The sequence below is a fragment of the Bos indicus x Bos taurus genome, chromosome 5, assembly GCF_003369695.1.
Source record: "Bos indicus x Bos taurus breed Angus x Brahman F1 hybrid chromosome 5, Bos_hybrid_MaternalHap_v2.0, whole genome shotgun sequence".
NCBI classification, from domain to species: domain Eukaryota; kingdom Metazoa; phylum Chordata; class Mammalia; order Artiodactyla; family Bovidae; genus Bos; species Bos indicus x Bos taurus.
Window position 1 is genome coordinate 94,653,782 of NC_040080.1, and position 140,860 is coordinate 94,794,641.

The 140,860-nt window shown below is 46.9% G+C and overlaps 4 protein-coding genes across 11 annotated transcripts; 2 read left to right on the forward strand and 2 right to left on the reverse strand.

Moving 5' to 3' along the window:
- Positions 1-15,181: 15,181 nt before the first annotated feature.
- NCKAP1L (NCK associated protein 1 like) lies at positions 15,182-60,534 on the forward strand. The gene is made up of 31 exons (XM_027543111.1): positions 15,182-15,351; positions 16,421-16,531; positions 17,215-17,307; positions 22,069-22,125; positions 22,765-22,907; positions 23,824-23,914; positions 24,005-24,142; positions 24,920-24,968; positions 25,069-25,225; positions 31,095-31,151; positions 31,435-31,531; positions 32,066-32,175; positions 32,351-32,483; positions 32,860-32,941; positions 33,117-33,175; positions 33,706-33,851; positions 34,969-35,101; positions 35,415-35,534; positions 38,063-38,208; positions 38,516-38,647; positions 41,426-41,644; positions 43,133-43,263; positions 45,846-45,943; positions 46,072-46,165; positions 46,319-46,401; positions 46,701-46,781; positions 51,130-51,223; positions 52,086-52,202; positions 52,521-52,630; positions 54,568-54,657; positions 59,101-60,534. The coding sequence occupies exons 1-31, from the start codon at positions 15,250-15,252 to the stop codon at positions 59,230-59,232; spliced, it is 3,405 nt and encodes a 1,134-aa protein (XP_027398912.1). The 5' UTR covers positions 15,182-15,249; the 3' UTR covers positions 59,233-60,534.
- Positions 60,535-65,671: 5,137 nt separating this feature from the next.
- On the forward strand, positions 65,672-92,267 carry PDE1B (phosphodiesterase 1B). Of its 5 annotated transcripts, none has more exons than XM_027543112.1 (16): positions 65,676-65,833; positions 65,921-66,043; positions 81,788-81,901; positions 83,033-83,215; positions 83,396-83,462; positions 83,794-83,910; positions 86,199-86,339; positions 86,754-86,854; positions 86,937-87,062; positions 87,179-87,280; positions 88,330-88,450; positions 88,752-88,833; positions 89,128-89,236; positions 89,617-89,747; positions 90,440-90,558; positions 90,989-92,267. In XM_027543112.1, exons 2-15 carry the CDS (start codon positions 65,934-65,936, stop codon positions 90,541-90,543), a joined length of 1,608 nt encoding a protein of 535 aa, XP_027398913.1. In that variant the 5' UTR covers positions 65,676-65,833; positions 65,921-65,933; the 3' UTR covers positions 90,544-90,558; positions 90,989-92,267. The 5 variants fall into 5 exon arrangements, 4 of the variants coding, with proteins under 4 accessions (XP_027398913.1, XP_027398914.1, XP_027398915.1 ...); XM_027543114.1 differs by lacking the exons at positions 65,676-65,833; positions 65,921-66,043 and adding exons at positions 77,177-77,445; positions 78,578-78,670 and having other exon boundaries at positions 90,989-91,080; XR_003511262.1 differs by lacking the exon at positions 89,617-89,747 and having other exon boundaries at positions 65,672-65,833.
- A 739-nt stretch (positions 92,268-93,006) lies between these two features.
- On the reverse strand, positions 93,007-101,064 carry PPP1R1A (protein phosphatase 1 regulatory inhibitor subunit 1A). 4 transcript variants are annotated; one of them, XR_003511264.1, is made up of 8 exons: positions 100,854-101,054; positions 97,139-97,199; positions 96,113-96,150; positions 95,707-95,737; positions 94,935-95,090; positions 94,456-94,561; positions 93,922-94,028; positions 93,007-93,141 (listed from the first exon to the last, which is right to left on the reverse strand). XR_003511264.1 is itself a non-coding variant. In XM_027543117.1 (7 exons), the coding sequence occupies exons 1-6, from the start codon at positions 100,935-100,937 to the stop codon at positions 93,952-93,954; spliced, it is 480 nt and encodes a 159-aa protein (XP_027398918.1). In that variant the 5' UTR covers positions 100,938-101,064; the 3' UTR covers positions 93,007-93,141; positions 93,922-93,951. The 4 variants fall into 4 exon arrangements, 2 of the variants coding, with proteins under 2 accessions (XP_027398918.1, XP_027398919.1); XR_003511263.1 differs by having other exon boundaries at positions 95,707-95,770; positions 100,854-101,052; XM_027543117.1 differs by lacking the exon at positions 94,456-94,561 and having other exon boundaries at positions 95,707-95,770; positions 100,854-101,064.
- Positions 101,065-126,123: 25,059 nt separating this feature from the next.
- LOC113893789 (glycosylation-dependent cell adhesion molecule 1) lies at positions 126,124-129,096 on the reverse strand. Its single transcript, XM_027543650.1, has 4 exons — positions 128,898-129,096; positions 127,881-127,925; positions 126,879-127,100; positions 126,124-126,373 (listed from the first exon to the last, which is right to left on the reverse strand). Exons 1-4 carry the CDS (start codon positions 128,959-128,961, stop codon positions 126,243-126,245), a joined length of 462 nt encoding a protein of 153 aa, XP_027399451.1. The 5' UTR covers positions 128,962-129,096; the 3' UTR covers positions 126,124-126,242.
- Between the last annotated feature and the right edge of the window lie 11,764 nt (positions 129,097-140,860).

The window sequence follows — 140,860 nt, forward strand, 5'->3', positions numbered from 1 at the left end:
AATGCTTAAAACTGAGGGTCATTTTCTCTTTGAAGCCTTCTCCTAACCTCTGCCTGGAATTAAGTGCTAATGTTTTCTTATTCCCTGCTTTCCTCCCAGCACTTAAACTGTGTCATACCAGTTGTTCTTAGAGTGTGGTCTCTAGACCAGCATGATTAGCATCACTTAGGAACTTGAGAAAAACGCAAATTCTTGGGCTTTACTACAGACCTACTTACTGAATCAGAAGCTTAGGGGTGAGGTGCCCTACAATCTTTGTTTTAATAAGCCCTCCAAGAGGTTGAGAGGGAGGGGACATATGTATATTTATGGCTGATTATTGTTGATGTATGGCTCCCCAGGTGACACAGTGGTGAAGAATCCACTTGTTAATGCAGGAGATACCCTGGGTCAGGAAGATCCCTGAAGAAGGAAGTGGCAACTCACTCCAGTATTCTTGCTTGAAAGATTCCATGGACAGAAGAGCCTGGCAGGGTCACAGAGCCATGGACTGGGGTCACAAGAGAGTCAAGACTCGACTGAACAGCAGCAGCATGGCAGAACCTAACACGAGGATAATTATCCTCCAATTAAAAGTAAATAAAAAGGAAAGCCCTCCAATTGATTTTGATTTTGAAGATTGAGAACCGTTGCCATATATTAACTATAGTTCTCAACCTTGTTCCCTCATGGCCACTGTAATTCCTAACATAGTGTCCCAAACTTAGTAGATACTTGATTATTTGACTTGAGAGCACAGGTATACTTTGTCAGGGCCTGCAGCACCTGTAAGACATCATCCATCTGGTAAGAGACTACGTGGGAAGAAGAGACTAAAATGTTTGAGATTCTTTTCTTTCCCTCTTTTATAACACAGCTGCTTGGGAAGTCTGAACAAAAAGGCCCATAAAGAATGGGCCAACAAAAGAATAAAGATGTGGAACCAAGGAGATATGTTTTGGTACTTATCTAGGACATGAGTAATGGGCCTTAACAGTTTTTTCCCCATAGTTCATGCTGTGAATGTAAGAGTAGAAACCCTAAAACCAGATTTTAGGGAAGAAACTTTATAGCCAGAAAGTCTTCTTGCTGTTACATAAACATAATTTAAATTGACTTGATGGGACTTTTCTGTGAAGATGAGTGAACCTGATTACCAAGTTTTTTGAAAAGTTGATTTATTCAGTATAAATATTTGGCCCAGAGTATTGAATCTCTTTATTCCACCATTCGTATAAAGTATAGATTCTCCACATTCATCACCTTTGATTTTGTGTGGGCATATGACTAGTGCATAGTCAGATCATCCCTCTCCTAAAGCATATAGCTTAATAGTAATAAATCAGAATGAAAGGAGGTTAAATGGAGATGTAAGCCACCTGTTAGGGGAGCTTGAGAGAATAGTTAAGACTTTGGGGAATCTAGGCAAGCTTTGAGGCAATTATTTTTAAAACTTTGCTTTTTTTAAAGTATTTTTTCTTAATTTAGTTTGGTTTTTTTGGTTTGACCAAATGTTATGTTAGAAGCCAAACATGTGATGTATTTATCAACTTATATTATACCTTCTTCCACGTGGCTCAAACTTCTAAATGTGAGATTTGAGTAGATCTGGCACCCATGTTTTGAATGACACAACTGCCTAATAAGTGATGTTTTATCTTTTTAGATTAGTGTAGTCGACTTGATTTGTCTGGTTGTTATCTCAGGAGAATTATTGTTCCCTCTTTTAATTTCAAGAGTATACTATTTTGGAGGAAAAATTATGTGGTCCCCCAGTTGAGACTACCTGATGTGAAGAGCCGACTCAGAAAAGACCCTGATGCTGGGAAAGATTGAAGGCAGGAGGAGAAGGGGACGACAGAGGACAAGATGGGTGGATGGCGTCTCTGACTCAATGCACATGAGTTTGAGCAAGCTCTGGGACATGGTGAAGGACAGGGAAGCCTGGTGTGCTACAGTCCATGGGGTCGCAAAGAGTCGGACACGACTGAGCGACTAAACAACAACCATTTAAGACTGCATGGTCTTTTAGGGGAAGATTTCATATACCTAAAATATGGTAAAGGAAAACAGTTTTATCTTTTAAGTCCATTTTCCTGGGGAACAGTCTTTTGTTTTTATATGGTCTGGTGTTAATATACCAAAATATAATTTAAAAAATTCAAAACATGTAGGGTCTTAGTCAAGAGACAAGAGTAAATCTTGCTTATATTGTGTAAAGCTCAGAGAGAAAGTCAGTAGCCCCCCCAACCCCTTCACTTTGTACAAAATATACTGGAATGTGCTAAATGCTAAAAGTGTCTACTTGTCCTATTCTAACTGAAGGAAAAAAAAGATAATTTGAAAAAGATCTAGAAAATACTTATGTAGGGATAAGACTCCTAAGGGCAGAAAATACTCATTTGACTAAAACTTCTTTTAATTGAAAGTCTAAATTTACCTGAACTAGTCAGTAAACTAGCAAAATCCCAAACTCATTGTTTTAAAAGGATTAGCTGGCTGCAATAAAAATTACATCTTAAGAGGAACTAATTCTGGCTTGTTTTAAATTGGGTGTTGGTTCAGTTTAAGCACCAAGTGAAGGGCTATAAACTGAAGGGCTCCAAAATCACTGCCGATAAAGTGACTGCAGCCATGAAATCAGAAAACATTTGCTCCTTGGCAGGAAAGCTGTGGCAAACCTAGACACTGTCTTGAAAAGCAGAGACATTACTCTGCTGACAAAGGTCTGTATGCTTGAGGCTATGGTCTTACTAGTGTTCACGTACCTGGACTGTAAAGAAGGTGGAGTACCGAAGAACTGATGCCTTCGAACTGTGGTGCTGGAGAAGACTCCTGAGAGTCCTTTGGACAGCAAGGAGATTAAACCAGTCAATCTTAAAGGAAATCAACCCTTCATACTTGTTGGAAGTACTGATGCTGAAACTGAAACTCCAGTATTTTGGTCATCCAGTGAGAATAGCTGATTCATTGGAAAAGTCCCTGATGCTGGGAAAGATTGAGGGTAGAAGAAGAGGGCATCAGAGGATGAGATGGCTGGATGGCATCACCAAAGCAATGGACATAAACTTGGGCAAACTTCGGGAGACGCAAAGGAGGCCTGGCATGCTGCAGTCCATGGGATCATGGAGTGTCAGACACGACTGGGCAACTGAAGTATTTGAGTGTCTCCTAGATAAAACAGCCCTAGACTAGTGGTATAGCCAGTATGTGATTCTGCCTTTCTTCATGAAGGTATGGTTTGGTTGAGGTAGGAGACAGGGAAGGTTTAAATGAGGTGAGGATTAAGAATTAGACTTTAAAAAAACTAGAACAGGGATTTGAATAGTTGAAGGGCAAGGGGTGACATTTTAATTTGTTAATTTTGTTACTTTTGGCTGTGCTGGGTCTTCATTGCTGAGCGTGGGCTTCCTCTATTGTGGTGAGTAGGGGCTATTCTTCATTGTGGTGCATGGGCTTCTCATTGCGATGGCTTCTCTTATTGTGGGGCATAGGCTCCAGGGTGTGCAGGCTCGGTAGTTATGGCGCATGTGCTTAGTTGTCCCGAGACATGTGGGATCTTCCCGGATGGGGGGATTGAACCTGCGTGCCCTGCATTCGCAGGTGGATTCTTAATCACTGGGCCACCAGGGAGGTCCAGGGAGTTACATTTTGAATTTAACAGAGTGCTGCTGCTGCTAAGTCACTTCAGTTCTGTCTGACTCTGTGCAGCCCCATAGACGGCAGCCCACCAGGCTCCCCCATCCCTGGGATTCTCCAGGCAAGAACACTGGAGTGGGTTGCCATTTCCTTCTCCAATGCATGAAAGGGAAAAGTGAAAGTGAAGTCGCTCAGTTGTGTCTGACTCTTAGCGACCCCGTGGACTGCAGTCTACCAGGCTCCTGTGTCCATGGGATTTTCCAGGCAAGAGCACTGGAATGGGGTGCCATTGTCTTCTCCATTAACAGAGTGAGAAAGAATAAAACAGGTTTAACATGGGAGTACACTGACTTCTGCAGAGTTAGAAAGGTGGCTTTGGAGGCAAGTTCCAAACTCAGCTTGTCATGAAAACTATCCTTTAAGTATGGAAGATTTATATGGAGAAGTGATTGAAGAGGGTCGATATGATGGTCATATAGTAAATGACTTGGAGATAGGAGAAAAAGCTGGGGATAAAGAATCCAACTGCGCAATAGCATTATGGACCACATGGTGACTATAGTTGCCCTACTAAGAGAAGTAGGCAAATGAGCCGTCCAGCCCTTTGGTTGAAAAATGAGGATATGAAAACAAGGAAGAATAAAAAACCAAATGAAGCTTGTCATAGGAAAAATACTCTTTATTTAAATAAATAAAAACATGTTAGTTCAGTTCAGTTGCTCAGTCATGGCATCTTGAAAACATATTAAGATGCCAGCAATGCCAGCAAGAGTTGTTACCTAAAACTTGACTGTTAAGATTTCCCCAAAGTTAAAAAAAAAAACAATAAATCTTCCATCTGCTGGCTCTTTTAATTTACAACTTCTCCATCAGTTTTTCTGACCTAAGGGTAGAAGGAAAACACTGAGATAGTGTCAGTTTGATAACAAGTGTTTTTATGGAAGATCTAAACTTGATGTGTGTTAATAGCATTTTAAATAGAGTTCTAGATAGCTCTTTCAACAAAGTCTTATTAAAGCCATTAGGTCTTTCATTAGGGGAGGAGGATTTTGAAGAGAAAACACTTTTTTTTTTTTTCATGGCTGTGCTGCGAGGCACGTGGGCATCCTAGTTCCTGACCAGGGATTAAACCCATTCTTACTGCAGTGGAAGCTCAGAGTCTTAACCACTAGACTGCCTGGGAAGTCCCTGGTTTGTTTATTCTTAAAGAAGAAAAGCTTGTCTAAGAATTTTTGAAGATTTAGAATATAATGTTAGTAATATTAATTAAAAATTTTATTGTTGTTTTAGTTGATCAGTCATGTCTGACTCTTTTGAGATCACATGGGCTGTAGCCCACCGGACTCCCCTGTCCATGGGATTTCCCTGGCAAGAATACTGGAGTGAGTTGCCATTTCCTCCTTCAGGGGATCTTCCTGACCCAGGGGGTGAACCCCTGTCTTCTTGTTTCTCTGTTGCAGGCAGATTCTTTGCCGCTGAGCCACCAGGGAAGCCCACTAGTTAAAACTGTGTTAATGTATGTTAAAACTATGATGTTAAAAAACTTACTCTATGTTTTTTCCAAGACTTATGGTTGTTAGGATGTTTATCATCCAGTCTCCTTTTTTATGTTTCTTGAGTCATTGTAGAATATGACCAAAAGAGGAAAGTCAGCTGGAAATTAGAACTAGAGAATTAGTCTAAATAACCAGTTCTAGGAGATTAAAGTTACTTTAACAAAAATAGTTGATGCTACTATCCATGAGGGTAGGAATTACTGGTTTTGTGTTAGTTTCTGTTTTACATAATTCCTTTCCACCTTCCCTTCCCCATGTGTATCTAGTGAGTAACTCCATCGATAGCTCCTCTAACTCTGGGCTGTGCCCTTTGAGTTTGTGTGGCTGGGGATCCTGACCTGGTTCATGTATAGTATGCTAGTTCCTTCCCCTTCATAGCTTTAGGAATTGATTTTTCATACCTCGAAAATCTTACACAGAATTGAGAACCTTGTGTAATCAAGTCCTTGATGGATTAAAGTCCTAAGTGGAGCTTTAGGAAAGTAATGCTCAAAATTCTCCAAGTCAGGCTTCAACAGTACGTGAACTGTGAACTTCCAGATGTTCAAGCTGGATTTAGAAAAGGCAGAGGAACCAGAGATCACATTACCAACATCCACTGGAAGCAGGGGAGTTACAGAAAAACATCTACTTCTGCTATATTGACTACACCAAAGCCTTCGACTGTGTGGATCACAACAAACTGTGGGAAATTTCTAAAGAGATGGGGATACCAGACCACCTGACCTGCCTCCTGAGAAACCTATATGTAGGTCAGGAAGCAACAGTTAGAACTGGACATGGAACAACAGACTGGTTCCAAATTGGGAAAGGAGTATGTCAAGGCTGTGTGTTGTCACCCTTCTTATTTAACTTCTATGCAAAGTACATCATTCTGCTGGGAGAAATATCAATAACCTCAGATATGCAGATGACACCACCCTTATGGCAGAAAATGAAGAAGAACTAAAGAACCTCTTAATAAAAGTGAAAGAAGAGAGTGAAAAAGTTGGCTTAAAACTCAACATTCAGAAAATTAAGATTATGGCATCTGGTCCCATCATTTCATGGCAAATAGATGGAGAAACAGTGGAAACAGTGACAGACTTTATTTTTTGGGCTCCAAAATCACTGCAGATGGTGACTTCAGCCATGAAATTAAAAGATGATTGCTCCTTGGAAGAAAAGCTATGACCAACCTAGACAGCATATTGAAAAGCAGAGACATTACTTTGCCAACAAAGGTCTGTCTTAGTCAAAGCTAGGTTTTTCCAGTAGTCATGTATGGATGTGAGAGTTGGACTATAAAGAAAGCTGAGCACCAAAGAATTGATACTTTTGAACTGTGGTGCTGGTGAAGACTCTTGAGAGTCCCTTGGACTTCGAGGAGATCCAACCAGTCCATCCTAAAGGAAATCAGTCCTGAATATTCACTGGAAGGACTGATGCTGAAGCTGAAACTCCAATACTTTGGCCACCTGATGCGAAGAACAGACTTATTGGAAAAGACCCTGATGCTGGGAAAGATTGAAGGTGGGAGTAGAAGGGGATGTCAGAGGATGGGATGGTTGGATGGCAACACCGACTCAATGGACATGAGTTTGAGTAGGCTCCGGGAGTTGGTGATGGACAGGGAAGCCTGGCATGCTGCAGTCCATGGGGTTGCAAAGAGTTGGACACAACTGAGCAACTGAACTGAACTGGAGCCTTAGGAAAGGAAAGGAAGTACTCAGAGCCCGTGACTACAGCTCTTTTAAAATTTGTAATTGAAGCTTAGGTATCTGCCATGATCTAGTGGCCATCTCATTCAAAGATATTCTATTAGAATAGAGCTATTCTATATTTCAATAGCTTCTATAAGATGATTTATCTTTTACAAACCAGCATTTTTGGAGTAAATGTCTTAAGGACAAATGAAGAAGAATGATGTGCGTTATCTAGAAAGAAGGAAAGCAGGAAGAAGTAACACAAGTACCAAGCATTTTTATATTATTGCAGAGAAGGCTAACTGGCAGGAGATTTGAGTCTCCCTTCCATAGTTGTTGCTGGAAAATGCTAGAGACTACATTGCTAACTCCCTGACATAGGTCTGGTCATGTGACTTGTTTTTGCCAATGGGATGTGAATAGAAATAGTCTATTCTGGGCTGAGGTGGTTAAGAGGCAGCTATACTTTCTCTGTTTTCTTTTTGTGGCAGCTTGGGAAGCCAGGTGTGAAAGGTGACAGTTAAAAGATGAAGAGCCTGTGTTCTTGAATCACCACTCCCACTGAATACTTGCACTGGATTGTACATAAGGAAATTTCTGTTGTGTTAAATCATGACATTAACACTATTTGGACTTTCTCTTAAAAGGGCTTGCATTGCTCTAACACACATTTTAATTTAATTTAATTTATTTAATAACACATCTTTATTTAATATTAGTCTATTGTACCTTATGGGGGCTTCCCAGGTGGTGCTAGTGGTAAAGAATTCACCTTCAATGCAGAAGACGCAGGAGATGTGGGTTTGATCCCTGGGTCAGGAAGATCCCTTGGAGGAGAGCATAGCAGCCCACTCCAGTATTCTTGCCTGGAGAATTCCATGGATAGAGGAGCTTGGCGGGCTGCAGTCCAAGAGTCGGACACGAATGAAGCGACTGAACAAGCACAAATTGTACCTTATGAGGTAGATATTATTCCTTTTATAGATGAGGAAGATGTGTTTGAGCAGCAACTTTCCTTAAGGCCAGAGCAGAGAGATGAACCTAGGTCTGACTTGAAAAGCTAGTGAGTTCTCCAATATAACATGCTGCATCTTAGAGAAAAGATATCCTTCGAGTTAGGATAAATCCTAATCTTTTAGATTACAAGTTTCAGTTTTTACCAGTAATTTTTTTCTATGGAAAGTGACTTGGTATAGGTAAGAATCTGTTAATTCCTGTATGTGAATATAATTATTAGATTTAATTAGACTCCTTTTTACTGGGTTGCCTCTCTAGAGACAGATGAAATTCTCAAATTTACTCTTTTGATTGCTTTGGTGAAGGATTTTGTGGGAGGAGTATTAAGACTTAATTACTGCAAGGCTGCTGTACTTATTGGCTACAGAGGACTTAGAGTCCAAGCCTTTACTTTGTGCTCACTGTCTCACTTTGCTTACTTGTGTTCCAGACATCAGGGTCAGGAATCTGATTGGCAACTTTAGAAATTTTTCATTTGGTTCTGAACTTGGAGAAATAATAACCTTTGGAAGATTAAAAGGCTGTCTGAAATATAGCGGACAGAAGTTACAGAAGCAGAGTGGAAACTTCTGTTTTTCATTCCTCATTTGCCTAAGGTTTCCATAGCTATGAAATATGGAGGGTTGGGGGAAGGATAATAGAACTCAACTCCACCTCCACTTAAAAAATAGAAAACTCCACTCCAAATAGAAAACTTAACATCATCTGTAGCAGTCCTATTGACACAGTTAGCCTCATGTTCTTTGAGCCTTTTGGTTGGAACCACATGACAAGTATTATATTTTCAGTTAGCCATCTTTTTAGCTATCTTTGGATTTTTCTAAAAGGAAGAAGTTCTTATTAAATGGCATTAAGGTTTTGCCTGAATTCCACCCTCCATTCCTTTCTGAAAATGCTGAAGATGTATCATGTTCCAACGTTAAGAACTTTCAGGTAAGTTTGTTCTTTAAAAAAACAACAACAAAGTCTTTAATCTTTTATATTCTGAGTTTATTTTTCTCCCTGCATTGACTTAACGGTTATCAGGGAAACTTACCTTTCTGCATGATGCCAGGTGCCACTGTAACCTGCTGGCTGACACCCTGTGGTTTGGGTCATAAGGACATACTTTCAAGGCTTCTGACTCCGTGACGCCTGAAGAGCAGGAAGCATGGGTTGGTAAAGAAAATACTGATATTTAAGATCAGGTAATCTTGACATAAGTCTATTTTCTGTTCTCAGAAAAAGAGTGGTGTAAATGATATGAGTATCTCAAGTCTTACCTATGACAATTTTGGATAACATAAGCCCTAGCCTAGCTAGTTAGATAACAGGATTACAGGACAAATTCACTTCTTATATGCCTTGAAAGGCCAAAAATTAATATTTGTACACATATTATATAACTTGTTTTAAATAATTTTTCTTTTTACCTTTCAATAGAGTATTAACTAAACTGGCAGGATTCTTAGAAAACTCACAGTATTGGGTAAAATGAAGTTTAACACCGTAAGCTAGAAAGTCCTGGAGAAAGCAGGGCTGGGGCAGCTGGTTCCTTTACCGTTCAGCACTGCTCTCTTCCATCTCTCCACCAAATCTGTCTGAATGAAGCTCTTTTCCAGACATAGATACTACTTGTCAGATAGGTTAGCCTAACCACTTTTGGGGAGCAGGATTTGGAAGAAAGAACATTACCATGTTTAGGTTCAGGCTACTTTATATGAGAAACGCCAGTGTGAAATCTCTAAAGTCGTAGGTATTAACACATGAAGACTCCTAGAAGCGAACTAAGAATACACTGTCTCAAATCTGGTGCATTTTACTGCCAATAGGAGGCCTACTTTCCCTTATGGCTAGCTGTCTTTAGCAACTCAGACATGCACTTCAAGGACTCCCAAGTTTCCAGGCAACAGCTACAGCTGAGATTTCTGCAAAGCAGAAACAGCATAGTCTGATTAGGGGGGCTGGTGCGGAGAAAGATCAAGGCAGACTGGTATAGGCAGTAGGGATAGAAAAGTGCCTAGAATAGCCCATTTCATTTCTACTTTGCATCATGCCTAGGGCATAGGTAAAGAGCACAGAGCTAGACTGTTAAATGTCAGATTTTCCTGAGAGCATTTAGGTGATTAAGTCTAGGGATTTAAACTCAGGTTAAACTCAGGTACCTTTCAGGAACCCAAGGCAAGGTTTTTTTTTTTTTTTTTAAAGCTTACAGTGCATATTAATGATTATATTAGAGCCATGAAAACTAATTGTGAGGTGCATTGGCTCCCTGAGTGTAAAGGCTGCAGTATATATAGTCCAGTATTATATAGCTGTCTTTAGATTCTTCAAGAATATGGAAAAGGAGCTTTAATACTTGAATGTAGTTGTCAGATAACCCAAACCCTTATTTTTTAAATTAATTTATTTTTAATAGAAGGATAACTTCTTTACAGAATTTTGTTGTTTTCTGTCAAACCTCAACATGACTCAGCCATAGGTATATATATATCCCCTCCCTTTTGAACCTCCCTCCCATCTCCCTCCCCATCCCACCCCTCTAGGTTGATACAGAGGCCCTGCCAAACCTTTATTTTTAGCAGCCGAGAAAAGTTTGAAGTTTAACTGGACTGATAAGGCTGGTCTTAATGAACAAAGAGTGCTTCAGAATGGGCCTGGAGAATTGGTGGCCTGGGAAAGGAAAGGAAAGTGAAGTTGCTCAGTCGTGTCTGACTCTTTGCAACCCCATGGACTGTAGCCTACCATGCTCCTCTGTCGATGGGATTCTCCAGGCAAGAATACTGGAGTGGGCTGCCATTTATCGCTCACCTAATTATTGATAGCTGAATATCCCACAGAGAGAGACCAACACTATGATGGAGGCCATTTGGTTTAGCGCATGTCAGACTCAGCAAACATTCCAATCTTGATGCTAGCTTGACACTTAAATGTAGTCTAAAGGCTCTGTAGACCTACCTCATTCTTAAAACAGTGTCTCTCAAAAATCCAAAGGACAGCGTGACTTGAAGAGGAAAACCCTTCTGTAAGGCAAAACAAGGCAGATAGCTGAAGTTTGACAAGAGGGAAAGCACAGGCCCCTTCAGTCAGGTGATATGAAGCAAATTTCTGTTCGAGCTACCCAATTCCTCTTCTCCCTCTGAGAAACTCCCACTGTGGTTTCTCAGAGGTTTCAAAGTTTTTGATGTCATAGTTAAATCTTGAGAAGTGATTCTCCATCCCAGTCGTGTGTGCATGAGAATCACTGTGTGGTTTTAAAGTGACAGAGCTTTTGACCCCATCCCAGAACTATTGGATTGGAATCTTCATGAATGGGATCTGGCTAACTGTGGCTTTAAAAGAGTTCCACGGGGAATTCTGATTTGTAGCCAGGGTTACTAGGCTGTGCTCTGGGGTAATTAAACTACCCTTCAAAGTGTGCCACCAGTTTCCAGCAGAAACTGCCACATAATGTTTCCAGTGAGTTGCATTAAAGATTACCTGTTGGCATGATTAGTCTCACCTTTAAACCTGGCCCTTTTCTTTAGTGGGTGCAAAATAGAATTCTGCAGACAGCAACATAAGCTCACTCCATGTTAAAAACATTTATATTTGGTCTTCCTAATCCAGCTACCAGGTTTTGAGCCAAATATGCACATATGCCATGTTGTACAATTACTTGTGCAGTTGTATGAGGGGCTGCTGCCATTGTACAGATTAGGAAACCAACTCAGTGGTGACAGATAGCCCAAAGTTACAAAACCAGTGTTTGAGTATCATTATTAATATTATTTGATGTAATACTTGTCAAGCACTTGAAGGACCTGATACATAGTAAATAACCAAGTCATCACTTTACATGCACTAACTTATTTAATGCACACAATACACCCAAGAAGTAGGAACTATTATCAATATCATCTCCATTTTGCACTCAGGGACCCTGGATCAGAGCTGCTAAGTGATAGAGTTGGAACGTGAACTCAAATTACCTGGCTCCAGAACCTGGGATCCTAGTCCTAAGGCTCGGTCCACTGTACTCAGTTACTTTGAGCTCAAATTTCTGTCTGATGCCACAGTGTAGACTTTTCCCATATGTCAAGTACAGTCATGTAAGTGTCTCCAGGGTCTAGCAGTCTTACAGTTCATCCGAGGTGGCAGTATAATACAAAATAGGCAATTAAAAGGTGAAAACTAATTTAGGTGTAAAATATGTGATGTAGGCCAAGTGCTGTAGGAGTTCAACAAGGGCTGGACTTTGGATTGTTTGTGTTAGCTCCAGAAGACTGACTAGGAATTCAGTTTAGCAAGAGGGAAAGCATAGATAAACAGGAAAGGCAGAAATGAAAAATGAGCATAGGACACTGAAATAGACTGAGAACTCGGTCTCCATTAAGTTAGGACATACTAGGGGACAGCGGAATACAAGATTAGCTTGGCATGGAGGGTCTTCAATAACATTTTTAGATGAGGATAAGAAATGCAAGTGCGAGGACTTCCCCGGTGGTACAGTAAACGAGACTCTGCCTGCCAGTACAGGGGACACCCGTTGGATCCCTGGTCTGGGAAGATTCCACACGCCACAAAGCAGCTAAGCCTGTGCACCACAATTGAGCCTGTGCTCTAGATCCCGAGTCACAACCACTGAGGCCCACACACCTAAAGCCTATATTTGGCAACCAGAGGAACCACTGCCATGGGAAGTCTGTGCACTGCAGTAAAGAGTAGACTCCGCTCGCTGCAACTAGGGAAAGCCTGCGTGCAGCAGTGAAGACCCAGTGCAGCCAAAATGAATACATTAAAAAAAAAAAGAAATGCAAGTGAGAAAGATCCAATAGGAACTATATTAACCTATAGGGAGGCTGGGGCTGTTATACTGCTGTTCAGCTCCCTAGGTATTGGTGTCTTTCTGCCTGCCCTTTATTCTCCTCTATCAGGGTGAAAGACCAATAGAAACCTCACGGATCTCTTTAGAGAAACTGAGTTTCTTTGGTAACAGCAAGTGATTCAGATATCTGGGGCCACTATCACCTTCCACTAGGCCCATAGCCTTCTAGGGACTCAATTGCAGTAAATAAACTAGAAGGCAGATTCTACATTCTGAAAATGCAAAGCCTACCTTAGAGATACTTGAAATTTTATTCCATCTTCTTGTTTCTTTGAAAAGGTTTTGGAAAGGAGGTAGATATGAAGACAATTCTGTTTGATTTAGAATTTTCTGAGGACATTCTGCTTTCTGCTATGAAAGAAACTTGAAAGGGAGCTGATTTTCTTGATAAGGCCTAACTTGGAATGGCAAGAATATTTTAGTGCTAAAATTTATCTAGTCTTCTAAGATTTAAAGTCTGTCATTAATTTTCCCTCATTAATCTCAGTTAATTTCATTCTTCTTCAGGGGACCTGTTTCCCAGTTTAGTCTTTTTTCATGACATTTATTGCATTATTATTTTTTTAATAAAATAGATTTTATTTTTTGGCAGCACTGGGTCTTTGTTGCCGCGTGCGGGCGTTTCTAGTTGTGGCAAGTGGGGGCTACTACTTACTCTAGTTGCGGTGCTCAGGCTTCTGTGTCTCAGTGACTTCTCTTGTTGCGGAGCACTGGTTCTAGGCCCTTGGGCTCAGTAGTCGTGGCGCATGGGCTTAGTCGCTTTGCATCACACTGAATCTGGATCAGGGATCGAATGGGTGTCCCGTGCACTGCAAGGTGGATTCTCAACTGTGGAACTGCCAGGGAAGCCCCTAATTTAGTCTTAATAATTCAGCAAATAAATCAGCATATTTATTGAATGGCTACTGTGTCTAAGAGGTGGTCTAGATCAGTGTTTCTTAACATGTGTCCAATGGACCATTTGCACCAGAACCTCCTAGGGTACTTGTCAACTCAGACTTCTAGACCCCACTGTAGACCTACCAATCCTGAATCTCAGGAGACAGGGATTGATCTTTCTTAAGTACTCTTAAGAATCATTGTACTTAAGTGGTGATTCTCAAACCTGAGAGAGCATTGAAGTTAACCTGGAGGGCTTGTTAAAACAGAGTGCTGGACCCTACCCCTGCTTTGGATTTAGTAGGTCTGGTGTGGGTGTGTTAGTTGCTCAGTCGTGTCTGACTCTCTGTGACCCCCATAGACTGTAGTCTGCCAGGTTCCCCTGTCCATGGAATTCTCCAGGCAAGAATACCGGACTGGGTTGCCATTGCCTTCTCCAAGGTCTGGGTTAGGACCTGAGAATTTGCATGTCTGATAAGTTTTTAGGTGATGCTAATGTGACCACCCTTTGAGAATCACTATGCTAGAGCATTATGAGGGATGTGAAGGAGTATCAGATGGAATTCCTGTCATTAAGGAACTTATGATGTAGTTGGGGAGATAAGACATACACTTAACAATAAAACAAGGAATACATGTTATATATAATGTTTGATATTGAATAGGGTAGTTTGGAGGAGTTGGGATTTAATCTGGGCCCTGACAGGTGGATAGTCCTAAGGTTCAGGAGAGAATAACAGGCATTCTTGCGTGTGTGTATGTGTGCTAAGTCACTTCAGTGGTGTCTGACTCTTTGCGACCCTGCAGACTGTAGCCCACCAGGTTCCTCTGTCCATGGGATTTCCCAGGCAAGAATACTAGAGTGGGTTGCCATTCCTTTCTCTGAGGGATCTTCCCAACCCAGGAATCGAAACTGCATTTCTTATGTCTCTTGCATTGGGATGCTGGGTCCTTACCACTAGTGCCGCTTGGGAAGCCCAGGCATTCTTGATGGGGATATAGAAGAGGGAAAGTATAAAGGTGGATGGGACTCGGGTAGTTGCTACTTGTTTGTCTGCTGTGGAGCTTTATATAGGACATTGTTGTTGTGTAGTTGCTAAGTGATATCCGACTCTTTTTCGACCCCATGGACTATAGCTCACTGGGCTCCTCTGTCTGTGGGATGTCCCAGGCAAGAATACTGGAGTGGGTTGCCATTTCCTTCTCTAGGGGATCTTCCCAACCCAGGAATTGAATCCTAGTCTCCTGCATTGGCAGGCAGATTCTTTACCATTGAGCCACCTGGGAAGCCCCTTATAGGACACTAGTGGAAGGCTAAGGCCCAAAAGGTTGGTGCCAGACTATGAAGAGCCTTGAAAGCCTGCCCCTCTCCCCCACCCCACTCATTTCACAGTCTTACCAAAAATACTGCAGAGCTAGAAAGAGGAAGTCTCCCCTGCTGAGTGTGCAAGAGGAAGTACAGAAGATTCTGAGGGCCTATGAGGCGTAATGACTACTTTCAGCCCCGAGCCAATTGTAGAGGTAACAGGAAGACCAGCGCACCAACCAGGCTGGGTGCCTCCGCCCAGAGGGTGTCACCACCCTAGCTGAAAGTGTTTGGGGAGGTCAGGCATTGCTGTCTGGATGCTCCTGTCTCTCAGTGGCCATCATGTCTTTGACTTCTGCATACCAGCATAAATTAGCAGAGAAGCTCACTATCCTGAATGATCGAGGTCAGGGGGTCCTCATCCGGATGTATAACATCAAGAAGGTAAGTGTGGGCAACTGGACTAGCACTAACTATTCCAGCAGCAGTAGGGCGGGGACCCCTGAGACCGGCAGGTCCAGCTGTTAGACTCCCTTCTCTTTTCTCTGGCCTTCAGTCCCTCAGATTATATAGGACAGCTGGTGCTGGGAGGCAGAAGGGGAGGCTTGTCTTCAGGGCTTCCGCCTTTTTGAGTATGATTCTCACCCCAAAGAGAACGTCTGCCTTCTGCTGGGGGTAATGGTGGGATGGGAAATAATTGTGTTCCGAGTCGCCTGGATAAAAGTCTGGGTCTAGAATTCTGGGTCTTATTGTTTAGCGCTGGCCCCACACTCTGGAGAAATCGAGTTGGGTGTCTGGCAAAAGTTTTTAAATGGAAATACTTTCCCTGAAAGGAAAAAAAAAGGTAAGACATTTGGGTTAAAAAAAAAAGAGTAACTACCTTTGAGTTACTTCGAGTCTGAGACAGGTCTCACTGTGGTCTTATATATGTGTGTTTAGGATAGGAACTGTGGAATTGGGAGAAGCTGGTGACAGGAGGTGGGCTAGTGCTGGGCCTAGTGAAGTTAAGAAATAAAGATGGGTGGGAGTGGGGTTTCTGGGACAGAAATTGGGGGATTTGGGGGGGGACCTCGGTGCATTTCATAATCAAACAAATCACTGGGACACAGTTTCATCTCCATGCCTACTATAAATGCCCTTGGGATGAGATGCTTATATAATGGACATAATTATGACACTAATTCTCCCACGAAGTCTAACTCCTGAGCAGCTAGCTGCTTTTCTCACTCCTTCCGGCTTCGGCTGAGGGGTGGAGAGAGCTTCCTCTTTGTGTCAGGCCCAAGCAGACGTTAAGCTTTATCCAGCAAGATGAGATGCCCAGGTTATTTAGCTCTTCTGATGGTTGGCTTAATGTCCTGGAACTTTTTCCTGACCTACTCTTATTCTTTTATAATTAGTACTCAGATCCCCTTTCCCTAAGAGAGATTGTGTAAGAATGCACAATGTGGGAAGAGGTATGTTTCCGAGGAACAGAAGAAAGGATTGATAACCATAATGTTATTTATCTGTGCAGACTTGTTCAGACCCCAAATCCAAGCCCCCTTTCTTACTGGAAAAGTCCATGGAATCATCTCTCAAGTACATCAACAAGAAATTTCCCAACATAGATGTCCGAAACAGCACGGTAAGACGTGTCCCTCTTCTGTCCTTTCTCCAAAATAACTGTGCTTGAATGGTTCAAGCTGTCTTTTGATGGCCTCTCTTTGAACTTGCCAGAGGATGGAGTGGCCTTTTTTTTTCGTTTTCCTAAGCTAAACCACAGGGCTTCAGGTTGTGGTAGTCTTGAGATTTCTGAGATAAGATGAGATTCTCCTAAGGGTAAGCTGGAGCAAAACACTGACCCTATTCACAAGAACACTTTGCTCTCACTGAGGACAGCTCTATTGATGCAGCAGTTGCATATATTTTATTGTTGCTCCCGTTTCCCACTCAGTGTTTTCTTGTTTATTGCCTTAGAGTTATGCATCTAGTGGCATATGCCTTACTTCTCCCTTATTACCTGTTACCCCTAGATTTCTTACCATCTTACTTACGACATCTTCTCATTCAGCTACTTTTGACTTAAATATGAATAGTAAACCATTTGGCTGAAAGAGACCTTGAAATTTCCTCTCATTTAGACTCTATATCTAGTCAGGATTACATGCAACCATCCTGCCTAGATAGGGAATATTCTCTCCGAAACTTCAGAATTTGGAGATTTTCCAACTTCCCCTGTCTGCATATTTTAACCCTCTTTAAGGGTGTTTTAACCCCTATTCTCTTGTGTTGCTTTGATCACTTGTCTTCTTACTTTGTTTCTTTCAGCAACATTTAGGACCAGTGCATCGGGAAAAATCTGAGATAATTCGATACCTTACCAACTACTACCAGTCATTTGTGGATGTTATGGAATTTCGGGTGAGCTCTCTCTAGCCCAAGTACACAGTGTTTGGATGTTCATGTATGTTCCTTATTATTGTTTCTTTAAAATATCAGATGTATTGATATGGAAGGATGTCTAAGTTGTATTGTTAAGCGAAAGTGAGTTATAGAATACTGTATGATACAGTTTTATTTTTGTTTTAAAAGATACATAAATTTATATACACATAGTGTTATTATATATGTAGGAGAGATTTGGGATATTATACACTAAGCTGTTAAAAATACCTGACTTTGGAGCTGGATTATTATGATTGGCTTTAATTTATTACTTATATATTTTTGTATTCTTTGAGTTAAAATTTTAAGTATTTTTTCCCCCAAATTTTATTACAAATCTACTAAAAAATTTCAAGAACAGTACAATGAATATTGTCTATATTCCCCCTGGATCTCCTGATTTTTAATATTTTGCCATGTTTGCTTATCTTTTTTTTTTTTTTCCCTTGAACCATTTGAGTTGCAGGCACCATGACATTTCTCTCCATAAATACTTTAGCATACATCTGCTAAGAACAAGAATATTTTCTTACATAACCTTAATGCAGCTATTGTACTCAGGAAATGTAAAATTGCTACAATGTTATAGTTAGAGCCCATAATCACATTCCTCTACTTTTCTCAAGGATCATACATTGAATTCATGATGTTATATCTCAGTTGTCATGTCTCTTTAGTCTTTAATCTAGAATAATTCCCAGTCTTATTTTGTCTTTTCTGCCACTGACTTTTCTGAAGGGTTCAGACTAATTATTTTTCAGAATTTCTCTCAATTTGAGCTTATCTAATTATTAATAATGTTTGATAGCATAATATATGGATGATATTTTATTTGAGTTCTAAACAATGAATATGTACTATTTTGTAGCCATAAACTGTAAAAAAATATTTAGTGCTTTGTTTTTGAAGGGCAACCTGATATGATGTTTTAAAAGTCTTAGAAAATATATTTAAAAAAAAAATATATTTTTAAATGTAATAATTCTAGTTCTAGAAATTTATCTCAAGGAGACAATCAGAAGTGCTAAGGTATATGTATAAGAATGTACTCTCTTGCATTTCTATTGCATTATTTATGATAATGACAACTTGATGATTGATATGTTCAATAACTAGAGGCTTAATTAAAAGCCCAGAGTATGTGTCTATAAGTGAATATTATACAGCTGCTAAAGATGATACATATTTATATTACTTAGCATGGGAAAAATGCTCTTCACATGTTCTTTAGTGTAAAAGCAAATTACAATGTAGCTTAACAGAGGAGATATCCCTAAAATGTATATTTATATAGACAAAAATGCATATGAAGAAGATTAGAACTTCTTTGTATGGTGAGATTATGAGTGGTTTTAAAAATGAGTTAAAGTTATGTTTGTATTTTCTGATTTTTCTACAATGAACACATTATTTATATATTCAAGAAATAATACAAATTTTAGTCATTTGAGCCATGTAAGTTTGTAATGGTATTACAGTATTTTTTCAGCTAGTACAAGAGTATGGAGCCCTGCCTTGGGTGTCCTAGGGAGCTAATCCAGGCTGGTCATCAGATCATGCAATGAAGATAGAAGGGGGCACACAGAAGATCGTAAGTTCTGAAGAAGGGTCAGATCAGAGGTTATTCATTTGGAATTGAGAGTAATGGTTAGGAAGAAGGTAGGCACTGGTGGAGACAGTAGAAGAATGCTGGAAGCATATAAAAACATTTTTCACTAGGAGTCCAAAAGATACCTTCTGGTTGCTACAGTGGTAAACTTCTGAGCCCAAGGAGTTTAGTACAGCTCATTCAGGGCTGGTAGGGAAATAGAGATACAGGTATTGTGTGTTGTGAAGTAGGTAGGCTCTGAATCAGACAGACCTGGTTTCAGCTCTCAGCTTTATCACTTATAAACTATATGACTTTGGTAAGAAACTTTTTGAATCCCAGTTTCTTTATCTGTAAAATGGGAAGTAAGATTTACTACATGGGGTATTTGTAAAAATTAAATTAGACAACACACTGAAAACACTTAACACAGTGTTTAGTGTATAATAGGGTAATAGGCCAACAGATGGTAAATCTATTCCTTTCTGATTCTATCTTTACAGTATAAAATCTGGGTAGTGACATTGGTTGTGTGAGTGGCTGGAAGCAAACCTCGGTTATATTATCCCTTGGGAATTTGGTTGCAACAAGGAGTTGCAGACTGGCCCTCCCAGCAAAGGAGGCAGCATAGACCTGACAGAGGTCTTGAGGTCATGTAGTACAGACAGAATATCGTGGGCTCTGGATTCTAATTCTGGTCCTTACTAGCTTTGTGATCTGTGGTGAGTTTCTTAACTGCTCTCAGCCTCAGTTTCCCTGTATGTAAATTTAGATACAGCCTTTTGGGGAAGTTCTCATACATTTAATAAATTTGACAAATGTATACACCTGTGTAACAGCCAACATAAAATACGGATAATTTTCATCAACACAAAGCTTCCCTGCACCTTTTTATCCTTAGTCAATCCTAATTTATCCTGTCCCCAGGCAACCACTGATCTACATTCCAGATTAGATTTTTCTTTTTTAGAGGTTCATACATGTAATTAGGATCTATACACCATGTTTTCCTTTGTGTCTGGCTTCTTTCACTCAGCATAATATTTTTAAGATTTGTTTATGTTTTACATACCTCCAATTCATTTCCTATTTTTGCTGAGTACTATTTCATTGTATGGATACAATGTGTTTATCCATTTCCCTGTTGATGGACTTCTGGATTGTCTCCAGTTTTTGGCCAGTATGCATAAGTTGCCATAAACATTTGAGTACAAATAATTGTGGGGACATATTTTTCATTTCACTTGGATAAATAACCTAGAAGTTGAATTGCTAAATCACATGGTATGTTTATGTTTAATTTTATAAGAAACTGCCAAACTCTTCTCCAAAGTCATTGTTCCATTTTCTCTTCCCATCCACAATATATCGTGTTCCTGTTGCTCCACATTCTCATCAAACTTGCTTTCAGTTATTTATGTCATTCATGGCCATGTGCTGTGTGGCATGTAGGCTCTTAGTTCCCTGACCAGGAATTGAACTCATGCTCCTTGCATTAGGAGCGAAGTCTTAACCACTGAACTTCCAGCGAAGTCCCTAGTCATTCTTTGTTTCTTTGGCTGTGGTGAGTGGCTTTCAGAATCTCAGTTCCTTGACCAGGATTGAAGCTGGGGCACTGCAATTAAAGTTCCAAGTCCTAACCACTGGACCTCCAGGGGACTCCTGAATTTTAGTCATTCTAATGGGTGTGTGAATCTACCTGCCAATGCAGGAGATGCAGGTTCAATCCCTGGGCCAGGAAGATCCCCTGGAGGAGGAAATGACAATCCACTCCAGTATTTCTTGCCTGGAAAATTCCATGGACAGAGGAGCCTGGCAGGTTGTAGTCCATGGGGTTGCAAAGAGTCAGACATGACTGAGCACTGCACTGCACTGGGTATGTAGTGGTATCTTCTTGTGATTTTAATTTGCATTTTCCTGATGATTAGTATTATTGGACATCTTTTCATGTTCTTATTGGTCATTTATATGTATATATTTAAACGTTTAATTTTGTGTTGGGGTATAGCAGGCTAACAATGTTATGAGTTTCAGGTAACAGTGAAGGGACTGAGCCATACCATTTTTATATTTTTAATTGTAAACAGCCTATCCAAATCTTTTGGCAATGTGTTTTAAAAATAAAAATATATATACTCTTTGATCTAGTAGTTCAACTTGAGTAGAATTGACAGTATCTATGTGCAGTGACTAGGGCATCAGTTGGGAAAAGACGGAATGAACTGGCCGTATCATGGACTACTATGCAGCCATTAAAAAGAAGTGCATTAGGGCTCTACCAGAGACTTGAGGACTTTTAGTAGGTATGATTGAATAAAAAAAGTAAAATGGTAATAAGAGTGTGACATTATCTCAAGTTTTTAACACAAATGATTTTCAAAAAAACCCTCTCTCTTGTTTCTTCTTGCCTGCACAGGATTATATAAATAGGGTGAAAATTAACAAAGGACACACTAGGTTGTTAAACTTGTCTACCTGAAGGTTGGACAGGATGTAGAGTGGGTGCTGATGTGAGGGAGGAGAGAAGTATCCATAGTAAAACTGCTTATTATTTAGGCAAAATTAGGTATGAAAAGAAAAGAATCCCTCTCACACTGGAATGAGGGTTAAATGAAGTATATGCAAATAACTTAGTAAGTACTTAGCACATATTGTGGTAGGTGATCAGTAAGTAGAAACATGTAGAAAGTTTGGTAGTATTCCCATTTGTTAAAGAGAATAGGAGATAGAATCAAAGAACAGACTGATTTTGAGATTGATCAATTAAAAAAAAGGGGGGGTCCTGATTTTCGGTATTTTAGAAACAAATGATCAGATAACCTGCATTTTGTAACCTTTTGTGCGTGTGCGCGCGTGTGTGTGTGTGTGTGTGTGGAGAAAGAGGGCACTGGGACAATAAGATGAGGGAAGGTGTGCACAGTGTAACAGGGACCTGTGCCTGTGGAGACATGAGCATCCGGTAGGGTAGCCTGCCAGGGGCCCACCAACAGCTTATGGAGGAGGAACTTCCCGAACTCAGGAAGCCTCCTGTATGTTATTCGGTGGCTCCTTAGGATCTCCAAGGAAGAGAGCCTTTCCCTCAGATTCCGATAGTACACGTCATCTTCTCTTTCTTCTTCACTGATTCTCATCTCCAATTCTACCCCCAGGATCATGTGTATGAACTTCTCAACACCATTGATGCCTGCCAGTGCCATTTTGATATCGTAAGATTCTTTGCAATTCTCTTCTATCCTAGAGCCATGGAAATGGTCTCTGTTGGAACAGTGTCGGGTGAGATGGGACTAGAGGAATGGCTGTTCTTCCAGGACTATAATATAATATATACTGTATAATGAATGAATGGCTGTTAATTCAGGACTATACTTCTGTAAAAATGTGGAAGTTAAAGTGCATTTACATGTTAAGCAGATCAGTATTGTGATTTTTTTAAATATAAAATTCACGTAAAAATCCAACACCTAATTAGGTCAGCTCTAATTTCCTGGCCTTCTTATATTTTGAGTTCATTTTTAGCCCCTGAACTTGTTCCCATTTTCTTCTGAATTTGCAGTCTTGTCCATTTCTTCTTCTTCTTCTTTTTTTCCTAATATATATATATTTATTTATGTGACTATACCAGGTCTTAGTTGTGGCATGTGGGGTCTAGTTCTCTGACCAGGGATTGAACTCAGACCCCCTGCACTGGGAGCTCAGAGTCTTAGCCACTGGGCCGCAAGGGAAGTCCCCAATTTCTTCTTCTAAATAGACCTTTCCAGAGTCTGGTTAGCACCGTCTGGAATGATTGGGGAAATCGAGTTTAACAGGCCTTGCCGTTTTGGGGTTTCTATGTATTTTCCTTGTAGAATCTCAACTTTGACTTCACTCGGAGTTACCTGGACTTGATAGTGACTTACACCTCAGTTATTTTACTTCTGTCACGGATTGAGGATCGACGGGTACTCATTGGCATGTTCAACTGTGCCCATGAGATGCTGCATGGACACAGGTGAGTTAAGGAGATGTATACAAGATGATGAATCTCATACATGCTGCTATGACATAGAAGTGGATACAAAGGAAGTAGATGGCATGCTTTTTCATGTGAGAATCTATAATCTACATGATGACACAGGCAAAATAAAACAAGTTAGAATACTTATAAGGGCATACACTAAGACGTGCACTTTTATATACAGTTAACTCTTGAATATCTGCTAGTGGGCTATCCAGTCTGCATTATCTCTAGTGAGTTTTTAATCCTGGGCTGGCTGCTGCCACTCTCCTTTTCAGGTTATTGCAGAAAGCAAAGAAAACATTTTTTAATATTAGTAGGAATAATATTAGTAAAGTTAAAGCCTTTAGAGGTAAGTAATGTATGATAATACATTTGAAGCCAAATATAAATGGATTTTGGATTATGTACAGTTCTTTGCCTTTCTGTTAGTGCAAATAAAAGCATTTAAAGGCTGAAAAAAGTGAAGACCAGAGAGATCAGAGTGGGCTGTTGAACATTGTGCTATGTATGATGTATATTCCTACGTGCCTGCATGAGTACCTAGGCACGTGACTTACATTTGCTTTGAATGTGTGTGTGCGTATAAATATACTTTTGGTCTGTATACAGATTTGGGTCCAGCAATAACTAATCAACACAAATTTGTAGAGTATCTATCGTGTGTTCAACCCTATTTCAGTTTCTTGTAAGGAAGAAACTTTCATGCACCAGCCCCAAATCATGTGATTCTGTCTTAGTATTCCAGGGCCTAGAGTGGGTTATCTTCATATGGAATTTACAGTTTAGTATCTTTGTAGGTGGTGGAGAGTACCAGCTTATGTACACACCTTTAACCTATATGCAAACATGAGAGTTTACATCATGCTTAGTGGAGGGCTGTAAGCATTTTCCCTGTGCTTTCTTCAAGTGACTCCAGTTTTGCCCGTCTGGGTCAGATGGTCTTGGAGTATGACCACCCTCTGAAGAAGCTGACAGAGGAGTTTGGGCCTCACACAAAGGCAAGTTTCTTGAGAGACTGGAGGATTTCTCAGGCAGAAGTAAGTTGTCCCCATCACTGACTTTAAGGATTCGTTTGTTTCCCCTCACAGGCTGTGAGTGAAGCCCTCCTCTCTTTGCATTGCCTCTTTGTCCGAAGGAACCAAGGAGCTGAGCAGTGGCGCAGTGTCCAGCTTCTGAGTCTTATTGGCACAGCCTCAGCCATGATTAACCCTGCTAATTCAGATACCGTGAGTTCTCTTTTCCTCTTGTCAGCGGAAGCATGCTCTTTCCAAGGTCATTTCTGTAGAGACTTCTTCCTTTCAGGAAATATCAGCCCTAAGAGTGCTTTAGCCCTCTGCTAGGATATGCTTCTGTGTTGATCATCTTATGTGACTAAAAAAATCATGGTTAGGTTGAAGCTTTTCTTTGGATCAGGATTAGGATGTGCCTGCCCATAGAAGGAAGTTAATAAATATTCACAGAATGAATTAATGGATGAAACTGAGTCATTAGGCACCTATTTAGCCCAGTAGGCACTTTAGCATAGATGTCAATTAATTAACAAATGTTTTTATTCAGTTACTATTGGCCCAAGGTCCTTGCTGCAAAGAATTTCTCGTCTAGTAGGAAGATAGGCCATGTGGTCATAAAAATAGAACTGATGGTACAAGATGTATGAGAAGCACCAGACAAGTGATTTATATTTTACATGGTGAAAGAATCCAAGGGAGGGGGAAATCATAAGATTTTGAGTATTACTCTCCTGAACTGTTGAAGAGAAGTTATGTCAAACCATTTGTCCTGACTTCTAGCTTAAGTTCCTTCCCCCCTCTCAAATATATTTTCCCCTCAATCCACTTCTAGTTTTCCCAGGTATTGGCTTATCAAAGTATCCTGATCCAGTCTGGTAAGATAAGAGTTGTGTTTGATACTCAAATTCTAGCTTGATTGCCTTTGTCTTGACCGCCTTAGTCTTTAGACCAAGTTAAATAGCTGTTAAAGCATCTCTGCCTCCCTTCTCATAGATGGCCTGTGAGTACCTGTCCGTGGAAGTGATGGAGCGTTGGATTGTCAGTAAGTTTTTTGTGGATTGAGGTGGGACTAGACCCAGCAGCATGTCACATGGAGATCAAGCCCTAAAAGTCCTCCTTTGCACTGTTTTACACACCTGCAGTTGGGTTTCTTCTTTGTCATGGGTGCCTCAACTCCAATGCTGACTGCCAGAAGCTGTGGAAGCTGTGTCTGCAGGGCTCCCTGTACATCACCCTCATCCGGGAGGATGCGCTCCAGGTGCACAAAGTCACCGAGGACCTCTTTAGCAGTTTGAAAGGGTGAGACCTGAGAGCCAAGCTAATCTTTGGGGATTTTTAGCCCCTCCTAACATCCTTTTCTAGTCTCCATGAGTGTCCCGAGTATAGGTATTAAGACATAGTTCTAATTATCAAAGAAATATTTATTGAATACATACTATTTACTAAGTACTTCACTCGATAGAGTAACTAATAAGTTAGCATAGAGGTTAAGATCATGGACCCTGAAACAAGATTACCTGACTTTGAATTCCAGCTCTGCCCTGACTGACTATGTGATCTTGGGCAAGTTACTTAGCTTCTCTATGCCAGGGCTGTTTATCTATAAATGATAGTACTTCCCTATGACCTACCTCCTAGGGTTGTTAGGAGGAATGAAAGAGTAACTACTTACAAAGCATGTAGAAAAGTGCTTGGTATGTTGTGATGCAGTCTATGTGCTTTTAAACAAAGACAGAATCTCTGCTCTCACAGAGCTTGCAAATTAGTGAAAAATAGATAAACTGTTGTGATATCATAAGGGATTAGAATGTATAAACACAAACTGCTTTAGACTGGCTTTGGAGGATCCAGCAAAACCTGGGGACAGACCTGAAGAGTTAAACAAGTGAATTGTGTATGTGTGTGTGTGTAGGAGTTGTGGGGGCATGGATGGAGAGGCAGGGAAGTTGCTTAAGGCAGAGAAAGATACTTTAGGCAGAGAAACTGTCAAGGTTTCAAGGCAAGAGGGAGCATAGCATTTTCTAAGAAATTCATGTAGCTCTGGTTACAGAAATGAAGAAGTTGTCAAGACAAACTTGGAGAGGTAAGTTGGGGCCTCGGATGCCCTGGCATCTATTCTATTTGAGCCTATTCTAAAAGGGATAGGGAGTCATTGAATGATTTTTAAACAGGGCAGTGACACAACCATATTTACATTTTAGAAAAAGTCACTCTGGCTGCAGGGAAGAAAAGAAGTCAGATGGAAAAAACTAGAGGCAGAGGTTAATGAAGTGAATTAGGAGAAACTGAGGATGAAGTCAAAGTTTCTGGAATGGATACTTGGCATTCCTTAAGATAGAGAATACATGATAAAAGCTATTTTGTGGGAAAAGGTTGTGAATTCAGTTTTGAGCAGCTTGAATTTGAAGTATTTGTAGAACACTGAAGATAAATGTATGTTAGACCTTTTACCTTTTGGTTGTGGAATTTAGGGGAGATATTTGGATTCAGATTAAGTTTGGCAAAATGGTGATCAAAGCCTCGGGCGTAGGTGAGATTACTCACAGAGAATGTGTGAAGTGAGAAAACACTGGGATAGAACCTCTGAGACATTGAAATGTAAGGGCCAGCAGAGGCAGAGAAATCAATGAGAGGAATAACCGAGGCAAGGGAAGAAGACATGTCAAGAAGAAAGGACTGATTATCTATGTTTGAGAGGTCAAATGAGAACTGGAAAATGTTTATTTAATTTATTTGTAAAGATGGTCTTAGTCCCCTTCTTGTTCAGTTCAGTTCAGTCCAGTCACTCAGTCATGTCTGACTCTTTGCAACCTCATGGACGTCAGCACGCCAGGCCTCCCTGTACATCACCAACTCCCGGAGCCTACTCAAACTCATGTCCATCGCATTGGTGATGTCATCCAACCATCTCATCCTCTGTCATCCCCTTCTACTCCCACCTTCAATCTTTCCCAGCATCAGGGTGTTTTCCAGTGAGTTGGCTCTTCTCATCAGGTGGCCAAAATATTGGAGTTCCAGCTTCAGCATCAGTCCTTCCAATGAATATTCAGGGCTGATTTCCTTTAGGGTGGACTGGTTGGATCTCCTTGCAGTCCAAGGGACTCTCAAGAGTATCCTCCAACACCACAGTTCAAAAGCATCAATTCTTGGGTGCTCAGCTTTCTTTATAGTCCAACTCTCACATCCATACATGGCTACTAGAAAAACCATAGCTTTGACAAGGTGGACTTTTGCTGGCAAAGTAATGTCTCTGCTTTTTAATATGCTGTCTAGGTTGGTCATAACTTTCCTTCCAAGGAGCAAGTGTCTTTTAATTTCATGGCTGCAGTCACCATCTGCAGTGATTTTGGAGCCCCCCCAAAATAAAGTCTGTCATTGTTTCCACCATTTCTCCATCTATTTGCCATGAAGTGATGGGACCAGATGCCATGATCTTAGTTTTTGAATGTTGAGTTTTAAGCCAACTTTTTCACTCTCTTTTTTCACTTTCAAGAGGCTCCAGTTCTTCGCTTTCTGCCATAAAGGTTGTGTCATCTGCATATCTGAGGTTATTGATATTTCTCCCAGCAATCTGGATTCCAGCTTGTGCTTCATTCAGCCCAGCATTTCTTATGATGCACTCTGCATGTAAGTTAAATAAGCAGGGTGACAACATACAGCCTTGACGTAGTCCTTTCCCGATTTGGAACCAATCTGTTGTTCTATGTCCAGTTCTCTGTTGCTTCCTGACCTGCATATGGATAACTTCAATTGAGTATTGAGATCAAAACCTGGATTGCAGTGAGTTTAGGACCAAATAGGAGATGAGCAATTTAGTAAGTAACTCTTTTAAGAAGTTTGACCTTGAAGGGAAGAATAGAGACAGGGTTATAATGAGAAGAAGGTAAGGGATTAAGGAAGGGGTCAAATACCTTTATTATCTTTGTAGTTGCAAAACTAACACCAGAAATGTAAAAAATACCAAGAGGGAGTTGACTACAATCTCATGTCCCCAAATATTTTGGTGCATGTCCTCTAGATGCTTGTGAATATATATGAACATATAGAGGGGTGTGTTTATTTTTAGCCTTATATAAGCAATTGATAAAAAGCAATGGATCCATATTCTACATTATATTGTGAAGTTTTTAAAAAAAACTTACTGTATTTTGTATATCTTTGCATATCAGTCTATAGGCATTTATTCTTTTTAAGAGTCAAATAGTATTTCCTTATGTGGTTGTAACATAATTTATTAATCCAATCCACTATTGATGGACATTTGAACTATACCTCTCCCCCACTTTTAAAAAAGCCTTTACAGATACTGTTGTAATGCGTATCTTTAGACATGTATCTTTGTGAACATTTCTATAGGGTAAATTCTCAGAAGTGGATTTTCTGGGTTAAAGGATGTGCATATTTCAAATTTTAATACCTCTTGCCAAATTGTCCTCCAAATAGATGTATTATCAACAGTCTATGAGAATACTTATTCCTCATACTTTCAACAACTGAGTATTATCATTAAAACTCATTTCAAGGTTTGAGAGAGTAAATCTAACATTAATAATTAGGAGTTACAGGAGGTAAATTGATACTGACATGCAGAAAAACTTTCTAATGATTCCTGCTTCTAGGGATTGGAAGGGATGTTTGAAGGGTATTTAGTTTCCCATCATTCAGAACAACAGTAACATGTAAGACTTATTGTTTAGGGAATTCTTTGACATAAATGATCTAATTTGATCTGCACATTACTTATACTCAGGCATATATATTAATATTGTCTTTCTTTTTTTCTGGCCATGGCACACAGCATACGGGATCTTAGTTCCCTGACCAGGTATTGAACCTGCATCTAGACTCTGCAGTAGAAGGGCGGAGTCTTAACCCCTAGACTGCCACGGAAGTCCCAATATCTTCTTTTACAAATGAGAAAATGGAGGCTCAGTCTCAAGGTCACTCGGTTAGTAGCAGATGGAATTAGGAAATCATTCCAGATTTTTTTGACTCTTAATCCTCTTGCTTTCCATCGTACCAGGTAGAGGATGAAATGACTACCCACCAGGAATGCTGTGGAGTTGAATCCTGATTTGATTACTATGATTTCCTACTCTACATTTCTTTGATTCTGTGCTAAGCTCAGTAATGAGGTGGTCTGGAGAAGAGAAATGAAAGATTATAATAAATTCGACTAACATGGTGGCAACAGATGCAGGACAAGAGAAAACAGATCTAAGGGACATAGGGAACACAGAGCCTACAGTGGTGTGGGATGTTTGAGCATGGGCCACTAGGAGAGAAAAAGAGATATGGTTAAGAGAGTCAGATATTGCAGATAAACAAAGAACAATGAAAAGGCCATTGAATGTGGTGATCCAGAAGTTGATGGTGACCTTAAAGAGAGCAATTTGTTTATTGTCTGAGGCCATATGGGCTTCAAGGGTCAGTGAAAGGTGAGGTGAAAAAGAATAAAGGTGTCTCTGGAGGAGATTGGTGGTATAAGGGGAATGGGCAGAGTTCAGTAGATGGTCAGGGTCAGTCGAGGGTCCTAATTCTTAGGGAGACGTGTTGGGAGAAGAGAATAAACCGGTGGGGAGAGTGGAGGATTACAGTGATCAAAGGACAATTGAGGAAGTTAAATTCTAAGAGGAGGTGGGAAGGGAACCCAGCTGGAATAACTACTTTTACTTGAGAGCAGGGCCTGTGTCATATTGATGCACTGCTTCTTTGTATTGCCTTCAAACCTGGAAAAGTCCTTTAGCCTGAAGGTGTCAAGGCAGGAGCACAGGACAAGAAATCTATTCTCTACTTCCTCATTTAAACCCTATGTGACCTTGGGCAAGCCATTTTTCTTTCCTAGGTATTATTTTCTTCATCTGAAAAATAATGATGAGAACTAGATAATCTTTAAGTGGCATGACTATGCCAAAGCCTTTGACTGTGTGGATCACAATAAACTGTGGAAAATTCTGAAGGAGATGGGAATACCAGACCACCTGACCTCCCTCTTGAGAAACCTATATGCTGGTCAGGAAGCAACAGTTAGAACTGGACATGGAACAACAGACTGGTTCCAACTAGGAAAATGAGTACGTCAAGGCTGTATATTGTCACCCTGCTTATTTAACTTATGTGTAGAGTACATCATGAGAAATGCTGGGCTGGATGAAGCACAAGCTGGAATCAAGATTGCCGGGAGAAATATCAATAACCTCAGATATGCAGATGACATGACCTTTATGGCAGAAAGTGAAGAAGAACTAAAGAGCCTTTTGATGAAAGTGAAAGAGGAGAGTAAAAAGTTGGCTTAAAACTCAACATTCAGAAAACGAAGATCATGGCATCTGGTCCCATCACTTGATGCCAAATAGATGGAGAAACAATGGAAACAGTGACAGACTTTATTTTTTTGGGCTCCAAAACCACTGCAGATGGTGATTGCAACCATGAAATTAAAAGACACTTATTCCTTGGAAGGAAAGTTATGACCAACCTAGACAGCATATTTAAAAGCAGAGACATTACTTTGCCAACAAAGGTCCGTCTAGTCAAGACTATGGTTTTTCCAGTAGTCATGTATGGATGTGAGAGTTGGACTATAAAGAAAGCTGAGCACCAAAGAATTGATGCTTTTGAAGTGTGGTGTTGGAGAAGACTCTTGAGAGTCCCTTGGACTGTAAGGAGATCCAACTAGTCCATACTAAAGGACATCAGTCCTGGGTGTTCATTGGAAGGACTGATGTTGAAGCTGAAACTCCAATATTTTGGCCACCTGATGTGAAGAGCTGACTCATTTGAAAAGACCCTGATGCTGGGAAAGATTGAGGGCAGGAGGAGAAGGGGACGACAGAGGATGAGATGATTGGATGGCATCACCGACTTAATGGACATGGGTTTGGGTGGACTCCGGCAGTTGGTGATGGACAGGGAGGCCTGGTGCGCTGCAGTTCACGGGGTTGCAAAGACTCGGACGTGACTGAGCAACTGTACTGACTGAACTGAAGTGACATGAGTCTCTTATTAGTAGGCTGGGGTTAAAAGTAGTGTTTAGAAAGATCCTGATGGTGAGCGCTGTCCATGCTTCCTGCAGACTGTAGTTTGGAATCTCCGGGGACTGGGAAGGTGGGACGAGGACTCTAACTGGAGGTGTGGCCAACCCTTCTGTGCTTGTGTCAATTCTCAGGTATGGCAAGCGAGTGGCCGACATAAAGGAAAGCAAGGAACATGCAATTGCAAACAGGTAAAGGCAAAGAATGAGCTCTTCCAGAAGGGATGGAATAGGCATCTCTCCTGACCTTTGCTGTTACCCAAGCTACCCCTATTTCTGTACAGATTTATTGTCTCAACCCAAGAACTCGCTGTTGCCCCACAGGGTCTTGTGTTTCCTTCCTTTCTAACTGTGGCCTTGAACCTTCCTCCTGGCTGACACCCCTTCCTAAAGGTAGATCTCGTCTGCTCTGCGTTTGGAGGATTTTTGAGGGTAGGAGAGGCAATATTCTCTAGTTTCTGCTTTCTTTCCTCAGTGGCCAGTTTCACTCTCAACGGCGCCAGTTTCTGCGAATAGCTGTGAAGGAGCTGGAGACTGTGTTAACCGATGAACCAGGACTACTGGGTCCCAAGGCAAGAGAAAGAGAGGAAGGGAAGCATGATTTGGCATTCCTGAGTTTCTGCATTTCTAAGTTTTTTGTTCTGTTTGAGTGTGTGGTTCCCTTGAATCTTCTTGGAGTACCCTAAAACTTGTTGTATCTCTCTTTTGGGCACTATCATACAGTATCATATGTTATAGTTATTTGCATACTTGCCTTATCCTCTATTTGAGTGTGAGCTAATTAAAGACAGAGCTTGCTTTTTTTTTTTAACCACATAAATACCTAGTAAATATTTTACAAATTTAATTTGATAAGGTGGTATTGACCTAGTAAATATTTCTAAAATTTAATTTGATAAGGTGGTATTGTGAACTCATGTCAACGTATATATAGGTCTGATTCTCGTGGGATGCTTTTTTTGTGGGTCTCTGTGTTTAATATTGGACACTGTTGTTGGTATGGCTACACAGTTGTATCTATAAGCACATTTTCATGATGGTTTTCTCTGTGCTTTGAAATCCATTTCTAAAGTTGAAAATCCTCATAGTCTCTGTCCCCTCCATAGGCCCTTTTTGCTTTCATGGCCCTGTCCTTCATTCGTGATGAAGTCACTTGGCTGGTTCGCCACACAGAAAATGTCACCAAGACGAAGACGCCTGAGGACTACGTTGACTCGTTAGTTCTTGGCATAGTTAAGAATCTTGACTTTAGACGGACTGGGAAAAGGGACGGGGAGTGGTGCATCAGATGACCTCGGGAGGTCTCAGTTTCTGCCCTGTTGCCACTGTCTTTGTCTCAGGTCATATTTTCAGTCTCACACTGCCCTCTGTTCTCATCCTCGACTTTGCAGGAGCATTGCAGAACTGCTTTTCCTGTTGGAGGAGGTTAGGGCTCTGGTCCGAAGACATGTCAAGGTGATTCAGCAGTACCACCTTCAGTACCTGGCCAGATTTGATGCTCTTGTGCTCAGTGACATCATTCAAGTATGTTTAGTTGATGATACTTTGGAAATTTGGGGGTGATCCCTGGTCATTTTTCTCTGGGGGTCACCTTGACTGAATCTCATGCTCTGTAGATTGTGTGTCAAAAGCCCAATTTCCTCCTTGACGTTTGTTAAAATTTAAAAAAAGGACTAATAATCTTAGTAATTTTCCTCCCAAGTGATGCCAACAGGAGAGAAAATAAAGGGCAGTTGGATGTTAGCATTGAACTCAGGGAGTTTCTGCTGTGTTTTGCTTGGCTCTTTTTTGTTTGTGACACTTGGCAGTTCCTTCTACCTTCATATACTGGCCAAGCCCTGTGGTCCTCGTTTCTCTCCTGGTGAAACTTATGCTCCCTTGACTCCACCTTCTCTTTTAGAACCTGTCCGTGTGTCCTGAGGAGGAGTCCATCATAATGTCCTCATTCGTCAGTACCCTCTCCTCTCTGAATCTCAAACAAGGTAACTGGAGGGAAGAGGGGGAGAAAGAGTGAAGGCGAACATTTTTTTCTCTAGAAATATGGGTCTCTTGAGCCAGGGAGTAGCCGAGGTGACTTTGAAGAGGACCTACCATTTCGTGCAATTGGATAGAGGTGCTGTTTTATTATTTCCTTTGAAACTTCTGTTTTTCTTGCAGTTGATAATGGAGAAAAATTTGAATTTTCTGGATTGAGACTAGACTGGTTCCGTCTACAGGTAGGTTTGCTTCTGAGAATGGTCCCCCATTCTTAAGGTTTTTCCTTACTTACAATCCCCCCCTCTCTTTTTTAGAATTTTATTTATTTTTTGGCTGTGTTGGATCTTCATTGCTGAATGGGTTTTTCTCTAGTTGTGGTGCATGGGCTTCTCATTGCAGTGGCTTCTCTTGTTGCAGAGCATGGGTCCTTGGGCACGTGGGCTTCAGTAGTTGTGGGTCCCAGGCTCTAGAGCACAGGCTCAATAATTGTGGAGCATGGGCTTAGTTGTTCCGCGTGCAGCATGTGGGATCTTCCCAGACCAGGGGTCAAACCTGTGTCTCCTGTATTGGCAGATGGATTCGTTACCACTGAGTCACTGAACCACCAGGAAACTCCCCTTCCTCCTCTTTTTAACTCCAAAGTTCTGCTGTATGGAATAAAAACTGCTGATTGGATGGGACAAATCTCAGTCAAACTGTAGTCCCAAGACTGGGGAGTCTTTTTCATTTGTCTTGTTCTTCTCCCCCCTTTCCCCACCTCCAACCATAGGCATATACCAGTGTGGCTAAGGCTCCCCTGCACTTGCATGAGAACCCAGACTTAGCCAAGGTGATGAACCTCATTGTCTTTCACTCCCGAATGCTGGACTCAGTAGAGAATATGCTGGTGGAAACTTCTGATTTATCTACTTTCTGGTATGTCCTGAGCTCTTTATCAATTAACCTAATCTCTTGCCTGGCCTCTGTGGAGCACTCTAATTCCCCCAGACACTGGGAAGACTTGTTTTCTTTGAGATCTCTTTAGAGGCAGATGCTATAACTCCACGGTTTCTTCATTCCAGTTCTTATCAAATGGTAGGAATTTGAAGCTGATTCCCTTTTGTGCTGGCTTTCTTTAGGGAAGCCAGTTGGACTCCACACAGTCTTGACTTCTCTGGGATAATTCATCAATTGTCTGTTCTTCATTGTTATCTTTGGAAACTTCTTTAGCATCTTTTTTTTTGGACCTTGTAATTTAAGAGACATGGAAAAGGTGGAAGTTTAGTGGAGATGACTGAAAATAATTGGGAGGGCTGGGGAACAGGGCCTTTAGAGAGTGCACATGATTGTCTTACTTAGGTATCATTTGGCCTTTACTCAGTGACCACTGTTGTGCATAACTCTACCCTTTGAGGAATCAAACATACAATACAATATGTTGGCTCTGCTGTCTGCATCCTGCATGGTTAGGAAGGTATAATACCCACATGTGAAAAGGACATAATAATGGCAAATATGCATGCCATTGAGAGGATACAGGATTGGGGAAAGATCAGTCTCATGGAATTACAGAGAAAGTTTTCTGGAGCCTAAGTGTCAAATTTTGGGACGGATGTAGATTAGTAGTATTGAGAGGCTTCTAAATCAGGGCTCAAATCATGCAGGGGTTCTGGGGAAAGAATAGCAATTTTGTACAAGAAAAGGGAAGGAGACATTACTAGCCTGCCCTGGGATCCAGTTAAAAAAAAGACTGAAAGGGTTGAGTTTCTTGGTTTTCTCTCTGCTTTAAGAGTAGGGAATTTAAAGAGGGAGGGATGAATATCAATAAATATTTGTTCAGGGAGGGGAGTTTGGGGGTGAATGGATACATGTATATGTATGGCTGAGTCTCTTTGCTGTCCACCTGAAAGTATCACAACATTGTTAATTGGCTATACTCCAGTACAAAGTAAAAAGTTTTAAAAAAACTTTTGTTGAAAGAATCAATATTCTCTCCACCTCAGAGGAAGCAGCTCCTAAACCCTGGTCCTGAGTCTCCTTGTCTGTTCCATAGCTTTCATCTCCGTACCTTCGAGAAGATGTTTGCTGTGACCCTGGAGGAACCCTCCATGTTCCGTTACGCCATTGCTTTCCCCCTCATCTGTGCTCACTTTGTCCACTGCACGCATGAGATGTGCCCGGAGGAGGTGCGTGTCCTGAGCTCCAAACCCTGTCATCCCTCTAACCATGTCTCATTATTATTTCCTCAAAACGCAGTTTCAGGGGTTGATTTTGGCCCCAGGAAGGGTACCCATAGATACCTGGGTATCTTTTGGCCCCGTAGATATCTGGTGCAAGTCCCTGAATGTCTCAGCTTTATGTGCAGGGTGTCCTCTCTCTGGGTCTCATTTTCTTCTTCTGTAGAAGTGGGTGGCTCAGGCTGGGGTCAGAACAGTATTATGTGGAAGACACGGCTGTCTTGGTGATGACACTTTCTTGCTTGGGTCCTCTTTCCCGCAGTACCCTCACCTGAAGAACCATGGCCTTCATCACTGCAACTCCTTCCTGGAAGAGCTGGCCAAGCAGACTAGCAACTGCGTCCTGGAGATCTGTGCTGAACAGCGAAACCTGAGTGAGCAGGTGGGTTCAGCCCTCTCTCTGTTTCAGTCTCCCCTCTGCTACTCCACCATGCCTTCTTGCTATCTACCTCTGTCTTCTTCTCAAATACCAAGTTCTCTAAGCCTTTCAGGTAGGGCTAGGGCTTTTGTATGCATGAGTTTATGGCAGGCTTCTTTTCTTAGTGTCATCCCTTTAATCTTTACTCCCTTGGGACTTGATAGAAGTGTCTAAAAATACCCTTATTTGAACAGTTGCACTTCAGCAAAATCTGGTCTTTCATCTGAAGAGTTTCAAGAGATGAGTTAACTTTCTAATTTGCTTCTCCTCCTCTCTCTGCCCTGCATACACATACTTAGAACAACGGCCCCCAGATCACCTGTCTTGTCTCACTGTTCTGTCCATCTGCACCCTAATCTGCAGCTATCTGAACATTTTCAGGCACCTCCTCTGTGTTTATCTTCAGGGTTGCTTTTATGTCTTTGTTGTTTTCCCCTCCCCTCCCTTGACTGACTCATAGCACCTGGTCATGATTAGCTCAACCTAAATTTATAGAACATTTGAAAATGAGGGACTCGTTCTGCTGTTGCCCTGGAGTCCTTCAGGTTTCCTAGACTACCCAGGCTTCCTGGGTTTGAGTCAGGCTTTGTAGCAACTTTGGTAGGAGGGGAGTCAGGTTGTGTGTGTGAGCGTGTGCGTGTGTGTGTGTGTGTATACATATGCCCAGTTATATTATTACTGAACCTTCCCATTTTCTCATATGTAAAATGTGGATAAAAATAATTTATTAGTAGAAGTAGCATAAAGATGAAATGAAATAGAGTATGTTAAGTATTTGGTATGTAATTCTCAATAGATGTTAGCTGCTCTATTATTTGGTATTTTTTGGGCACTAAGGCCTGTGCTGGGGTTTTGGGATGGAAAGGTACACAGTTCTGGCCCTTGGGGAATGTTCCAGTCTAAGGGAAAAAGAAGTACAAATACATGTTTGAAAGACATTTAAATAATTAATGCAAAGAAGATATGTAAACAATTATGGGTATATTCATCACTCAACTTGAATACCTACTATACACGCAAAAGCACACAGTTAAAGATATTTGCTCAGTGCTGGGTCAGGGGTGACTGAAACATAATGTGAGTATTATTTTCACACACAACAAAACTTTTGCAAATGAATATTGGCCCCTCCAAAGTTGTCATTTTGAATAAATAATTAATGATGTTGCATTACTAATGGAGCTACATTTTTTGGAATTACTTTCAGAATCTACCCACAGACCCTGTTGCATAATTTCAAGGTTGACACATCTTTGCCCATCATGGTAGACCTGATTTTTTTTGGAAATAGTAGGAACTTGAACTTTAAAAAAAACCAATTGTGACTATAAAGTAAGAAAACCAGCTTAATCATGGCTATTATCCTATTGTAAGAGTAATTCCAAATGAGGAGTTTCCAGTCTTGCTCGGCACATACTCAGTGTCATTGGACTAAATGGAGAGAATTCCAGAGTGATTACCTTGAAGGAGAGATCTGAATATATAATTCTATCTTATATTTTCTGTATGGCTAATGGGGGTATCTTGTTAAAGAGAAGAGATGCAGGATTGATGTTTAAGTAACAAGAAATGTAGTATCTTTTTTTTTTTTTTTTTTAAAAGAAGATGTAGGGGCTTCCCTGGTAGCTCAGTGGCAAAGAATCCGCCTGCCAATGCAGGAGACATGGGTTCAATCCCTGGTCTGGCAAGATCCCACATGCCTCAGAGCTGCTAAGCTCATGCACCACAGCTATTGAGCCTGTGCTCTAGAGCCCAGGAGCCACAGTTACTGAGCCCATGCCCTACAACTACTGAGCCTGAGTGCTCCAGAGCCTGTGCTCTGCAACAGGAAAAGCCACCACAATGAGAATCCTGCGCACCACAGCTAGAGAGTAGCCCTCACTCCCCGCAACTAGAGAAAAGCCCGTGCAGCAATGAAGATCCAGCACAGCCAAAAATAAATACATACAATTATAGAAAAAAGAAGTGGAAAGAGTGCTGGCCACGTTGTGACCTCTGAGTCTTTGGAGGGTTGTGGTAGTGGGGGTGTCTGTCCATGTTCCATATCCATGTGACAGGCTATGAAGGAATATAGCAAGCGAGATGGTAGTTCCACACTAGCAAAAAAACAGACCATCTTCCTAGGTTGGAAGACCCCTGAAAGCACAATTGAGTGGAGCTCTTAGATTCTTTCTACTAGAAATTTTCCACTAGGAAAGACTTTCTCTCAGGAAGTGGATGGGGGAATTGATGATCTGGTCCCTGAAGGAAGTTGCCATCTTGAAACTCTGAAGCTAAACATGGGTAGATATTTAATGAAAGCTAACAGAGGTGAGCATGTGCTAGGTAGGCCCCCAATAGAGAAAGAGATGCATGGACAGAAAGAGAGAGAAAGGCAGAGCAAGCAAAGAACAGGCAATAGTGGAAGGACCTGCTTGTAACTGTCAGGTGGACTACTCGGCAGTTTGAGGAAGGAATCTCATTTTTCCATTCATGTGTGTTTGCTTCTAAAGCTTCTCCCGAAGCACTGTGCCACCACCATCAGCAAGGCCAAGAACAAGAAAACCATGAAGCAGAGGCAGGCTCCCAGAAAAGGAGAGCCTGAGAGGGACAAGCCAGGAGCGGAGAGCCACCGGAAAAACCGCAGCGTTGTCACCAAGTGAGGCCCTGCGCCCTGAAGGGCCAGCCAGCACTATCTCAAGGAAGGGAGGGCAGGGAAGAGAGAAAGTGATGCCAGCAAAGGGGAGCGGAAGTGGTGGTGGGGAATGGCAGATATGGGAAAGCAATTCAATGTGAATTTTCTCCTTTGCGTTTGAAGTCAGCATTAACGTGTACTGTTCTAGGATGAGTTTTTTGAGAAGATGAAAGGGATCCAGGAGTGATGGGCCTGACAGATCCTCCCCAGCTACTAGCAGGCAGGGCCAGACCTGTAATGAGGCTCATTTTGCTTTCTTAATTTTACCCAGCATGGACAAGCTACACCTGAACTTGACGGAGTTGGCACTGACAATGAATCATGTACAGAGCTTCTCTGTGTTTGAACACACCATCTTCCCTTCTGAGTATCTCAGCAGCCACCTGGAGGCCAGATTCAACAGGTATCACTCTTTCCTTGTCTTCTCTTTGCTTAGTATGGTAGTGCTCAAAGTTGGGTTGCATTAGCTCCATCTTGGTGGTCATTCTGAAGCAGCTAATCCGGCATAGGTCCTAGGCATCTCTATTTAAAACAAATAAATGAAGAGAACCCCAAACCTTTATAGGTTATTTTGATAGACAACCAGAAATGGTTTAGTAGAGTGAATGGGGCCTCTGCAGTCAGCAGAGCTGTGTTGATGCTCTTCACTAAGACGCCAGAGCAGGTTATCTATCTTTTGAGCCTCAATTTCCTACCCTATAAAGTAAAGATAATGATATTTACCTTGTTATGAGAATTACCTGTAATTGAGAATCGGTAGAGCGTTAAAGATAATCTTGAGTGACATATATAGGCCTCAACGAAATAAGTTCCCTTCCCCCAACTTTGCCTCTCATTCTGTTGCCCCCGAAATTTGCAGGAACATTCCTTGTATTGAAATTGGGCACTATAGTCAGCAAATTAGGGAATGAGGGGAAGAAGTTTTTATGAGTAATCTGCTAGTCTTCTGTGTTTCTTTTTACAATATGTATACTAGTGTATTCACCCATTCATTCAGCAAGTATTTATTGAACATCTACTGTCTGTTGGCAGCGTTCCCTAAGCTGTTGATACAGCAGTATACAAAAGGAATAAAGATTCCTGGCCACGTGAAGTTTCCTTCTAATGGGAGAGACAAAATAAGAACATTGGATATAGAGTATTAGATTAGAAAATGATAAGCGCTAGAAAGGCAGGAGAAGGAGATAGGAAGGGTATAGCGGTGGCGGCGGTGGTAGAATTTTACGTAGGGTGGCCAGGGAAGGCCTGCTTGAGAAAGTGACATTTGAACGAACTCCCTGAAGGAATTGAGAAAGCTAAGTGGGTAACTGTCTGCGCAAAGAACATTCTAGGCAGAGGAAGCAGCAAGTGTGAAGGGTCTGAGGTGGGAGCGTGCCTGGTATATTCAGTGAGCATGGTGGAGGCCAGTATGAGCGAGCAGGGGGGAAACTGGTAGGACGCGAGGTCAGAGAGGCTGGAGGAGGGGCAGACAGACGGCTCAGCTGCCTCTATGCCACCCTCAGGACTCTGGCTTTGATTCTGAGTGAGACAGGGAGGCTCGGCAGGCTTTGAGCAGGGGCAAGTATAGAAGTAGGGAGAATAGTCAGGAGTCCGTACCTGGATTGTAGGAGATGCAGGCTTGTTTTTTCAATTAGGTTTTTGCCTTGGTGACAGTAAAATTTGTTTTCATACCTTACACTTTAGCTACATGGAAGTAAGTGCCTCAGGCACATATAAAATGTCAAGATGACAATTTGATAATCACCCACGTGCGAACCTTCAGAAACTGGCAGTGGTTTCTAGGCCCTGGAGCAGCATAGGTGCAATATTTTAGTTTTTTTTTTTTTTTTTTTTTGATATTTTAGTTTTTCCTGAACATCTCTAATTCTTTCTTCATTGACACTCTTGCTCCTAAAGCCCCGAAGTTGGCCTAAAGGTTTGGCCTCAATGAGAACTCTAAAATAGATTAGGCTTGCATCTGTCCTTTCCATAGTATTTTCCCTCAAATGGTTTTCCTTCTCCTTTTCATCCGGGAAGCAGGTGCTCCTCTTCCCCTCCTCCGCCCCATAAACATTTTTCCAAAAATGCAAAACAAACAAAACTCCCAAACACCTGTGGCTTTAGGGAGGACCTGATGGACTCATTCATATTAATGTGCTGATGACTGACAAAAGCAAGTGTTGACAAGGTCTGATGTTCCTTTTTCTCCTACTGTTTACATTTTTTATTATCGTTGTTTTTATAGTTGTTTATTTATTTAATTTTTGGTCTCCATTGCCACGCGTGGGCTTTCTCTAGTTGGAGCAGGCGGGGGCTACTCTTTGTTCCGGTGTGAAGGCTTCTCTAGTTGCGGGGCACGGGCTCCAGGCATGCGGTCTTCAGTCGTTACGGCTAAAGAGTGAGAGCTCATTAGTTGTGGGACACGGGCTCTGTCGCTCTGCGGCATGTGGGATCTTCCCGGACCAAGGATTGAATTGGTGTTCCTTGCATTGCAAGGCAGGTTCTTAAACACAGGATCACCCTGTTTACATTTTAACAGGGAAGAAAGTCTGAAGGACGAGGACTGAGTCCAACTATGAATTCTCAGGTTCCCGGGGAAGGTATTTTGGAAGGGTCTGGGAGTCCAAGAGGGAGGCGGTGTTGCTGATGTGCCCCTGAAATAATACAGTGCTGACAGTTCTTCCTTCTCTAAGGTTGGCTGGAGCTGTGTGCCAGCCAGGCGCACTCTCTCCACCTGGCATCCCATGGCCACTCAGCATTGCACTGCACATCTAAGGATTTCTGGGTGTGGTTTTCCATTTCTGACAGTGACTGGAACTAATTCTTTCCAAAGAGAAAAGACAAACACTGGCCCTGAGAATACAGGAGGTTATGAGACAGCTCATACAGTTAGATGGATGGCATTTGGGACCCTAGATCTTTTACCACCTGATCTAAATTTCCCTAGAGGAGCCAGAAGAACATGGTGACTGAGAATCAAATGTTAGTGGAGTCAAGTCCTGGCTCCGTCACTTGAACTTCTCTGTGTCTCGGTTTCTTCACCGTAAAATGGGGATGATAAGTGTACCTACCTTTTTGGGTTGCTATGAGGTTTGCATGAGATAATGTGTGTAGTGAAATCGTAGTGCAGCACCTAGAACACAGTATACGTGTGATAACTATGTTTGACATTATGGCTGTGATTATGGTTTTTGTCACCCAGAGCCATTGTGTGGCTGGCTGGCTACAATGCTACAACCCAGGAGATTGCCAGGCCTTCTGAGCTGTTGGCAGGAGTCAAAGCCTACATCAGTTTCATACAGTCACTGGCCCAGTTTTTGGGTGCAGATGTGTCCAGAATCATCCGCAACGCCCTCCTGCAGCAGACTCAGCCACTGGACTCGAGTGGGGAGCAGACTATCACCACTCTCTACACAAACTGGTCAGTGTTGCTTATCCTTGCTCTCTGCCTTACTCTTTTTGTTAGCACTTTTTCCTTTAAGGGCAGGACCTCGGGACCAGGCATTTCAGCTCCTAGGGTCACAGACCCCAAAACAGAGGCTTGTTTCTGCCCGAGGACTAGAGCTATAAGCTGGGGCAAACTCAGATGTCCTCTTTCCACCATGAGGGTTCTTTCCAAGCTTCCATGTGACACCCACTGACCCCCCTTTTCCTCTTCATCTGCAGTTCCTGACCTTTCTTTTCTGGATTCTTAACTGTTTTCATTTCAAATGATCTTTCTTCCTCTTTCTGAAGTTCTCTTATTTCTCTTTTCATCCAGCTTCTCCGTCTGAAGACCATTCTGTCTCATACCTTCTCTCCAGAGCACTGTCTCCTCATCTTCCAATGTGACCATATTACGTTTAGTAGAGTGTTTTTCATAGGGAAAGGGGCCTCCTCCCCCAAACTGGAGGGGGCAGGCATCAGCAAACCTCCTTTGAGGTTTTAAGGATGTAAAGGAGCTGGAGTCCTACCTCCCTAAGCCACTGGGTGGCGCTCTTAATCCAATATCAGCTTAGTATGAGTCAGGCTGCAAAGAACCCCCTGAGAAGGCGAGTAAACCTGAGATGGGGTTTGCAATACATACATCAAGCTGGGCCTGGCAGGTAAGGGAAATGGGTCTTGTGGGCTGGGTGGGAACTTTGAGTAGTAAGGGCATGCCCTTCTAAAGGGGCAGCCACCACTTAGTACCATCTGATTGCTGCCTCACTAAATTATTATTTTTAATATAAAATCTCCCTTAAAAAAATTTGACAGCGAATTCAAATTAAAAGGGAAAAAAACACACGTTGAGTGCTGGTTTTGACCTACCCGGGTTAGCTTGTGACTTCTGTAAGACCTAGCCCTAGAGCTAGTGCCTGGGTGAGTGACAGGGGTTACCCAGCCTTCTGCTGTCATTGGCTGGAAGCCTTCTTAGCTTGCCCAGAGGTCAGGAGGGGATATTTGGAGACTGGATGACAAGTGTTCACTGGGCTTCTCTCTGCTCAGGAGGTTTGACTTGAGACTCACTTCCAGGCTCCTAGGCTCTTAGTCTCTCATTGAGGAGGTTGAGGCTAAGTATATTTAGGAGGAGCCCAATTAGTAGGAATTTTTGTCTTGTCAGCTTAGGTTTGTCTTACCCGACAGGGAAGGGCCAAGAGTGCGGGGTGTGCAGTAGCTGGAAAAGGTGCTGGGGCATGTCCACCATTACCTTTGACAGCACAGCCCGTGTCCAGCAGGTGAGAGGCAAAGCGGAGTCACGTCACTGCCGGTTGTTTCTGAACCAGCAGCCTGGGATGTTTATTAGAGCGCTGTGCTGTCTCCTCTTCCCCGCCCCAGTCTCTCCCCCAACCCCAGCCTTTCGTGGAGTTCCTCTTCCTGAGCCCAGTGGTGGTGGTAGGAGGGAGGGAGTGAACACTCATCTTCTGTGCTCTCTTGGCCAACCCTGCAGGTACCTAGAAAGTCTGCTTAGACAGGCGAGCAGCGGGACCATCATCCTCTCGCCAGCCATGCAGGCCTTCATCAGCCTCCCCAGAGAGGGGGAGCAGAACTTCAGTGCAGAGGAGTTCTCTGACGTCTCTGGTGAGCTCAGAGTCTGGTCTCCTGTCAAGGAGCCGAGCTTTCTCCTGGGTACAATATCCCAACTGACGGACCCCATCTTTGTTCTCCTGCCTTCCCAGAGCCTCATTCTATACTCTTCTAGATCTCTGCTAGACTCTACCTTAGGGACGATAGGAGAGATTTCAAGTGAGACCCAGAATTGGGAAGTGGCTTGGGGGTTGATGGTGGAGAGAGAGGATGAAGGGAGTTAAGAGCTAGGCAGGGGCACTCAAAGGGTAGTAAATGGTTATTTTCCATTTCCACAAAGAGTAGAGAGTAGGACATATGATGAAGGATAAAGGATAAATGTAAGGACGTTCTGATGTTTGGAATTATTAAATAGTGATCTCATGTTGTGGCATCTTCTTCCTGAGGGATACATTTTAGGTAACTGATATTTAATAATGATGATGACATAACCGATGACGTTTAGTGTGGGCTAGGTTCTGAATGTTCACATTTATTAACTCCTTCACTCCTCACAAGAGCCTTGAGGTTGTTATTACCCCCATTTTACAAATGAGGACACTGAGACACCAGAGGTGACGGAGCTTAAGTTTGCACTTTCATAAATGGTAGAACTGGAATTTCATCTCAAGGTAGTCAAATTCCAGAACCCAGGTGTTTAATCACTTTGTCGTGCTGCTTCCCAGTGCACAGAAGTGCTTTAGTGTCTCAAGGCAGGCAGATGAGTGTGTCATGAATGAATTGGGAAGTTATTCTCTTTTTAAAGAGGGCTTGAAGCCGTGCAGATCCTTTTTAATAGATTTGTTTGACTGACTGATTCATGAACTATCCAGCTGCTTCCTCCTTCCTCTCATGGACCCCGCATGGGATCTGAGACAGGTAGATGCTTCGGTGATGCTGCCCTCTCCATTCTTCCCCTTCCTTGGAGGGGGTGTTATGGAGGGCAGAGCATGCAGCTCTATTCTCCAGCTCTGCCTTCTTCCTGCCCTCACACTGACTCCATCAGTGAGCTGACCCTACTCCCTACCTGCTGGAGGCTTCAGATGTCCCCTTCTCATCAACTCCTCCCACAAGCTGTAGGCAGCATCTAAAATCAGCTTTAGGTCTTGCTGACAACTGACGAGCAGCAGGAGGCAATGTTGATTTCCCCTTCTGCCACCCCCACCCCAATTTCCCAGGGTTACCATGGTGATGGGGCAATGCTGCTGCAAAAATAGCTAGATGGATAGAGAAGGAGGCCCTAGGGTTACTAGCCTAGAGAGGACTAGAGTAAGGTGGATCCAAACTGGTGGATCAGCGTGTCTTTTCTCCAGAAAGGGTAGTTCAGCCCCTCTGCCTCTCTGTCAGCATTTAGCATTATTTAAGGTGACCAGTTAGGAAATCCTTTCCTAGTTCTCAGCTCAGTTGTTCCTATTATAAATAGGTGACTCTAAAAATGTCTAGTATTTTATTCCACATGAGACTCCATGTCCGCTGCTGTGGCCAGCTCCACTGCTTTTGTCAGTGGTAGAGGTGGAGATCAACTGGTCCTGCCTTGAAACCCTTGAGTATGGGGGCCTCAACTTCCCTTTCCCTCTGAACTCTTATTAACTAGGTTAAACTCACCTTTCCTCTCCTCGTCTCTTGTTACTTCTGGTCTTTATGGTTTTCTCTGCTGGGATAGTCCATAGCAAGAGATCAAAGCTGGAGCTCTTTCCTGTCTGAGTTTGTCCCTCAGGTTTGCAACATGGGATTTCCCCAGCCAGGCTTTATTTAATCCACAAAGTGTCAGAAGCAGGCTGGTTAGGGAGGGATAAGGTAATGGAGCAGACTGGAGGAAGGAAGGGTTTAGAGGGAAAACAGTTGGGATAATGGGGATGTGTGTTGATTATGCTCTCCTAGCAACTCTGTGTGGAGAAGGCAATGGCACCCCACTCCAGTAATCTTGCCTGGAAAATCCCATGGACGGAGGACCCTGGTGGGCTGCAGTCCATGGGGTCACTAGGAGTCGGACACGACTGAGCGACTTCACTTTCACTTTTCACTTTCATGCATTGGAGAAGGAAATGGCAACCCACTCCAGTGTTCTTGCCTGGAGAATCCCAGGGACGGGGGAGCCTGGTGGGCTGCCGTCTATGGGGTCGCACAGAGTTGGATACGACTGAAGTGATTTAGCAACAGCAGCAGCAGTAGCAACTCTGTGAGGTATTCAGGGTGGATTTTAATTTCTTCATTCTGCAGAGAAGGGAGCTGAGGCCCAGAGATGGTCTTACATCTTATAAAGCTAGTGCAGCTAGTACAGCAAGAGGAAAGCCCAGGTACCAGGTAAAGGGACTTGGCAAAGTCCAGATTCCTGTAAGAATGAAAAGTAAATAGGTATCACTTGTGGTACATCTTGGTGTGAGTGCCAGTGGGTAGAAGGTTAACTGTCCTACAGGCAGGCCAGACCTGTCACATGAATGCAGGATTTCAGGCCACATTTGCTCCCTACTTCCCTTCCTTGCCATTTCCTTTCCTTGCTGAAAAACATTAGACATGTTCAGACTATCCTATAGCTATTGTGCAAATGCACCAGTGCCCTCTGGGTCCTACCTGGGGCCTCTGCAACTCTATTCCAGAGATGCGGGCCTTGGCTGAACTCTTGGGCCCGTACGGCATGAAGTTCCTGAGTGAAAACCTGATGTGGCATGTGACTTCGCAAATTGTGGAGCTGAAGGTACTGTGGATGCAAGGCCCCGGGAAGAAGGTCCAGCCTCGGGGGAAGCGGGGTAGGCCTAGGAGACTGGGGAGAGATGTACCATGGGTCTCGTCTTTTCTTGCTTAATGTCTCTGTTCTGACTGCAGAAGCTGGTGGTAGAAAACATGGATGTACTTGTTCAGATCAGATCCAACTTCAACAAGGCGGACTTGATGGCTTCTCTGCTGCCCCAGCTGACAGGTGAGCACATCCCCTAAAGGGAGAAGGAACTGTGGAAAAGCACTGTGGACCACAAGGGGTTGTTGGAGCTATGAGGCCTCGGCTGGGTCTGAAGAAGCAAAACCGTCGCCATTTTCCCACATTCTCTTCTCTCATGCTCTTCTTTCTCCTCAGGGGCTGATAATGTGCTGAAGCGCATGACCATCATTGGAGTTATCCTCAGTTTCAGGGCCATGGCCCAAGAGGGACTTCGAGAGGTGAGTGGGGGCGGGGGGGCTGCCACAGGATAAACAGAATAAAGCGCTGGGTGGGGCTTGTGTGAGAAGTTGTGGAGAGGGTTGTTGGCAAGCGTTGTGGAGAAAGGAGCTTAATCCGGTAGAAGTCCTGGAAGATCTCTGAGGACAGATGAACTGGAGAAATCTGGACGTGTGACAAGGGAAGTAACACAGAAAGTTGGCTAAGTTCTAAGCTGAGGCCCTGTTTTGCTTTTTTTGTTTCCACCTATGTTTGAAGTGCTGGCCTCTGTCCTTGGACTCATTTGTCTTCTTTCCTCCAGGTTTTCTCCTCCCACTGCCCGTTTCTCATGGGTCCCATCGAATGCCTGAAGGAGTTTGTCACGCCAGACACAGATATCAAGGTATCGGGGAATGCAAAGTGGAATCCAACCAGGAGATTTCTGTTGTTGACAAAGGATAGAGCTAGGATCTTGGAAGGGAGGAGAGGGCTCTGAAGAATACCACAGGAAGAAGAGCCAGGTTTTCAATAGAAAAATATCTGGGGAGGTTTTGTGGAGGGAGGAATTTTGGTCAGAGAAGAGGGTTCAGAGTAGGGGAGCCCTGGGGAGATCCTGTGGGGGCTGGGGAACATTACTGGAGGGAGAGCAGTAAGGGCAAGGATCACAGTATCTCTAGGTTTTCTCCTAAGATGTGCAAATTAGATTCTGAACGATGTGCAGACAAGTCCCCTCTTTAGTCAGGAGCCTGGGAACTTTCTGTAAAAGTTGGTTCTTCCATTCCCACCCACCCTGCCTGCCCTCAGATTGTCCTTTCCTTTTCTGGCCTGGTCTTCCTCCCAGCTCTGAAACGGTCTGGTTTGTGTGCGCGTCATTTCCTGTAGGCATGGGGAAAGGGGGAGGGGCCTCTGTCAGCGCCCAACCTAACCATCCGTTTCCCCTCGCCCTCCTCACGCTAGCCTGCCTTTTGAATCACCTGGAGCAAACAAGTATGTTTCGCAGGAAATACAGCTGCACAGCGCACAGGGCAGGGCACTTCTCTTATAACTGACTCCATTAATGGAGGGAGGTCTATGAGAGGAAGAAATTGGTTAACAGGAAGATGTTGTTCAGTCACTCAGTCGTGTCTGACTCTTTGCGACCCCACGGGAAGTAGATGCTAAGAGAAAAAACCATTTCCCTTACCTTGAGGTCAGAAGAATCGTGAAAATTTCCCCTCTCTCTGCCTGAAATCAGATGAGGGCCAAGTGGTCACGGGCCATGAGGGGTGATTTTTCACTGGATGGCTGCTCCAGGCCCTGGCTTGGATTTCACTGTGGGCCCCGGGTTTCTGGCAGCTGTTGATGTTGGGGCGGAATGCTCTGGTCTGTCAGGAGTGTGTCTAGCTGGTATCTTCCTGGCAGCTTTGAGCTTTAGGCTCTGCCTGCCTATGAGAATAAACAGGTGTGTGGAGATGGGGCTGGCCTTGTCCATCAGAGATTCTGTTACTACCTCCGAGGGGCAAGAAGATGAGGAGAAGAGAAGAAGGTTAAAAGGTGAAGACGTTTCCTTCAACCATCACCTTCTTCTTCCAGAATACCACAGATTATGGACCAAATCCCCCATCTCCTAGGTCACGGTTGCCACTTGCAGGGTTATGTAGTTAGTAGGGAATTTAAACAGGGCAGAGCAGAATGCTGAGGTTTACCTTCTGTGTCTAGCATGGTAGGTGGTGTGTGTTTACTGTTATATCTGTGGGGTTCTTTGCATAAGATACTGTACTTATGCAAAGTACTTATGTATGTACTTAGTTATCTGCTATTGAAACAGTTATCTTTGTCCTCTCAGAACATTTTGAAGTCTTTTTCTCTTAACCGCAAAAGTCCAAGTACTTTTGTGGGTGTGGGTGTTTGGAGCTACATCTTGGGAACCTGATTCTAAGTACAATGAGGAATTCAGGAGTCAATCAATAAACATTAACTGAATGCCTTCTATGTGCTTAGCATTGCGTTCAAACCTAGAGAGGATGAAAGCAATGCAGAGCTCCTGGCTTTGAGGGAAAGGAAGCAGAGTGAAAGGGACAAGGTTTATTAGTCTCTCAGTGATGCTGGGAGTCATTAGAGTAATAAAGTGAAAGTTGCTTAGTCGTGTCTGACTCTTTGTGACCCCATGGACTATACAGTTCATGGAATTCTCCAGGCCAGAATAATGGAGTGGGTAGCCTTTTCATTCTCCAGGGGATCTTCCCAACCCAGGGATCAAACCCAAGTCTTCCGCATTGCAGTCGAATTCTTCACTAGCCGAACCACCAGGGAAGCCCAATTAGGGGTAGATGCCTTATATGTAAAAAGTGAAAGTGGAAGTCAGTCAAGTCAGACTCTTTGTGACCTAATGGACTGTAGCCTGCCAGGCTCCTCTGTCCATGGAATTCTCCAGGCAAGAATACTGGAGTGGGTATAGCCTATCCCTCCTCCAGGGCATCTTCCTGACCCAGGAATTGAACCCAGGTCTCCTGCATTGCAGGCAGATTCTTTACCAGCTGAGCTACTAGAGAAGTCCTTTTACATATGTGATCTAATTTAATCTTCACAGCAACTCTGTAAGGTGAGTATTTTTATTCCAGTTTTACAGATGAGAAAATGGAGGCTCCAAGAGGTTAAGTAACTTTTAGCCAAGGTCACACAATCAGTAAGTGATGGTACTAGGATTTGAACCCAGATCCTCTCACTACAGGACTTTCTCTCCCCTCTCTATGCCATGAGGTTAAAAACATATTGTAATCTCGTTGGTGAGATACACCATAATGTCTTGCCTCCAATCTGAGAAGATAACTGATGATACCAGGTGCTGCCTGTGACCAGTGGCGAGTAAGTGGTGCCAAGTTAAGGAGGGAAAGATGAGCATGAGCTGCAGTCAACAGGGAGGGCTCTACAGAGAATGTGAGATTCAAGGTAGGCCTCAAGGGTGGGTGTCAGTTGGATATAAGCAGAGGAGAAGTAAATGGGAAAAACTTGTCTTTTTCCCTTCCTATGTAGGGAAAAACCCACTTCTCCCCTACTGTGTGATTCTCTGCTGAGAGTCTCCTTTACTCTCACACAGAACACATCACTTCTGACACTTCCGGTCACCAAGTGTTTGGAGGATGTCCCCACACCAATTCCCTGTGACACCAGCTGGATGTCCTGCAGCTTAACTCAGTTCTGACACTATCAACCTGGAGTTGGTGTCAGATCACACATGTTTAGGGCTCACTTCCACAAGTCTGCACCTACCCCCGCCCCCTCTTCAGAAGCCAGTTGCAAACCTGTACTTCTGACAAACTGGCTATATGTCAGAGGTTCCAATATCTATGTCCTTGCTGCTGCTGCTGCTGCTAAGTTGCTTCAGTCGTGTCCGACTCTGTGTGACTCCATAGATGGCAGCCCACCAGGCTTCCCTGTCCCTGGGATTCTCCAGGCAAGAACACTGGAGTAGGTTGCCATTTCCTTCTCCAATGCATGAAAGTGAAAAGTGAAAGTGAAGTTGCTCAGTTGTGTCCAACCCTCAGCGACCCCATGGACTGCAGCCTTCCAGGCTCCTCCATCCATAGGATTTTCCAGGCAAGAGTACTAGAGTGGGGTGCCATTGCCTTCTCCATCTACCTCCTTAGGTTCCATTAATTTGCTAGAGTTGTTCACAGAAATCAGGGAAACACACTGACCAGTTTATTAAAGGATGTGATAAAGGATATAGAAGAACAGCCATATGGATTTCCCAGTGGCTCAGAGGTAAAGAGTCTGCCTGCAATACAGGAGACCTGGGTTTGATTCCTGGGTTGGGAAGATCCCCTGGAGAAGGGAATGACCACCCACTCCACTATTCTTGCCTGGAGAATTCCATGGACTGAGGAGATATGGTGGGCTACAGTGCATAGTGTCCCAAAGAGTCAGACACGACTGAGCGCCTAACACTCACTCCTACTTTCAGACCAGCCATATGGAAAGATACACAGGGTGAGACCTGTGACGGTCCTGATGACATAAGCTTCTGACTTTCTGCATTTGGGCTGAACACCCTCCTGGTCCGTGGATGTGTTCCCTATCTGGAGGCTCTCTAAACCCTATACTGTTGGGATTTTATGGAGGCTTCCTCACATAGGCATGATTAACTCCATTACTAGGCCCTCTCCTCTCTCTGTAGAAGTGGGTGTGTGTGTTGGGGGCGCAGGGTGGAGCTGAAAATTTCCAGCTTCTAATCAAGGCTTGGTCTCTAGGTGACCAGCCTCTATCTAGGAGCTGGCCAGGAGCCCAACCAGAGTTGCTGCATAGGAACAAAAAATGCTGTTTTTATTACTTAGGGAATTATAAGGGTTTTAGGAGCCTGTGTCAGGAACCAGGGGCAGGGACCAATATATTTCCTATGGTCTCTCAAGAAGAAAGGACACTCCAGAAGAGGGACGCACAGGAACCGGAGTATGAAAAGAAGAAAGTAAGTTGTAGTTTAGAGATGGTGAATATATCACTCTGGCTGCATTGCCTGTAGGAAGTGTTTGAGGAAATAAAGTTGGAAAAGTAAATTTGTGCTGTGGAGAATCTGAAGGCCAGGCCAAAGCCTTGGGCTTTTTTTTTTTTTTTCCCCTGCAGGTTAGGGAGACTTATGAAAGGAATACCTAGAAAAGATGATAGTACACCAAAAGTTTAAAATCTGTGATCCAGGGATCTTGGCCACCTGTAGCTTCTGCCAAGTACTTCTCTCCAGGGAGTACTCTCCAGAATGTTGTTTTCTTCTCCACCAGGTGACCCTGAGCATCTTTGAGCTGGCATCTGCTGCGGGGGTGGACTGTGACATTGATCCAGCCCTGGTGGCTGCCATTGCCAATCTGAAAACTGGTACCATTGGGGAACGGGGCGACGGAGGGCTTGGGCCGTATTTTGGGGTGGGAAAATGTCAATGTCAAAGAAGTCTTTATTTGGGATTATGAATTCAGAGGGTAGAAACTGGGAGCTAAGGAAGGACTTAAAGCACAGTCCCTAATCCCCAGAAAATACTTCCACAGGCAATTTCGATTTCTAGTCAGGTTCCAACCAGTTGATCTGTCAATCAGCTAAAAAGTATTAAGTGAGTCTGGTGCTCAGCAAGTGCTCCAAGGAACTTACAGTCTTGTTGGGGAAATAAGATTAATGCAGATGAAACACTGAGGGAAACAGACATGATTTCATGCCTAGTTATATAGTATATAGTGTCCCAGTTCCCCAGAATGATCTTACTCTCTCTCCCCTCTAATCACCTTGACACCATTCACTTCTTCCCCTGGTCTCACACTTGTCTCTTATATTTCCATTACACATTTCCTCTGATTAGCACATTCATACTTGCACACACTCTGAATAGGATGGAACCAGGGGGTTGGTATGAAGCCTTTTCGAATTGCCAGACTGACTTTCCCTCTTCTCTCTCGGCTTTGATGAAAGTCTTTGCTCTCCCTCCCACCTCTCCACTCCATCAGGCAGCTGACAGAGTGCCCTCAGCCTGCGTGTCAGCTGAGCCCTTTGCCAAAAGCTCTGCTCAGTCACCAGTGGAAGCCTCCAGGACTCAGGCCTCTCACTAGCAGCAGTAATGACTTGCCTATAATGCTCTACAAAGTCTTTTCACAGATATTTTCTCATGGGACCCTCCTAGGAATTCTGTGAAGTAGGACCCCATGGAAGAAAGCTCCTGTTTAATGACCTTACTCTCTTTTCCTTTTCCCAGATTTGTCATCCCCTGAGGAAGAATATAAGGTGGCCTGCCTGCTCTTGATCTTTCTGGCCGTTTCCCTCCCGCTGCTTGCCATGGATGCTGCCTCCTTCTACAGCATTGAGAAGGATGGTAAGTAAGGAGTAGGTTTAGGTTAGTGTCCTGGGGGCGGGAGATGAGACCGAGACATCTATCTGGAAAATACAGACTTCGGACTCAGATGCAAAGTTCTGTTTCAGAAAGCTCTTGAGAATAAACAATCTGTAAAATTAAATTCAGGTGAAATTTCATCAGACTGTCTATCTTTCTCCTAATCCTCGAATGGCTCCTACTCCTTTGGTGTCACATAGGGCTGGCCCAGACTGAAAAAATGGCAAGTTACCAGCTGGGGTCACCTGGCATGGTTCAATTTCCTTTCCTTTCTCTCCCCCTCTGTCAATAATAATCTAGGTTACAGCAACAATATTCACTGCTTGACCAAAGCCATCATCCAGGTATCTGCTGCCCTCTTCACAGTCTACAACAAGAACATTGAAACTCACCTCAAGGAATTTCTCGTGGTGAGTGGGTCTAGGTTATAAGGAATGGACGGACGATTGTGAAGTCTGGGGGCAAGTGGTTTGACTTAAATCCATAGACAGTTATTATTGAGCAGGCCTCAGAGTCTAACCTCCCATCTTGCTCGTTAAGTGGTGAGAGACGGCTTTGTGAAAGGCAGGGGTTTCTTCTAAACTCCCTAACAGCTGGTATTTCAACTTCTACCCGATATTTGGAAGGAGTACTGGACTAAGAGTTAGCAAATCTGAGTTTAGTTTTGGATCTGCCACTGAGAAGTTGCGTGGTCTCTGAAAAGCCAAACTTTTGAGGCCACAGTTTTCCCATTTATTAAATAGAGATATTAAACCAAATCCATGATTTGGTCCTTGGTGTCCATTACAATATCCTGAGGAGTTTGTTAAAATACAGACTCGAGACACTGAGTTTTATCATCTATGAGGCCCCTTTCACCTCTAATACTGATAAAAAGTCAAACTTTTTTCAAATTCTCAGACTTCATTGTGAATCAGAATCACATGGAGAATTTCTGATTCAGTAGATTAATGGTGGGGCTGGAAAATCTTGCATTTCTAGCAAGTTCCTGGGTAATGTTGGTGCTGCCCATCCTGGGATCTTATTTTGAGAGCCCCCTGGTCTAGGTTTCTAGGGACTGGAACTTACAGTCAGGAAGCTGATTTTACTATAGGTTATGTTCAATTTGTTTGAAAGAAGTTGTTAAAAAAATTTTTAGCCGAAGTTTGACTCCCTGCAACTCTCACTATTGATCTAAGCTTTGCCTCTGGAAAAACACAGAATAAGTAATCTCTTTCCACTGTTCAGAGAGGTCCCAGAGCTTTCCATTCTAAATCCTCCGTGGAGGAATCTCTTTCATACTCTTTGATATGTAGTCCAGTGCCCGCTGACTGCTTGAGCATTCTCAGCAATAGGGAGCTTATTCTTTTTTTTAAAAAGTTAATTTATTTTTAATTGGAGGATAATTACTTTACAATATTGTGTTGGCTTCTGCCATACATCAACATGATTTAGCCATAGACGTACATATGTCCCCTCCCTCTTGAACCTCCTTCTCACCTTCCCATTCCATCCTACTCCTCTAGGTTTTAACAGAGCACCAGTTTGAAGGGAGCTTATTCTTTTGCAAAGCATGGTTCTGATTTAAAAACTAGAGCCTCATCTGTCTCCTTTTAGGAGGAAACAGTAGATCATATTCTCTAGGGAGTCACACCCTGGTCCCAAGAAGTACATGTCAGGGACTTGGAAGCTTAGTGAGAGGGTCTCTCTTTAAACTGGGACAGCAGACCAGACAGAATGGGCTCCGAGCATCTGAGATATAAAGAGGATTCACACCAGATCTCTAAGATGGGGTGAGAAGGGAGTCACCCCCACCCCCAGAAGAAGGTAGAGCCTCTTCTACCCTCTCGTTTGCTAAATACAGGTAATCTGGGTCTGGGATGCAATTAGTCACATTTCTTTCTTTCTCTTTGATCTACTGGGGACCTGAAGGTGAATGGAGAGGACAGCCATTCGGGAGTTGACAGAAGGAGAATACCAAAAGCACTGTCTGAGTCAGCGGCCCAGCTCTGTCTCTAGTCGGGTGGGGAGTCAGCTGTAAACAGTCTGATGACAGTGGTGTCTGGAGGCTGCCTCAGAAAAGAGATTAATCTCCTGGCATACAGTATTACCTGCCTCTGTTGCAGTTTCTTTCTTGGCCTCTTTCTACCTCTCCTCCAGCATCCCTGGCAACCGGCTGTTGCCTGCACTGGCTAGTTTGGAGGCAGAGTGTGTCTCTGAAGCCTGGGGGAGTCACCGCTTTTCCACCCCAAGCCTCCCAGCACTTCTTAACTCACCTCCTTGATCTTCTCATGACTTCCTGTAGCCTGAGGCTGTCCTACTCTGACCTTCATAAAAATCTGCTTCCTTACAAATCTTTCCCTTACAGGTGGCTTCTGTCAGCCTCCTGCAGCTGGGCCAAGAGACTGACAAGCTTAAAACCAGAAACCGGGAGTCCATTTCTCTGCTCATGCGCTTGGTATGTATCTGCTCTAAGTTGATCGTAGAGATAGGGCCAGAGGGAGGATCCTCTATAGGGTCCTTGGCTCCCTACAGTGGTTATCACCCAAAAACATTAACCAAGAATTTAATTCTGCCTGAAGGGGTCCAATCCTCACATTCTGGTTAACATTCTAGATTTGTCCTGTCATCCCAAGGTAGAGTCTTTGAGGATTTCTCTGCAGGACAGTGTCTTCCTGGCCCCTAGCTGACTGGGCCCCTTTCCCTGCAGTGCTCTTGAGTGTGATAAGATGGAACAGCTCACCCCTACCATGGGGATGAGCTCATGGATGGGGATGTCCCTCATCTATAACTACCTGTCCAATGCATCTTTGATTTTACTTGGCCACTTCCTACTGCTGTATTTCTTGTCCTTAAGAGAACCATGAAGAAGGTTCAACTGGGGGAGTTCCACTGGGGGAGGAGGAGGGGAGCCCAGAAGAGGGAAGGGATTTTTAGCTGAAAAGTTGTAAGGCAGGGAACCTGGTGGGACACGAATCAGGCAGCTCCTACTATCTCTTCTGTTTCCCAAGCTCTGGCCTTTCCCCTTCTTTGGTAGAAAGTTCTGGGAACTCTGACTCAGTTAACTTTTAAAAAATCTTTTACTCTTGATCCTGTTTCCCTCTTCAACGTGCTTACTCACTCTTGTTCTAAAGTTTGATTCCCCAGGTTAGCTCTGCACTTAAAGGTGGGCAGGAGGGGCTCCTGCTCTGGACCCTGGGTTTATGTGACCCTTCCTCTGGCCTGTGGGAGAGGACAGGCCCACCTTGAGCCTGTGCCCCTCCTCAGAGCCCCCGCTAAAGACTTCTCGGGCCTCAGAATTCTTTCCTGAGCAGCTCCAGCCCACATGTAGAGCTTGTACTGCATGCGAGTCCATCCTACTGAGGCAGACTGTGCTCTAGAGCCCATAGAATGTGTGGCTGGAGTTTAGATGTGCAGACAGGAAGATTATGTGTGTCTACAAACCCCCCAAACTGGGGTGGGAGGAGAAGGGGTGCCAGGCTGGAGGCTGATTCCCTCCCTTCTCCCTTCTCTGGTACAGAACTCTGAGGGGTCTAACAATTCTTAATTCAAACCTGTCTTCCATGAAATTGTAAAGGTACACTCAGCCCTCCATATCCACAGGTTCTCAGCTATGGATTCAACCAACCATGGATTGAAACTATTTTAAAAAAACATTCCAGAAAGGTCCATAAAGCAAAACTTCAAATTGCCCACAACAGCAACTATTTACATAGCCTTTACATGGTATTTATAACTGTTTACATAACGTTTATGTTGTATTAGGTGTTATAAGTAATCTAGAGATGATTTAAAGAATATGGGAGGATATCATAGGTATATGCAGGTACTATGCTTTTTTATAAAAATTACTTGGGCATCTACAGATTCTGGTATCTCCCCTGAATTGGTTCCACAGGTGGTCTGGGAACCAATTCCCTGCCAGTACCCCATGATATTGAGGGATGAATACACGTTGCAAGAAAGAATATAATATTTTATCATGTGGTGTATGGGCTTCCATTTGCACGCTCGGCCAGGCCCACGAGAATTAGGGGTGAGCGTGCCTGGGACCCACTCTGGGTCTCCTTCTTTGAATACACAGACCCTGAGTGCTGTGTCTCAGTTTCTCTAGCTTGAAAAGGCCTAGGTTGGGCTGATGAAGGGTCATGATGAGGCAGAGAAGAGAATGTGGACATGAGGCTGTGGGGGTGTGGTGAGGAGGTGAGAGGGCAGGGGAGGCTGAGGAGGGCCGAAGGAGGGCGACAGAGCACAGTCTCAGAGCAGCATGACCTCTGCGTGCGTGCGTGTGTGTGTGTGTGTGTGTGTGTGTGTGCGCGCGGCGCGCTAAGTCACTTCAGTCGTGTCTGACCCTTTGCCACCCCGTGGACTATAGCCTGCCAGGCTCCTCTGTCTATGGAATTCTCCAGGCAAGAATACTGGAGTGGGTTGCCATGCCTTCCTCCAGAGTATCCTCCCTACCCAGGGATCGAACCCAAGTCTCCTGTGGCTCCTGTGTGGCAGGCAGATTCTTTACTGCTGAGCCACCTGGGAAACCCAACATACCTGGGGCAAGTTAATTAACCTTTCTGAGACTCTGATTCTTTAGCCTTAAAAGCATGCAGTTATCCTTATGATGCGCTTCCCTGATAGCTCAGGGATTCTTGGTTAAGAATACGCCTGCAATGCAGGAGACCCTGGTTCGATTCCTGGGTCAGGAAGATCTGCTGGAGAAGGAATAGGCTACCCACTCCAGCATTCTTGGGCTTCCCTTGTGATTCAGCTGGTAAAAAAGTCCGCCTGCAACGTGGGAGACCTGGGTTCGATCCCTGGGTTGGGAAGATCCCCTGGAGAAGGGAAAGGCTATCCACTCCAGTATTCTGGCCTGGAGAATTCCGTGGACTGTATAGTCCATGGGGTCGCCAAGAGTTGGACAGGACTGAGTGACTTTCACTTTCACATCCTTATGCTAGAGGGGTGAGGGTTCATGAGACAGTTTATATAATAGTGCCTGGTACATAATAGATGCTAAACAAATGCTCCCTCTCTCTGCTGCTCAGTTTAGTTCCTGGATGATTTAGGCACGCCTGTTCCATGTCCTTGGACAGTTCCCACCTCTGTGGGGTTGGAGGGGATTCTGTACAGCTGCTCAGCCCTGCCTCCTCCCTCTGCTTTGCGTTTCCCCCCACCCCCCCAAGTGTGGCAAGGTGTCTGCCCCTTGTGGCGTCACTGGCCTGCAGAGTGGCTGGAACAGCCCTAGGACCCGGCACTTTTTTTTATAGGAGGGAAGAGACAGAGGGACTAGCTGCTGCAAAGCAATTTAAATGCAAATGTTTCCACAGAGAAATTGGAAATGACTGAAGGGAAGGAGCTGTATTCTGCGTAAAGAGGCTACTCATGTAGCCCCAAATCCTGTTCAGGCACTTCTCTCCCTGAGGTCTGTCTTGGCTGTCAAGCCTGGGCAGTGCCCACCCCCACTATTGGCAGACTTCCTGGTGTGGGTTTCACGGGGCAAGGAATGACTCTCATAGACTCATGGAATCCTAAGTGTCAGAAACAGATCAGACGCTGGTGGTCAGTCCAGTCCTCACCATTCCTAGGCGAGGACACTGAGGAGAGGGAGGCAAAGATAACATCCACGGTCTCCCCGAAATACATGGGCAGATTTGGGACTAGAACCCGTTTCTTGGCTTTCACTCCCGAGCTGTTTCCACTGCCATGAATTTCCTCCAGTTGGGAGCCCTGTGATTTTCTGTGCTTAACAGAGCAGAGAATAGAAGTCTTGGACCAGTGGATCCTTCTTGAAGCCATCACTCATTTCCCCGTACCCGAGGGTCATATCCTGGGAAAGAGATCTTATCTCTTTACTGGCTTAAGGTTTTGAAAATCTTGCTTACCAAGAAATCCTTTCTGCCATCCAACCTGAGATCAGAGCTGCAGTTTTACGGGCGGATTTTCTCTCCTTCAGCCTGTGATGTCTGCTCTTCTGAGGCTGTCGTGTGTACTGAGTGTGCATGGTTTGAGTATTGCAGTACCTTACAAATTTTAAAAATTGAAAAGGGCTTCAGAGAGAGAAAAACATTAGAATAGAGATGGTAGATCTCTTTCCTGAGTGAATTTTCAGGACTTGAAACCCCAGACATATTTGGGGTGGCCCATCTGTGTGAAATGCCAGAGGATATGGGATACTTCTCTCCAGAGTGTTTTTAGTCCCACAACCTCTTGGATGAGGAGAGTGTGGAAGGAAAGACACCCCGTTCCTTCTTCAGGGAAGGAAACCCTCTGGCCCAAGGCTAGGCTGTACGGCTCTGCGGTAATATCCCCCTGCCCCCTGCCCTCCGTCTTACCCAGGAGTCTTGATCTGTCTTTCTGCTTGGCTGTGGGGGCTGCAGGGATTTCCACAGCACACAGGCCTTCTAATTAAACTAATTAATCATGCCTGCTCCTTTATACAGCATCCGTACTGCTCCCCAAGCACTGTACTGAGGGAGGGAGGAGCCTAAACCATGTGGGTTCCGGGCCCCTCTTGCTTGGCCTGCAGTGGTAATTGTTTTTTTCTCCGCAGAGCTTTGTCATTAGCACGTTTATGCATTCTTACCTGCATCTGTGCTGCCCACTCACATCTCATTTAGCATCCAGAATGAGAGAGAAGAGAGTTTTTCTGCCCTAGAGAAGTGATTCTTTCCTGCCTTCTGCTTCTGAGCCCTGCATATAACCCCGAGGAAGGGCTCAGGGGTCGTTATAATGGAGCTGAAGGGAACAGTGCTTTCTGAGAGTGAATCGAGTGGCAGTGCCTTGGTACCCTGTTTACTTGTAACTCTGAGGGCCTCAGAGGGCCCAGGGAACCCAATGAGGAGGAACGGCGTGTCACAGTGGATGCCCTACCTGGGGTCCTCATCTCTCTTGGCCCTTTCTTTTCCAGGTGGTGGAGGAGTCCTCTTTCCTGACCCTGGACATGCTGGAGTCTTGTTTCCCATACGTGCTGCTTCGAAATGCCTATCGGGAGGTCTCCCGGGCCTTCCACTTGAACCGAGTGTCGGCCAGTACCCACTGAAAGGTCTTTGGACCTACCTAAACCCGTGCTGCACTGGAAGCTGTGGCTATTTTCTCAGAGGGTGGGAATGAGGTGGGGTCACCAGGGAGAGGATCAGCCAGACTGGTGAAGAGGGAGATGGAGAAACAGCCCAGGGCTGAGAAATCATAGAGAACTGGGGCCAACTGGGGCAGGGGGTGGAGGGCTTTTTTCATGGAAAGAGTTATGGTGTTGGGGCCAGGTGTATGAATTTTTACAATGAAAAAAAAAAAAAGTGACCCTCAAGTATGTTTTCTATCTCCTGGGGACTAGAGCTTGAGCTCTGACTGGCATGGGTCTCTCCGACCTTCATCACTATTCTAGGATAATGTTGGCGGGCAGAGATGATCAATCATCATATTAAACCATAATGAGCTTATAACCCTCCCACTGGAGCTGCTATTGTCTCCTGCACATTCATTAGGACGATTATCTCTCTTCCTTTTCCAAATGTGTTCAGCAAGCATTCAGCCCGCTCCTACTGCACTGCCAAGTAGTAGCAGAGGAACCCTTTTTTCCTTTGTGGGGGCTCTTTTAGGAGTCGTAGGTCTGTTTGTCTGCCTCCAGCTCTCCAGCTTGCAGGGGCAATGAGGAAGTGCTGTTGGGATCCCGATTTTCACTGCCCCAACTCTCCCCCCTCAACCTCACCTGCCCTACTGTAAGTTCTCACATCTCTAACTCGAACCCCTCCTTCTTTCCCTTGACATCGCCACAAACCAGAGCAGAGGGTCAGTCCGGAGTAATTCTAGGACAACCAATTGGACCAGTGTCACGCGAGCTTCCGTCACATACCATTTGGGGGTATTCTCCCTCCTAACTGGAGGGACTAACTTAACCCAAATCCCCTTGTCATCCTGGGTACAGCTGTTGCTCCAGGCAGGGATTTCTCTTCTGGATCTTAAATTTCACAGACCTCATTAGGTTACAGGGCCCTGAGAGTGGGTATACTTGAGGGAGTACAAGCTGTTTCAACCTAGCCCTTTCCTGCACTAATTAGAATTTCAAGTGTCACAAAGCCCCAGGCATTTAAGATAGCATTAAGCGAGGTTTAGTTAACTCCCTGGCAGGAAACACTGGCCCCCCCCACCCATCACTTCTGTGCCAGGGAGGACTGGAGCAACAGATCATATATATCACAGGTCTGGAGTGGTTGGAATGGGCAAATATAAGTAACCAATTGATTAATTAGGGTCATGTCTATACTTCCAGGATAAAAGGGAAGCAATTTTTGGTTTTCAGCAAATCCATCCGGAGTTCATTAAAGCTATTTGTTAGCTGTTTTTAGATGTGTGTGTGTTTGATCATTATTTCTTGAGACCCAGGCTTAGTCAATACTTATTAAACTTGGCACCCATAATTAATACACAAGTTTTTCTTAGCAACGATTATCTACTCTTTAGGATAGAAGCATCGGAGGGTCCTGCTCCATGCATCAGCTAATTGTCCTTTCTCACTATGGAAAGAATGTTAGGTTCTAAGGAGTGATGGGGGTCAGACCTCCTGAGACTGAGGGAAGTGTTGATGAAGAAGAGAAAGCTCAGAAGTATCTGAGCAGCTCCCCTTGCACTCACTCATATCTCTGCTGGGATCCTCTGTTTGAGGAGCCAAGAGATCCTTTTTCCATATGCATGAGGAATGCTTAAGAGGAACGTCACAGAGGACAGCAAGACAAGTTGCTGCAGGGGACTAGAGAGTAGACATATAATACCTTTTTTTTAAATTACAGTTTTTATTGAGAAATAATATTGGGTGTTCCTGTGTGCCTTTACGTTTTCCTCAAAGGTAGCATCTTGCAAAACTATCCTATGCCACTGTAAAAACTCCTATGCCAGGAGTTTTTTTCATGTTTATATATATATACATATATTTTTATCACAAGTTGCCAACAGCACTTTATCAACCCCAATCTCCAAATCTCCTTGTCCCTATTGCCAGGATATTGGCATTGGCATAATTCATTGATCTTATTTAGATTTCTCCAGTTTTATTTATACTCATTTCACTGTGTGTATTTAGTTCTGTACAGCTTTATCATGTGTAGGTTCAGGCATCTGCCACCATGGTCAGGATATAGGATGGTTTTATCACTACAGGGCCTTCCTCATATTGTTTCGTTATGTCCCTCCCACAATCCCCTTTCCCTTCCCTAGCCCTTGGCAACGCAAATCTGTTCTCCTTTTATAAAATTTTGTCATGTGATATAATGTCTTTTTATAAACATATCATCACACACACACACACACACACACACACACACTTCTCTATCACATATACTTTTTCAAAGTGCTCTCACAACCTTAAGACAATTCTGCAGGATAGCCAGGGAAGGCTTTCCTATTTCAGGCCAGAAAGCAGATTCAGAGATGTTAAATGACTTAAGGTCACATGCATATCAGTACATTCGGAACTGGGACTCAAAGATGACATTCAGTCCTGGACCTTTGCTACCTGCCCCGACTGCCTCTTTATCTGGGAAGAGTTAGTTGTTAGAATCCAGAGACCCTAGATGGAGAAAAATAGAAGAGGGTGAGGACATGTGGCCTTGACCGCCTTTACAAAAGGTGACTGTCTAGAGGTGAAGGATGGCTGAGTTAACAGGACCCATCAGCATTTAATGGCACCCCACTCCAGTACTCTTGCCTGGAAAATCTCATGGGCGGAGGAGCCTGGTGGGCTGCAGTCCATGGAGTCGCTAAGAGTCAGACACAGCTGAGCGACTTCACTTTCACTTTTCACTTTCATGCATTGGAGAAGGAAGTGGCAACTCACTCCAGTACTCTTGCCTGGAGAATCCCAGGGATGGGGGAGCCTGGTGGGCTGCCGTCTCTGGGGTTACACAGAGTCGGACACGACTGAAGTGACTTAGCAGCAGCAGCAGCATTTAAGGCAGTTTCCTTCCTCAGCCAGGAGGGTCTCTGACCTCTTACAATCTGGGACACAGTCCATGATGAATTGCTTTCTATGCTCAGATCCCCAGCTCACTTTAGGCCTAAAAGGAACTGCGGAATGAATATCAAGAAGAAATTCTGACCCCTATTGTTTTGTCTTGCAGGCAGAGAGTAGGTTCTAGCCTCAGCATTTTCATTAGTGCAGTGTTTTCATTAAAAACTCCATTAACTTGTTTGCGGCAATGAGACAGAATTAGCCCTCCCACCAGACCTGGGGTAAGATGCCTGCAGGGGAGCCCCTGTTCCTCTGGGCAGTAGAGACAGTGTTTCCCTCACCACGCTGTTCTGTCGGCTGAGTGGGTGAGGGTAGCCTTCATGTGCAGGGGGTAGGGGTCGGGGGACATCCCTGGGCCTGGCCAAGGGGGCCTCACCCTTTGGCACTTGGCCTGGGAGGAAAAGAACACCCGTGGTTTAAGCATGGACACCCAGAGGGGAAGGAGGTCCCCGCTAGGGACAAGAGTTCTGGAACTTTGGATCCTCTTGCCTAGATCAATTCTCTTCCAACAAAGTTCGACTTTGAGAAGAAGCTGGCACATGGTTGAAGTCACTCACGTGGTTGGGGGAAGAGTGTTCTTCCAGTCCTCCGCCCCACAGGGCCTCCTGCTCCTCCTAAGTACCTGTCATCAAAGGAGACGAAGATGAGTCTCCCCTCAGCCCCCACACCTCAGTTGTCAAGTCCTCTCCCTCCCACCTGAATAGGAAAAAGGAGCAGCAGGCCAGGGTGCAGGTTGAGGAAGTCAGAAGTTAACTTGAGCTGAGTTTGCAGCTCTGGAGAGATTGAGGAGCAGGCTTTTCTCTTGTCACTTTGGAGGGAGAGGATTGTGAGGCCGCCCCTTTAAATAGCATTCCTGTAGGAGGCAGATCACATCCAGCCTTCACCCGCTGCCAAAGCATTGGGTTTTTTTTTTTTTTTTTGGTCTCTATCAAACTCAGAGATTGTCGGAAGGGGTTGTGGGGTTAGGGGAGTGAGGAGGAAGGGTCTCCAAGAGGCAGGGGCAGTTTGGAAGCTGAAGAGAGAGGGATGAGGTTGGGAGAAGCCTGGGAAAGCTGGGAGTGGGGAACAAGGGGAAAGACAGGGAGAGAAGAATGGTGGTCTTTTGAGACAATGAATGGAGCAGACATATCCTGTTCTTACCTCTCTAGGGGTAGAGTAAGGCAGAAATGAGATTGGATTAAAACAAGACGAATGAGATTGAGAAGAAAAGCCAGAACTGGTGATTAAAGAAAGCAACACAGAATGGGAAAGGGTTAGGAGACTTGGCCCTGGCTTTGTTACTCTCTGTGTGTAGGTGATCAGTCTCTTAATTTCCGTGGGACCACATAATTTTTCTAGGCTTAGTTTTCCCACTTAAAGAAAATTATTTATTTTATTTTTGCGCTGGGTCTTCATTGCTATGCGTGGACCCTTCTCTAGTTGCCGCAAGCCAGGGCTACCCTCTGGGTGTGGTGCACGGGCCTCTCATTGTGGTGGCTTCTCTCGTTGTGGAGCACAGACTCCAGGCACATGGGCTTCAGCAGCTGTGGCACACGGACTTAGGTGTAAGGAGGCATGTGGAATCTTCCCGCACCAGGGATCAGACCTATATCCCCTTCATTGCCAGGTGGATTCTTAACCACTTGACCACCAGGGAAGTTCCTTCCCATTTGTTAAATAAATGGGATTAGACTAGATGAATAGTGTATGTGTGTGTGTGTGTGTGTGTGTGAATTTTCCTTTTCTTAAAATAGGTTAGAAGTTGGGGGCCTGGGAAGGCAGAGGTGAAATATGTCACCGTGTTGACAAGAAACAGTGAGGGAAAAAAAGAAGAAACATTGAGAGATCCCTCTCTTAATGGAAGCCTCTTTCCCACCTCTTCTGGTTGAAACATCTGCCCAATTTGGGAAGTTCCTTAGCTTTAACCCTAATTTCCTAATTAGAGCTCTTTAGCTCTAATTTTATTTCACAATTCTTTTTCAGCCCATTCTTTCTCAGTTGATAAGAAAGAAGGTGATTGCCCTCCAATTTTGAGGGCCGAATTGTGAAGGAATCTGGTTCACATCTCAGAGGCACGCATGTTTTGGTTAGGACAGTTTCTCTGGCCAGGACAGAAAATGGTGTGTGCTAAAGTTATATGGACAGGGCAGCTGAAGTCCAGTGTTCTCTCTGATTTTGTCTCCATCTCTGGCTTGCTGTCACCTTCAGCCCCTGTACTTCCAGGAAGCTGATTCTGCTGATACTTCTCTGTCCTGTCAGATCTGAAGGCCTGACCTAACTTAACTGCCTAAAAGGCAATCCTTCTATGTTGAGAATCTTCACCCTGTCACGTCACTTCTGTGCTTTTCTCTTCCATTGCTTGGGAAGGAGGGAGCTGCCACTTGATATTTAGAATGGAGTCCATACTTTCTCCTCATCACTCATCCTTCCAGCCTCCAGAGTTCTTGAAATTAAAGCTCACATTCTCTAATTAGTTAGTGGATCATGGATTAGTTAGTGAACACACATCCACTTTCTGTTCACAAAAGATTTCTGCCAATGCCAAAGTAGGTGGCCATTAAGGAGGAGGCTTTAAAGGAATCCTAATTTCCTGCCAGAGTCCTAGGTAGGACTCACTTTGATGGAACAGACTTTGCCCTGCTACAAGTCTTTAGTTCAGATTCCAGAGCATTTATTCTACAGATGTTTTAAGCAGCTAAACTGTTTTGTGTTGGGCCTTTAGCCATTGGATTTCTTTCAGAGAAGACAGAGTAAGAGGAAAGGCTGCCTACTGCAGGGGTTGAGATAAGACAGGAATGATCTCCTGGCCCTTATGGAGTTACCTATAACCAAGTCAAGACAGGGTGCTGCCTGCTCTGGTGGATTCTCTCTGGGAAGCCTTAGGCTTAGGAGAAACTACCCCCTGCTCGAGGCACCAGAGAGAAGGCCACAGGCTGGAGGAGTGTCAGGAAGACCAGCTCAGGGAACCGGGGAGAGGAGTGGGTGACCATGGCCACTGAGAGCAGACGCTGTACTCTTCCGTTCAAAGGCAGGAGCACACGTGTGAGGGTCCCGTCTGGGGCTGGATTCTGGGGGTAGGTGGCTTCACTCAGCGAGTGTCAGGACTCCTCTCCAACCTCTCCCTCACGCCTGGGACGCACCGGCGGCTAGGCACGCGGGGATACATGAAACGACAGGCACATCCACAGAAACTCAAAACACACTCCCAGGGAGCCCACACCACCGCCCACAGCGAAGTCCTGCCGCCCGCCGCCTGCGCTGCGCTCTGTCAACACGCACTCATATCCACCCGCGCGAGGCTCACGCAGCCTCCCGCACCCGGCGCCTGGGTGCGTGCGCTCGCCCTTGGGCTCTGCCGTCTTCGTGTGCCCCTGGCTGCCAGGCGTTCCTCCGGGAGGGGGAGGAGAGGCTGCGAGGAGTGAGAGACGAGCCGGCAGGCCGAGGAGAAGGGAGGGGGAGAGAGGGAGGGGAAGCCGGCCCGGGGAGGAGGAGAGAAGCGAGGAGGCGGCTCCGGCAGCGCGCGGCGGCGGCGCGGAGAGCTCGGACTGGGAGCCCAGAGCTCGGCTGGGCAGCGGGAGAGGAGGAGCCGCAGGAACTGCAGCTCTGCCAGCTTGGGCCGAGCTTTAGAGACCCCGGCCTGGCTGGTCCCTGCCAGCCGCAGGTGGGAAGGGGCTGGGCTGGGGGGCGCGGGTCTGCCAGCGGGGGGCTGAGCTGAACCGCGGTGCTGTCTCCTCCCTCGGTTCCGTAGACGGAGGCTGAGCATGGAGCTGTCCCCCCGCAGCCCTCCCGAGATGCTAGAGTCGGACTGCCCTTCACCCCTGGAGCTGAAGTCAGCCCCCAGCAAGAAGATGTGGATTAAGCTCCGGTCTCTGTGAGTCTCCGGGCCAGGGGGGATTGGGGGAAGGGATCTCAGGGAGCCTGAAAGGGGTGCGGGAGGTAGCTGAAGCCGGGCCGGTGGATTCACTGGGGCACACATGTTGGCAGGTGCGAGAACATAAGCTGCCCGGACACGCGTGGCCAGGCCACATGTGCAAGGCATGTGCACCGCAAGCCGGCCGCTTGGAGCGGGTTTAGGAGTTGCAGAGCTAACGAGGTGCCTGCTGACCCCCTGGGTGACACATGCGGCGCAGAGAGGCGGCACAATATTTGCGGTGTTGGCAGGGCTGCGGACGGGCAGCTTTCAGGAGGTGCCAGGCTGACTCACACGTATCTTATGTGCAGGGTTGGGTAGATGTGAGGCACATCACATGTGTGTACATGAGTGTCCCAGGGTCACAGAGAGGTCTGTAGAGTGACTGCACACAGATGCAGGTCCAGTGCATGGGGATACTTGTGCCAACCTGTGGGTCATACGTATCTCGGCTGGGATTGGTGGTTTCTGCCTCCTGCATCCTACAGAGGGTGGGGGTAGCGGAGGGGGTTGCCCCGTTCCTGAGCTGTTCATCTCTCTTGGGGCCTGGAAACACACTCTGCATACATATTAATGATGGGGACCCACCTAGGATCTAGAGAAGGGGGGAACCCTGTCCTGGGGGAGAGGGCGTGGAGCCCCAACCTGGGAGCTGGGATGGTGGTGAGGGGAGATTGGTTGACTGGGGCAAGGTAACTGTCAAAGCCTTTTTGTCACTGTAGGGTCTCCCAAGGATCTCCAAGCACACCAAGGCATCTTTTCTTATTTTTGCAGGAAGAGGGGATGTGGAGAGGAATAAATGGGAAAGGGAAAGATTCAGGTGTCCCATACTCCAGTTCTAGGGAAGGAGAGGAAGTTTTCTTCCTGCTTATCCGAGAAGAAGAGGATTGGTTCAAAGACAAGCCATGTACCATGTTTATCTGTCAGCTGCCACCCGATAATCTCTGCAGTCTGTTGATCCTTAACCAGAAAACAAAAGAAAGTGCTGCTCTCCCTGCTATGACTCCCCATGGCCCTAGAAGAGAGACTGCAGATGTTTGGTGAGGAAATACAGGGAACACAGCCTCAACACGCAGTTGCTCCCCAATATTCTCAATTGTGAGCACTGAAGCTTTTCATTTCTAGGTTCCGGCAGAGGGAGAGATGGGGATTGTATATGGATAGATGCTTATGATTGTGTTGTTTTAAAAATACTTCACCTGTGGCGATAAGATGATGCCTTTATGTTGGGCTGGTGGGTCTGATTTACATACCAGCTGCTTAGAAAGGCCTTAGGGAGAATGGAGGCACGTTGGGCAACAAGGCTTGAAATCCAAATGTGCTTCTCGGTCCCCTCCTTTGCTGCCTCTGGCCAGTGCAACTTGCGGGCTCCATGAATCCTTGGAATGAGGTTCTGGGATGAAGAAATGGAAAATCGGGTTGAATCAGTTTTTGTTGGGAGGAGCACCCGGGTGATTCTTGATAGAAAACCCTGCTCTGTTGATGGTAACTAAGCTGGCAAGAAAGGTAGGTAGGGAAGTGGTTGAAAGGCAAAGAAGGGACCTCAGGGTCTAGAAACAGGACAACCCAAGCATCCCAGGATGCCTTCCCACAGCATGAGTGGCTCATCATATCTTCCCCTTGCCTCTGTTCCAGATAAGGGGCCCTGCAAAAGAGGGGGGTCTACCCATTCACTCTCTCCCACACCTTTCTAACCACACAGCTTTTCTGGAAGCAGATTGCAGTTGCTTCCTTTAGGGTGAGAAGTGGCCTATGGCAAGAAAACAGGACCCTCAGAAGAAGGCACTGAAACCCAGGGGAGGAAGGGAGTGGAGGCAGCTGCCCCTACAGAGCCTGTTAGCTGAGACATCCTTGCAGGAGATCACGGTGGACAAGGATCACTAATCTTATTGATGAGATTGTTCTGGTTTTCACTCACTTCAGCAATCTGGTCCTTAAGAGCTCCAGCTACATGTCATAACTTATCCAGAGAAGTACCATCTCCTCAATATTAATTACCAAGGATAGATTCCCAGTCTCAAAGCAGAGGAAGATCTTGATACCAAGGTAGATCTGAAGTTGATAGCTTACTGGATTTGGCCCTGGATTTGAATCCTGGGGAGGCTTTGCCAGTCAGATGAAGAGAAAGCAAAGGATTGAGGATTTTTCTGGGTAGGAGAGGGAGACAGCTCTCAGGGTGAAGTGGTTTCTGAAGAGGTGAGCAAAGAGGGCATTTCCACCTTAAATAGAATAAAACTCCCACCCCCACCCCAATCACCACCTGTACCCAAAAAGGCCCAGGTGGGAAGGAGCTATTTAGTCTGGAAACAGGGAGATGGGCATGATTATCTCAGGACTAGATACTGAATGGGCTTCCCTGGTGTCTCAGACAGTAAAGAATTTGCCTGCAATGCAGGAGACTCCAGGTTCGATTCCTGGATTGGGAAGATCCCCTGGAGAAGGGAATGACAACTCACTCCAGTATTCTTGCCTGGAGAATCCCATGGATAGAGGAGCCTGGCAGACTGCTGTCCATGGGGTCACACAGAGTCAAATGAAGACAGATGGAATATTCTGCTGCTCAACATGTCCTATCTCCTCCATCCTAACTACCCTTTTAATTTCTAATCTGGGACATTGAGGGTCTCTTCAGGGAAACTGGGCCTGGTGTTTTTTCTTCTGGCTAAAAAAGCCCATATGAATATAATTGTGCAGGGCAATTTCTTCTTGGGAAGGGTATCCAGGAATTCTATTTTCCATACTAGCACTCTGCCAAAGATAAATTCAGAATCTGGAACATATTAGCTGTCGGATTTCACCTCTACCTAGGGGAAATTTTCCTAAGTAAGCAGACTCATAAGCTGAGGCATGGGAGACACTGAGCCAGGCACTTCAGGGATAATGGATGAACCAGGACAAATTTCGGCATCTCTAACATTAAGATGAAGGACTGGGCTAGTCTGCCCACTCTTCTCTGAGACCAGAGAGCCTTGAGGAATGTGGGGGACGGCCAGTAGAAATGGAAAGGTTTTTCGGTGTCTTTTGCAAAACAAGAAAAACTATGAGTGGAGATTGGTTTGCCATCCTTAGCTCATTCATTCCTTCAACAACTCTTAATCGAGTGCCTCCTGTGGGACAGATGATGTGCTGGGTGCTGGAGATATGGTGGTGGGCAAAATCGACCCAGTCCCTGATCCTATGGAGCCTGTCATATGGTTTAACTCCATCAAAGAGAGTGGAGAGTAGGGGAGGCCCCCTGCTCCTTGTTTTCTGACACCCACCCAAGTGGTAAAATCCAACCATTCTGGTTTCTGCTTCATCGCTTACTTTGGAGGGGGGTTATACACAGTACAAGCACATATATGAATTCTCTCTCTCTCTCCCAGGATAGTACAAGCCTCACTCTTCTCTTTGCTCCAGTTTCTTCTGAAATTTTACAGACAAGACTTCCCTCTTCCTTGGCATAGCATAAAACAATCCCTTTCTCTTTTCCTTTCTCCACGTGGTGCACGCTCAGGCTTCCATGGTTTAGACTCAATGTCCTAAGCTATGGTTCAAGGTCATTTCAGGGGAGCTGGAGCAAGGACACAGTTGGGGATTATTTTTGCCCATCTTTGTTACATCGGAATCTAGTGTGCTACCCAGAACATAACAGGCCCTCAATAATTGCTCTTAAACAAAAGAATGAACAAATGAATGAATATACCTGTATATGTCACAGAGCCCAGTTCCGTCTCTGATTCTGTGGTGCGTGTGTTCCTGTGTGCAGTGGGGGAGGGGAGTAGGCATGGGAATTGGAGAAAAGGAGAGGTTGTTTTTGTTATTGTTTTTAGAGGGTGATGCTCAAAAGTGCTGGGGTTTGAGAACCTCCGAACAGAGCCTGGAACTGAAGGAGTTACAGAAACAATCTGGAAATGTGAACAAGATGTATCAGAATGAAACTGTGAATGCCTGACATGTATACGCATGTATCTGGTGTATCTAGGTAAAGGCTGATGTGTGTGACAAGGACAGTTGGTGACGTCAGAGCTCCATAATGATGTTTCTTTGTTTGTATGTTTAGAAACAGTATGTCTGATAATAAATATGCACTTACCTGAATACCTGAAATTGTCCTATGTATCAATGAGATGATGTATTTGTGTATGTGAGTGTGTCTAGGTAATGGGATGATATATATGTGTGATCTGTGTATGTGTTTGTGACAACTCAGATTTTTGGACAATCCTGGGGAGAGCAAATGCACAGGAGAAAGAAGCCGAAGGAAAGGACTGAATGCCTCATTGATGTCTTCTACCTTTTGTCCTCATTTTGTGTCTGCCCCACGGAATAAGCTTCTATGGCTCTTTTTGTGCTGCTGTCCTTTCTCTGCACATGGCTGTGGAGCTGCCATGAAGACTGCGGGATAAACTGTGGCTTCTTGGGCCTCTGGAGAAGAAGGAGCATCATTTCTCTGAGGCCTTGGTGGGAATGGTTTTTAGTTCCTTCCTCCCTGGACTGCCTTTTCCTCCTTTACTTCCAACCCTGGCAAAGGGAATCCCTCCTCCCTGGGTTTTATATCCCCTCTCCCATCAGAGGTTTCTATTTTCCCCGTCAACTTTGTCTTGAATGAGGCATCTCTTGATGGTTGAGTGTGGAAAATTCCTGCAGTAAGCTGAGGGGGATGTGCAGAGAGAGGGGGAATTCAAATTCCGACCAGTGGAAGAACTTCACAAACCTCTGGTCACAATAGGTGGCTTCAGGGGAGAGACCAGGGAGGCAGGGTGATGGCAGTGGAGGAGCAGAGGGAATATTGGGAGACTTGAGTTCCTGCTCCCCCTCTGCCAAAGGCTAGCTGCATGATCTTGAAGTCACATAGTCTCTCTGTGTCCCTATTCTTTATTTGGTATCATCCATATGAAAGTGGTTTTTAAATGATAAACTCTGATGCTCTTTCAGCCTGGGAGAGCTTGCTGGGTGAAGAGGCAGCAGAGTAGTAATAAATGGGCAGTCACTGGCTTGGATGATGAGAAAAATCAAGATTCAAGAGGCAGGAATATGAATGATATAGTAGGTTTGAGTCCTGCTGTCTGGGGCCTGATTTGGAAGAGTCTCGGTGATGAGTGGTTGGAGGAGGTGAGGCAGGTGACTGAGCTTAGAGAATAGGAGGCTGGGTGGGCTAGGAGGAGGGCTGTCCCACAAAAGGTGTGGTCCTCTAAGGTCAAAAGAAAAGATGACAGACTTACTCTCTATCATCTTTTTTTCAATTGGGCAAACTAGAAGTGGACGGAACAATTGCCCTTGTAAGATGTAGTGGGTGCAGGGCGCCTAGGGACTGCTGTTGGTGAGTTCCAAAAGCATTGGGGAAATTCCCTTCTGGCATTTATCCTAAGTCTCTAGGCCTGGGGTGATATGATCAGCTATGACACATTCTATTTTAAATAATCTGTGGAGTCCTTTAGAACCCAAATACCACTCTGGTTGCCCTGGAGGCTGGTTAAAAAGACGGTGGAGATCCCGCATTTGAGGTTGCACTTAGCACTTTTGCCAGGAGGAGGGTGCCATAGGTTGGGGATGAAGCTGGGACTGGAAGGCCAGGTGAGAGACCCAGGGGGAGGGAAGCGTGGATGTCTCTAGACCCCTTCCACTTGCCCCTGTGCAGGGAGCTCCTGAATGCAAGCCAGGGGTTGTTTCACATCTTCCCCTCTTTTTTTTCAAACACCCCCATCAGACTGGGATGGAGGAGCTAGGAAACTTGAGAGAGATCTTTCCTCTTATTTGTGTCTTTAAAGGGATCATCAAGGACTTGTTTTCCGCTTTTCTGCTCCCTCTGTTTCCCTCTTTAATTTTTCCTGCATCTTTTCCTCTGCCCTTTCCCTCCTTTGTTTACATCTCTCTCTGGCTTCTCTTTCTCTGCTGGGCACTATGGTGCTCTCCTCTCGAGTCCCTCTTCCTCTCTCTCCCTATTCCCTTTGGCTTACCCTTTGGCCTTCAGTGCTCCTAGTCCCCACTCACCCTGGCCAGGAGTCTGGAAACATCCCTGCCCACCCCGGGGGTGGGGCTTCTCCAGGCCCAGGTGTCCTTGTGATGGTTCAGGGCAAGGTTGCTGCAGGCACATTTGAGGCCACCTTAGGAGTCCAGCCTCAACTCCTGTATTCTACAAGGCCTTTCTTTTGTCTTCTCAGTGACCTCATCCTCCCAGCTCCTCTAGGGAGAAAGCCTTTGGGTCTCAGGGGACTGATTTTCACAGGTACAGAAGTTGAGTAGCTATTTTCCAGCTGTCCCCAGGACAGCAGCACAGAAAGGGGGACAGAACCAGGGCAGCAGGTGGGCTGCAGGCGAGACCACTGGGAGACTGGAAGTTGTTAGATAATGAGATTATCCCCTAAGGGAGGAAGACTTAATGGTCCAAGAGAACTGGGAGAGAATCCTGGGAACAGTGAGTGAGGCCAAGAGGAGACTTCAGGGGGAAGAAGGGCTACTCAGAAGGGAAAAGTAGAAAAGTGAGTTGTGACCCGCCCACTGCAGGGAGGTCCCTAGTGCCAGAGCCCTCGCCCCTCTGTCCCCCATGTCCCCAGTCCTACAGTGGCTCCTCTCCCCGCAGCATCTTCTACTACATCTTCTCCCTGTCTGGGAAGAAAAGAGCATGTTAGGATATAACTTCAGCATCCCAGACCTGGCAGAAGTCCACCGGGGGAGCTGGGATGGGGTTTTGGTGGCTAAGCAGGTGTGGTGGGGAAAAGGACATATTCAGGGAGAGGCCTGGGCGCTCAGGGCTGGGAGGAAAGCTGGAAAGCAGGTGCTCAGGTGGTACCATGTTGGATTCAGCCAAGTCCCCAGGTCAGTTGAGTCCACAGCTGCAAGGAGAAGTCAGACTTGCAAATAATCACAGTGGCTGCAGTGGGATGATTAGGCGGCCAGCTGGTGTTGGCACCGTTTAGGCTGAGCAGGGAGCTTGCCTTCCAGGGGGGCTTAATGATGCTCTGGCAGGCAGGACCTGGGGGCCAGAGAAGCTTCTTTCCTTCCTATTCCTTGGCTTCTCTGCTTCCCTGTTTATCAGCTCTTGCACATCTAACTTGGCACCATCCTCCTAGTTCTCGCCTCTGTGCCCACCTTGTTTGGAAACTTCTTGGGTTGAGCATGCACGCATGCTGACAGTGTTGCCAGGCTCCCTAAACCCCAGCCTCTTGTCTACAAGCAGTAGCTTTAGCAACCCCAGTCTGAGAGAACTATAATAAATCAAATTGCACCAGACTCATCCCAAACACTTCTTTGTCCTGACTGTTCTCTTCCTTTCTACTCTTTGAAATGCCAAGAAAATATGCTGTTCTTTTCACTGAAGCAAGATGGACTGAAGATAGACATGCAAGAGAACTTCCCAGAAAGTTCATGGAGGTTAGAATGTAACCTCCCTATAATAAAGAAGAAAGCCACACTCTTCCTTTAAAGCATCAGTTTTGGGCTAAGTTGGGTGAAGCAGTGAGCCAGTCAAAAAAGATAAACTCCTACTCAGGCACCCTATTTTCCTAGTGTCTCCAACCCAGGCACTGAATCTGAGAACCATAATGTGTTACAGAGAGGGAAACTGATGCCCAGAAATAGTTGGTAAAGTGGGGGCAGGGCTGGGACCAGACTCAAATCCTGCTGATCCAGAATCTAGAGCTACTCCCATAGCAGTGGCAGTCAGTCCCTTGCCAAGCTTCCAACTCACTCTCCCATCTCAGGCCACCTTCAACATCTGTTAGGTTCCCCAGAAGCAGGGCATCTGCTGGGAACATCTGTTGGGATGTGGTTCGGAGGGCTGGTGGGGTGGTCTGTGTGGAGGTGGCTAATGAGCAGAATTAAATCGTGCAGGGAGGGAGAGGAGGTGTGGACAAGTGAACCAGAGCCAGAGTTCTGAGCTGGGTTCAAAGTTCAGAGTTCTGAGTCTTCCCCTCACCTTCCTGCCCACCCTCCTCTTTCCTCCGTCTTTCAGGGGCTGAAGCAGGAGGGAGAGGTGACTCATCTGTGTGCTGGGCAGGGAGCTGGGATGTCTGGGTTCTTGTTATTCTGGGCTAAGGCTCTAGCTACTTAGATTACCCACTTCCTCACTGATCTGAGCTGCGCTGGGCTGTTGCTAGGAACACCTGTTAGAAACGGTTCTAGGCAGGAGGCAGAGGGGGAGTTGCCTGCACATACACACACACACACACACACACACACACGTGTGTGTGTGTGTGTGTGTGTGTGTGTGTGTGAGTTGACTCCCTTCCCTGTTCCTCAGTGTTTTCCAGACATTCTTCTGCAGCACTTTTCAAATCTCCTTTCCTGCCCCTTTCTCCTGCCCCTCCCCCATCTCGCTCCACTTGCTGGGTTTCTTTCCTTCCCCCACTACCCACCCGCCTTCCCAGGTGCTGCCCATCCGCTCTCCACCCTCCTTCCGTCCAGCTCCTCTGTCCAGTGCCTAGAGAGCTCGCACCACTGCTGCCGTGTCCACCTGAGGATTGCTGCCTCCAAGGATGGCACTCTAGCTCTGTCACTAGGGGGGTTATTTTTATCTCTGGAGCCACCTCCGCCACTGTGCCCAGCCAGCTGCCCGAACCAGGGCTGCCTGTATAGCAATGTGAAACCAGGGGAGTGAGGGGAGTGGCAGTGCTTGGGAAAGGTGGGGGTCTGGCTCTTCCCGGTTTCTGGAGCTCTGTGCTCTGCAAGTCCCCAGTTTCTGCTTCCCTGGTCTCTGTGGAATAAGGAGCCAGGGAGGAGCCCCTGACATCTGGAATGGTGGTGGTGGGGATACAGGCTTTTCTATTTCAGGGGCCCTGGGTAAAGGGTGGGCACAGGGGGCTTTGTTCATGGAGCACTTGTAATGAACCTTTGCTGAATTAACAAAAACAAAAACTAAATGGTAATCTTTCACATATACACATCACTTTATAGTTCCCCAAATGCTCTTGTATGATCTCCTGTGAGAAGTGCATGAAGCTTGAACTTACCCATTTTACAGACAAGGAAAATGGAGCCCAGGGTGTCTTGTTCAAGGTCATACATAGTGCTAAAAGGCAGGCAAAATCTCCTGATCTTAATTAATATCCTCTTTCTATTGGATTTAGATGATTTCCTTGATTTTTTTTTTCAGTTTCTGAGATTTTTAAGCCTTTAGATCAGCCAGTTAATCCATTCCTCAACAGCCCTCCAGCCACTACCCCTTACACCCCTCTTTTCTGAGCAGGGGCAGAGTCACCTATGCTTTGCTCATTCCTTATCCCAACTCCTATTCTTCAGGGCAGGTGAGGAAGGGTGGGGATGGACCAAGGAGGGAGGCATGATAGTTGAACTGCTTGCTATTTTAAAACTACATTTAATGGCTAGAGGAAAATTCACTCTGGGGTCATCACATCTATGCTCTTGCTCTCAGTCTCTTTAACTCAGACAGAAGTAGAGTGTAGCATGTGTGTAGATGAGTGGGTGAGTGGGTATGTGTGAAATTTTTCTCCCCAGGAAGGGATGGTGGTTGATCAATGTCCTTTCTAATTAGGAAGAGTTAATAACAGGCTGGTGAGATGAGCGTGGTGGGATGCACGCTGGGATGATGCAGCATGTAAGTACTTGGGGTGATGTGGTAAGCCGTTATTTCTCCAACTAGTTTTGGTTCTACTGGGCAAGGGAGCAGAGGGATGGACAAGATATCCTCTCTGGAGCTTTTCTAGTCTAAGAAATCCCTACCTTCCAGTAGGAGGGTTGGGGTTAGTGCCGACTTGGCTTGGGGGCTGGGCCTGGAGTCAGGTGAGGAGGGGGCACTGCCCTGAGTTGGTGTTTGCTGCTGTACCATCTGCCCCCACTCCCACCCCGTCTCTATCTCTCCAAAAGAGCTTTTCTACAGAGCAGGCGGGATGACTTGTCCCGCATCCCGAGGGGAGTGCCAGGTCTCTGACTCCAGGGCTAGTCCTTTCTCTCTAAAAACACTTGCTTCATGGCTACCAAGAGTCCACACAACCTTGTAGACATTTAACCTTCGTCCCTCTTTGCTGCTGAAGCCAACTTCCACTCGTCCCAGTAATTTCCCAAACTTCATTTGGTTATAATCCTTCAAGGCTATAGCACAGTGACAAAGTAGTTTAGTTTCTCCCTGCTTTTGGTGGGTAGGGGTGCGGTGGGCGATGAAGCAAGACTTCCCATCATAAAATCCTGGCTCTTAGCCCGTTTCTTTTCTCTTTCTTCTGTCATACTCATCCCCTCTAGTCGCTTTTCCTCATCCCTACATCAACCCTAGACCTCGATGAAGTAGATCGTAGTTACGCGGAACCCTCTTCACCCGCTGCGCTAGGCTTCACCCGGGCTCTCCTTAGCCCCGCCCATCCCCTCCGCTGACCAATCGCAGCCCCCATGCGCTTGTGTTGGTGACGTCACCCCTTAGCCAATCGGGAGGCGGGCTGGGGCTGTTTGCGCACATCCATTCCGCACCGCAGAGCCAGGGTTCTTCCCTTCCTAACCTGAGCGGGACCAAAGCCTGGAAGAGAGAGAGGGGGCCTTGGTCCCGCAGGCTCTTCGTGGGTTGTCCCGTCACTTCGCCCTCTGGGCTGGAAAGACCTCTCCAGTCAGTTTACGGTTATTTCCCAGTCCCCGTTTGACAGATGAGAAAACTGGGGCTGGGAGTATTCAACTCGCCTAGCCTCTCGGTTTCGATGAGCAACTCCTGACTTTCAGTCACTGCTTGGGTGGGGGCTTTCCTCCTTGTTGAGCGGGTCTCTGGGTAAGGATACCCGGATCCCTAGCTTCAGCAAGCCCCTTTTCTGCAGTTTCTAGTTCTCTTCCTGTCTTGCTTCCGTCCTTGCAGGTGGGTTAAAGCTCATTTTGAAGAGTGGCCCCGGAAAAAAGACCCTGAGAGGGAGCCAAATCTGCCTTCGCCTAGCTGGGACGCTCTGGAGGGCTCCTTCCACTCCACTGCAGACTTCCTCTTCAGGACAAAGTCAGGATGGCTCCCTGTCCCTGTCCCTGTCCCCTTAAGCCTCCTGCTAACCCTTTCCTTCCCCCGAAAGAGGAGCCCCACCTCCTCAGAGCAAGGGGCTGGCTTATGCTATTTCTGTCCTTTCTGGGATTCTTCTGAGAACAGATTCTTGTTTTTAGTCTGATTCAGATGTGAAACTTTTCCCGCGGCCTCTCACCCAGTTGTGGGCTGGGTCTCTGCCTCATCACTCCTTCCAGCTAGGCTCCTCCTGTTCCCCTCCCCTAAATTCTCTCTGTTCAGTCAGTCGGTCACTTTTGCTGAGACCTAGAGAAGGAAGTCAGGGGCCTAAAAGGGAGCCACTCCCCTCAGGGGCCCAGGGGCCTGGGGGGCAGCATTTTGATACTCTGAAGTAGAGAACTTTGATTCCCATGGCCAGCCCTGTTCCTGTGCAGAGGAGTCACCTCCAGGGTCCTATCCTCAGGTAGGCTCCAGGGAGGAAGGGAGAGGGGAGGAAGAGGACCAGAGGACAGGCTGCTGTGGGTCTACTACTTGTAGTTTGGTGGAAGAGCAGGATCAAGACTTGACAGTCCCATATGGGGGTATGTGTGTGTGTGTGTGACTAAGCAGTGGCAGGTGACTTAGCAGTATTTTCCCTCTTTCGCTCCCTCTTGAACCCCAGCATTCTTAAGACCTCACATTCCTCCAATATCTCCTCATCTGGTCTTAAAAATCCAAAAGGGAGATAGGATTCTTCTTTCAATTCCTGGTCCCTTAGCTTGAGGCTACTCTGTCCTAAGCTCTCTACTTATGGTGATCTTTCAGGGAGTGTGTGTGCTGGAAGTAGCGGGAAGGGGCTTTGGAAATCACCAGATCATCTGATGGGGGCTGGGGAGCTGCACTTGTCTGGGGCATTGGGATTATTACTGCCCAGAAGCTACCTTTTCCAGCTGGCTACTTAGAGCTGGGAGAGACTGAGGCCTTCAGGGGTCAGGACCTGAGACTTTCCCATGGTGTGGGGAAGGTCAAGGAGAAAGAAGTGGAGATGGTGAACCAGCGCTAGGAGTGGAGTGGGAGGACTCTTGGGAGGAAGCTTCCAGTTTTCCTTAGGTCTGGATGAGGACTGGACAGGGGTGAGCATCCTACCCATCCAAGCAGACGAATGGCGAGGTCCCCTTAAGCGAGGTGGGTCTGGGGAGATCCTAATTCTAAAGGGCGTCGGAATCCGAGAGGCCCCCCACCAGGCCAGGAAGTGTCGTGGGGAAAGTTATGTAACTCCAAGAGGGGGAAGTTTAGCACCTGAATCCTTCCAGCTGCCCGAGTCCAGGCTCCCTCCTTAGACACCCCGCTTGTCAAATTTATTCTTTAATCTTTCTTTCCGTCCCTCCCCTCTCCTTCTGGTATCTGGATCATGTTGGGTTCAGATTTCAACAGGAGCTGTAAAAGAACTTCTGGACAAGATCGAGAGGTGGAGGCGGGAGGAACTTGGGGGGAGGGGTGTGTTGAAAGCCAGCTACAACCACGCTCTTCTCCCTAGGCTGAGATCTCAATTGTGAGCACTGGCAGATAGCCCCCCACCTGATTAATCTGCCCCCTTTCCCTTTTATTTTGTTCAGTGAACATTTGAGCACATGCTGTGTGCTCTGAGCACAGCTGCCAGGACAGACAAGAAGTCATCGTGAGTGCGATCGAGACACCCCCAGTTTCCTGTGAGTCTGATGGTGTCCACAGACAACATCACCCCATGAAGGACACATGACTGACACTGAAGGAGCTATGATGCAGTGGGGTCCAGCCTCACTTTTGGTGTTTGGGGCACAGTTAGGCTCCAGTAGAATGAGTTTTAGGCTGGCCAACCTGATTGAGATGGACAAGCTGTGTGACAAGTCATATAACCACCCCCATAAGGTGATTGTGGTATGTAATTATAAAGGAGAGATCATGGTCATTATCATCCTCTCATTTCTTCTGCTAGGGGGCTTCCTAATTACCAGCCTCCATTCAAATTAGGCTCACCGTTCTTCACCTGGACTTGGGATCAAGAAGACAGGTGCTTGCTGGATTCGAAGGGAGTGAGGTGTGAGCTGGGTAGGGCAGGCATGATGCTGGTCAGTTAATTTTAATACAAATCATGTTTATAGAGCCTCATTGTATATGCCAGGCCTTTTGCATGCATTATTTCATTTAATTCTCTTATTAACAGCTCTTCCCAGGTGGCTTCCCTGATGGCTCTGTGGTAAAGAATCTACCTGCCAAGGCAGGAGATGCGAGTTCCATCCTTGGATTGGGAAGTTCCCCTGGAGAAGGAAATAGTAACCCACTCCAGGATTCTTGCCTGGAAAACCCCATGGACAGAGGATCTTGGCAGGCTGAGGTCCATGGGGTTACAAAAGAATCAGACATGACTGAGTGACTGAACAGCAGCTCTTCACGGGTGGTTTAGTGCTGCCCACGTGACCAACGCAGGTAGTTTATTATAATCCTCATTATTTTACAGATGAAGGAATTGAAGGTTGAAAATAAAGATTCTCAAACTTTAGGGTGAGTTAGAATTATCTGGGATGTTTGTTAAAAACACAGGTCCTTGGACCCAAACCTTAGAAAATCTGGTTAAGTAGGTGTGTGGGGAGACCCAGAAAAATTTTTTTCACCAGTATCCCAGGTGATTCTGATGTCAGTGGTCCATAGGCCACACTTTGGTAGACACTGATGAAGAAGTAGTGACTTGCCCAGGGCTCATATCCAGGAAGTGAAAAGTTTGAATGTGGGATTTCTACCTCCCAGAGCTGTGCTGGGATCCTGCGTTTCCGTACTGGAAATAAGGTTGCACAGCCTTCCCACCCCCCACCCCCCCACCCTCTAGGCCCATTGTGAGGATAAAAGGAGATAACGTAGGAGAAAGCACTTTTTAAAATGTAGAGCTGGCAGCATTGTTAAGAGATTATGCGAATACATGCAAATGAGCACCCGTGGGCTTGGCTGTTCACTTCTGGAGCTTGTGCTAGGATGTGTGTTTCCCAGGGTGGCTCAAGAAAGAAGGCAGAACTTTGGAGGTGGGCATTGACCCCTAGTGGGCAGAGTTTTCCGTTGTAAAAAGGGCTGATTGAAGTGGAAGATTAGGGCTGGGATTGGAGCAGGGGCCTTTCCTTCTTCCTGGGTTGTGTCCCCAGACTCGAGGGTCCCTGGCCATGGGGACTGAGCGGGAGAGGGCAGCCCCAGCTTGTGGCTGGGCCCTAGAGACAGGGGTACCTCTTGGCTGTGTGATCCCCGGTCGGCTCTCAGTCGCTACTTTCCAGCTCATTGGCTGGAAAGCCTTTATGTTGTCAGCCTCTACGCCTCCTCCCTAGTGAAGCCTGAGCTGGGGCTGGGCTGTACGGAACCAGGGCTCTTCCTCATGGAGCTGCCTGCTCTTTTCACATGGAGGAGGCGCAGCTGGGAGGCTGGGAGTGCAGTTTGAGGATAGCCCACTGAGGAGGCTGCAGCCTCACCCTCCAGCTTCTTTCCCTGCCATTTTCCCTCTTTCCCTTCTGCCTCATCTGCAATTCAGACCTGTCTTTGGCCAGGACTGCTGGTCCCTGGGGTGAGAGTTGGCCGGTGATGCTTCCTGGGGCTGGCTATTTTGGGCGCCCCATTCCAAAGCTGCTGAGACCCCAGGATTCTAGAGCTGCTTCTGTTCAGGAATGCCATTGTTCTCCCTCCCCCAGCATCCCTGGGAATCGATGCTAATTTCAGCCTCTGGTCCCTGACTCATACTCTTCTCCCTGACTCATAGGGTGACCTTGGGTTTCTGAAGCCCCTCTCAGTGGGGAATTGTGCTGGCCACTGTTTCACCTCACCTTGCTTTTAGGTGGGGTGGGGCAGAGCTGCGAGAAGGAGCCAGAGGGGAATGTTTCATCGCTTTCTTTAAAATCACCACCTAAAATCAGAGAGCTTTGTGTACCTATGACTGCCTGGGCTGGTCTCAGGCAGTCATAAAGCAGACTTTTAAGAAACCACCCAGTTAATCCCCCAGAATTTGTGAGTGCAAAATATGAGGGATGGTCCCTTCAGGCAAAGCATCCAGTGAGACCCCTGACCCCACCCTCACCACTTTGGCTCTGGGGGAAGCTGCCTCACGGCAGAGATAGGGGAGGGGTACAGTCACCCTTTGCCAGAGGCTCTCTCTGGAGTGACACCAGGGAGGCAGGGGTTAATCTTGCGCTTTGTCCCGGTTGATGGATTCTGGAATCATAATCCATTAGCTCTGCCTGAATGGAGTGAGGCCCGGCGAAAGCATTCAGATTGGTCTTTGTTCTGTGTCTTCCCCATCCCTGCCAGGGACAGAGGGGCTGTGGACATGTACCCCCTCCCTGCCCAAACCAAGAGACATAATGAAAGAATGCTGGGGGCCCTTTTGATGGCTGTTGTTCCCAAAGTCCTCTATCAGAGGGAAATAGGCAGTTTCATCTCTTGGTTATTCAGACTTTGAAACAGATCATCCTCAAAACATCACCCCAGGGGCTTGTACCTGCCTAATTCTGCTGGGCCCCAGGCAATCTAAACGAGAGTTCTCAGGAAACACTGACTAAAGGGGAAGTGTTGAGAGGTCAGAGGTGGGCGGGGACTGTGGAAGAGCCTGGGGTTTAACTTTGGGGGGGTAGATAAACTTAGTGCAGGCGGTGGCAATGGCCTGTGATGAAAAACACTAGCTGCTGTTATTCTGTTAGAAAGATTAATGCGCTATAGAAGGCTGTGGCTGTTTCTGGAACACGCATCCTATTAGGTATCCTGTTCTCTTGACAAGGTAGCGGCGCCTAAGCAGGTTCTCTGTACCCGCACCCTCACAGGCTGCGCTACATGGTGAAGCAGTTGGAGAACGGGGAGGTAAACATTGAGGAGCTGAAGAAAAACCTGGAGTACACAGCTTCTCTGCTGGAGGCCGTCTATATAGATGAGACTCGGTGAGAGTGGTGACGCGGAGCGGCGGGGAGAAAACCCACACACAGAAGAGAAAGATGCCAGCCAGACACAGTGATCCAGGGACGGGGAGTCAGACAGAAAGCTGGGGATAGACACGCGTGACAGGGCCAGAGGAGGGAGGCGGGGAGTGAGGACAGATAGATCTATAGGTAGAATTATCAGCAGAGATAAGGAGGGAGAGGAACAGACTTGCAGAGAGAGACAAACACAGATTATCAGGAGGAGAAGACCTTTCCAGAGCTGGCAGGGACCTTAAAGCTCATCGCATCCTCACCTTCTTCCCAGGGCAGAGGCCTTCCAGACCTGGTCTGCCCAGGTCACACGTGGCTAGTGGGGCTTCAAATGTAGCAAGTGTGAGCTGAGATGTACATGTATATGTAGAAAAACATGCTGGATTTCAAAGACTTGGAAAAAAGAATGTAAAATGTCTTATTAATATATTTTATATTGATTGCATGTTGAAATGATAGTACTTTGAGCATATTAGGTTAAAGGAAAGTTATCATTTAAGGAGATTTTACCTTTTGAATATGGCTGCTAGAAAACTTGAGCTTCCCAGGTGGCGCTAGTGGTGAAGAACCCGCCTGTCAATGCAGAAGACATAGCAGACCTGGGTTCAACCCCTGGCTTGGGAAGATCTCTTGGAGAAGGGCATGGCAACCCACTCCAGTATTCTTGCCTGGAGAATCCCATGGACAGAGGAGCCTGGCGGGCTACAGTCCATGGGGTTGCAAAGAGTCAGACGTGACTAAAGCAACTTAGCACGCACACAAGCACTAGAAAACTTAGTTATATATGGCTTGCATTTTATTTCTGCTGGACGGTGTTGCTGGTCTGGAGCATCCTCGACAGGTGATATCCATGCCACTGGCTGCTTGAATGCTTCCAGAACTGGGGTGTTCACTCTCACATAGTGACCTGTTTCATCACTGGCAACATCAGATACAGAAACAGAAGTAAAAAGGCTTAGCAAAAGAAAGTCAAGGGAGGGTCAGCGAAGGGAGAGGCTGGTGTGAGAGTTTCCGGGGTGTGGGGTGTGGCTGGGCCCAGGGTCTCCAGGCTGTGGAAGCGCCTGCAGCCTTTCCTCTGTGACTCCCACTCTGGGGCCTCAGGCAAATCCTGGACACGGAAGATGAGCTGCAGGAGCTGCGGTCTGATGCGGTGCCTTCAGAGGTGCGGGACTGGCTGGCCTCCACCTTCACCCAGCAGACCCGGGCCAAAGGCCGCCGAGCGGAAGAGAAGCCCAAGTTCCGGAGCATCGTGCATGCGGTGCAGGCTGGCATCTTTGTGGAGCGGTGAGGCTCCCCACGTCCTGCCTCCCTCGGCCCCTGGCGGTGGCCCTCTTTCCCAGGGGTGTCTTCCAGGACTCCACTGTATCACCAGCCCATGTGCCCCTGGCCCAACCGCCCAGCCCCGCCTGATCAGACCCCATGATCAGACCTCACTCAGGGGCTCCTTTCCTTCTTCTCCCTCAGGATGTTCCGGAGAACGTACACCTCTGTGGGCCCCACCTACTCCACTGCCGTCCTCAACTGTCTCAAGGTGATCCCAGGGAGAAGGTTAGGGGGTGGGGGATGGAATAGCCATCAGGACTTTCAGACTCCTCTGGGGTGATTTTTACTTCCTTTTTTAATTGTCATTTCCTTGGTTCTCAAAACAACTTTGACCTACTTAAGAGGCAAAGTCCTGACTTCTTGTCTCTCCCATACTGAATGATATCCAGGAAGAAAGAGGCCTGTTTACTACTTATTTTCCTGCTTCCCATGTGTCTGTAATCATTGGGAAGTCCTCCTTGAAGTCTAACTGCAGCCCTTGCTGCTGCTGGGATGTCCGTCTTGGGAGTCTCCCTGCTTAGTTCCTTGTTTCTCCATAGAACGTGGACCTTTGGTGCTTTGATGTCTTTTCCTTGAACCGGGCAGCAGATGACCACGCCCTGAGGACCATCGTTTTTGAGCTGCTGACTCGGCACAACCTCATCAGCCGCTTTAAGGTCGGGCAGCCTCCTCCCTCTGCCTCTGGGCAGGGTTCCCCACTTCCACCACCCTGCTCCCACAGGCACATTCTACGGGCTCTCTGGCTCGGTCTCACTGTCGGGGAAGTCACCCTGTGCCCACCGCAGTCTGGCCTTTCCTCCGCTTGCTGCAGTCCCAGCCTCTGGCTTCAGGTACTGCTTTCCAGGGGAAGGTTCTAGCCTGTGGCTGTCCAGCCCAGGGTTCTTTCCTCTTCTCCTTTGCTCTGTCCCCTAACTTGTCCTTTCCAGCCTGGCTGCAATTCAGCCCCCTGTTTCAGCCCTTCTGCCCGTGGACACTGGAGGCCTGGGGTCCAGAGGCTGTCAGCTGGTGCTCTGCAGGACTAATGTCTCTCCATTTGTTTTTTTTTTTTTGGTGGTGGTGGGGGGGGGGCCTCTCCTCCCCTCCCCCTCCGGCTCTGTCCAAGGAATTTTATGGAAAGGATCAGCTCTTGGCAAGGCTAGGTAGGGCTGGAGAATTGCTCTTCAGCTTGGCTGGCCTGGAAGAATATGGGATTAAAATCTTCTTCAGATCCTGTGCCAGGAGAGAGCGTCTTTGGGGAACAGGGGCTGGAAAAAAATCACTTCCTTGTGGAGAAACCACAGTTGGAGGATGAGGGGGATATTAGGTCTGCACTTGGGTGGAGTGACAGTAGACGTTAGATCGGAGAAGAAAGCGTGTGTTCTGAGAGGGATGCATGGTGTGTGCTCAGTTGCTCAGTCGCTCAGTTGTGTCTGACTTTGCCACCCCATGGACTGTAGCCCACCATGCTCCTCCATCCATGGAAATTTTCAGGTAAGAATACTGGTGACATGGGTTGCCATGTCCCATGGAGGGGCTTGAGGGGTGGTCAAAGGAGTCCAGTAGGAAGGCCCTCCCAGAGGGCTCTGGAAAGTCCTCTGCCACCCTCTGCCTCCACCTCACTATAACAGAGTATTGGTGTGTGAGAGCCTTTCCTTGACCCTTGACTCCTCCTTTTACAACAACTCTCAAGAGAGTTCCCAGAAGTTTGGTAAGATGCTCTGAGATTCTCTTCAGGCCTCCCTAAGGCCTGTTCTGCCGTTTCATTTTCTTCTTTGCAATCCTGCCCTCTCCAGGACAGAGAATAGCAGGGTCTTCTTTTTCCTAAGATTTTTCTCAGCTCACATTTCTCCAAACTGGCTCTCAGACTTCCTCCAGACACCAAGGAAGGATGGTTCTGGGGGACCCCAAGAGTCACTACCTCAGGTTGGGTTTTGCCCACCCCCAAATTGCCTTGCCTTAAGGCAGTTAGAGAGAGGGGTCTTCATGCTCTAGAGTCCTTGCCCAGTAGAGACCCCAGTTGGAGCAGCTCTTTTAAGCTCCACATTCCCTTTCTGGGCACCCGGCCCCTCTCCTGCCCCTCCCCTTCCCTTCCCTTCCTCCAGGGACTCCATGGCAACGCAAAAGCAAGGGCAGTTGTCATGGAAACAGTCCTTTAAAATTCCCTGAATTTGGGGCACAGCCCTCCAGGGGTGGGGGCGGGGGATGTTAGGGTCTGACTGACTAGGGCACCTCCTCTGTGTCTCGCCACCGCTGCTCATCTCTACAGAGGGTTCCCCAAGCCCTGAACCCTGCTCTCCTCGCAGCCTCAGAGATCCAGGGGCAGGTGCAGACACCAGCCTTGCCCTCTGGGGGCCTTGGGCCTTTGAAGGAGGTGAACATGCCCCAGGGCATATGCAGAGACCTGGACAGCATTGAGCCTGATAGAGCTCTGGCTCCTGGTGCTTGTGTGTGTGTGTGTGTGTGTGTTTAGTGGACAGAGGGTGGGGGAAGGCTTCTCAGTGGTAGGGGTGATCTACCTTGGCTAGAGGGTCCTCTCCAGGTCTTCTTATTCTTTCCCCTGCTTCTGAGCCCCTCTCCATGGTATTGGTTTGGGGATGGGGTGGGGTGATTGGAAGGAAATTTTCTTTCCTCTTCTTAAAAATCTCCAGGGAAATAATAATAATTATAGCTACTCTTGGGAGAGCACTTGCTAAGTACCTTGTACTGTACTTATCTCATTAAATTCAAGGTAGGTGGTAGTATCTTCACCCTTCCATTAAGCATCAGAGGCACAGGGAGGCGCGTGGCTTGCCCAAGGTCACGCAGCCAGCGGGTGTGGAGCCAGGATGCGAGCCCGGTTCACTGCAGGGCCAGTGCTCCCCTAGCCCTGCCGTCTCTTCATGAAAGGGCCTCACTGACCTCTGTCCTCGGTGGCCTGCCATTTGCACATCCTCCACAAATCTCAGTTGCCCCTCTCCCACTGCAGATTCCCACTGTGTTTTTGATGACTTTCCTGGATGCCTTGGAGACAGGCTACGGAAAGTACAAGAACCCTTACCACAACCAGATCCACGCAGCTGACGTCACCCAGACGGTCCACTGCTTCTTGCTCCGCACAGGGATGGTGGTAGGTACCCTGGAGGTCACTCTTCTGGGATTCAGGGTCTTATGGCTGCAGACTCGGCGAGTCCAGCCTACAGTTGATACACTCATTTCGTTTTTCTCTCCTTGGGTCCTCTTCTTTGGCATCCCAAAGTCTTTACAGAGTTGGATTGGACTTATTCACTCTAGAGAATTCCTGGGTGGACCGTAACTTCCTGGGCAGCGCTGGGGCTGTGTGGCCAGATGCAGAGGGAATATTGTTAGTAGGGATGGAAGAGGGTCTTTGGCAGTTCTGGGAGCTGAGAAGCCTGACTGCATTTAGCCCAAGAGCTGGACATGAAGAATGGAAGGGCTGGGATGAGCGGTCCAGCCTGTGTGTGGAGGTCTTTGGGTAGTCGACAGGGCGTCAGCCCCCTCTCATTGTCTGTCTTTCTCCCAGCACTGCCTGTCGGAGATTGAGGTCCTGGCCATCATCTTTGCTGCAGCCATCCACGACTACGAGCACACTGGCACTACCAACAGCTTCCACATCCAGACCAAGTGAGGGGTGGGGATGCGGCAGGCGAGGGCGGGGGGCGGTGGCGGGACAGGGGGCTGGATGTGGTGACCTTGTGCTTTGCAGATCGGAATGCGCCATCCTGTACAACGACCGCTCAGTGCTGGAGAATCACCACATCAGCTCGGTTTTCCGAATGATGCAGGACGACGAGATGAACATCTTCATCAACCTCACCAAGGATGAGTTTGTGTGAGCAGAAGCCAGGCGTGGGCATCCCTGGAGACCCCGCACCCCAGCCCCCTCTTCCTGCTTCCTAGGCTTCCTGTCTAGCAGTGCTGATCACTCCTCGGGTTCTGTCCCTTCAGAGAGCTGCGGGCTCTGGTCATTGAGATGGTGTTGGCCACAGACATGTCCTGCCATTTCCAGCAAGTGAAGTCCATGAAGACAGCCTTGCAGCAGCTGGAGAGGTGACATCTGGTGGGGCGTGGCTGGGGAGAGGCCAGAGTGAGGGCTATGTGAATTGGAGGGCATCCACAGGGCAATGGGTGTGCCCAGTCCTTACTAGGATGTAGAAACTCTCCTGGCTCCAGGTATCTGAGGGTATCTGGTGTGTGTGATGGATGCGCACCTGGCTTTGGGTGTGTGGACAACTCAGGCACCTGGACTACTGCAGAGCGTTTGAGGTGGGGGTCTGAGACTGGTGTCCTCAGGGAAGCTTCAGGACAGGTATACTCTGGAATGTCATGGAAAATCATTCAGCCCTCTGGACTCGTTTCCCTATGTGTGAGAAGTGAAAATGATATGCCCCCCTCCACAATAGCTCACTGCCAGCCCCCACTCTAACAGGGCTACTGGGAGAGTTGTGTGAGGTTAAAAAAAAAAAACAACACAGAACAAATGTCCTAATTACATCTAATGTTGCTTAAAAGTGGGTGGGGAAAAAAAAAAGTGGGTGGGAGTATATAAATGTAAGAGAGAACAGACTGTGTTTGTGTGTGTCCTGAAGGTGTGTGTTAATGTACGGTGTCTGTGTGTGGGAGAGTGGGCAGGGTCGGAGCGTGTCATTGTTGGCGAATCATAATAATAATTATTATAATAATAATTATAGGTAATGTCTACTGAGCACTTATTAGGTGCCAGACACTATTCTAAATACCTATATGTTGTATGTCATTTAGTTCTCAGAACAACTCTCTGTGGCAGATCCTGTTTTGATTTCTGCTTAGGACTGGGGAAAATGAAATATGGAAATTTTAAGTAACTTGCTGTACATCACACAGTCAGTGTGTGAAACATACAGTGGGGATTTGATTCCGGGCCCTTTGATTCTGAGAGCTTGGGCTGTTTCCTATACATATGTAAGTGTGTGTGTGCACGCGTGTGTGTATGTGTATCTTGTCTCAGAGGGTATTTGACGTTAGATCTGAGAGACAGAGTGTGATGGGAAGTTAGGAATGGTCCAGGCTTCCTTTTCCTAAACAATCAGTCTCCCGTCCCTTGCCACCTGCCCCGACAGGATTGACAAGTCCAAGGCCCTCTCTCTGCTGCTTCATGCTGCTGACATCAGCCACCCCACCAAGCAGTGGTCGGTTCACAGCCGCTGGACCAAGGCCCTCATGGAGGAATTCTTCCGCCAGGTAGGGGGCATCTTTGTCTGCCTTGCCCACGGGGCCTTCTCTCCTCCATGTTTTCCAAGTTCCCTGTTCCTCCTCCAGCTCCTTGTTTAGCTGTCTGCAGCTGCCAGCCTGATCCCAGACCCATGGGATAGAATGTCATCTCCGAAAAGCTTAACAGTCATTGCTGGCAGTGGCATTTGCATGCTGCTCATTTCCAGGTCAAAGGCACAGAGCTCCCTCTTCTCCCCCGGCAGCCCCTCTACCCGCAGCTGCACCCCAACCGGGTAGACTGAAATAAGTCCCCACCCTGTCTGCTCCCCAGGGTGACAAGGAGGCCGAGCTGGGCCTGCCCTTTTCTCCGCTCTGTGACCGCACTTCCACCCTCGTGGCGCAGTCCCAGATTGGTGAGTGTCCCTTCCTGCAGGGAGGAGAGGGTTGGGAAAGGTCAAGGATGCTGGCTGGGCTGGGTCGGGACGGCTCCCAGTCCCCATTCCCGTCAAGGCGAGCCGCTATGCTGGAGCGTGGAGGGCTGGGGTGGAGTTCTCTGGGGTCACACAGATATCATCACAAAGGTTGCCCCCACTGGGAACTCTTGAGCCCCAGGTGACTGTTCCGTGCAACTGGGGGCACCGGCGTGCCGGCCGAGTCCTCTGTGCAGCTCCCCAGGTCAGCTTCTCCCTGCATTATCTGTACTGCAGGTTTCATCGACTTCATTGTGGAGCCCACGTTCTCTGTGCTCACCGATGTGGCTGAGAAGAGTGTCCAGCCCACCGGGGACGACGACTCAAAGTCTAAAACCCAGCCCAGGTGAGTGAGGGTGGCTGGGGTGGCCAGAGGGCCCACAGAGAGAACCGACTGGTGGGGGAGGTGAGAAACAGCGACTCCTCTGTTGTGGGTCACACGTGGGGGTGAAAGGATGGGCGCAGAGGGTGTGGCCTGCACCCGCGCCCCCTCCACCATATTTTAATTTCTCCTATTAGCTGTCTTTATTGCCTTTCTGGCTAATGCTGTTTTCATTTTCCTTCTAGCGGAAGGGAAGGTATGGAGAGGGGTGGGGACTGGGGGGTACTCAGCAGAGGGAAAAGAGAAGGATGAGGCTTCCATCTCCTCTACTCTTGAGGGCTGGGAAGACCATCCTGGGGTGGGCGGGGTCTCACCTCCACAATGTGGGTGGGTCCTGCTTATAGCTTCCAGTGGCGCCAGCCTTCTCTGGATGTAGAAGTGGGAGACCCCAACCCTGACGTGGTCAGCTTCCGCTCCACCTGGACCAAATACATTCAGGAGAACAAGCAGAAATGGAAGGAACGGGCGGCGAGCGGTGGGTCCACTGGGAGGATAAGGCCTTGTTGGGAGGGCGGCTGATGGAGCAACTGTGCTGTGCTTAGTTGCTCAGTCCATCGACCCCATGGACTGTAACCCGGCAGGCTCCTCTGTCCATGAGGATTCTCCAGGCAGGAGTACTGGAGTGGGTTGCTATGCCCTCCTTCAGGGGATCTTCCCAACCCAGGGATCGAACCCAGGTCTCCCGCGTTGCAGGTGGATTCTTTACCACCTGAGCCACCCACCAGGGAAGCCTGAGCAGCAGTGGGTCCATTTTCCCGAAGCGCCTTGAGCAGCCCTTTGTCCGACGCCTTCCCCAAGTTGGGAAAAGGAATCAGGCACAGGCTGACCCACCTGGAATGTTCTAGAATGGGGGCTGGAGAGTAGATAGGGACAGCAGTATTCCACCGCCCAAGGGGCCCTGTGCACATGGCGGTCTGTTGGTACTGCCCTGAGGCTGTGGTAACCTGGTGGCCCTGGCTGAGGCATCTCTTCCTTAACGTGGGGCTGAGGGCTGTGCATTTTAGCAAGGCTGGGGAGCCTCTCCCCAGGTGGGCACAGGTTGAATGTAGCTCAGCTTGAAGGAAGGGGGGGTGTGTGAGTATCGCTTCCTTCTTTCCACATATTCCTTGGGTTTGGGGAAAACATACAGCTCAGTCTGGTCCCAGCTTCCTTCCCGCTCTCCTGCAGGCATCACCAACCAGATGTCCATTGACGAACTGTCCCCTTGTGAGGAAGAGGCCCCAGCCTCCCCTGCCGAAGACGAGCACAACCAGAACGGGAATCTGGACTAGCGGGGCCTGGCCCAGGTGAGCCTATGGCAGTGGGCGGGCAGGAGGGCGAGGCGGGCGTCCCACAGGCCTCTCAGAAGGGGCATCTCTGGGCTTCAGCAGAGGTGAGGTTCTCCCTCTCTCCTTCCAGGCGGTAACCTGGAGGAAGTGAACACAGAGGCCCGAGCTGGGACCTAAGTGGGATGCAGGGGGTGTCCTGCTTCTTGGTCCAGGCCCTCCAGGAAGAGAGGGGGCAGCTCCCCAGTTCAGGGTGGGGCTGAGCAGCTCTGAATGAGGGTCAGGAGAGGCACAGCCAGGCCCCAGGCTCTGGAGCTCAGCGGGGCGTGACTTCATTCGAGCACCCCCCGTGCCCTCGTGCAGGGCGCTGAGTGGGGGCAGGCCTGAAGAAGGTAAGGCAGGCTGGAGATGAAGGCAGAGATCAGAGCACTGAGGTCTTCTGTTCCCTTAGGTCCTCACTGAGTCCTGACTGTTCGATGTCATCAGCACCATCCATCGGGACTGGCTCCCCCATCTGCTCCGAGGGAGCATGGACGTCAAGGAACAGAAAACCCACCCGAAGGACGAATGCTAGAGATTGTGGGGTTGGGGGAAGGGCCCCTCCCCACCTGACACCCACTGGGGTGCACTTTACTCTCCTGGTGGCAAGACTGGGGAACTTCGGGCTCCCAATGGTCACTGTGTCCATCCCCCTGCCTCTGGACTCTCCCCATGGCCAGATGACTGGTTGGAGGGGAGCTTCCTGGAGGTTTCCCAGGGCTTGGGGGGAGGGTCAGAGATGCCAGCCCCCTGGGCCCTCCCCCATCCTTTTTGCCTCCAAGTTTCTAAGCAATACGTTTTGGGGGTTTCCTCAGCCCCCACCCCAGATCTTAGCTGGCAGGTCTGGGTCCCCCTTTTCCTCCCCTGGGAGGGGCTGGAACAGGATAGGAAGCTGGGGGTTTTCAGAGCTCTGCACAGGGCGGGGTGTGGGCTCCTTCAGGGCATGGCACCTTTCTAGGGCCTGGGAATGGGGGCATCCTCTGTACCCCAGACCTGCACTGCTTCACCCCCACCCCCGCCCAGACTCTGCAGTCTCCCCTCTCCCCCATTCTAGAATGGCGAATGGGGGAGGAGGAGCCAGAGCCACCAGGGGCTGAGGGGGGGCGGTCCTCAAGGACTTGGGACGGGTCTCAGCCCTGGGGCTTGTCACCTGTCCTGAACCTGTCGCCTCCTTCCCCTCCCCTGGGGCCGGGAGGCTCCCATCCGACCAATGTCTGTAAAGTGCTTTGAGGTCTCCCCAGCAGAGCACCTTCAGGATGCGTCCTAGAGCACAGGCAGGAGAGCTGGGATGGGTCAAGGGCGCATGGGGAGGGTGACAGAGAGGGTCCCTCCCCTCCCAGCCCTGGCCCAGGAGGCCCCTTCCTCGGACAAGTGGGGAGTGGCGGGTGGAAGGCAGCCGGCAGCCCAGCCAGGCCCCCGCCCCTTCCTCTCCTCAGGCTCCTCTGGCCCCGCTCTGTCCCAGAAAGGCCCAAGTCCAGTGACTGCCCTCCTCCTTCCTTGTAAATACCAGACATGCATTTGTACAGTGGGCCCTGTGCGTGTGAAGTATCCACGGTCTTTCAGACCTGCCACCTGCCACTCGTCCCTCCTACCCCACCCAGAGAGGGGTAGAGACGCATGTGACTGACCCCTGTCCTCGGTCTCTCGGAGCCCTGCTATAGCCAGAGATCAATAAAGAAGGGAGACCAGGCCTGGCTGCGTGTGTTGTTTGCCAGGTGAAAGTGCACTGGGCGTCTTCACGTGCAAAGTCTCTTCAAGCTGACAGAACCCTGGTGCTGTGTGTGCCCTGTTATATACGGAGGCCAGAGAGGTGAGGTTCTGCCTGAGGGTGCACAGCAGGGCTGGCAGAAGGGGACCTTTCTCTTCTGAAGTGCTTTTTATTCTCTCCAGCATACTACTTCTTCTAAAGAGGGGTGAATCTTGTCTGGCCCCCCAGTGTCAAGGACAAGGGGAGAGGTGACCTTTCCAGTTCCCAGCAAGGGCCTCTTCGTGAATGGCCCCCGTGGCCTCAATCTAGCTTGGCTAACAGGTTGGAATCTGGGTGGTGGTCTCCTCCCAGCTGCAGAGAGAACACATCCTGAAGCTTGGGAGTCACCAAGTCTCAGAGGGCAGGCAAGGAGGCATCGAAGCTACACACCCTCTCTTTCCCAAGGGCCAAGGGCCAGGGTGCAGTTCCTGGCTTTGTCCAGCAGAGGGCGCCCATAGCACCATCACAGCTGGCCGGGCCTTAGGGTTCCAAGGCCTCTCTTCTCCCAGCAAGTAAGGGTAGGGCTGGAGAAAAACACCTCCCTTCTCAAGGCTCCTGCCCAGCTTCTCTTTTTTCCTCCTTCCTGGAGGCAGTTGGGCAGAAGGGAGGGGGCTGCAGAAAAGGCAGGACAAGAGGGGAGGGAGAAAAGATTCTTCAAGTTGGGAAAGAAGGAAAATGTCAAGGACTTAACACCAAATTTATCACTTTTTAAAAACAAGAGATTTTTTCCCCCAAAGTGAGGAAATAAGAAACAAAATCCAGTGTCCATGCATTCTCAACTGTGGTCTTGATTCCAAGACGCCTCCTCACCCTCAGACCTGTTGCGAAGGAAGCGGGTAGAAAGAGAAAGTGAGTGAGAGGCCTGAGGTCCTACGGTCCCTTGCCCTGCTGGTGTGCCCAGCCATCCCGCTAGTCAGGCATCTAAGTGTGACGTCCCATACCAGCCCCTGGCCCCTCGTCCCGTCTACACAGGGGAGGGGAGACTGTCAGAGTTCATGAGGTCATTTCATCCATGTCTCCACTCCAGGCAAGACCACTTGGAACGGTCTTGGAGCGGTCATCCAGCCTGGACAGATGAGGCTCTCCCTTTGGGTTTCAAATGCCCTTTATCAGAAAACCCATGGTCTACTTCCACCATCCATTCCAGGAGCCAGAAGTCCTCAGAGTCTAACCTCAGTGGCCCCTACGGCAGCTGACTCCCATTTCTCTTTATCCATCATGTGTACGTGCTCAGCCGTGTCTGACTCTTTGCGATCCCACGGACGGTGGCCCACCAGGCTCTTCTGTCTATGAGATTTCCCAGGCAAGAATCCTGGAGTGGGTTGCCATTTCCTCCTCCAGGGGATCTTCTGGACCCATTGATCTAACCTGCGTCTCTTGCCTCTCCTAAGCATTGGCAGGCAGAGTTTTTACCACTGAGCCACCTGGGAAGCACATTTGTCCATCAGGGGAGATGCAAATCCTCTGGCCATAGGGGACAGCTTTTCAGAGGCGGGAGTCGGTCCTTTGTTCCCTTTCCCTGACTCTAGATCTCAGCCCTCGCCCTCCTCACATAGCCTGCTCCCCTGTAGACTGGGCACACAGCCTGGGGGTCTTACCATGTTGGCTCCCTGGGAATCCAGCGGTGGTCATTGGATTGAGGGTCCCTCTGTGCTGGGTTTCTCACCGCCCCTCTCCTGAGTGTTAGGGATGGACTCTGCAGGCTCTGAGAAGGGAGAGCAGGTGGCAGCAGGGAGAGCTAGAGTTCACCAGGGCTTGGAGAGAGGGAGCTGCTTCTGCTTACCCCGTCCCATACTCCAACAACCCTTGAGAAGAGCCCAAGACCAGCTGAGGGCAAGGGGGCAAGACCCACAAAGTTTTCTCTGGTCATAATGACTACTTAGGTTTGCTATTGTTTTGAAGTCTGCAATCAGGAAAAAAAAAAAAAAAAAACCCTCTAAAAAAAGCTTAAAAATTTGGGTATGGTCTCAATGTGTGGCTAAACCTGACCTGAACAGACAGGAGGCTTTTGATAGCTTATGTATCCCACTTAGTGTGCCCATTCATTTCCCTGCAGAAATATTCATGTGTTTAACTATAGGGGGACTTTGCTGGGAGTATGATGGAACACACAGTATATATTCCGTTGTCACCTTGGTAAAGCTGGAAAAATTCTGACTTCTGGCCCACATCTGGGATAAGGATCCATGGACATGCAGCTTCCATTTCTTGCATGCTTTGTGTGTGTTCGCTGCCGAGCTAAGGACCAGTCTCATTTAATTTTCACAAACAACCCAATGCAATAGGCGCCATCATTATCACTTAGCTGACTGAGGTTAAGTAAGTAGCTCAAAGCCTCGGGGCTGGTGTAGTGGCAGAGCCAGAATTCCAGCCCAGGAAGCTGCTTCCATTCTAGCAGGCACCCCTCCGCCACCCACCACATATCAGGGAGCTGGGAAGTCCAAGTGGGAGGGGATGGTGTCATTCAGTAAGAAAGGTGAAGAGATGCAAACACATGCTGGTTAGGCAAAGGATCCATATTCTCAAGACAGTTTCTGGCTACTGCTAGGCCCCTCCCCACAGCCAATAATGCTGGCCTCCCAGGGCTGGTCCCTCCCCAGTCTGAACGTACTGTGTGTTTTCCCAGAGGTGCCCGGCCGTGACTCCACTGCTGCGTCTGTGATCCCGGGTGGGCAGGACTCCTGGGTCCCTGTGCTCTCAGCGGCTCCTTCAGGCTCCTCTCCCGGCTCCTGTTGCCCCAGGTGATGTTCAACCATCATCTGGAGCTCTGGGGGCGAAGAGAAAGGGGGAGAGCATTGGACGAGACTGCCCTGTCTCCTCTGTGGACCCTCAGCTTCGACAGCTCCACTAGAGGGCCAGTGCACACGGCCTGTGTGGTTTGACTTTCCTGTTCAAGGAAGGACATTCATTGGCCAATAAGGAGGGACTAAAGCTAGACAATAAAATGTACTTTCTTCAAAGCTGAGAGAGGGGAAGGGGAGAGCCTTTAAGAACAAAAGATCCTCCTGACTTGCTGGGATACCTAGTCTCCCTGTGGGCAGGAGAAAAGACTCCATTTAGATTCAAGAAAAATTTGAGTACCTTCTCTGCTGTGCACTGTGCTGAGTGACTTCACATACTTTACTTAATGGCCAAAGTGAGGTAGTATTCAGGGGCCCTGGAGGTTAAGCGGGTTCTCCCAGGCTCCCCAGCTAGTCGGTGGCAGAGCTGGAATGCAGCACCTGCCCCCCCCCCCCCCCCCCCCCCCGCCTCCCCCGTCCCCCAGGCTCCAGCAACTCTCCTTTCGCAAAGGCAGGTTTAATGATTTCCCAAGGATCCTTCCAAAGGGATGTCGTCCTGGCTACTGCTCAGCATCAGGTGTGGCGGGGAAGGGTTTTCCGAACCTTTCATTGTGGGTGTGGTCCTCGTCGCCTTCTTCCGTTGCCGTGGAGACATGGACAAAGTGGGCTGTGAAGGGCGCAGGGCACAGGTGGGCGCCCACCCTTTTCGCCCTCCCCTCTGCCTTGCCATGCTTGTAGATGGAGACTGGGGAGGCGTGGGCTTCAGAAAGTGGGGGGAAGGAAACTCTTGCTTCCCCAGCCCCTACCCTGCCCATGATGGTGAGCAAGAAGACTGTGTTGGGGGAATGCAGGGGACTGAGTGTGCACCTCCACTCAAGAAGAACATGTGAAGGGCACAAGCAGCGGGGAGACAAAAGGTCCTGCAGGTGGGGGGCAGTGGCTGGAGGCATAATCCTCTAATAAGTCTGGGGGTTCTCTGCACTGGGCTGAGCGGGAGGGGCCAGCTCACCTTGAGAAGTGGGTTGGGGATCCGGTCTTCATCTACCTCTGAGGGAAGGAGGGAGAGGAGAAAGTGATGGGGATGGGAGATCCAGAGGGGCCCTGGGCAGTCTGACTTCTCAAGGGGAGGAGCCCCTGCAATCACCTCCCTTGTGATTGGTCTCTCACATCTGCCCCTAGGAAGCTGGTCCTGATGGGCTGCCCTGGCCTCCTCCCTCCAGCCCCATCCTGCTCTGCCGGTTGGCTTTATCTCCTGCTTCTAGTCTGGTCCTTGTCTCTGTAGTTAGCCTGCATCTACATCCTTGCCTCAAACCTGGAGGTTCCTGAAGGCAGGCTTTGTGGTCCTTCTGCTCTTTTCCTCCTGAAGTATCCATCTCTGCCTCCTTCCAACCGTTCTCCCTACCCTGGATCGAGAATTGGACCGAGCAGAGGAGAGAACGGCAAACTTGTCCTGTACAGGACAATCCCTTTAAGTAGTTGGAGGGAAGTTGGAGGCTCAGGCATCCAGATTGCCAGTTGGGCTTCTGAGCGTCACTGTCTCTCTTCCACTCTCCCGCCAGCGCCCCTGACATTCTCTGAGACCTTGCTGTCTCTCCAGACCTGGATGGGGACACTGGTGACCAGAATGCCAGCTGCTCCCTAAGCTGTTTCTAACCTTCCCGTCCCCTCTGGGGGCTGTGAAAATAGCTGATGGAGGCAGTCCCTCCCCCTCACAGCTGTCACCGCCTCTGGGGATGGGGGCAGCGGCCTCTTGGTTGCTGGAGAAACCTGGAAGGCTGTTGCCGCAGCAACCAGCACTCCACTGACCACCCCAACTGCTGGGGGGCTTAGGAACCAAGTGGTCTCCTGCTCAGTCTTTCCAAAGCAGAGGATACCCTCCTGCTAATCCAGCTGCTACTTTCGTGCCTCCGGGACCGACCAGACCTCTGGCTCCTCAGACCTGCCCTGCTATCTATCTAGCACCCACCTTCTCTCACTGGCACCTAGCTGTCTTCAGCAGCCCCCACTCCCTTTAGTGACCCATCCTGGGGTTTACCTGGGGACGACTGGTCACTGGTCAGCACAAGGGTGGCAGGGGTGGGGCGGCGCCTCCGGATCTGAGAGAAGAGGTCAAGTACACGTGGAAGCGTCATGGCCCCACGCACACTCAGCAACATAATCCACACCACCCACTTAGCACGCCACATTACACTGAACCCTCGATCCCTGGGGGGCATTCTTGGGCCCTCCCTCTGCCCCGGGGACCCAGAAGACCTCCCCCACTCTTTGCTGCTCCCCCCAGCCCCCTTTCTGTCTCTGTATCTCCCCAGGTCCTGGCCCAGCTCTCCATCTCAGCATCTATATCTGTGCTAATGCATTGATCTCCAGCCCATTGTCCTTCCGTCCATCCTGGATCAATGGTCAGAAATAACCCGAGAGGGAAGAAAGCATTGCCCTCAGTGTCCCAGCCCACTCCCCAAAAGGACATGAACCTGTTGTGGGCCAGCACCAGTGGAGAGCACCTCTCCGGCCCCACCCAGCCTGGGAGGGCAGCACAGAGAAGGCAGGTCTGATCTGAATGCGCCTTCTTCTGGCCTGTGCCCCTCCCTCCCTCATTTCCTCTCTATCTTTGGACACACTGCCTTTCTGATTTGTCAGGAAATAACGGTCTGGAGAAATCCTTGTCATGGTAAATATCATATGAGGAGGAGCCTGAGGCAGGACCATGGCCAGGGACTAAAGCTAAGCTGAAAAATCTTATCCTGGGCTCCCAGGTCCCAGTCTAAGAAATTAACAGATAAGAGCTGATTGACTGCTAGGCTTCTGAGCCCTTCTTCCCCCGCCTCTGTTCTTCGGTCTTGTTGCCAATAAAGTTGATTGTTGAAGAAGCCAGTCCAAGGACTCTTGGGGCGTGTAGTTTTTCCCCTTTCTCTGGAGGTTTGGAACCTTGGGGTTGGAGTCCCTGCAACTCCCTCCAGGGCAGAGGAGGGGAAGGAAGACTAATGGGACTAGGAAAGAGGCTAAAATTATCCAGGGCTGAGAGGAGGAGGCTGAGGACACTGAATGATCACATCCCTATCTCTCTGTGTCCATTATTTAGAATCATTACCGGAGTCGGGTAAAGGGGTGGGGGTGGGAGTGGAAAGACGCCTGCCCTTTTCTTTGCCCAGAAAGTGGGTATCAGCCAAAGCAGGGGGCAGGGTTAGTCTATTGAGAGGCTCCCCAAAGAAGAAATGGGTGTGTAGAATAGGGGTAGGTTGGGGTAGGCACTGTTTTCTCAGGAGAAGCTAGCAGTGTCTGTTTGGGGTGACATTTTAAGGTCCCTGCAATACCAGTTATGTGCGTGTGTGATCGTGCACACATACATGCATGTGCTACACAGACATTATTTGTGAGTCCACCTCTGGCTATTCCTGGTGCAAACGTGCTGGGGGCCCTCAGGTGGGTAAGTGTGCTTCCTGCATGTGGAGTGGGGCCATTCTCCTAGGAGAGAACTCATCCCGCCCTGGGGGAGGGGTGCTGAGGCAGGGAGAGGGTGTGGTGGGTGGGGATGAGCGGGAGTTGGGAGCCTGAGAAGGACACTGCAAGTATGATGGGAAGGGCCTTGGGAGGGCAGGAGGACTCTGACCTTGGACAGGTCCCTTCCATAACCAGATCCCTTGCCTTGGACAAGATTTCTAAGCACTCAGAGTCCTTGAGAATTTTGATGTCCTACAGGAGGAGGGAAGTTAGACTCCTGGAAGTACTCCCAGGTCCCTGAACTACTAGGAAACGAGTGTCGGTCTCTTTCATTTTCCTTGCCCCTATCACAAATTCTAGCTCTCAAGGACGCTTGGTGCCTTTGCCTCTGATTTATTTCCAAACCAGTTACGCCAAGGACCTGGTAGCTGTGGGCACCCCTCCATGCCCTGCCACTCTGTGCTCCATAACTCAGAGTTTCCAACCCTGCCACCCTCTCAGGTCGATCTGGCTTAGGTGCTCCTGCCAAGCCTGGAGTTTTTTGCCTACACATTTGGGTAACGGCAAGAGGGGCTGAAGTTGGACTGCAGGTAGAATTTCAGGTGGAGCAGACACAGATTTCTGAAGAGGAGAGAAAAGCAGGCTGAAGTCCCAGCCTCTTTTTCTCTCTGGCTCTATACCATGGCCTCCTCCCCTCCCCTGCCCCCCAGACCTCTAGGCCAGCTGGCCTACCCCTTCCTCCTCTCAACACACACCTCCACCTGCCTCCTCTAACACCAAACAGAGGCAGGTGTCAGGCATGGGCACTTGCTGCGTCAGTGGCAGGCATTTCTGCTTGGAACCTCACCCCTAAGCCCCTGGCTCACTCACACTCTTGGGCCCCTTTCCCTGGATCTGAGGTTATTTTAGCCAGTCTCCTGCCTCCTGGCATAACAGCCTTTTTCCTGACCCCAAAGGAATGCTCCCCATGCTCCTGGCTGTCCACACTCCTCATCCTCAGGAGGTCTGCAGTCTCCCCACCCTCCCTCCCTGCTGTCACACCTTTGAGGTCTGGAGATGTGGCTTCCACCAGGCCAGGGAGAGGATGGAGATGCAGGTCCCTAACCCCTCCCCACACTCTGGAAAGCTAAAGTTACAGGGAGTGTACTGAACCTTCACATCCAGACCTTATTTCCCCAAACAGCTGGAGCAGCAGGAAGAACACGCTCTCCAGCCCATCCCAAGAGCTCAGAGCTTTTTCAGGTGGGGAGGCCCAGCCAGAGCCCCTGCAGCCAGGTGGGGAAGCAGGGCAGAGACCTTGTGGGAAACGAATATTCTTTAGGAGCAGGGATGTCTAGGCAAACGGACAGAGAAGACCAAAAGCGATGGAGCAAAGAGCAAATATTTGGCAAATGGGTGGTAGTAGCCACCGCGGGTGGTCACCGTCTCCACACACATGCTCACTCTCCCTGACACACACAGTTGCTCACACACTCTCATACACTGCCGCCTCTGCCAGGCTGCTCTGAGCTAAAAATAGGCCAGGACGGGAGGCTGGGCCACGGCCCTGGACTCCCACCCTTGAGCCCAGGCCAGCACAGTGCTTCACCGTGTCTCCGCTCAGGCTTGGACCCTAGCCCCTAGAAAGCCCCCGCCTCGGCCTCCCGAAGGCCATTCTCCCATGCCCTCCCCACCCCCCACCCCCCACTACCGATCCAAAGGGCAGGAGTTGGGAACAAGGACCCACGTGTCCAGACTTGCAGAGAGGGGAGCCAGCCTGCACGCACGACCACTCCTCTCCCCAAAGCCCCAGCCCTCGCAGTTCTCCTCAACCCCTTCTCGTCCTCACTCTCTGGACTCTAGCAGGGTCGCCCCCAGTTAGGAGAGGGCTGGGGGGGCTCTTTCTCCTCTTTCAACTCCCTCGGTTACCTGTCCTCTCCCTTAACCCCTCCAACACCCTTGGGCGTCCCCACCGAGCTCAGAAACTCTGGCGGGGTTTGACTGGGTGGGGGATGCAAGACTGGTGAAGCGGGGGAGGGGTCGTGTCCTCAGGCAAGCCCCCTCCCCCAGGGCTGGGGAAGGAAGGGAAAGACTTTCGTGAGGACTGGCTTCGAGGGCAGGCGTTCGTCCTTCTGTCTATCTCGGAGAAGCACAGATGGGGAGATGGGGCTCCCACGGTGGGGGAGGGGAGAGAAGACCCCCCCCCCCCAACACAGCGCTGGCCCTCGCAGGGGCGCACCGCTAAGGGAGGACTGAGCGGGGGTCTGGGGTCGCACAGTCCGGGGTCCCTCGTCCTCTGCCGGGCGAGACCCCTGCCCCGCCCCGCTCCGCACCTGCTCGGCCGCCTCGGGGTCAAGGTGCGGCTCCAGAAGCGGGACGGTGAACTGGATCTTCCGGGGGCTGTGGTCTTGCTCCATGGCGGGGGCGGCGGCTGCGGGCGGGCAGGCGGCGGACTCGGGGCTGGGGCGGGCGCGCTGCCTCTCCGCTCCGCTCCGGCCCGGCCCCAGCCCGGCGCGCTCGGCTCCCGGCTCCCGGCTCAGCGGTCCCGGCTCGCGGCCCAGGGGACTCCGCAGCCGCCGATTGGCTCGGCCCCCGCCCCTCCCGGCCCCCTCCACCTCCCTCCGCCCGGAGCCTTAACCCCGTCGTGGCCGCGCCGCCGGCTGCCTGGGGTCACCGCCCCGCGGAAGGGCGAGGCGGGTGTGGCCCGGCCCGGGTTGCAGTAGACACGGCTCGGGCGGGGAATCCTGAGTTCTAGTGGGGTGGAGGGAGGTGGCGGGGGGTGGGGGTGCGGAGCGGTCTCGAAGAACTTCTCCAACCTGGGGCAAAATCGAGGGGCTGGGAAGGTGGAGGGGCGCTGCCAGAGAGGAGGCTGCAAACGCGAGAGGAAGATTTCCTTGCTGATCTTAAAGGGGTCGCTTCAAAGAGAAAAGAAAGGGAATCTGGGCTTGCAGCAGGAGGGATTAAAGTTAGACTAGGAGAGGGACTTTCCATTGAAAGGAAAACGCTGGCGCGGAGGTGAAAGCTTGGAGGGGAGGTCTGGGGTCTGGGCACAGGTCTGGTTTCACTCTGTGGCAGGAGGGGGAAACGAAGATCTTAGAGGGTCCCCAGAGCCTCTTTCTTGATGGCAGTGGGTGGAGGGCTCAGGGAGCGAGGACCATCTGGGACTCAGTAGGAGGAGAAACGGGTGGGGAGCCAGGAATGCTTGTGAAATAGGTTTCTCTTTCTGCTTGCTAAATTCTGGGGATGTAAAGCAGGTGGAAGGCCTGCCAGAGGAGAGTATTCCTTGCTGGTGGAGAGGGACACGCCTTTGGTGGGGTGGCTTGTTTACAGATGGGATTTGGTGTCAAGTTCCACTGTTGGCAGAGTAATGAAAAGGATCTGCCGTAATTGAGGAGATGGAGGTGAGACTGTGCGAAGAACTCACTAGTTTGGTGTAGGACCAAGATGCCAATACTATGAGTGAGGCAGACGGAATATTCACCAGACCTGGTGGGCACTCTGCCAGGGGCGGGGGCCACCGAGTAGAGGGAAAAGAGGTGCTGGGCACTGGGGGCGGGCAAGGCTGGATGATGCCTCTTTAGGCAAGGAGGAGAACTGGGTGCAGGGAGCCCGGACAGGGAGTTCTGAGGGAGGGGCTGAGCAGGGGCCTGGGCCAGAGATCTGTTTCTTTAACCTTAAACCAAACCACTGGCTCCTTCTACACAGATTGACGCCTGGTCCTCTGGGGACCCTGGGATCATCCTCCCCTCTAAGGGGTCAGCCTAAATCCTCAGTTGCCTCCTCTCCCGGGCAGCCCTTCCCTGGCCTGGATTTCACATTGCCCCTTTCCCTCTTACCTCCCAAAATAACCTCTGGCCTTCCCCCTAACCGTATCCCTTTACACACCACAGGCCTGGCTCAGTTTTCTCAGGGCAAGGCTGGGGTTATAAGGGACCCAGTAGGCCAGCCAGACCTCTGTCTGCTGTGAACTAGCCTCTGTTTTGCTGTTGCTCCAGGAATGACCCCCTACACCCAACCTATGATTGTATGGTCCCTTTGTGCTCTCTTTGATGTAGCAGGGCCAGCCCAGAAAACAGCTGGTTCTGAACCCCAGATACCCGCCTCCCCCAGTCGCTTCTCTCCTCTGCACAGGTGGCCGTGGTGGGAGTACATGTGCAGGCACTGAAGTGAAGAGGATAGGATAGGGTGGGAGACACAGGGGCTCAACAGGACGCACTCCCTGGCTTTCCTTCCACTCACCTCTCTCCTAACCACACATACACAGAACCAAGGCCAAAGTGTCCTTTAAATAGGTGACTTGTCCCTCCCCTCCCCTCACCTATTCTGCCAGGACCCTGGAACCTAGAACTTGAAGTCAGGATTCCCACAGCCCTACAGAGCAGCCCAACATGCTGCCCTCCATGGGATCACAAAGAGTGGACACGACTGAGCCACTGAACAACAACAACACATCTAGGCCCTCAGATGCCCCTCACTGAGCCTTGATTTCCACATTTAAAATGGGCAGAATTTTCCCTACGATAGGATTGACAATCATAGGAGGTAAGGTATCTAGCATGTAGGAGGCCCTCAATTAACTGATAACTGCTCAGAGTCGGATACCACTGAAGCAACTTCACATGCACACACACACACACACACACACCATTAGTCGTGTTATCTCCTGGCAGACAGCAGAATTAGGGGAGTCACCTCTCCAGGCTGTGTCACCCAGCTTGTTACATGCCCTTCAAACTTGGGTTTGGTCGTGGAAATTCCTCTCAAAACCTCACATCCACCCTTCGTGTTCCCTTCTCAAGCTTCAGATTCTCAGACTCCCTTCCCTGGAAGCTTCAGGTCAGGAGAGGGCCCAGAGCGCTCAGGCTTTGAAGAGATGGCTGATGGGGGTTGCGTGGGAAGAGGGGTCCTGGGAGCAGCCGGTGCTGGGGTGGAGGCAGAGGAGGCGAGAGCGGGAGGGAGGAGAGGCAACTCCTGCTTCTGGCTCAGGGAGGAGGCTGGGGATGGCGGGGGCAAGCGCTTATGGGGAGCGGGGAGGGGAGTGTGGCTGGCTGCAGCCTTGGGTGCTGGGGTTGCCGCAGGAGCTAGAAGTGTCTGTCTGTGAAGGTGTTGGGTGATGTCATTTTGACCTTTCTAATGCCCAGAGCTGGGTGGGTGACTGTGGGTGTCTGTTGCTTGTGGGTGGAAGAAGACAACGTGTGTCGCTCGCACACGGGGCAGGGAGTTGCCATGCCTGCTCTTGGAGCCCTTCCTAGAATGAGTGAGAGTCAGCACCTGCCCTGTCCCAGCCCTTCCCCGCTTGCATGTGTCTGTGCAAGGTGTAAATGTGTGTGTGTGCAAGCGTTCACATCCCTGCTGCAGTCCTGGCCCACTGGAGGAGCAGTGGCTGTTCCACGTGGTGTACTTCTGGGTCCATGAAATATTTAAGGTTACAGGGATGTGGCGGCCATGCAATTACTTTGCACCTCCCTCCGTTCCGACTCAGGCTTAATGGGGGCTGCTCTTTGTGGCTCTCAGCACTTTCTGCATTTATTTGTCTGTCTTCTTCGTTCCTCACTAGCCTTCTCCCATGTTACTTCACTAATCCCCACACCCAACCAGGAAGGAGGGCAGAATTATGATCTTTATTTTACTTTTCAAAAGCAAGGGCATGTAGAGAGGTGATGCTGGGAAGGTCTATCTGGGTTGGGATTTGGGAGGTCAGAGTTCAGTTCCTCCCCCTGCTTCCAACTCTCTGGGCCACCCTGGAGTAATCACTAGCCCTTCTCCCCAACACACGCACGCACACACACACACACACACACACACTGGGCTTGGTTTCCTCATCTGTAAGATGAGGAAGACCAGGTGATTGTGCAGGTTTCTTCCTGTTCTAATTTTTGTCATTCTGAGTTAGGGTTGCTCTCATCACATGGGCAGTCTTCCCAGATAGCTCTGATGGTAAAGAATCCACCTGCAATGCGGGAGACCTGGGGTTCGATCCCTGGGTTGGGAAGATCCCCTGGAGAAAGGAATGGCAACCCACTCCAGTCTTCTTGCCTGGAGAATTCCTTGGACAGAGGAGCCTGGTGGGCTAGAGTCCATGGGGTTGCCAAGAGTTGGATGTGACTGAGCGACTAACACGCATACACAAGGGCTTCCCAGGTGGTACTAATGGTGAAGAAGCCGCCTGCTGTCGCGGGAGACATAAGAGACACGGGTTCGATCCCTGGTGTGGAAGATCCCTTGGAGAAGGAAATGGCAACCCACTCAGTATTCTTGCCTGGGAAATTCCATGGACAGAGGAGCCTGGTGGGCAACCATCCAATAGGGTTGTAAAGAGTCGGACACGACTGAAGCGACTGAACACACACACTGTCACACAGGCAGGAAGTCTCAGAATTAGGGTTAGAACCCAGGAGGTGGAGCCCTTACCTCTTTGTGTCTCCCTGCTGGCCAGTGTGGCAGGGCGGAATTCCTGTCCGTTGAAAACATGATGCGTGCACACTTGCACACACTCAGCTGAGGCTTTACACACCCGTAGGAGTAAGAACTCTAGCCAAGTGGTCCCCCTGGGAAGCCATATGTTCCCACCAATTTGCTGCAGTTTCTCAAACATCTCTGGAAATTCTTTTGGAATCAGCTCAGAATGTGTGGCATCTGCTCTGTAAATCCTTACTGGGGAGCCAATCTTTCTCCTTTGGGGTGGCTCTGCTCTTCTGGAAATGAGGGAGAGTCTTTAGGGGTTGTGCCTTATGAAGAAGGAGGGGAACCAGGTGAGGAGCAGAATTGGACCTAGAGGTGAGGTGTGGGCACCCTGTGGTGAAACTGTCTGTTCCCTGGGCTCCAAGCCCCATCTAGAAGGCATCTCCGAAAGAGAAGTTTCCAGAGCTTCTTGTGAGCCCCAGCAGCACCATTGGGGTAGATGTGTGGCCTCTCGGGGGATGACTTAGAAGGCCCAGCCTCCTCCAACTGCATGGGTCCTAGTTTGCCTGTGAAAAAGCCCATCGTTGCAATTCTGCCAGGCTTGGGTGCACACCCCCTTGCAGCTGGCACTCTTGGGAATGGGGCCAGAGCTGGTGATTCAAACTGAGGGATGCTCATTTCCCAAGTGCTTTGCCTCTTCTTGAACCACAAGACTGGTAGAGATGGAAGAGACTTAAAGATCAGCCAAACCCACCCCCTTGAGCTCAAGAGGGGAAACTGAGGCCAAGAGAGAAGACGCAGCTCTCTCAGGGACTCAAACCTGAGGCCATACTTTCCCCAGATTTGAAGGCTATGGCAGGGCCACAGCCGGACCTGAAACAGAGGCATGGACCCCAGGACCTCCTGAGATATGATTTAGCCCTGTGATCATCACCAGTCTGGAAGACCCAATCTCTTGCCTTCTACCTCAACTCTCTAACAGGTTGAATTTATATTTCCAACAAATTGTTATCAGGTATTCGTGTGTCCCAGGCATTCTGTTCCGTGCTGGGGATACAGTGGAGCACAAAACAAGTACAATCTCTGTCCACTGGCATCTTACGGCCTAGCAGGGCTCTGGGTGGAGTAGGGTAATTAAGCAATTATAAATGATAGATATTGCAAAGTGAAAGTACAAGAATGAGGTGCATCCGGGGAAGGAAGAAGGTCAATGTGACCTCTGATTGCTCAGATAACAATCTCCTGGGTTCAGATCCCAGCTCTGCCATGTTGGGCAAGATGCTTACCCTCTCTGGGCCTTGGTTTCTTTATCTGTAAACAACAGGTATTAATGCCTCTATTATCCTAGTGATGATGGGATGAGGTGATATCCACAGGAGTGACTAGCTCAGTGCCTGGCACCCATCAAGCTCTTGAGAAATGAACATGAGTAGCAAGGAGCTCATCTTAGTTAGTGTTTTCTCCTTTGACTCTGGAAAAGGCAGGGATGGAGAAATGGAAGCTTCACAGGGCACCTGAAGTTGATGCTCCGTGACAACCTGGAGGGATAGGGTGGGGAGTGAGGTGGGAGGGGGATTTGGGGTGCAGGGCACACCTGTATACCTATGGCCAATTCATACTGGTGTAGGGCAAAAACCATCAAAATATTGTAAAGTAATTATCTTCCAATTAAAATAAATTAAAAAAAAAGAAATGGGAGCTTTGGGAAGGGGTCTGCAGAACACCCCCTGCCCCTTTTTAGCCAGAGCCTGCTCTCTGCACCCTTGTCTGGTCAGCTGTTCTTGATGGCCAGCTGTGTCCTCATCAGCATGGATGATCACCCTGTCCTGCTAATTAACACCCGCCCTGTTAATGATTAAATCTAATGACTTTGACTTGGGAGTGGGATGGAAAATTCCCCAGCCACAGGACTGGACTGAGGTAGGTTACTAGGAGTAGGAGGGATGGGGCGTTGTTGAGGGTGGATGGCTGGGAAGCAGATGCCTGGTTTCTCCTGGGGCTGCTCAGCAAGAGCAGGATGGAAGGGGTCATTTGAAAGTCACAGCCCATCCTCCTCCCCCACTCCTCCCAGGCTTGGCAGAGGTCATTGGGCCCCAGCCCAAGCCTTGGCATTTCTCTTGCCGGGGCTTGGCCCTTGAATGCGGCTCCAGCCAGAAGAACAGGGGGAGACGGTGTGTTAGTTCAGGCTGCTGTCACAATGTCCCACTAACTGGATGGCTTAAAACAGTAGGGATTTATTCTCTTACGGTTCTGGAGGCTAGGAGCCTGGAATCCAGGTGTCAGCTGGGCCCTGCTCCCTCTGAAGTCTCTCAGAGACAATCCTTCCTTGCCTCGCTCAGCTTCTGATGGCCCCAGGCATTTCTGAGCTTGTGGCAATGTAACTCCAGTCTCTCCCTCTTTCTTTACATGGCTTTCTTCCCTCTTGTATGTCTTTCTGCATCCTCTCCTCTTCCTGTAAAGACATCAGTCGTTGGATTTGGGACCCGCCCTAAATCCAGGATAATTTCCACTCAAGATCATTAATTAACTACATCTGCAAAGACCCTATTTCCAAATATGTTCACATTCTGAGGTTCTAGGTAGACACGAACTTTTTTGAGACTCTCTTCAATGGACGACAGATGGTGAGAGTGCCTGGAGGGGCAGGGAGGTGGTGAGTGCTCCAGGAGGCTGTGCTGGAGCGGTCCGGGAGGTCTCTCCCGTCCCCAAGGAGGAGAGGAAGTGCTCAGGACCCATGGGTGGGGGAGGACTGGCTCTCAAGAAGCCTAGAAAGAAAGGCTACTGATGGTACAGAGACAAAGGGATGGGAGTAGGGGTGCTCTGGATTGCAGGAAAGAAGGCTGAAGGGACTTTGAAGGGGAAACCCTGGGCCCCTGTAATTTAGTCTCGTTGGAGGGGAGAGTGTAACCCCTATTACATTATACATTGTACATATTCTATATTACACGTATTACTGTGTATGTCATATACTATATATTATATGAAACCCACAACTTGTCGTGTAATAAAAGAATAAAGTTGCATTTTGAATACCTGATGAGTTTGATTTCATGATGCAATCCTTTATACTTTATCGGGCTGGTGGGCAGGGAGAATTTATTTGCTTGCTCCTTGGAGAAAACCCAGGAAAGCCTTCTAACTGTTCTGCTTGCTCTCAGATAAGAGACAGGCTCAATTCAGAAATTACAATGACTGCATCAATCAGTATATGAACCAAAACCTGAAACTTAAAAAAATTTTTTTTTGGCTCGCTATTCTTTTAGTCTTTTTTTAAAAAAATTGAAGTCCAATTGATTTACAATATTGCATTCGTTTCAGGTATAAAACATAGTGATTCAGTTTTGTTTCTTTTTTTTTTGCATGTTACATTCTGTTATAGGTTGTTACAAGATATTAGGTATAATTCTCTGTGCTATACAGTACATCTTTGTTGCTTATCTGTTTTATGTATAGTAGTGTGTATCTGTTAATCCCACACTTGTAATTTGTCCCTCTCTTCTTTCCTCTCCCCTTTGGTAACCATGAATTTGTTCTCAATGTCTATGCGTCTATTTCTGTTTTGCATATAGATTCATTTTATTATATTTCAGATTCCACATGAGTGATGTCATTTAGTATCTGTCATTCTCTGACTCGTTTCACTAAGCATAATATTCTATTTAGCACCACTCTTCTGTGGACCTCTGGGCCTTGCTGCAGTTGGCGGCTGCGAAGAGGCCGGTGGCTGGCTTCTCGGCTCCCTCCTCCCCTGCCCCTATGCCCCAGCCCTGCCTGGTGGGGGTGGTGCAGAGCAGACCGGAAGGGGTAGGTGAGTTTTTACATGCTTGGCACTCAGGCTCCTCCTCCCTTAGCTGGCAGTGTTCCTGCCCTTCCTCTCGGATGTTCTCTGCTGACCGTTCTCTCAAGGGTGCTTTCCTGGCTCCTCAGAGCTTTGTGAGCAGCCCTGTCCGCCTGTATTTCCTTATCCTGGGAACTTGAGCCTCCTTCCTCAGCTGCTAGGGTCTCTGTCCCTTGAGGAAGCCGTGTTGGGCAGCACCCAAGATGGATGTATGGGGACACATCTGTTTCTCTCCCAGGACCGGGAACTCGGTTCTTCCTTGGCCAGGCAAACTCTGGGAGCCCAGGCTGTCACAAGGCACCAGCTTAGCTAGCCTGCTCACAGGCTGGTCCCTCGTCCTTGTCTCTCCTTCTGAACTTCTGGAAGGCATCCATGCCCCAGGATTCTTCCACCCCCCACTCTAGGGGCCACATATTCTGTTGTTGGGGTAACCATGCCAGCATCCGCTAGGTTTGCTGTAAGGGGGTAGGTCCCCTCCCTTTCCCTGGGAGAGAGGGGATGGGGTTCACAGCACAGCTTCCTCCATGCATTTCCTCCTTGCAAAATCCTCCCTTTGTTACTGGATGCAATGGGTCCATTGCTTGGGGTGCTTAGCCAATGAACACATCAAGTACTTTTGATTAAAGCAGAAGAATTTATTACTTGTGACAGGTAAGGAGACATGGAGATAATTCTCAAGGGTTGTCTCTCATAATAGCAGGATCAGGGAAGTTTAAGCTAAAATGCCTGCATATTCACGAAAGGGTGAATGTGATCATCCATGTAGACGTGGAATTCCAGACATGCATGTGCAGTGTGACATGTTCAAACATAGGTTGCATGTTCAAAAATGGCTGCAATTCTGGCCCTTGGAGTGGAAATTTTAGCATTAAAATGAGGCACAGGATGTTCTAAGTTGACAAAATCCAGGCAGCTCATTGAGTGAAGTCATGAGGGTCAGCCAAGGTCAGCATCTTCATTCTCTGGGCTGCAGTGAATCTGCTGGTTGAGTGGTTGAGGGGCTTTGGATCCTGCAGAACAGCTCAAGACTGTGCTTCAGGCTGATCTTTACCTTTGAAACAGAATTGAGTGCCTTTATTATTACTATTCAAAAATGTATTTATTTATTTGGCTGTGCCAGTCTTAGTTGTACCTAGAGGGTTCTTCATTGCGTCGTGCAGGATTTTCTGCTGTGGCTTCTCTCTAGTTGTGGTGCCGGGCTCAGTAACTGCCCAGCGGCATGTGAGATCTTAGTTCCCTAGCTGGGGATCGAACCCATGTCTCTACATTGGAAGGCAGATTCTTAACCACTGGACCACCAAGGGAGTCTCTGAACTGGATGTTTTTAGACTGATTTATTATCTTTCCTATGGTTACTTCTTTTCCTGAAAATAGTTGTTTGTTTCTGCATTCTTTTTCTTTTTAAAATCATTAATTACTGAGACTTACTCTTTCCACCTGAAGACCTGGGAGGTCATAGTTCACCTTTCTCCTAAGCATCAGTAAAGAGAACACAGAAGGGTTCTGAAATGTATGCTCTGGTTCTTAAGTTTGTCCAGTGCATGTTACAATTTCTCTTCTTGCCTGGTATTCTACTTCTGTAAGATATGACATACTCTGGTTTAACCCCATCCCTTCCTGGTAGCTCAACTGGTAAAGAATCCGCCTGCAATGCAGCAGACCCTGCTTGATTCCTGGGTTGGGCAGATCCACTGGAGAAGGGATGGGCTACCCACTCCAGTATTCTTGGGTTTCCCTGGTGGCTCAGCTGGTAAAGAATCCGCCTGCAATGCGGGAGACCTGAGTTTGATCCCTGGGTTGGGAAGATCCCCTGGAGAAGGGAAAGGCTACCCGCTCCAGTATTCTGGCCTGGAGAATTCCATGGACTATTCCATGGTGTCCCAACAAGTCAGACATGACTTAACGACTTGGGCTTCTCTGGTGGCTCAGATGGTAAAGAATCAGCTTGCAATCCAGGAGACCTGGGTTCGATCCCTGGGTTGGGAAGATTCCATGGAGGAGGGCATGGCAACCCACTCCAGTGTTCTGGAGAATCCCCATGGATGAAGGAGCCTGGTGGGCTACAATCCATGGGGTTGCAAAGAGTCAGACACGATTGAGCGACTAAACATACACACACTTCCTTGTTACTGTCTCGCTAATACCTCCTCTCCCTAAAATGATGCCTTTTTGTATCCTTGATTCTTTTTGTATCTTTGATCTGGGGGTCAGAAACTAGTTCTTAAACATTTCTTTTGAAATTCTTCATATGATGATTTGAAATGTCATCTATTGTATCTTGGTGCCCAGTTGAAATTCTGATTTTAATATTCTGTTACAAAATCATTTGGGACAGTTAAGATTGTGCCTGGAGAAAGGGCCATTAGGTTTTAAATTCATACCAGCATCTTCTCTGTGTCAGGAAGGAAAGAATATCAAGCACATAGCCCTGAGGTGGAATGGTCACCAGGGGAAAGCAGATCTTGCTTCAAACCCTGTTTCCCTCCTTGGACTCATTGAGGCTGGATTCTTTCATTCAGTTCTTGGAGACCAGGGGGTGCCCAGGTGCTGGGCCACGTGGAGGGGCTCACTCTTCTGGTATCTCAACTGCTTCTTCAGTGTTGGCCCTGCTTTCTGACTTTCTGCAGTCTAACCACTGTTCTTCCAGTTGAAGGATCAAAGATGTCAGTCTGCATTTGACAGTAGCATCCAGTTAGCAAACACCTACTCTGTATCGGGACTAGTCATTAAAGCCGCACTTTCTGCCCCAGAGAAGCCTAGCCAGAGCCGCAGGAGACGTGATGCAATGCAGAAGAGCAACTGCTGCTGTAGAGGCAGAAACAAGGGCTTTGTATCAAATCCATAGAAACAGAGAGTAGGCTAACGGTTGCCAGGGGTGGGGGAGGCGAAAATGGATGAAGGGGATCCAAAGGTGCCTTCTCCCAGCTGTGAGATAAAAAAGTTCTGGTCTGTGACATACGGCATGGTGACTGCAGTTCACAATACTGTACTGTGTGTTGGCAAGTTGCTAAGAGAATTGATCTCAGATGTTCTTATCACGCACACACACATACAATTGTAGCAATGTGAGGTGATGGATGTGCTAACTAAAATTATCGTGGTACTTATTTCATAATATATATATATATATATCAAGTCATTACATTGTACACCTTAAGTGTATACAGTGTTATATGTCAGTTATATCTCCGTGAAGCTGGAAACAGGAAAAGTGAGGGCTTTGGGAGCACTGAGGAAGGGGAAGGAGCTGGAGAAGGCTTCACGGAGGAGAGGAAATTGGAGTTGGGTTTGTTTAAAGATGAGTGGACCTTTGGGGTAGAAGAGGCATGAGATAAGGAGGAGCCAGACTGACAAATCCTGGGAGACACGGGAGTTGATAGGTGATAAGGGAAGTGGGGGTGGTGGAAACTGGTGGGTCATCAGGGCTGTTTGAGGACTGAGGGGGCACTGGGGCCCAGTGGGGGACTCTTGGGAAGACTCCCATTTTCTGCTGTCACAGAAGCAGAGCTTCCCTTTCCACTCTCCAGTCTCCAGAAGAGGGTCTGGGGCTAGATATGGCAAGGATTTTATTGAATCTGAAAGTTCTCTGAGCAAATGGGGAGATGGGTTCCCTGAGCTTCTCAGAGAAGAAACGTTTGAAGGATTTGTTGTCATCTAGCCAGGACTAAAGACGACTCTGTTAGGGATGGATGACTTTGCATAACAGGAGAAGCGGGGGCATGGAGTCAGATCGGCCTTGGAACAAATCCCAATTCTTTCAATACCCGGGTGACCCTGGGCTGATTACTTCTCAAGCTTTTTCCCTAATCTCCAGAATGGGACCAATAATTCCTCCAAGATAGGGATGCAGCAAGGATTGAATGAGATAATATACATAAAATGTTCAGCACAGTGCCTGGTAAGCATCATTAAATGGCAGCATTTATTATTAGAATGATACTTGCCTTCAGATGTTTCAAAGATTGTCACATGGGAACAACCAGCCTGATCTAGTGATGCTGGTGTGAAAGAAAGATTTCAGCTGGCTGGGAGAAAGAACCTCTAATAAGCAGAGCTGCCCAAACCTGGAAGAAGCTGCATGTGTGTAAGGAGATCTCAGTCTCTGGAAGTACCCGGAGGCTGTCTGGGCAGAGCTGGACCTTTAAGGACTCTTCTTTGGGATCCTAGGTTATTCTGAAACTGTGCATTGGAGTCTATGAATGGAAGCTTCCGTGATTCCCCTTGGAGGAGAAGGGCCTCTGGGACAGGGGAGATGAAGCCAACAGTGGAGAGAACCAGTGTCTGTCCTGGTCCTGGGCCAGACACCCAGAAAGAAGCCTTAGCTTTCCTGTCTCACTGGGTGAGGGAGTACAGTCAGGAGGCTCTGTGGAGGTTGTTCTGTCCCCACTACTGTCTCCCCGTGATGGAACTGCATATTCTATGTAGGAAGTCTAGTGGGGGATATTCTTTTTAAAGGCCCTTCCCTCACCCCCAGTAAAAGAAAGTCCCAATTCTGGGGTTCCCCTACCTGTACAGAGGCTTCCCTGGCGGCTCCATGGTAAAGAATTCCCCTGCCAATGCAGGAGATGCAGGTTTGATCCCTGGGTAGGGAAGATACCCTGGAGTAGGAAATGGTAACCCACTCCAGTATTCTTGCCTGGGAAATCCCATGGACAGAGGAGCCCCGTGGGCTATAGTTCAAGGGGTCGCAAAGAGTTGGACAAGACTTAGAGCCTAAACAACAACAACTATCTGTACATGTGTTGAGAAGCCCTTCTTGAGACACAACCTCAGGCTTCCGCGCTGCAGAGCCTGTACATTTGACGCTGCACCTTGTTCTCTGGGAAGGTGGTCTCGTATCTGCCTTAATCCTATAGAGGCTGGGGAAGTGAGCACTGGATCTCTGAGCAAAGGCTTCTCAGCCCTTCCCGGGATCTTTTCTTCCCAACCACTCTCAGGGATGGAGACCCTTATCTTCAGTCGTGTCCCCGTGCCTCTTTCCATTAGATGGCTTTGCTCCCTTCTTCCCCAGGGGATGGGATTTTGAGTGAACACATCTAGCTTCTCTTGGTTTGTTACTTGTTCTTTCCTAGGAAAGGAGTGGCTAAATTCACTACTCATTCATCCAGTCATTCATTCATTCAGTTCACTCAAGAAGTCAATTCATTCGTTGGACTCCAACGGTTTGCCCAGTTATTATTGTTCAAGGCACCAGGGAGAAAATGGTGAATGCTAATGGTTGACAAGTTCTCAGGCTTCATGGAGCTTACATTTTCTGAGGTGGAAACCATATACACAAGTAAACAAGTATATAAATAATGTCGGAGCACAGTAAGTGCAATGAGGGAATAAACAGGGTGAGGTGACAGAAGTAACGGGTGGAAAGGGAGATGGGGCTGGGCACCGAGTCGGGTAGCTGAGAAAGCTCTCCCTGAGAAGAGATGTTTGAGCTGAGACTTGTAGGATGAGCAGGAGTCAGCTAAGCAAAGAGCAAGAAGAATGGGGTTCTAAGCAGAGGGAGCGGCCATGAGGGTGAAAGCTCTGAGCTGGGCAAAACACTGTGTCCCATGAAGGAGGCCAGCATGGCTGTGCGGTGTGGAGTAGGAAAGTGGGGCGGGATGAGGTTGGGGGGATATAGCTGGGAGCATTTGGCCCAGGGAAAGGGTTTGGATTCTACATGAAAGTGCAACTGACGAACACTTAAGTGTTTAAGCAGCAGACTGGCTGGCCTGATTAGATATATACCTTGAAAATATCACTTGTCTAAATGCTGAAGGGAGGGTGGCTTGGAAGGGGTAAGAGTAGAGGTAGAGAGGTTTAGTCAGGAGGCTGTTGCTGACATCTAAGTGATGAATCACAGTGGTGGAACTAAGGAGAAGGTGAGAGAGGGAGGAAGTCAAGATATATCCTGGAGATAGAATTCAAAGCCTTATTGATGTGAAGATTGAAGAAAGAGCACGAATCAAAACTGACTCAGGTTTTTGGCTTGAATAATTGATTATATGGAGGTTATATTTAGTGAGCTAGCAAGATGAAGTGGCCAAGTATATTAAGATACTAGTTCAGATGCAGTAATAAGGTCATAATACTGCAGCTTTAACAAAAGTTAAACAGGGGTAAGGTGGTGGCTCTGCAGTAGTCAAGATTCAGGCTCTTTCTGTCTTGCAACTTTTCTTTTTTTCAGTTTGTCTGTGCGGGGTCTTAGTTGCCACATGCAGGATCTTTAGTTGTGGCATGTGGGATCTAGTTCCCTGACCAGTGATCAAACCTGAGTCCCCTGCATTGGGAGTTCTGAGTCTTAACTGCTGGACCACCAGGGAAGTCTCTGCTACTTTTTTTTTTTTTAATGTGGTTTCTATTTAGTGGTTTATGATGGCTGCTCCAACTCCCACCCCTCATCTCATTCCAGTCATTGGGAAGGGGAGAAGAGAGAAGGGGAGGACACACTCCTTTGTCAAGGACCTCGCCCATAATTGCCTTTGTCATATTTGCTTATACCCTACTGGCCACAGTCTAGTCACAGGGTCATATCTAGCTGCAAGGAAGTCTGGGAAATGTAGTCATTAGCTACATGGAAATCATGGCAGAATCAGTAGATTGGAGGTCTGGACAAGGTGAATGCATGTGGGCTTCTAGAGTAAAGGAGATGGACTGTCAGGAGGTTGTAGATAGAGGGTGAGATTCTTGAACTGGAGATTTCTCAGAGCCTGTGAATATATGAGATTATGTGGCAAAGGGGAAATAAGGATTTAGATGGAATTAAGGTTGCTGATCAACTGGCTTTAAAACAGTGAAATTATCCTAGATTATCTGAGTGGATTCAGTGAAATCATAAGGCACCTTAAGTGCGGAAGAGGGATTCAGAACAGAGAAACAGATTGCTAGCAAAGTGAGAACTTGGCTGAATGTTGCTGGGTTTGAAAGTGAGAGAATGGGGCCATGACCCGGGGAATGTGGGTGACCTCCAGAAGCTGGAGAGGACATAAAAGTGCATTCTCCCCTGGAGTCTTCAAAAAGGAATGTAGCTCTGCTGACATCTTGGTTTTAGCCTGAGTGAGACCCATCTTGCACCTCTGAACTCCAGAACTACAAGATGATAAATTTGTGTTGTTTTAAGCCAGTACATTTGTGGTCATTTGTAATTAGAAAACGAATACAGCTCCCTCACACCATACACACAAATGAACTCAAAGTGACTTAAAGATCTAAATATGTAAGACTACCCCATAAAACACCTAGAAGAGAACTCAGCAAAACTTTCTCTGACATAAATTGTACCAGTGTTTTCTCAGATCAGTCTCCCAAAGCCATAGAAGAAAAATCAAAACCAAAATAAAACCAAAAATAAACACCCTAAGACCAAATGGCACCTAATCAAACTTATAAATTTTTCCACAGCAAAAGAAACCATAAAAAATATGAAAACATAATGTACAGAATGGAGAAAACATCTGCAAGTGATTGGCCGACAAAGGCCTAACTTTCAAAATGTAAAAACAATTCCTACAACTCAATAACAAAAAAGTTCAACAACCCAACCAAAAAATGAGCAGAAGATCTAAATAGAGATTTCTCCAAAGAAGACATACAGAAGGCCAATAGGCACATGAGAAGATGCTCAACATCACTAATTATTTGAGAAATGCAAATCAAAACTACAATGAAGTATCACCTCACACCAGTCAGAATGGCCGTCATCTGCAAATAACAAATGCTGGAGAAGGTGTGAAAAAAAGGGAACCCTCCTACACTGTTGGTAGGAATGTAAATTGGTGCAACCGCTATGGAAAATTGCATGGAGATTCCTTGAAAAACTAAAAATAGAGCTACCATACCATCCAGCAATCCCACTCTTAGGCATACATCCAGAGGAAACTCTAATTTGAAAAAATATATGCACCTCAGTGTTCATAACAGTACTATTCACAATAGCCAAGACATGGAAGCAATCTAAATGTCCACCAACAGATGAATGGATAAAGAAGATGTGGTACATACACACAATGAATATTATCCAGCCATAAAAAAGAATGAAATAATGCCATTTCAGCAGCATGGATGGACCTCGTGAAATAAGTCAGAAAGAGGACGACAAATACCGTATGGTATCACTTATATGTGGAATCTAAATTAGGATATGAATGAACTTATTTACAAAACAGAAACAGACTCACAGACATAAAAAACAAACTTATGATTACTAAGAGGAAAGTGGGTAGGGGACAGATAAATTAGGAGTTTGGGATTAGCAGATGCATGCTGTATACAAAATACATACACAGCAGAGCCCTACTGTATAAGCACAGGGGACTATATTCAGCATCCTTTGATAAACTGTTATGGAAAGGAATATGAAAAAGAACAGATATATATGTATGTATACCAGTCAGTTCAGTTCAGTTCAGTCACTCAGTCGTGTCTGACTCTTTATGACCCCATGAACTGCAGCACCCCAGGCCTCCCTGTCCATCACCAACTCCCGGAGTTCACCCAATGACTCATGTCCATTGAGTCAGTGATGCCATCCAACCATCTCATCCTCTGTCGTCTGTTTCTCCTCCTGCCCTCCATCTTTCCCAGCATCAAGGTCTTTTCTTTTTTAAAAATTTCTTTATTTTAATTGGAGGTTAATTACTTTACAATATTGTAGTGGTTTTGTCATACATTGACATGAATCAGCCATGGGTGTACATGTGTTCCCCATCCTGAACTCCCTCCCACCTCCCTCCCCATCCCATCCCTCTGGGTCATCCCAGTGCACCAGCCCTGAGCACCCTGTCTCATGCATCGAACCTGGACTGGCAATCTGTTTCACATATGATAATATGCATGTTTCAATGCTATTCTCTCAAATGAGTCAGCTCATCGCATCAGGTAGCCAAAGTATTGGAGTTTCAGCTTCATCAGTCCTTCCAACGAACACCCAGGACTGATCTCCTTTAGGATGGATTGGTTGGATCTCCTTGCAGTCCAAGGGACTCTCAAGAGTCTTCTCCAACACCACACTTTAAAAGCATCAATTCTTCGGCACTCAGCTTTCTTTATAGTCCAACTCTCACATCCATACGTGACTACTGGAAAAACCATAGCCTTGACTAGACGGACTTTAGTTGGCAAAGTAATGTCTCTGCTTTTGAATATGCTGTCTAGGTTGGTCATAACTTTCCTTCCAAGGAGTAAGTGTCTTTTAATTTCATTGCTGCTGTCACCATCTGCAGTGATTTTGGAGCCCCCCAAAATAGTCAGCCACTGTTTCCACTGTTACCCCATCTATTTGCTATGAAGTGATGGGACTGGATGCATGATCTTAGTTTTCTGAATGTTAAGCTTTAAGCCAACTTTTTCACTCTCCTTTTTCATTTTCATCAAGAGGCTCTTTAGTTCTTCTTCACTTTCTGCCACAAGGGTGATGTCGTCTCCATATCTGAGGTTACTGATATTTCTCCTGGCAATCTTGATTCCAGATTGTGCTTCCTCCAGTCCAGCGTTTCTCATGATGTACTCTGCATATAAGTTAAATAAGCAGGGTGACAATATACAGCCTTGACGTACTCCTTTTCCTATTTGGAGCCAGTCTGTTGTTTCATGTCCAGTTCTAACTGTTGTTTTCTGACCTGCATACAGGTTTCTCAAGAGGCAGGTCAGGTGGTCTGGTATTCCCATCTCTTTCAGAATTTTCCACAGTTTATTGTGATTCACACAGTCAAAGGCTTTGGCATAGTCAATAAAGCAGAAATAGATGTTTTTCTGGAACTCTCTTGCTTTTTCAATGATGCAGTGGATGTTGGCAATTTGATCTCTGGTTCCTCTGCCTTTTCTAAAACCAGCTTGAACATCTGGAAGTTCACGGTTCACGTATTGCTGAAGCCTGGCTTTGAGCATTACTTTGCTAGCATGTGAGATGAGTGCAATTGTGTGGTAGGTTGAGCATTCTTTGGCATTGCCTTTCTTTGGGATTGGAATGAAAACGGACTTTTTCCAGTCCTGTGGCCACTGCTGAGTTTTCCAAATTTGTTGGCATATTGAGTGCAGCACTTTCACAGCATCATATTTTAGGATTTGAAATAGCTCAACTGGGATTCCATCACCTCCACTAGCTTTGTTCATAGTGATGTGTCCTAAGGCCTACTTGACTTCATATTCCAGGATGTCTGGCTCTAGGTGAGTGATCACACCATCATGATTAACTGGGTCATGAAGACCTTTTTTGTACAGTTCTTCTGTGTATTCTTGCCACCTCTCCTTAATATCTTCTATTTCTGTCAGGTCCATACCATTTCTGTACTTTATTGAGCTCATCTTTGGATGAAATGTTCCCTTGGCATCTCTAATTTTCTTGAAGAGATCTCTAGTCTTTCCCATTCTATTGTTTTCCTCTATTTCTTAGCAGTGATCACTGAGGAAGGCTTTCCTATCTCTCCTTGCTATTCTTTGGAACTCTGCATTCAAATGGGTATATCTTTCTTTTTCTCCTTTGCTTTTTGCTTCTCTTCTTTTCACAGCTATTTGTAAGGCCTCCTCAGACAGCCATTTTGCTTTTTTGCATTTCTTTTCCATGGGGATGGTCTTGATCCCGGTCTCATGTACAATGTCACGAACTTCAGTCCATAGTTTATCAGGCACTCTGTTTATCAGATCTAGTCCCTTAAAACTATCTCTCCCTTCCCCTGTATAATTATAAGGGATTTGATTTAGGTCATACATGAATGGTTTAGTGGTTCTCCCACTTTCTTCACTTAAATGTCTGAATTTGGCAATAAGGAGTTCATGATCTGAGCCACAGTCAGCTCTCAGTCTTGTTTTTGCTGACTATATAGAGCTTCTCCATTTTTGGCTGCAAAGAATATAATCAATCTGATTTCAGTGTTGGCCATCTGGTGATGTCCATGTGTAGAGTCTTCTCTTGTGTTGTTGGAAGAGGGTGTTTGCTATGACCAGTGCGTTCTCTTGGCAAAATTCTATTAACCTTTGCCCTGCTTCATTCTGTACTCCAAGGCTAAATTTGCCTGTTACTCCAGGTGTTTCCTGATTTCCTACTTTTGCATTCCAGTCCCCTGTAATGAAAAGGACATCTTTTTTGGGTGTTAGTTCTAAAAGGTCTTGTAGGTCTTCATAGAACCATTCAACCTCAGCTTCTTCAGTGTTACCGATCGGGGCATAGACTTGGATTACCGTGATACTGAATGGTTTGCCTTGGAAACGAACAGAGATCATTCTGTCGTTTTTGAGATTGCATCCAAGTACTGCATTTCGGACTCTTTTGTTGACTATGATGGCTACTCCACTTCTTCTAAGGGATTCCTGCCCACAGTAGTAGATATAAGGGTCATCTGAGTTAAATTCACCCATTCCAGTCCATTTTAGTTCACTGATTCCTAGAATGTCGACGTTCATTCTTGCCATCTCCTGTTTGACCACGTCCAGTTTGCCTTGATTCATGGACCTAACATTCCAGGTTCCTATGCAATATTGCTCTTTACAGCATTGGACCTTGATTCTATCACCAGTCACATTGACAACTGGGTATTGTTTTTGCTTTGGCTCCACCCCTTCATTCTTCCTGGAGTTATTTCTCCACTGATCTCCAGTAGCATATTGGGCACCTACCGACCTGGGGAGTTCATCTTTCAGTGTCTTATCTTTTTGCCTTTTCATACTGTTTATGGGGTTCTCAAGGTGAGAATACTGAAGTGGTTTGCCATTCCCTTCTCCAGTGGACCACATTCTGTCAGACCTCTTCACCATGACCTGTCCATCTTTGGTGGCCCCACATGGCATGGCCTAGTTTCATTGAGTTAGACAAGGCTGTGGTCCATGTGATCAGATTGGCTAATTTTCTGAGATTGTGGTTTCAGTCTTTCTGCCCTCTGATGCCCTCTCTCAGTGCCTACTGTCTTACTTGGGTTTCTCTTACCTTGGACGTGGGGTATCTCTTCACGGCTGCTCCAGCAAAGAGCAGCTGCTGTATATATATGTATATATGTACCTCCATCTAGTCAAGGCTATGGTTTTTCCTGTGGTCATGTATGGATGTGAGAGTTGGAGTGTGAAGAAAGCTGAGTGCTGAAGAATTGATGCTTTTGAACTGTGGTGTTGGAGAAGACTCTTGAGAGTCCCTTGGACCACAAGGAGATCTAACCAGTCCATTCTAAAGGAGATCAGTCCTGAGTGTTCATTGGAAGGACTGATGCTGAAGCTGAAACTCCAATACTTTGGCCACCTCATGCGAAGAGTTGACTCACTGGAAAAGACCCTGATGGTGGGAGGGATTGGGGGCAGGAGGAGAAGGGGATGACAGAGGATGAGACGGCTGGATGGCATCACCAACTCAATGGACATGAGTTTGGGTAAACTCTGAGAGTTGGTGACGGACAGGGAGGCCTGGTGTGCTGCGATCCATGGGGTCGCAAAGAGTCGGACATGACTGAGCGACTGAACTGAACTGATGTACATACATATCTCTATATATAAACCTGAATCACTTTGCTGCACACCAGAAACTAACACAACATTGTAAATCAACTATGCTTCAACAAAAAAGAGAAAACTAATAAAAGATGAAAAAAGTTTTCTCTCAGTGGCTGTGGGATGAGACTCTATGGCAGCTGGTAAGGCAGAACACTTCTCGGACCATGTTTCACCGAGTGGAGTTGATGCATAAACAGGAACGTTCCTGAATAGCACTTTCTCTTTCTCTGCTGCCGTCTCCTAATGCAAACATACACACTTGGATAGGCTTCCCCGCCCCGCCTCTCCCCTGTGAATGTCTGCTGTTTCCCTCTCTGGGCAGTGGCTTAGGCAGGCAGGAAGGAGAGGAGGCCCCCTTCAGTCTTGTGTCTCAATTGTATTCTCCAGCTCAGCTGGCCAGAGAGGTCAGAGTGCTGTGGGTTGTGGTACGGTCATTAATAAACCGATACTTTGCCTCCCTTCTGCCCTCTGTTCTCTGGGTGCTTTCTCCACTGACCAGATTCAGAGTGGGAAGGGATGACAACATGGTGGGCCTTCCTATGGCCCTGATGATAAAATCAAGGACTGGCCTTTGGGGACCCAGTACCTGCGTGTTTGTGTGTTCAGTCATGTCAATCGTGTCTGACTCTTGGTGACCTATGGACTCTGTAGCCCGCCAGACTCCTCTGACCATGGGTTTTCCAGGCAAGAATACTGGAGTGGGTTGCCACGGCCTCCTCCAGGGGATCTTCCCGACTCAGGGATCAAACTCCCATCTCTTCAGTCTCCTTCATTGCAAGCAGATTCTTTACAACTGAGCCACTGGGGAAGTCTTTGAGGACCCAGTACAGTGGATTTAAAAAGGCAAAATACTCTGGTTACCTCTGGCCTGCAGCTTTATAGGTACAGTTGAAGCTGGAAAGAAATTATCACAGTTCCATGTGGGTACAGAGCACAAAACTTAATTTTACTTCAGATTATTTGTGCTTATCTTTAGTAGGAGCATGAGTAAGTGATGCTCAATTGAGTGTCCCAGATCCCGATTATCTATGCTCTTATGAATTTCACTTAGGGTCACAGAAGGAACCATGGAGGGGTTTTGCTTATGGCCTGTCCCCAGGTTCCTAGAATTATTTCCTGCTACACAGTTTCAAGTTGGATTGGAGTTGTACCTTTATCAAGTTGGCCCTGTGTATTCAGACATTGTTCAACTTGCTGTGGGATTAACCACAGACGTGTGGTGGACCTCATACTGATAAAAAGGCCAGGACCCCTCTTATGGAGAAAATACTAATGTGTGTGAAAGTGAAAAAAAAAACTCAATTTGGAATTATCACAAACTGAAAGATAACAGAGAAATGAACAAAGCTTGTACCTGGAACATTCTGTCTCTAGAAATCAGACTTATTCAGGAAATCAAGCGGCATGGGGTCCATGTGAGATACAAGTCTTAGTCTCGTAGTGAGAAAAGTCAGCAAGTAAGGGGAAGGAGAAAAAGAAGGAAGTTCTATTGCTCAAAGTAGGGGAAAAGAGAAGATTTTCTTGAGAAAAATGTTGAGTTTTTAGAGAGTATTCTTGGGATGCATGAAGAGAAAAAGGAAATATTTTCACACCTCAATGATTTTAAGGGCAGAACTAGAAAGGAGCACAATATTCATTTCTAGATCAAGGAGGACGAATGGGCAGATTTGACAATGCAAAGTGGAGTGAGGCCGCTAGAGGGAGCATGGACCCAGGAAACTAGTGTAGACAGTTGCCCAGCAAGAGGGAGGAAAGGACCAGGTGGTTTGGTGGGAGCAATGTGGGTGTCATTAGGTAGGTAACTTTTGAATGGACATGGTTATTTGAGTGGTGTGTACATTTCCCATGCCCACACCCAGGAATTTGCGGCGTCAGGACACATAGTCACTGAGAAGATGAAACATACACAAAGGGGAATTAATCAGGAAAGAAATAGATGTGGTTACCTCGGAGTTAAATTGGGACTACCGGCAGAATTATTTTAAAGTTCTATGTATTGCAGGATGACAAAATATCTTAAGTGCCCCTCTTTGAGAGGAGGCATAGTAGGCATGGCCTCATCCCTCTACGGCAAAATTAACACCCAAATCAATCCTCCATTTTGTTGCAGAAAAAAGCCAATTCTGACTCCAGGATGGAACTGTTTCTTTAACTTTCTTTCTATTGCTTTTGTTATTATAATCATACATAATGGTCTTCCTCAGAATCTGGCCACTCTGCCTGGCTGTTAAACTAAAGTGCCTTTGTTCAGAACCCTGTCTACCTATAGATGGCAGGAAGGAAGAAACTAACTCATCCCTCTCTCCTCCCCTCACCCTCCCCTTGCGATTCTAGGAGATATTTACAAGATTAATGGCCTTTATTTGGAGAAGGCAATGGCAACCCACTCCAGTACTCTTGCCTAGAGAATCCCATGGATGGAGGAGCCTGGTAGGCTACAGTCCATGGGATTGCTAAGAGTCACGACTGAGCGACTTCACTTTGACTTTTCACTTTCATGCATTGGAGAAGGAAATGGCAACCCACTCCAGTGTTCTTGCCTGGAGAATCCCAGGGACGGGGGAGCCTGTTGGGCTGCCGTCCATGGGGTCACACAGAGTTGGACACGACTGACGCGACTTAGCAGCAGCAGCAGCATGGTTTGTTTCCTCACCTCCCCCCATCTCTGATCTGCAAAAGAACCTGGCATCCAGACCCTGATAAGGTGGTTATTTTGAAACATTAGTCTGCCGTCTTCTTGGTGAGCTGACTCAACACCTTGTCTCCGATTCATTGGCCTATCATGTGGCTAGCAGAGGGAGCTTGGACTCCGTAACAGTTGGAGGTTTCTCTTAGTTGGAGTTTAAATTCACACGTTGGGAAAGAGATGGTATGGACTGAGAGCATCCTGGTGAGGTGCTACTCTCTCAGATACCACTGAGTTTCTCCTATGTGCGGTGCAAGCATTGGCAACTTGATTGGCTGAGCTCAGTGCCCCCACCTGTCAGGAGGAAACTCGTGGAGATGCCTGGCCATCACCTCTTGTGTTCCAACTGTATTCTGCCCTGACTGAGTAAGCTAGCTTTCTGCCCCTGTTCTGCCATGAGCTGCCCACTGAAGAGCACATTCAAGAGGAGCACCGACCAGACAGGCTCTTCCCCAAGCAGCAGGTGCAGCAGCACTAGAGAGCCTCTGTGCACTCATGAGGCATTTCCACAATATCTTTCTCTTGCACCCTGAACTCTCACTAAGAGTTTCTTGGCCTCCACCCTAGCCCTGAAAAAACCCCTACAAATAGCCATGCACTAGATTCTGAACACACAATGGCCCTAATGTCTGAGCTCAGGAAAACACATTTATCAGCTTATTAAAAGATGTGATACAAGATACTGATGAACAGCCAGGTGGAGAGATACACAGGGCGAGGTCTGGGAGGGTCCTGATGGCAGGAGCTTCCGTCCCCGTGGAGTTGGGCTGCACACCCTCCTGGTCCGTGGATGTGTTGCCAACCTGGAAATTCTCTGAATCCAGCACTATTGGGATTTTATGGAGGCTTCCTCACATAGGCATGATCAATTATTAACTCCATTTCCAGGCCCTGCCCTCACTCTGGACAAGTGGGGGGAGGGGCTGAAAATTCCCAGCTTCTAACCATGGTTTGCCATCCAGGAGCTCACCCAGAGCTGCCTCAATACAACGAAAGATGTTCCTAGTGCCCTTATCACTTAGGAATTTACAAGGGTTTTAGGGGCCCTGTGTCATAGATGGGGCCAAAGACCAAATGTTAGAATAAGGGATGCTCCTAAATGTGGTCATCACTTAGGAAGTTATGAGGGTTTCAGGAGCTCTGTGCCAAGAACCAGGGGCAGAGACCAATATACACATTTTCTATTATCTCATGTCTCCCTTCCTGTCATCCTATCTGTCCTGAAGAGTCTTCTCTCCAGTTGCAAGAAAAAAGAGATTTATTACTTTATTTTCCCATGCTCTTTCCCCCACAATGAGTTCCATATGCCTTGACAGTGAAAACTGGCTGCAGTTGAGGGAGATTGGCACACATTTGTAGGTGAATCTGGCACGTAGGAAGCACTTGGTGGATGTTTGTTGTGTGTATAGATGGAGTCGCCCACCCTGAGTTGAAGCAGAAGTCTTGGCAGATGAGGGTATAGATGAGGAAGAAAAGTGAAGAAGGAATGAGAAGGCACTGGATGGGGCCTGGGAGCACAGCATGCAGTCAGAGAATGTGCAGGGACCTGAACCTGGAGCTTGGAGAACCAGGACAGTGCAGCATCTCCCTGAGAAGAACATTCTAGAATGTTCTGTCCAGTTCTACAGACAGAGTGAAGAGCATCAGGACTGTGAAACAGGCACAGGATTCACTGGGCTCAGTGGGCTTTGGGAGAGCAGTTGCTGCAGGCTGGTGGGGGGGGCAAGGCACACTGCAGGCCAGTGAGGTGGGCATCATGGGTGAGGGAGCCTGGGGGCAGTGGTGCGTGAGGTGGAGGGGAAGCTGGAGAGAAGGGCCAAGACTTCACAAAGAATATTTTGGGATATGGAGACTTGAACACATTTGTAAACTGAGGAGGAAGTAAGTAAGTAAGTAAATAAGTAAGTGTGTGTTAGTTGCTCAATCGTGTCCAAGTCTTTGCAACCCCATGGACTATAGCCTTCCAGGCTCCTCTGTCCATAAGGATTCTCCAGGCAAGAATACTGGAGTGGGTTGCCATGCCCACCTCCAGGGGATCTTCCCCACCCAGGGACTGAACCTAGGTCTCCTGCATTGCAGACAGATTCTTTACTGACTGAGCCACCAGGGAAGCCGGTGGAGGAGGAGGAGTTTAAAATCAAAAGAATGGGGTGACTAAAGGAAGAGTCCTGGTAGAGTGGGGGCCTTGGGCCTTCCTTCCTGGTGCTACAAAGCCAACGCAGAGCCAGGCTTGGGATGCAATGCTTTAATAAAGGACTTGAGGAGCTGAGAGATGGTGGTGATGGGGCAAGTGGTGTGGGTGCTGCAGGCACTTGCAGCGGCCCACCTGGGCTGTGGGCATCCCCCTTACTACGGCTTCACGACTTCAGAGGCGTGAGAGAATAGGCTTTTCAGATATTTTATGGTTTCTTTCACTGTGTTTTCCAGATTCCTCATGATTTTATGACCGAGCTCCATCAGTTTTCCTTCTGTGGTGGATGCTGGGGAATATCGGGAGAGAAAAGTCAGGGTAGAGCTATTGCCCTTCACCCTCACTGCTCCCCCACACTCCAGCAACAGCTTTCCACAGCGCTGGCAAAGGCAACTAATGGGTTCTTTGACTTGCTTTTAACTCTCATTTCTTAAAAAAATTTTTTTTCATTTATTTTTAATTGGGGGATAATTGCTTTACAAGGTTGTATTGGCTTTTGCTATACATCGACATGAATCAGCCATAGGTACACATATGTTCCCTCCCTCCCACCTCCCACTGCATCCCACCCCTCTAGGCTGTTGCAGAGCACTAGGTTGAGCTCCCTGTGTCGTACAGCAACTTCCCATTAGTTGTCCACTTGTATAGTACCGTATATATTTCAATGCTACTCTCTCAATTCCTCTCTCATTCCTTTTTGCTACAGCTTCCTTTCTCTTTCTAACCCAACCACTTCCACCCCCTTTTGCTGCTTACTGTTTGCCCAGCCCCTTCCCACTTTCCCCATCTCCTACCATCACTGGGAGTGTGTTCTGTAGTCTCTTCTGATCCAAGGGTAGCATTTCTGAGATGTTTTTCCTTGAGTATGGACAGAGGGAGCTTGGGATTCTGACTCTGTGGTTGCCTGGAAGATCTGATCACAATTTGCTCTTTGGAAATCAAATCTTCTCTGGAGATGGAAGGCTCCTTAGAAAGGTCCTCATTGGAGATCTGGAGGTTCCTGATGAACTGAGCAGCTGGGAACAAGATGATGGAGGAGGTGAGGGCAGAGAAAGAGCACACGAGGAGTAGCCAGTCAGTGCTCTGTTATCTCCCTTAACACTGGTGGCCACCAGGGTTGAGTCATTGCCCAGTTATCATAGAGCAGGGTTGGTGTCCCATGCCAGCATCCAAATCCACAAGCACCTGGTTTTGGCTGCCTTTGACTAGGAACTGCACTTTTAGCAAATTTACCTTCCTAATGAAAAGAGAATAATTATGTAAATACCTGTCCCATTGTCTAGCACATAGGAGGGGGTTCAGTTTTTTTTTCCTGAATTTTGGGTATTGCTTGAGTCTGCCTTCTCTGGCTTTTGCCACATAAATTGTGTGTGTGTGTGTGTGTGTGTGTGTGTGTGTAGGAAGTTAGCCTGAGACTAAACCGTATTTATGGATAATCCACAAAGCAGAATCCTGCAATGTTCAAGGTTTTTTTGGGATAGGGAGCTTGGGACCGAGGAGCCCCAGAAGCATCCTCACCTCAGGGTGAGCTGAAACTCCTCACCTGCTAGCATTCAGGTGTGAGATGTAGTCCCCATACCTATCTCCAATGAATAACCAGCATGAAGTGCTGTTCAAAGAGCTTCTGGCCCCTAGAGCTTGGCCAGTTAGTGCTGTAGGAAGGATTAAGATCCAACATCAGAAAGGATTGTCTTTGCTCCACCTCTTTCTCAGATGGAGAATTTGTTGTTCGTCACTCACTGAACAATCTTTTACCACCACTGACTTACTTTAAAGGATGCCAGTGTGAGACTTACAGGCATCAGTGGGCTGAGCCTCCAGGTGGGTTTCATCTTCTGGCTCTGAAAAATAAGACGGTTACATTTTCTGAAGGTCTGAAGACATTTAACATGTGAGATGCTCTTATGCAGCCCCTTTTGCCCCAGCATTCTTCTCTCCCTTACCATATTTTATGTTTTCCTTCGCTCTTCTAACACACTGGCCTTTATTTAATGTGCTTGCTGCTGCTGCTGCTAAGTCGCGTCAGTCGTGTCCGACTCTATGACTGCATAGATGGCAGCCCACCAGGCTCCCCCGTCCCTGGGATTCTCCAGGCAAGAACACTGGAGTGGGTTGCCATTTCTTTCTCCGATGCATGAAAGTGAAAAGTGAAAGTGAAGTCTCTCAGTCGTGTCCAACTCTTAGCGACCCCATGGACTGCAGCGTACCAGGCTCCTCCGTTCATGGGATTTTCCAGGCAAGAGTACTGGAGTAGGGTGCCATCGCCTTCTCCGTAAATGTGCTTACTGTTGGTTTATTCCCCTAGGGTGTAATCTCAATGATGACTGAGATCTCTGTATTTTGAGAATGTATTCCAAGCATCCAGAACTATGTGTCTGGCATACATTAGGTGCTCAATAAATAGCTGTTGAATATATGTGTGTCTATGTCTTGGCTTCACTGTACAGAGGAAAGCAGAAAGCTCCATGGTGGGGTAGTGACTCTACCGGGGGTTTCCAGCATCATCTGAACCTGGAATCTAATCTGAATCTCTGTTGACCCGTAGTTTGCCCTGATTTGGGTTCCATTTGGCCCTCTGGCCCTAGCCGCAGGTTTTCTAGGGTGCAGGATTCCTGGGGTCATGTGTCCTAAGCCCCCTGCCTCCATCCCTAAGTTTATCCAGGTGTGAATGTTTGGCTCTGAACGCATCTCCCGACCTCTTCACACAACACATCACAAGGATTAAGGAAAGGCCTTTGGAGCACTGAGGTCTCTCCAGCCATGGCTCAATGACCCCAGGGGCCAGGGGGGAGGTTGATGGAAGCCAGACTCACTGTTAAGGATGGCGAGAGAGGTGGCGGCCAAGCTGGCCAGAAGCAGGACGCAGAGGAATTTCATGGTGGGGCTGTAGCAGCATCCGTTTTCCCCGGGCAGGCTGCTTGGTGCTGGTGAGGAGGCTGCTGCCTGGCAGGGGCCTTATTTATTTGAGGTCAGGGATCGGCTCTGGGAACCTGGTTCAGCATTGGACCTGGGAACAAACCAGGTTTCCCCTCCCTATTTCCCTATTCTGAATACATTTGTTTTGGGGAACTGGAACTTCTGGGAAACCAGTTAACAGGAAAGCAAGATCCCAGCACTCCTCCTGGCCTGGAATGTGCCGAGGGAGCCAGCCCCAGGCTCCCTATATGCCAGACATTGTCTTGATTTTGTGTATATGGGATCTTTTATTTAAATCATGATGGTTGTTAAAATACATGCTATTTATCAAACAAAAAAACATGTTCACAGTAACTACCAGGGTGTGAGTTTCCCTCCTTCACGGTACTTATTACTGGTAGAATTTTATTTTTGTTTAAGTGATCATTAAATTAATATCTATCTCCCCAGGAGAGTAGGGACAGATTAGACGAGCAGAGTGAATGAATAAAGAAAGGGCTAGGCTATCCTCTGGGGCTACAGATGAACACTCCCCAGGCATTCAGGAAAGGAAGGGCCAGGATTTTTTTTTTTTTAATTTATTTTTATTTATTTATTTGCTGCACTGGGTCTTAGTTGCAGGATCTTAGTTGCATGCGGGATCTTTCGTTGCGACATGTGGATACTCCAGTTGTGGTATGCGGACTCTACAACTGTGGCACATGGACTCTCCAGTTGCGGTGCACAGGCCTAATTTGCCCCATGGCATGTGGGATCTTAGTTTCCCCACCAGGCATTGGACCTACATCCCTCGCATTGGAAGGCAAATTCTTAACCTCTGGACCTCCAGGGAAGTCCCAGGGCTTTCCCAGGGATTCCAGCTGTATGCCAGACATTGTCTTGAGTGTGTGTACATGGGATCTTTTATTTAAATCATGATGGTTGTTAAAATATATGCTATTTATCAAACAAAAAAACACATTCATGGAGGTGAGGCAACTTACACAAGGTCACACATCTGGGTGAATTTGAACCTATGTTAGTCTCACTCTAGAGCCTATGTCTTATATATGCAGTGGCTGGTAGTTCTAGAAGCAGACAAGATAGAATAGCTGGACACCCAGAGAGGCATCTGGAGAGGTGGTGGGGGATGCGCCTAGGGCCTGAGGCCTGTTCCTGGGCCTGGGACTGAACCAGTTGACCTCCTGTGCCCTCCTCTGGCTGGAGGATTTGATGATCCCTCTGGAGCCTGTTTTTGGATCATGTCCACGAAGGTGAGGGCTGCTGTCCCTATGACTGAACTTCCTGTCCTCAGCAGGAAGCATGGCTTGCTGGGCACGTAGGGGTCCCACAGAGCGTAAGGTCCCACCTGTGGACCACAGAGAGCTGTGAGCTGTGTCAGCCAGGGCCTTCTCTTCTCTCTGGCTGCAGGAGGGAAGAGCCCAGGGGGCCAGCAGTCCCCCTGCAATGGCTTGGGCGCTGCTCTCTCCTTAAGCGAGGCTGTGAAGTGAAGGCAGTGTGTCTTGGGCTGCCTCCCACCTCCCGTTCCTCCCCAGTTCCCCTGGCTGATGGGCCACCTCCCCGCTTAGAGGGCACCTTGGAACAGACTCAGGGACAGAGGAGGGTGTTCACTGTGTTCTCCAGCACACGTTTGTAGCCCTGCGGGCTTGTTTCCTTACACACTTCATCATTGGCAGGTTCGGGCCTCCACCATCTCCAGCTTAGGCTAATTCTCACTGTTTCTCACTGCCCTTCTGGCGTCCAGTCTGTCTCCACTCTGGTGCTAATGCTGGAGGATTGATTAAGCCCTCTTCCCTACTCAAAAGTGTCTAATGACCATCCACCATCCATAGGGTAAAGTCCAAACGCGTTGGGCATGTGTTCAAGGTGCTCCACCTTTCTAACTTTATCTCTTGGCCCTTTGGCTCACTGACTGTTCTTCTGGAGTGTTCTTCTTGTTCAAACTGTCCCTCTGTCAGGAACGCTCTTCCTTCTCTGTCTGCCAGCTGTGTTCCTATACCATAATCCACATCAATGATACCTCCTCCCTCGAGTGAACCCCACCTTCTCACCATGATGATTCCCTCAGTTAATCGCCACGCCTCTGTGGTCCCCATGATAAAGTTCACATCTTCGTCTTTTTGTGATTCCATCCCAGTACTATTTCTTGAGTGCCTGTTGTGTTATAATTTTTGGCAATATGGTGGTGAGCAAACTCGCCTGGTGCTGGCTTAATGGCCTTTGTTGTCTAGCATTTATCACACTTGATTGTAATTCTCTGCTTTGATGGATTGCTCCCACTGGTCAATTACCATTTTGAGGACAGGAGACATAGTTTATTTCTGTATCTCAATTTATTTAGCACTGATCCTGACACTTGCTAAGTGCTCCAGTTTGGTAAATTGAATGAGTCAATTTGTCTGTTCAAAGTTGGCCCCTGGAGGATATGTTTGCTGTTAGTGGGGAGGGAGGGACCTCTGAGAGGTCTTCTTTAATAATTGAATCTTCCAACAAGAATTGTATGTGATAGATACTTGAGCTTCAACAGTGAGCAAAACTTCTGGGATTCCTGCTCTCCTAGATAGGATTGCCAGATAAAATGCAAGTTGCTCAGTTAAATTTCAGATAAGCAGTGAATAATTTTTTTAGTGTAAGTATATATTCAAATATTGCATGGGACCAGCTCATACTAAAAAGTTGCTTATCATTTTTCTTCAATTCACATTTAACTGGGTGTTGTGTATTTCGTTGGCCAAGCTTGGCAATCCTACCCCAAGACTCCAGAGAAGCCTCCACCCTCTGCCACCTGTCCCTTCTAGCTGGAGCTTTGTCCTGTGTGCCTAAGGGCTCACAGGCAGGGGAACAATGGACCCAAGTGAAGTCCAGGTGCCAGGCCTGCAGCTTCCTTCTGAGAAAAGAGGTCACAGTGGTTCTTAACGCACAAGTTCCCGACTGTGTCAGATGACCCTGTTCCTCTGGCCACTCATAGTTGGTGAGGAAGCCTGGGTCTTATCCAGAGAGAGCTATCACCTGGCTGGACATAAGGAAGACCAGTGGCTTCTGAGGATACCTGGGTGAGAGACGTGTCCACTTCTGGTACACAGGTATACAGGATGGTATACAGGATGGTTTCTAACCAAGTCAACAAGATCCTGCTCAGTGAATTCTGAATGTGAGGTAGACAGAATGAAAACTCAGTGAGATGTAAAAGCGGTAGTTGCAGAGGAGGAAGGGGGAGGCAGAGAGATGCGAACAAGACAGAGGGAGGTTGACATATCCATCCTGGGGCTGATGTCTCGGCACGACGAGTGTCGAGTGTCGCCGGAGCAGCTGGAGGGGCTCACAGCCCACCCCAGCACAGCACTCTACAGGGCCTGCTGAGATGCTTTCCTGATCACCCTTCCTGCCAGTGTCAGCTGATGTAACTGGAATGAATCTTATAAACTTGGAAAAGCCTATTTTGTTTTTTAAAATTAGCTTTTAGTCGGCACACCCAAGTCCAAGGGTCAATCTGCCATGACTTCATTGTATGGCCCTTGGCCAGCCACTCCCCCTCTCTAGGCCTTGTTCTCCCCTCCAGCAGGGAGAGGAAGTGTCCTAAGGGATCTCCAAGGATCTCTAGGGTTCCTGTTTTTCAGGCTCTGACACCCTCTTGGGTCAGGGGTAGTGGCTTATTGGAGATTGCCATTTCTAGAAGGATAGCAGCATTAGGCTGGTTAGCCTTGAACTTCAGTGCACACAGGGTCCGCTGGAAAACTTCCCCTTCATTTGCATGTAATAAGTCTGGGATGCAGCCCAGGAATTCACATTTTTAAAGCCAATGTCTAGAGCCATTCTGACTTGGAGATGTTGAGGATCACGTCTCCTGTCATGCTCTTTGGCAGACAGGACGATGGCTTGTAAGCAAATCTCAAGCTTTTGTTTTGATAAGAATTTTGGGAGCAGAGAGCCTATTCTTTTGAGTACGTGTGTGTGTGTGTGTGTGTGTGTGTGTGTATGTGTCTGTTATTATGGTGGTGGTTTCTGGTCTCAGATGGTAAAGAGTCTGCTTGCAGTGCGGGAGACTGGGTTCAATCCCTGGGCCAGGAAGATCCCCTGGAGAAGAAAATGGCAACCCACTCCAGTATCCTTGCCTGGAACATCCCATCGATGGAAGAGCCTGGCAGGCTACAGTCCATGGGGTTGAAAAGAGTCAGAGACAACTGAGCGACTTCACTTTTCTGGCCTGGGGCATTAGCAGATCAATACTACGTCCAATTCAGCACTCACTTCCTCCACTTTTCTGTCCCAACTTTGAGCTCTACCTTCAACACCAGGGGAGAAAGAAAGTGGGGAAGTTGCTGAAACACTGACGAGAAGAATGAGGTGCTCAAGATCTATGAGTGCATGTGTGCTAAGTCCTGTCTGATTCTCTGCGACCCCATGGACTGTAGCCTGCCAGGCTCCTTTGTCCATGGGATTCTCCAGGCAAGAATACTGGAATGAGTTGCCATGCCCTCCTCCAGGGGATCTTCCTGACCCAGGGGTTGAACCTGCATCTCTTGTGGGTCCTACATTGCAGGTGGATTCTTTACTGCTGAGCCACTGGGGAAGCCTGCTGAAAATCTATCTTTTCTGTCTAATCAGACAAATATTTCACGCTGCTCTCTCCCTTTTCTCTCTCCCCACACTTCACCATGTTGATATTGTCTTGAATTTTAGTTCTATGATATTATAAATTTAGTTCTATGAGACTCTTTGAATTTTCCTTAGTCCTTTAAACAATTATTTAATGGTTTTTCATTTGCTATATCTTTTAACTCATCTTCTTAGATTGAATTATTTGAATAGTTCTTCCATGATTGTTTTCTAAGTAGAAATTTTTGTGGCAAAATTTTTGAGTGTGATTTTATTACTGGTATTATCATTTAAATGATAATATCATCATTAAAAAGCACGAATGTTGAATTTTTGTCAAATTCCAATGTAGAATTCTTGGGATATAGCCATATGCTTTCCTTTATTGATCTCTGGTTTATATGATTACATTTGTACATTTCCTATTATTAAACCATTCTTTTTAATATTCATTATTTTTATTTATTTGGCTGTGCCAGTCTCAGTTGCAGTATGTGGGATCTAGTTTCTTGACCACAGATTGAACCTGGGCCCCTGGCTTTTAGAGTGCAGAGTCTTAGCCACTGAACCACCAGGGAAGTCCCTGAAACTTTTTTTTTTTTTTTTGGCCCCTGGTATGAATTCAACCTGAGCTTCCCTGGTGTCTCAGTGGTAAAAATTCTGCCTGCCAATGCAGGAGACACAAGAGGTGTGGGTTCCATCCCTGGGTAGGGAAGGTCCCTTAGAGAAGGCAATGGCAACCCACTCTAGTATTCTTGCCTGGAAAATCCCATGGACAGAGGAGCCTGGGGGGCTATAGTCCATGGAGTCACAAAGAGTTGGACATGATTGAGTGACTAAACAACAAGAATGGACTCTACTTTTAGCTAGATTCTGTTGGTAATATCTCACTTAGGATTTTCAGTGTTTGAAAGTAAGAGAATTTGGTCTGTATTTTCTTTTTCTCCCCACTCCCTTCATGGGCACTCTTTTGGGTTTTTAAATCAATGTTCTGCTGCTGCTGCTGCTAAGTCGCTTCAGTCATGTCCGACTCTGTGTGACCCCATAGACAGCAGCCCACCAGGCTCCCCCATCCCTGGGATTCTCCAGGCAAGAACACTGGAGTGGGTTGCCATTTCCTTCTCCAATGCATGAAAGTGAAAAGTGAAAGTGAAGTCGCTCAGTCGTGTCTGACTCTTCGCGACCCCATGGACTGCAGCCTACCAGGCTCCTCCGTCCATGGGATTTTCTAGGCAAGAGTACTGGAGTGGGGTGCCATTGCCTTCTCCCTCTGTGTTCTGGGACAGTTTAAATGGAATCAGGTTCTTTAACGGGCTGATGGAACTCATTTGTGAAGTCCTCTGGGCCTGGTGCTTGTGTGTGTGTGATAGCTCTTGATATTTTCTGTTTCTTCTATATTAATTTGTTTGTTTATGTAGTTTAGCTCTTCTAGGGTCAGTTTTCTTGGATATTTTTCTAGAAAACAATCCATTTTATTCAGGTTTAAAATTTTATTTGTACATATTGAAACAAAATAATCTTTTAACTATTTGTTTCCTTTTATCTTTGGTATTTCTTATTCTGATTTTTCTCACCCCATTCCCTCCACCTCATTTTTGGTTAAGTTTGATAATGGTATATCTGTTGCTGCTGCTGCTAAGTCGCTTCAGTCATGTCCGACTCTGTGTGACCCCATAGATGGAAGCCCACCAGGCTCCCCTGTCCCTGGGATTCTCCAGGCAAGAACACTGGAGTGGGTTGCCATTTCCTTCTCCAATGCACGAAAGTGAAAAGTGAAAGTGAAGTTGCTCAGTCGTGTCTGACTCTCCTCAACCCCATGGACTGCAGCCTACCAGGCTCCTCCGTCCATGGGATTTTCCAGGCAAGAGTACTGGAGTTGGGTGCCATTGCCTTCTCTGAATGGTATATCTATTTTCCCCTAAATAATCAGCTCTTGGATTTTTTTTAAGTTTAGGTTTTATAACTTTTTTCCATTTAATTAATTAATTTTTAAAAAAGATTTTGTTTCTTTATAAATATTTATTTTTGTTCATTTATTTATTTGGTTGTTTGGTTGGTCTTAGTGATGGCATGTAGGATCTTTAGTTGCAGCATGTGGGATTAGGATGTGGGTCTATTTTCATGACCAGAGGTTGAACCTGGGCCCCCTGCATTAGGAGTGCAGAGTCTTAGCCACTGGACCACCAGAGAAGTCCCATTTAATTCATTTCTGATTTTACTAATTTCTTCTATATACTGTCATTAAATTTAGTTTGTTCCTTAATTTTTTTGAGTTGGTTGTTCAAGTAATGTATTTTTATCTTTTCTTTAATGAATGTTAATATTTAAGGTTTTGAAATTTCCTAAGAATATTGTTTTAGCAATATCTCAGATATGTAGTATTTTATTACTGTTGCATTCTAGATACTAAGTAGTTCTGCTTTTATTTTCCCTTTTAAATCAATAGCTGTTTAAGAAGGTTATAAATTCCCATTTGGATAAAAATTTTTTAAGGGGGATTATCTAGTTCTATTCTTAATTTCTAGTTTTACAGTTTTATGATGAGAGAGTCCATTTGCATTGCTTCTGCATTTTAGAGTTTATTAAGGTGTTGGCTAAGAACATGCACTTGGAGCCAGACTGACTCAGTTCAAACCTCAGTTCACCATGTACTAGCTACATGACCTTATTTAACGTCTCTGCTTCGAGTTTCATCATAGAATTGTTATGAGGACTAAAGACATTGAAATCTGTAAAGTGCTTAGAACAGGGCCGGACACATTTTTAAGGTTTATAAAAATGTTAGTCATAATTATTGTTGTGGTTATTTATCATGATATACTTTCTGATGCATTTTTTTGAGGTTTTGAAATGAAGAAATATGCTCTTTTCAAGACTAATAAATTAGCTCTATCTTCTTATTGAAGTTACTTAGATACTCCATAGCCATATTTTCCTGCTCTACTAGACTTTTGAGGACTGAGATAGGTAATTAGAGCCTCTCCAATCACTAATTTTGCTTGTCCTCAAGTTTTAGTGCTCTTTTAGAAGGTGCAGAAACATTTGTGTCTGTGAGATTTTGTGTGTGTGAATTATAAACTTTATTCATATACATACTCTTTTCATTTAATGTCTTTGTATTGATATAAATGTTATCTGATATTAAGATCAATATTCTGCTTTGAAAAATTTTCTTATGTGCTTTTGCCCATCCTTTGACTTTCAATATTTCAAAATTGCTCAAAATCCTTCAAGTTAGGCTTCAACAGTACATGAACCAAGAACTCTCAAATGTACAAGCTCGATTTAGAAAAGGCAGAGGGACCAGAGATCAAATTGCCAACATCTGTTGGATCATAGAAAAAGCAAGGGAATTCCAGGAAAACATTTACTTCTGTTTCATTGACTACACTAAAGCCTTTGACTGTGTGGAGCACAACAAACTGTGGAAAATTCTTTTTTTTTTCCTATGAATGGAAAATTCTTAAAGAGATGGGAATACCAGACCACCATAGCTGCCCCCTGAGAAACCTGTATGCAAGTCAAGAAGCAACAGTTAGAATCGGACATGGAACAATGGACTGGCTCAAAATTGGGAAAGGAATACATCAAGCCTGTATATTGTCGCCCTGCTTATTTAACCTATATACAGAGTACATCTTGTGAAATGCCAGGCTGAATGAATCACAAGTTGGAATTAAGATTGCCAGGAGAAATATCAATAACCTTAGATATGCAGGTGACACCACCCTAATGGCAGAAAGTGAGGAGAAACTAAAGAGCCACATGATGAAGGTGAAAGAGGAGAGTGAAAAAGCTGGCTTAAAACTCAATATCAAAAAACTAAGATCATGGCATCCAGTCTCATCACTTCATGGCGAATAGGAAAACAGTGGAAACAGTGAGAGACTATTTTCTTGGGTTCCAAAATCACTGCAGACAGTGACTGCAGCCATGAAATTAAAAGATGCTTGCTCCTTGGAAGAAAAGCTATGACAAACCTAGACAGCATATTAAAAAGCAGAGACATTACTTTGTCAACAGATGTCCGTATAGTCAAAGCTACGGTTTTTCTAGTCACGTACAGATGTGAGAGTTGCACTATTAAGAAGGCTGAGCACCGAAGAATTGTTGATTTTGAACTGTGGCTCTAGAGATGACTCTTGAGAGTCCCTTGGACAGCAAGGAGATCAAACCAGTCAATCCTAAAGGAAATCAACACTGAATATTTATTGGAAGGACTGATGCTGAAGCTGAGGCTCCAATACTTTGGCCACCTGATGTGAAGAGCCGATTCATTGGAAAAGACCCTGATGCTAGGGAAGATTGAGGGCAGGAGGAGAAAAGGGCGACAGAGGATGAGATGGTTGGATGGCATCACCAATTCAATGGAAGTGAATTTGAGCAAGCTCTGGGAGATAGTGAAGGACAGAGAAGCCTGGTGTGCTGCAATCCGGGATTGCAAAGAGTTGGACATGACTGAGTGACTGAACAACAACAAATTTCTGAGTTACTTCTTTTCTTTTCTATTGAATTTTGTGTATTTGACAAACAAGGACATCCTCATCATAACCTCAATACAACCATTAAAATCAGAAAATTAACATTAAATTTTTTAAATTTTATATTGCAGTATAGTTGATTTACAATGTCATATTATTTTCAGTTGTACAGCAAATTTATTTAGATATACAGATACATATATCTATTCTTTTTCAGATTCTTTTCCCCTATAGCTTATTACAAAGTATTTAGTCGAGTATCCTGTGCTATACAGTAGGTTCTTATTGATTACCCATTTTATATAAAGTAGTGCATATATGTTCGGAGAAGGCAATGGCACCCAACTCCAGTACTCTTGCCTGGAAAATCCCATGGATGGAGGCGCCTGGTAGGCTGCAGTCCATGGGGTCGAGAAGGGTCAGACACGACTGAGCGACTTCACTTTCACTTTTCACTTTCATGCGTTGGAGAAGGAAATGGCAACCCACTCCAGTGTTCTTGCCTGGAGAATCCCAGGGACGGGGGAGCCTGGTGGGCTGCCGTCTCTGGGGTCGCACAGAATCGGACACGACTGAAGCAACTTAGCAGCAGCAGTAGCAGTGCATATATGTTAATTTCAACTTCCTAATTTATGCCTTCTCCTACCTTTCCTCTTTGGTAACCATAAGTTTATTTTCTAAGTCTGTGAGTCTATTTCTGTTTTGTAAGTAAATTTATTTGGATAATTTTTAAGATTACATATACAAGTGATATCATATGATATTTGTTTTTGTCTGACACTTCATTTAGTGTGATAATCTCTAGGTCCATCCATGTTGCTGCAATTGGCATTGTTTCATTCTTTTTTATGGCTTAGTAGTATTCCACTGTATATACATATCACATCTTTATCCATTCATCTGTCAGTGGACATTTAGGTTGCTTTCTTGTCTTGGCTATTGTAAATCGTGCTATAGTGAATACCGGGATGCATGTATCTTTTCAAAGTATGTTTTTCTCTGAATATATGCCCAGGAGTGGGATTGTTGGATCATATGGTAGCTCTATTTTCAGTTTTTTAAGGAACCTCCATACTGTTCTGCATAGTGGTGATACCAATTTTCATTCCCACCAACAGCCTAGGAGGGTTCCCTAGAAAATTAACATTTTATGTATTATTAATATCTTATTACCATCTAAACTACAGGTCTCATTTATTTTATTTCATTAATTTGTTTTAATTTTTAAACACTTTTATACAATCTTGAAGGTTACTTTCCATTTGCAGTTATTATGAAATGTCAGCTATCTTACACACAATCGTTTATACCTCCCACTACCCAACCCCGATATTGCTCCCCCCACCACTGGTAACTATCAGTTTGTTCTCTGTATCTGTGAGTAGCATAGGACCTATTTAAATGTTGCTGGTTGTCCCAGTAATGTCCTCTATGACAAAGGGATCCAGTCCAAGATTCTGCAGATCATTTAGTTGTCACAGTTCCTCAGTCTTTCCTTGATTTTCATGGCATTTTCACTTTTGAAGATTACAGACCAGTTGTGCAGAATGTTCCTCGTAATTAGATTCAGTTTCTTTTTTTTTTTTTTTTGTCAGGAATATCAAGAAGTGACACTATACTCTTCATATTCACGTTCTATCAGGTGGGACAAAATTCGAATTGGCCCACTTTTGTGATGTTAACTTTGATCACTGATCAATGTGGTGTCCATCAGGTTTCTCGGCTGGGGATTTACTCTTTTTCCTCTTTGTAATGAATAAATATTTTGTGACAAGTTACTTCAAGGCTATGTAAATATCATATTCCTCATCAAACTTTTACCAATTAGTTTTTACATTCATGGATGTTTCTTGGCTGAGTTCTTTATTCCTGTAACGGTTGCCAAATAGTGATTTTCTAGTTCAATCATTCTTTCTTTGGTCTTTAGCTGCTATTCTGCTGGAAGGAAAATAGCTGAGTTTCTTACTTCCTCATTTATTTATTCATTTATTTATATCACTATGGAGTCATGATTTTCTATTTAGTCAATGAATGATAATCCTGTTGCTATAATTATTTGTTATTATTATGATGATTATTATAATTATAATCCTTTATGGTCTTTTCTTTTGCATTAAACTTGGTTAGTCTGAGACAGTTTGACAGTAAGGGGATTAAGCCGCCCTTTTGGTTAGCCTGTGTGTTCTTCTGACACGTCTCCATCATTCTTTGAGCACTTTTTTAGTTTCTGGCACAGCAAGGCATTTCGGCTCATCATGTACTCTCTCTACCCCAGCCCTGGTATCAGCCATTTCTTCAAGGACTTTTGTCCTCTTAATGATACTTAGAAACAAAGATACAGGCTGTAGGTACGTTCATTGTTCCTAGGATGTTGCTGCTTCCAGGCCTTCCCATTGGTTAAAGGTAGAGGATGTGTGCATGTTTGTAGGTATGCATCTGTGTACATATGGATGTATGGATGTATGTTCATGCAGATAAATAACACACGATACATATTTTACAGCTAGATGTATATGTGTATATACACACATGTACACACACACACATATATATGTATATGTATTTTGCTGTTGTTGGTGGTGGTTGTATCTGACTATTTGTGACCCCATGGACTGTAGCCCATCAGGCTCCTCTGTCCATGGGATTTCCCAGGCAAGAATATTAGAGTGGGTTGCCATGCTCTTCTCCAGGGGATCTTTCTGACTCAGGGATCAAATCTGTGTCTCCTGCATTGGCAGACAGATTCTTTACCACTAAGCCACCAGGGAAGCCTATGTGTGTGT

Coding starts and splice junctions, on each gene's coding strand:
- NCKAP1L (XM_027543111.1), top strand. CDS start 15,250: ATGTCTTTGACTTCTGCATACCAGCATAAATTAGCAGAGAAGCTCACT. Junction 31,152..31,434: donor GAACATGCAATTGCAAACAG/GTAAAGGCAAAG, acceptor TTCTTTCCTCAG/TGGCCAGTTTCACTCTCAAC. Junction 54,658..59,100: donor TTTCTCTGCTCATGCGCTTG/GTATGTATCTGC, acceptor TTTCTTTTCCAG/GTGGTGGAGGAGTCCTCTTT.
- PDE1B (XM_027543112.1), top strand. CDS start 65,934: ATGGAGCTGTCCCCCCGCAGCCCTCCCGAGATGCTAGAGTCGGACTGC. Junction 83,216..83,395: donor GCTGGCATCTTTGTGGAGCG/GTGAGGCTCCCC, acceptor CTTCTCCCTCAG/GATGTTCCGGAGAACGTACA. Junction 88,451..88,751: donor TGGAGGAATTCTTCCGCCAG/GTAGGGGGCATC, acceptor TCTGCTCCCCAG/GGTGACAAGGAGGCCGAGCT.
- PPP1R1A (XM_027543117.1), bottom strand. CDS start 100,937: ATGGAGCAAGACCACAGCCCCCGGAAGATCCAGTTCACCGTCCCGCTT. Junction 96,151..97,138: donor CAGTGACCAGTCGTCCCCAG/GTAAACCCCAGG, acceptor TCCTTCCCTCAG/AGGTAGATGAAGACCGGATC. Junction 95,091..95,706: donor GACCACACCCACAATGAAAG/GTTCGGAAAACC, acceptor CTTCGCCCCCAG/AGCTCCAGATGATGGTTGAA.
- LOC113893789 (XM_027543650.1), bottom strand. CDS start 128,961: ATGAAATTCCTCTGCGTCCTGCTTCTGGCCAGCTTGGCCGCCACCTCT. Junction 127,101..127,880: donor GGCTCAGCCCACTGATGCCT/GTAAGTCTCACA, acceptor TCTTGTTCCCAG/CTGCTCAGTTCATCAGGAAC. Junction 126,374..126,878: donor AGAACACACTCCCAGTGATG/GTAGGAGATGGG, acceptor GATATTCCCCAG/CATCCACCACAGAAGGAAAA.